This window comes from Lonchura striata, chromosome 15 (assembly GCF_046129695.1).
Source record: "Lonchura striata isolate bLonStr1 chromosome 15, bLonStr1.mat, whole genome shotgun sequence".
NCBI classification, from domain to species: Eukaryota; Metazoa; Chordata; class Aves; order Passeriformes; family Estrildidae; genus Lonchura; species Lonchura striata.
Window position 1 is genome coordinate 8485790 of NC_134617.1, and position 121896 is coordinate 8607685.

General features: G+C 40.6%; 1 protein-coding gene across 2 annotated transcripts; it reads left to right on the top strand.

The window, feature by feature from the left end:
* Positions 1-46150: 46150 nt before the first annotated feature.
* Positions 46151-110641, top strand: TRPC7 (transient receptor potential cation channel subfamily C member 7). 2 transcript variants are annotated; one of them, XM_021549466.2, is made up of 11 exons: positions 46151-47042; positions 65311-65493; positions 80852-81016; positions 86819-87035; positions 91802-92035; positions 93708-93972; positions 100104-100299; positions 103223-103444; positions 105633-105713; positions 108693-108768; positions 109504-110641. In XM_021549466.2, exons 1-11 carry the CDS (start codon positions 46179-46181, stop codon positions 109644-109646), a joined length of 2646 nt encoding a protein of 881 aa, XP_021405141.1. In that variant the 5' UTR covers positions 46151-46178; the 3' UTR covers positions 109647-110641. The 2 variants fall into 2 exon arrangements, with proteins under 2 accessions (XP_021405141.1, XP_077642811.1); XM_077786685.1 differs by having other exon boundaries at positions 108696-108768.
* The last annotated feature ends 11255 nt before the right edge of the window (positions 110642-121896 follow it).

The window sequence follows — 121896 nt, forward strand, 5'->3', positions numbered from 1 at the left end:
GCCAGCTGGCCTGGCTTCATTAGTCAGAGCTCTCTGATGTTTAATTTATATTTTCCTTGGTACAATCCTGGTTCTCCTCTTATAATTATAGGTTGTGGTTGGCTCCTGATTTATGTCTAATGTCCTGTGTCATCTGGAAAGTACATAAGCTCTTCAGACTCTTTCCCTTTTAAAGGTTTTAAAGGTTTGAGTTTCATTTTATGCCTGTGGATTGTTACACAAGAAAAAAAAAATATTGGAGGATCCTTAGAAATAATATTAATCTTACTGAGTGTCATTCACTTCAGAACTTCAATTTTCAAGACATCTTTTCCCTATTTCTCCCTCCCCGTCTTGCTCTGTTTTATAGTTATTTAAATCCAGGTGCCAACTTTTCACTGGTTCCTAAATTTCTCTTTTTCTTTAACGCTCTCATCTAAGAGTGGATAAACCAGAAGGATTATGAGTCTCTGTCACAGAAATGAAAGTTAGCTTGATGCTAACTTGCTTTCTAGAGCCTATGGGGATTCCTAAGAACAGAGGAGAAATGCATGCTTTTGGCTCAGTGCAAGCCTGCTGAAAGCCAGCTGGAGCTGGGGTGCCTTGTGCCCTGTGTGGGCCTGGGGCTCTGGGGAGCTCTGGCAGGGAATTCTCTGGGTTCAGGGGCTCTCAGCCTCTAAGCAAACCCCTCCTTCTACTTGGCAAGGGAAGGGCTTTGCCTCCAGAGACCTTCCACCATCACTGCAGCAGCTCAAAAGGGCAAAGCCAGCACAAAAAGCAGCAGAAGGCAGCAAACTCCCCCTGATCCTGGCTCTGGGAGCACTGTCCAGGCAGAAAACCAAAACTTCACTCATTCTGCCTGGGTAATCCATGGGTGGACTCTGATCTACTTCTGGAAAATCCATGCCATGGACATGGCATCTTCTAATTTAAATCTAAAATGTGTCATGAGGTGGTAAGAAAAAGATCTTTGTATTCTTTAATTTCCTTACTTCCTTTCAGAAGTTCTCCCACATACCTCATTAGGCTCAGCAGCTCTACCATGAAACATTATTTATATCTATGCTCCTACTATTTCAAAAATAATGTATGGGTAGACCAAGTTGGAAAAATATTTCACAAAGTAGGATAGCCTTAATTACACAAATTAGTGTTTGTCTAGTCAGTGTGATTAACTTTTGTCCCTGCAACACCCTGAAATGATAGCACTAACAAATATTGCAAGGCATTTTAAAATTAAATTAAATGCTCCTTTGATTACATTAAAGATAATGCATTTTAAATCTAGTCCTTCAGGAGCTGTTGCTCTCCAGTGACAGCACTGATCAATTTGCCTTGACTTTCCCTGCAGAAGTAATCTTTGAGTCTCCTTGAGTCATCATTTGATCAAAGGGCATTTGCAGCTGGGCTATTTGTGCAGTCTGAGTCGTCATCTTAATGTAAAGGTCCCAAGGGAAAGGAAAACCAGAGTGAATGTGCTTATGCATGGGGTAATAAATTGATCTGAGTATGTGGATAATTGCACACAGGTAGGAAAAAGCAAATGGTTTGGAGAAAAAAGCCTTGCTCTTTACAGCCTTGATAAAGAGCTGTTTGAGTTGTTATTTTTCCAGGAAAACCAAATCATGACTACCAATTATTGCTACCTGCAGGGAAAAAAACAATTCCTGGATTACACAAGCAGGATGGAGGAGTCTGGTGCCTCATTTTTTCCACAAGAAGAAGGTGTGCACTGAGTATGCTCTTAGCAGGGAAATGAAGGCTGCAAGGAAAGGATATCTTCTGGATGAGCTAAAAAATAGCATTAAAAACTTGACATGGATATATATGTATTTACTAATACATGTAAACCAGTTTTTACTTAGAAGTATTTTTGGTATTTCTAAAATAAATCATGGAGAGCATACTTCAAAATTATTTATAAAACTTGAAATCTTGATATTCTGTCTTGGACTTGCCTTTTTTTCTTTCCCTGAAATGCTAGGGGCACATAGTTATTTTTAAAGTGTTCAACCCAGCTTGGAAATATTTTTCTTTTAAGCAAGCAAACTGTGGTGACTTTTTCCAATGAAAAAAGTACTATGATTAAAAGCTTATAAGTCAAAGAGCAATTTCCTGGATAATGGGATATTTGAAAACTTTTGCTGCAGTGGCTTCAGATATTGTGGTCATGCAGAGCAGGATCTGGGATGCTGCAGATCTCTGTTTTCTTGCTTAGACATTGGCCTTCTTGAAAATTCAATTACACAGATGCAAAATTCTCATTCTAACAGCAAGTACAGATAACACAGGGATAAATGGATGTGTGGATGGGAGTATCAGTGAACCCCCCCCACATACAGCCTTCTTGAGAGAAAATTAATATATCCATGTTGTTTATGTAATTCCAGTGCTAGCTGCAGGGACAGCAATTTGCTGTCTCCAAACAAATCATGGTAACCCACATCTTCATTTCCCTGCCATGAAATCACAGTCCTGCAATCTGAAGCAGGTGATGCCTCCCCTGATAAATGATCCAAAGGAGGAATTAAAATCTACAAACAGCCCTTTTCAGAAGGAAAATAATCTGGTCATCCTAATTCCTGACATGAAAGAAAACTATAAATGTCAGCACCACTCTGTTGCAAAAAAAAAAAAAAAAAAAAAAAAAAAAAAAAAAAAAAAAAAAAAATTAAAAACATTTTTGGGAAAAGTAAGGCAGGTTGGTCTGGTATGAGATGCAATATTACTTCAAAGCACAAAGGACTTCCCAGAAATCAAGTATGTTGAACAGAGCACCAGAACGGAATTTAGGATGCAAAATAAAAGCATATAATCACACTTTATAGCTTCATTTTGAATTTGGACACTGTATTAGGGATGAAGTTTAGTATTAAAGCTGTAGCTTGACATATCCCAAGGATTTGAAGCCTAAAGCTTGAAGTTCTCATTTATCTTTCTATTAAGCCCTCTGACAAGTTTCAGAAAACCAGGCAGTTGAATCTGCAGTTATTTGTGCTACCTTATAGCTACAGCTATATTTGTGATACCTTATTAACTACAGCTATTAAAGCTGTCCTACTTCCTCAGAGGTATGTAAAAATGTAAATTGTTTTGAGACTTTGTTAATTTACTGATGCATATTTTACTTTTGCCTTTTTTCTAAAAATGAGTACCATGGCTTGGAGGGAGGGAAAAAGTCCTGTAAAATCCTACACTGCTATATATATCAAGATTTACTTTCTGGATGCAATTCTACCTAATTATTACTGCTTTATAAAATTGTTTAGTACAATGCCCAAGAGTCCCAAGACTAGAAAAAATTGCATATTGTGAACAAGTGAAATTTGCTCATTAAGTTTAGTTTCCTCATGCTGTGAGATATTTAAACAAATAACAACCTTTAAACATCTGAGCAATTCTATTGAAATCCTCATGCTTTGATAAATACTTAAGAAAAGCTTTTCATTGAAAGAGAAAATAATGAGTTTTTTAAAACTATGCATTCTTCTTTATGTATATATTATGGCTCATTAATTCATCTCCTGACTTGCTGACTACAGCACAGATGATATTTTGATTATCAGATGCTGCCTTATGACAAGAAATTGAATATTCTCCCCCAGACATATTGCTGTGCAGGAAGGCTGAAAGAGCTGGGACTGAAGAGGAATTGCAGAAATTATTTAGCCTCCTTGAAAATAGCAGTGTGGCATTGGAGTGCTCATGATGGAGAGGGATGTATTGAATATTCCTGTGGGTAAAATAGCTTAAAAAAGAATATTCTTTCTAAGTTACAACATCACACATATTTCTTTGGCCTCTTCCACACAGAATGTGATTTCACTATTGCTACCTGGACATAAGGAGCATATAGATTGCTCCCACAGTATTTCACTGGATTTCAATTTTAATACTGAATTTTTCCAATTACTCATGGGATTTTCCTGATGGGATTGAGTCACGCAGTTCCTGTTAAACTCTGAAGTAAGTCCCCAGAGCCAGACTTTCAAAATCACAGGCTTGATGCTGTAACGTCAGTGATGATTTCACTCAATTGGGTACATCAGCTCCCCAAAGAACACACATTTTTATTATCTGGAAAAGTCAGACCAGGTTTACTTTCCTCTGTGGGCTGGATTTTAGGAGGCAGATTTGTCTCACAAAATATGACAGGCCACACTGGAAAAGCTTGCATATGGAAAACAGTAAACCAAATAAACTGGACAGGCTGCTGGGTTTTGGTCTGGGGCTTGCATTCCCTGCTCCTAAAGCAATCCCGACACATAAATCAGGAAGCAATTGCATGCTGTGGGGTGAGAACATTTTCACCATGTCTGTTCTTAGGACTTCATTTCCCTCTGTGTTCTAGGCAGACAAATTGTCATTCCTCTGTGCACAGGGATCCTCCCCTAGCAGGCTTCATGGAGGGAAGACTTTTAACACAGCCAATACAAGCAGAAATCAAAACACTTGTTTTGTTAAAGTAGATTTTCCCTCATTGCTGCATGAGTAGCTTGATGCTGTATACAGAAACTCTAAATATTTGATTGTGTTTGTACTCTGGGGAGAGGTGGGTTTTGTTTACAGTCAGCTTTTACTATTAAAAGCTAATACATGCTTCCAACATTGCAATGTATATTTCTTAGATAAACTAGAGTGAGGGTCTTTTTCAGAATAAAATGTGCAGCTCAGCTTTCAAAGAATAAAAATTGAAAGTACTCCATTGAAGTGCATTCTTTAAAAAAAGTAATATTTTCTGGTTAAATTCAGAAAAAAGGAGAATTAATATAAATAAAGCTGTTTAGGTAGGTAAGGTATTTTTAGTGTTCATCATCTATTTTGATGAGAATTGCAAAATTCAGATTAACATTCAGGTTATATTAATATATTCATGCAGTTCAAGACAGATTTGAGTAGATGCTGTTTCCAGGTGGTTTGTGGCTTCTGTCAGAGGGTTTAACATCAGTGAATTGATGTGCTTTATTGCCTTCTCTTACCTGAATTATCCCCATTGGTCTTACTGGGTTTGCTCACAAGTGTCATGGGACAAAAAAGAGTAATATTACTGGCAAAGCACACCCAACTTTGTGCATGCAAAAAACGAGCTGATTGAGGAAAATTTACTAAAATTTAAAATATCAAGCATTTTCCTTTTTTACAGAGTTCTGCTGAATGCTGCAAAGTCACTTTCAATCTGTATTTATAGATTTAATTCAAATAGTAAAAATCTCACAGACTATGGACAATATTATTGCATTTATGCAGAACCATGAATTTTTGGGTTGGATGCCTTATGATGCAAAGCAATTCATTCTTCGTTATTCATGAGATTAATTTATACAAGCAGTGCCTAAACTTGCTCTCATAGAAACTGGAGAAATATTCTCCTTGACTTCAGAGCAGGAAAGGACAAGCAATTGCATTATACATCTGGGGAGCATAGACATTTCTGGAAAATCTTTTATTTCTCTATACAATAGGATAAATGAAAGACTATGTTCAAACATAAATGAAAACCAGTAGAGAAATATCAATTCAGTTGTCTAAGAAGTGAGTAGTATTTTTTGCGAAGGATCAGTAAGCAGAATAAATGGAATAAGAGCTGAATAAATAAGGTTTGTATAGAAAAGAACTCCATGAGGGTATCATACAGCATTGAAGATGTGTTCTGCCAAGCAGCTCTGTGGGGAAATAAATGTATGCTAAAGGGAGCCAATGAAAGGTTGACTGAATACAAAATAATGTCAGTTTTGTGTCCTTACAGACTGAAAAAAACATCCCAAAACCCCTTCCTGTCCTTACTTCAAATAAATCTAGTGTCTCCTAAGTGTATTGCCAACCCACCCGGGCTGGAATGGCACAAGCCCACTCAGGGAAAACCTCTGTCACAGGGTTTCCCACCATGAAATGCTACACCGTTCCAGAGGAAATGTTTAATGTTAGACCTCCCCACTGCTGGTCAGTCTGCCTGCCCTGTGGATATGGCTTGTTTCTTTCCAGGGCTCAGGATATATTCTTCAGACTTTCAGGGCTTGGAGACTTGAAATGGAACTTACCCAAAAAACTCCCCAAAGTCTTTCCTTGGGTCAGTTATTGATCCAATAACAGACCAAACCAGCTTCATTACATCATTTTCTGGCTGCCTGAAGTCAGATGGAGAAAAAGTTGATTTCCAGCATTGTGGAATTACAATAACTTCATATATTCCCTCACCAGAAAGTCATCTATTCTCTCATCCTGCAATTAATCTTGCAAAAAAGCAAACAATGACATAGAATTAATCAACCACTGTGACAAAAAAATTGTGATGGAAAGATGAACCCAGCTAAAATTAATTTTTTGAGCGACAGCATGAAGCTCAAACAAGTAGAAAACATGGTGCAAATTGTACCTAGCTTCAAGAAAGGGATTTTAATGAGAAATGCAATGGCACGGCAATACTAATCAGTTTTAAAAACACAGTCCACCTTGGGCTGTTGAATGAGTATCAAACCCTTTCCTGCATTTTCTCTCTCCTGTGCAGCACACTGGAGGGAACAAAGATTGCAGTGCATCCACCACCCAGCGCTGGTGCATTAGAGAGAGCAGCCGAGTGGGTTTGTGCTCATGTGCAAATGGCTGTGGCAATGTCCTTTGGCAAATGCTGCATGAAAATATTGCTATTACTGAAAACAGAAGGCGGTTGAACTTTCTACACACGCTGTGTTATTTACTGGAAATAGGATAAGTAGAAAGGGCCCTGTGAGCTGATTTCTGTCCCTCCCACACTGACAGCTGCCAGGGGAGGACAGCAGCGCTGGATCCTGGTGCAGGCATCGCTCTGCAGCTGCACAGGATGGTCTCCAGGGCAGTTCAGCTGGGGCATTAAGCCTTGTTCCTGCCTGAAATACAGCAGACACCCAGAGCCAGGGACCTCATAAATCGGGACAACTGGACAGGACAGAACGCACATCCAACCAATATGATTAATGCAACGTCCTCCCCTTATTAGTGAGAAGATGGCAGTTTTTATACACTTCCATATAGTTTACAGTTTACAAAGGTGCTCTGATTGGCAAGCTGACATTGCTTACCTTTGCCTTAAGGTGGTCAGGCTTTTCACACTGCAGCTCTACCCTAATTCACACTCAGATGTTCATTACTTTGTAGTTAACATAATTTCTGCCTGTGCCACAACTGAATTCTCACTGCATCAAAGGCTTCCAGGCCCCACCAAGGCTGCTGATCAGGGTCTGTCTGAGGGGCAGCTCAGTTCTCACTCCAGACATAAATCATGCTCTCTCTCTCTCAGAAATTCTCAACAGACACCATCCCCTTCTTATATTTAGGGATGTTCAGCTTTGTATGTTTTATTTCTTTGGGTTTTTCGGGTTTTTTGGAGCAGAGAAGTCTTCCGCCTTTCAGAGAAAATCAGGCAACGTGTCCCTCCAAAAATGCTTTTGTGCATTGATGGAAGTGGAGGAGGAGCCTGGTTAGTCTTCCCATGGATTCCTGGCTCCAGGGAAATTAATTCTCCTCTACTTCAATTGAACTTCACCTCAGTGAACAAAAGAGGTGTGTAGAACCCACCTACTTCTCATTAATTTAGTTAGTTGATCAGTTCTCATGAACTATTATTTAGCTGCCTTTACCTGTGCTAGTATTTTCTGAGTAACTGAAAAGCTGCAGATTTTATAGCAGTGAAATATTATCCTTAATTCCTTTCAAAGTGGTTTGAAAATATCACTATAGCCTTTTCTCGTCCAGATTTTAGGCGCTCAACTGGCATATGCATGGTGCAGGTTTTATTCAAGATAACTTCCTAGATTTTCCATTTTGGAGCTAAAAAGACTGGTTTATTTACAGTTTATTTGTTCCTTTGATTCTTTTTACAAGTGGAAATATAAAGCTACTAAATATTTCTGTAGTTGCAGTGGTGATAGTAATTCAGCTTCTCTTGATTTTCAAATACTATTTCAGGATTGGTTTTTATAAAACAAAACCAAGCTCACAGATTCCCAAGCAGTAAGCTGTCTTCTTATTTAAGTTTTGCTGTCAAATTTATTCTTTGAAAGAATACTTGAGAAAAAATACTATGAAATACAACAGTTTAGACACTTTGGAGGATTAGCAAAGTAAGTTACTGATAAAATGATAAAATATGATTGCTTGGCTTGAAGAAGGCTTGCTGTATGTCTGTCTCAAATGGAAGGTGTATCTTCAGTTGATGAATGATCATGTATTTCTCCATGATTCCTTTTAGAATGGCAATGTGCTAAGAATGTACCTTCATATGGAGGTGAAGATGCCTAGATGTGCATGAGATACAGATTAACAGTGAATATATTGAATTTTTGTCTCCTTTTCTGCTTCCCTCTTTCAAGTCCTTTCTAAAAATGTCAGTAATTGAATAGATAACAAAAAATAGTGACATGTTGAGTGATAGGCCTGACTCTCATGCAACACCCTACTTATGTTAGTGAGATTTTACTCACTTCTAAAGAGTTGGGTACCACTAGAACAGGGATAACAATTATCTCTGGGTTTCTGCAGGTTATTCCTTTCACTTCTCAACATTCCATTGCTTCCATTGCATCTTTGCAGCCTTTTTGAGTGATGTTTCCTAAATACAATTAAGTGACAAAATCTATTCCTTCCCCACCTAAGGTGATTATGAAATAATTTCCAAACAAATGTGTCACCATGGTGCTAGATGCAGCTTCTGATTCTTAAATCTAGGTATTTGGGAGAAAATAAGATACAGTTAATCAACTTCTTCCCCTCTTCCCTCCCAAATGGTAATTTTCTTATTTTAATAAAAGTCACTGTAATCATACAGAAAAAAAAATGTTTGTCAAAACAACACATATATTATGGCTATGGAGCATGTCATGGTGTATGATTTGCTTTCTTTATCTTAGAGCTTATTGTTCTCCTTCAAGTCTCTTATATTCAAGGCTAGATGATTTCAATTACTTGAGATCTTCTGTAGGTCATGTTTTCTGCTCCCACAGTCATCCACCCTTTTCATTTTAATTTTAAAAAACTGAGATAGATGAAACAATAATTTTTAAACAACTGCAAATTCAACTTCTGGTTAAAACTGGGTAAAATTGAATGGTTATTTCATTTTTCTGCTAAGGAAAAATTTGTTATGTTTGCTTATTTTTTCTGCAAACAGCTCTCAGAATTCTATTTCAGGTTTATTTTGGAGCTATAACTTTTCAGAACAATCTAGAATTCATCAATAATCATACAGGAGCATGTGTGTAATGTCTGGGCTCAGAGCTCAGGACAGGCACTGGAAGTGTTTCCAGTCCTTCTGAAAACTGTAAGGGCTCAGCTGGCTCAGGAGGGAGCAGCACCTTCTGACAATCCTGACAGTGTCAGCACCTTGGCAGAACATACCTGGAGGAAAGGATGACCAGAACGAGGTGACCAGCTGAGTTTGGAGAAAAAAGTCAATGAATGTTGGTTGTCCAAGCCACAAAGTACAGGACAACCTGCAGCTGTAGATTCCTGCCACTCCAGCAGTGCCAGGAGTTTGGAAGGGAGGAGAGAAAGGACAGGGAGGTCCCAAAGGAGCGTGAGAAACATCTGCTGCTCCTGTCCCCTGTGACTCTGGCATATGGACCCCCCTGAGAACTGGACTTTCTGCTCTGCTTTTCGACACTTATCTGAGACCTCTGGGGGTCTCCTTGTTCCAGTGTGCTGCAGACACCCAGCTGTTCCTGCCTTCTGCAGCAGATGTGCTCTCCAGATGTCCCTGGGACTCAGAAGTACGTGTGGAGCAGCATCCATCTTTTCTCAGCTCCAGGGGAAGAGGGTGTTGAAAAAAACAAAGATATGCTCCAGGAGTTTGACCTGGTGCTGGCTTCAATTCATTGTTCTCATTGGAACACCCTGGAAGGTCCTGCCAAAGGAAAGACTTTTTCCTGCATTGTCCTTAAGAGCCTAAACACTTCCTATACACTGATCACCACTAAGCTGTGCTAGTGCAAGCTGGAGGTCTCAGAACTGAGAGCTAGTTGTATAGCTCTTATGGGCTGATGGGACAGTGACTGAGCACCACATAATCTTCAGTCCTTGTTGATGTACCCCCAAAAGTATTTTTGAGGGAAATTTTCTAGGGGTTAATCATATCTAGAACTATAAAAGGGTAATTTTGCCTCCTAAAATGAAGATATTCCTTGTCAAGCTTTTTAAAATCTGTGGTGAATCCATCCAAGCATTCATTTATTAGTAAAAAAGCAAACATAGCTTGAATGGAGTCAGTGCAAGAGTCAGCTCCCCAGACAGCAGACTGCAGACCCTTTATCTGGTGTGTAATTCTGAGTATGCTGCTGCTACACTGCACCCAAACTCTTCCTGAAGAGACTTTTCCAGAGCCCCTTGTCCAGCCTGTTGATACTAGCTCCTCCTGGCCATGTCTGACTCCTTTGGTTTATTTTATCACCCGTTTTCCATCTCTTTTACTCAGTAGTCTTCTATCCACCACACTCTGGTAAGGTATGCATGCAGAATATAAATGCTTTGAGGATAGGAAGAGCTAAGTAGAGAAAGAATAATGATAATTAATAGGGGGCCTTAGATGACATTTATTGCCTCTTCTCCAATCAATATATTCATAGTTGGTGAACAATGCAGCAGGATAATTAAAAAAGCAACTAGCATATGTCCTTTTTCACTAGGCAAGGAACTTAATCATGCATCATTTTTCTACATCTGTCATGAGATTGTAGGTGCTGACACCCTTGAGTTGTTAGATATTTTACTCTGTAATTTGTTGAGTATGAAAGCATCCCTCAGCAAAAATAATATGGATCTAAAACATTGTCTTGGATTTTACTTACAATATCTTATGAATATACTCGTGAATAAGGCAATATTCAAGAAATAATAAATGCTAATCCCAAGCATACCTTTATTTTTATTGTTCTTTTTACATTCCTCTAACTTCTTTTCTTTTAAGAACAAATAAACTTGATTCTCTTAGCAGTAATAGACGAAAGATAAGAGAGGGGAAAACCACCACACAACCCACATAACTCACTCACCACAACTCAGAATGTCTGCACTGCAGACAGACAGAGGATGGGTGAAGCAAGGAGCTGGCTGAATTTTTTTTTTTTAATTAAAACAAAATACCAACAAAGAAAACATGGTTCTAACCCAGAAAGAGGAGTGGAGTGATTTTGATTTATAATTGCTTCTTTATTTTGCATTGTTGTAAGTCCTCATCAATCAATATGACCAATCCTTCTACTGGACCATTTTTCTTGTCAATCATCTGAAGAATTTCAGACTCCAATTTTGAACAGTGGGTCTTTTGTTGTCAGAAATCAGCTTTATCTTGAAAACAGTCATCTCTTAAATTACCATCATGGGAGGGGTGGACTGGAGAAGGTTTATTTTCCAATTTTTCCCCACGAGCTTGCCTTTTATGCACAAAGCCTATGGAAGAAAAAGCATCGTTAACACAGCAGCAAAGAATCCAAAGAAAGGATAACCTTTTCTCAAAGCAGGGGCAACTATTAAATGAACAATTCATTTAATTTTTAGTCACCTTCTCCTTTCAAATGAAAAGCAATAGAAATACATGTCAAAGAAACCAATCATGGTAAAATCTCTGTGCAATAGGCAGACTCTAATAGAAAGAGATGATGGTACAAAGGACTGAAAAAAGCAGCTCTTCTTTCTTCTTCTCTCTTTTGTTGAGAACACAAAGATAAGTGCTTGCAATCAGATGATTTTAATGAGCAATCCAGTTGTTTGGTCTGGATGGTATGTTTCCAGATGCAATCTATAGAGGAGTTTGAATATTAACTGGTTCCTTCACTCACCTGGCAGGAGCTGTCAGGGCAGCCCTGTTGCAGTGGATGTGCCTTCTCCAGAGAGTGCAGGCAAAGGTTTGGGAGAGAGCCCTTGCAGGAAAAATGGTTTTTAGTGCTTCCCCCCCTACACCCACACACTGTGCAAGGGTTCTGTTCCATTATGTTGTGCAGAACCTGTCTGGTTTGAGTGAGAAGTTCCATCTGCACTGAATAGAATACCTGCGGTGATTATAAAATCCCTAAGCTCTGGGGTTGAACATTCTGCTGTGTGCAATCAGACTAATACAAATATGAAGGCATAATGTGATCTTCTTTGTTGCACTTATTAGCTTGTTTTGGGAATGTCTGTGTGGGAGGCCTGATGCAGAAGTGGGAGACAGAAGATCACTGGTAGGAGTAATTGAGCATGGTGTTACCAAGAGATTCATCTGGTAAGTACACAGAAAATCTTCAATATCCAGTGAAAATATCAGGTAGCAAGATGCTTGGAGAAGTCATATGAGAAGTGTTTTACCAAACACATTAACAGGTTACTTAAAATTCCAGCTAAGTTTTGAGCAAGCCAGGATCTGTGAACAGCACTTACTCCTAGTTATGGTCCTCTTTCCCCACACTTATTACCACAATCTATTTGAGGATATGCTTAAAAAATCAGGCCTCAAGCTGTGCTTTTTCCCAGGAGTGCCTGCCTTTTTCTGCTTTCCATCTCTTCAAAATCCAAACAAGTATTTGCAACACCTAAATGTTACATTTATGCAATAAAGTCAATGTTTTCTCAAAAGCTAAGTGTAAAAAGTATCTCTCTTTGCAGAGAAGTTGAGATTATTCCAGTGTGTGAAGAACACCTATATTGTAAACAATAATTACAGTGTTCTTTTTGTCTCACTAATGGTTCTATTGTATTATTACTTCCTTTCTTATAGAATGAATTATGTCCCTGGAGCTTTGTGAAGGGATTCATATCTACTATCTAGGCCTGGGGAGGTGAAGAAAAATTCCTATTCACTTAAAACATCTCATAGTGAAGTATGGAAATAATAACTAGTTGGAAAATTAAAGTGATTTCCATGGTTAGTAATTTGTGTGTAGTTTTGACTGTAGCTACTAAGGGATTATTGGATCTAAATATATAGCTTTATGTCTAAATTTAAAATATTAATTATAGGTGTTAAGAGTTCTCCTGGACTATTATGCAACTGTGCTTAGTTCTCATCTATTGAAAAAGATGTATTTTCAGCACTTGGTTTCAGTAATTTAGTACTGAGTGTGCCTTTCTGCTGGACCTTCATGAAGAGCACAAAGAGCACTCTAAATTCTGTGAAGTGAGGGTTTCTCACTCTCACAGCTGGCTGTGTGGAGGGATTGTGCTTGGAAAGAAGTGGCATCTCACCGTGGCTTTGCACTGCTCAAGACTACAGTGCACAGGTTTAGTTCTGCAGCCTGTGCCTGATGGTGACCTCCTGAGTTTACAGAGATGGAAAAGGTTCCATCCTAGGATGTTTTAGGAAATTGCTGCTAAAGGGAGCTCAGCTTTATATTATTATTTCTGTTCTTTTGGGAATACATATTTATCTGCCCCTTTACAATCAGAGCCCTTGTCTGACTGTTTTTCTTCAGTGTGAGTCTTGAAGAGCAGCATAGCACAGCAAATGTGGATTCCAATTCATTGCCTTTAGAGATACACCCTCAGATTTCTAGCTGGAAGACTCTAGGGATTGATGTATGACATTTTCTTGAGATACTAAACCAAAGTAATTAAAACACACAAGTCACGAACAAAAACATAATTTGAACAAAAGCCAGAATTAATACATATTTTATCCCTTTTATCTAGCCTTCTTATCAAAATGATAGTGCTTTGTCTAGCTTGAAATGTTAATTGCATACTATAGGTAAAGGTTCAAAGGAAACAGTGCACATGAAAGTGTAGCTTTGCAGGTTATGTATTTCTTGGTTATGTATTTCTTGTATTTCTGTGTATTTTTTGCAGGATCTGTATTTCCCTGATGTGAGTGGCACTGGGATGACACTAGACAAGAGCAATCCTTGCCCCTCAGCTCTAAACTGTTCCTCCACCTTCCACAGAATCCCAGAATAGTTTGAGGTGGAATGGACTGAAAGCTCATTCACTTCCACCCCCTGCCATGGGCAGGAGCACCTTCCTTTAGACCAGGTTGGTCCAATCCCTGTTCAGCCTAGCCATCTTTTCTTTTTTCAACCTAAACAAATGCATTTTGCTTTCAGATGATAAAATAAATCAATATTTAATAAATAATTTTGCAATTTGTCTTGCATTTTTCTTATCCCTGTTTCTGTAGTCCTCAATTGAGAAAATCCTGCATTAAAGCTCCTTGGTTCCTTTCCTAATGAGAGAAATTAAATTCAACTTATGTGACCTGCTGTGAACTCACCCAGAGAAGGGGAAGAACACCTAAAATTCACAGATGTACTGGTCTCTTGAACAGAAAAAGACAATACCTGCTGAAAAATATAATATCTCAAGAATACGAGTGCTGGATATGATGGATGTTGACAGATAGATGAGAGTAAACAAGGTAATAGGAAGATATTTGTCAGTATGACAGGGGCTGATCTTCCCATGCCCAAAGGCAGACTCCTGTCAAGAGAAAAAAATCTTGAATCTCTATGAGTGGTAAAAATGGGGGGATTGAGATTAAACAATGAGGGGATCCAGCAAAGTTTTGGGGAACTCAGGAAGGAGGAAGGATGGCAAGCAAGGTGGTGATGTGTCTTTTGAAATCCGGCATGCAGACAGGGCAGGGTCGGGGGGTGGTTCAGAGCTGTGCCAAGGGCTCTGTGCTGGAGGGATGAGCTGGCCTGGGAAGGACCAGCAAAGGCTGGACACTCTGTTTATGCCAGGAGAGATTGTACTGGGGAAGGCAGTAAAACATGTGGAAATAAAGATGTCACACCAACAGGCCATGCAGGGAAAATGATCTTGCAGCAGAATTCAGAGTGAACAAAGGGAAAAAAAACTGTAGTGAGGAGATGAAAACTTTAAAAAGAGCTTTGTGCCTTGGGAAATCTAGGAAAAGATCTATTTTCTGGAAAACTTTCAGTTTTGGAATTAAGGTACATAAAAATCTGCGTGACCAAGAAGGGGAAATAAAGATATTGCCTGGGAAGTAGGAATGGATGACTGTTGTCTACAGTGAGAGAAAAGAAGATTTGGAAGGATTATGGAAATTTCTGTGTTTAGCTATACTGGCCTTGAAACAGTGGATAAAAGTCATCAAAGGAAGACTCCTTAAAGGTCACTATGATTTTTTAGAGAAATAGCAATTAGTTAAATTTTCTGGTTTTTGGGAACTGGATCAACTTTCTGTCTACAAGTTCATATTTCATATGTACAAGGTACTGCCTTGCTTGATGAACAGGAAAATACATTTGTGTTACTGCTTTAAGTACCTAAAAATTATTTCAAATTTCTGTTACTATTAAAAGCTATATTTTTTGTGTATATAAATGGCAAGCCTATGGAAAACTTCTACTTTTTTGTCCTTTCATTCTCCTGTTCCAATGCTCTCTCTTTTTCAATTCCATGGTCTTTTCTACATTTACCTATGCAGAATAATTTCCAAAACTATTCAAACTCTGTAGGTAATTTAAGACTACTGCCTACAAGCCACCCCAAGAGTATTCTCTTTCTGTGTAAAACAATATGTGTGTGTTTCTGTCCCAAAACACAATCACCAGGCTTTGCAGCATGGATGTCATGGTGTTAGAGAAGGGATGAAAAATTAATAATAATTATTCACTCTAGTTTTGTTTTTCATAGAATGAACTCCTTGTCTCCAGCTTAAGAAGAGATTCTGTGTTTACATTAAGAGGTCTACAAGGACAGGTCTCTATTTGAAGCAGCTCTTGCTGAGGACTCAGACATGCATTTCAAATTGCTCAGTAGCTGAAAGCTTTGGTGTCCTTGAGAAGGACCAGCTCAGTCAGCTACAGAAAACTCTGCTAATGTGGGGATTCTGTGTAAAGTGTAACTTTTATTTCTACCTCTGCCAAAGTTGGGTTGTGATTTGGGGAGTGTCTCTTTGTCTTGTTAGTCAAACACCAACAATACTTCAAGTAACATTTTGTACAAATAAAAGTATTAAAAATAGAGAGATGTGTTTGACATCTTAAACATTCAGAAATGCTTTATGGATGAGGACTACACAAAGCTGTGGTGTTCTCCCTTGTGTGGTATAGAGCTGTTCTTGCATCAGTGGTTTGGATGAGTCAGTCTTACATTTGTCTCTCAGGGACTGGAACCTTTTGTTTTGGATCTAGACACCGTCATTCAGCAATGTTTATATAGTGAGGCTTTCTATTTTAAGTCAGTTTCTATTTCCTTCCTGATGATATTTAAAGAATATTTATTACTACAGACTATTTCCCCAGAGTAAATGAATGAATATAGCTTTTTTAGCATTCCATAAATTAGAATTTTTTTTCTTTATTAGTGCAGCTGTTCCATTTATTACCTTTTGTTGGGGAGAAAAAATACTTTGGATCTTTCATTTGCAAGTAATTTATTTCAGGTTGGTTTGTTTTATTGTATTCAGCATTAACTTCCAATATGGCAGTGGAAAGAATTAAAAATTTAAGGAGACACATTTTGGCATTTCATAAAAATACTGGGTTTTGCTTGGCTCCTAATTGCAGTTTCAGCTCTTTCTGCTGCTGCTGTCTGAAAGCAGAGCAGAATTGTCAGAATTTATTCTGTATTAGAGGTCACAGACAAGATGAACAAATGCTGCTGTATTTCTAAATCATAAAGTTTGCCTAAAAAAGGTAATCATGCAGGCCTAATCTGATCAAAATATAAGCAGTGTCCTTCCAGCAGATCTCTGAGGTAATTTGAGACACCTTGGGAGAACTGAGAGATCCCCTGTGCCTTTTCTGCCTCTGATTTCCAGCATTAAGCAGGAGAGCAGAGATATGACATAGCCTCTTGCTTTACATAAGGTCGACTCATTTTGCAATGTCCTTCTGAAAATAACAGCAATAACTTTTAACTTATTCTAACATCTCCAAATATTTGTCTAAATGATCTTGGTTTCTGCCTTCCTGCTGGGGTCCCAGCAGTGACAGAGACAGCCAGGGGCAGCTCTTGTCTTTCATCCCTCTCCCAGGGTTTCAATCTCACCTCAGCTCTTCCAGACAACTGCTCCTTCTGTGCCCTTTGCAGGACATTCTACTGAGCCAAATATCAAGGACAGGCACTTGGAGCAGAATCTTCTGGATCGCTGTGGTCTGGAGTCCCATGTCCCAAATCATTGCTGCCACCTGCTCCTGCAACTCCCATGCAGTGATGGACTTTGAACAGGAGTCCAGAGGAAAGGCTGACGTTATTGGGTCAAGAGAGGTCTGTTGCTGGCTTGGTTAGAGCTTGAACTTCATCTTTTCTTATGGAGCCAATGAATATCTGACTGGGCCACACATACTAAGAAGTTTAAGCCTTTTTCTCTTTGGAAAAAAAAAAAAAATGGTGCAGGTATGCTGAACTTCCAGTTTGAGAACATTTGGTTGCAAAGTCAAGAAACAAGTTTAGTCAATGCCACAAGCCAAAGCCACATTCTGTGCAAACCCAGGGATATTTGAGGGATGCCAGGCTCCTTTTTACGGGCTGAATAGTAATGAAGGCAGAAGTTTTTAAAGGAGGAAGACCGAGCCTGCTCAGGGTTCAGTGGCTGGGAGCAGAACACTCCAAAGGGTGCTCCTGTGCTGGTGTGTCAGTGCAGCACTGGGGGCTGCCAGGAGTGTCTGGGCCTGGGGAGGCTGCAGTGACATTGCAGGAACAGCTTCTTGCAACTCTTTTGTGTGTCTGTCTTTAAATAAAGTATTCCTGTATGCAATTTCCTCTATTGGTTTATAAGGAACAGTTTTCATATCTGCTGCACTACAAACTCCTCCATCTATTCGTGATTCATCTGGCAGCACAGCACAAAGAAACAGCCCAGATTAAAAATGCTTTCATACGTGGAGCTGATGGAGATTTGTCAATGTCTGAAACTTTCCCTTCACAAGAGATTTTTTTCTCTTTTCTTTGGCTGCCACTGGCTTACATTATCATTCCTAATCTTTTAAGACTCAGGAAAAAAAAAAAAAAAAACAAATTAATGATAATTAAAGAGTTTTTAGTGTAAAAGGAATGAAGGAAAGTTACAATCTCAGTCTGTCCTTACATGGCTGCTTTATTTTCCTGCTGTCTTTAAACAATATGAATTGGACCCATAGTTTGATTCCTTTCCATAGACTCATTCGTGGCTTTTATCTCTTTCACAAGGAAAAGCCATCAATTCTGACATAATTTAATTTACTTTTATTAGAATACAATAGTAGAAACAGATGCTTATGTGTGGATTTGATTATACAGAAAATAAATCTTTTTTATGCTTTCAATAAATATGAATGGTTGCCCAATACTTCTCATTTTATTCCTGCATTTTTCAAGCTCCCTTTGAAATTACTTGAATTTTGGTATTTATCTCAAGGTGACAAGTGAGCCTAAAAATCCTCTGAAGTTTTTTTGTTATTTTGCTTAAGGATGGCTACAGGAGTCTCAGGGATGTAGTTAACACAGAAACCACAATATTATAGGTAATCTCTTAAAGAAGAAACAATTCTATTGTGTACATCAAATTACCATGGAAATCAGACCCCTGCTGTCAGAGCCTTACACAGTTCATTTTTCAACTTAATACACTATGAACTCTTGTTCTTCAAGTGTTATTAAATTGTCTCTTTAAAACTTCTTTTGAGTGGTCACACACAAACACAGAATGACAGAATACCCTGAGCTGGAAGGATCCTCAAGGATCACTGGATCCCAACTCCTGGTCAGGAACCTGCACAGGATGACCCCAAGAATCACACCATGTGCCTGAGAGCCCATAATAGCAGAAGATCAGTAATTTTACTAAATTAGAAAGTAACTGGTCACTCTGCAAACCTTCTAAAGCCACTTTCTACTGCAAGACAGTAATTGTAGCTCGTTTCTTTCAGAATCTCATTCTCTATGTTAAAACTCCTCTGTAGTGGACATCAGGTGTGGACATTTCTGTTTCCAGGGGACAGCTGCCACTCACCTCTATTCTAATCATAGCATGACCAGTAAACCTACATTTCAAAGTGGCTAATGCATTTTAAAAGTAGAAATATTATGCTTAGAAGCGATAGATATTGACTCTTTTTATTCTGTATTCCCTCTGCAAAGGATAGTCAAGGTTACACGATGACTTTTTAGAAACTTTTGTTTTAGCACAGGAAGCACCACTGGGTTTTACAATGTGACCTATTTCAGCTATTAGGAGAGCCTCAGGATCCTGTAGTTCCATGCGTGGTGACACCCCTCTGTCAAGCCCCAAATGGACCATTACAGGCTCTAAACCTCCAGCCTGCTTTTCTGGGTGTGTTTACCACTGTGCCTAGACTGACACTCAGCAGCCAGTGTGGTTGGGGCATTCTGCTGTCACTGCATGGCAAAATGAGCATTGCTCATGGTTTGCAGAAATCGTGTGGGAGGCAGGAGCAGCAGAAATGACACATTGAGTCCATTAAAGCAGCAGCTGATGTCGGTGGCAAACTGTAGTTAAATCCTGACAGGGAGAAGCTTTGTAAATTACAATGCCAGGTGTTGGTCTCCTGTACCATGGTAAAATATCCTATGGATGATGAATTTTGGGCTAGGATTCATTCAGCAGGAATCAGGCTGTTTGTCCTATTGCATCCTCAGTAATCAGACCAGCACCATAATGATCACAGAGCCCTGTGACAAGAAGGTGTCATCTTCTTGAGGGATCAGCTGGGAGAAAACCTCCTACAAAATCCCAAATGTCTTCCAGAGATATATCAATTTTCACAGGAATTCCCTTGGAAATTTTCTCCAAACAAGGAGTTGTGGCCAACAGTTGCCTAGAGTAATCCTCCAGAGGTTTGAGAGATTCAAACTCTTGGAGTTGGATTTGTGACCTGATGAGCTACTGACCTTCAGCCCTTTCCTCAGCACCACCCAAATCCCAGCACAGCCTGGCATGGGTCTAACAGGAGGTTCATCTCCCTTTCCTCACCCCTCAGAAGCTGGGGATGATAAGAAATCATCCCTGGTGGTTTGGGAAAAGCCAAGGAGATTACTGGTCTTCTTTCTGTTGTGTTATTCACTACAAACTTCCCTTTTGCAAGAAGAATTTTAATACTGTAAATTTTCAAGTCCATGAGAGAAATTAAGTAGCACTAGAAAATATAGAGAGTTCAAACCTTCCTAAAGCTTTAGATGTGATACCTGGTATTAATTCAGTAATTACTGAATTAATTACTGCATGCAAAAAACCCACAATAGCAGCAACAAACAAAAAGACCACAAAATATCCCCTAGTGCAGAAATTGCTCAGGTTTTTCTATTTGTTGGTTGGGGGGTTTTTAATAGTAAAAATCTGCAGTGAAGCATTCTTTTGAATATTCCCATTGCTCTGGTGGTGCTCAACATGATGGGGAAATTGTTTGATAGGAAATGAAATGCTAATTGTACCTAAAAAAGGCAGCATCTCTTCCATCTGCATAACCTGACTTGTATGGCTGTCAATAACACATCAAACCCCTAAACAGACAAGCCTAGTGTTTATGAAAACAATCTTGCCTTGAAATTGTGAATAGAGCAGAGCTTTTTTGGTTTTGAACAGAATTTTTACCTTGAAGCAGCTGATCCTTTTGCTAGGAACCAGAACAGAAGTGGGGCTGGCATTGCTTAAATGAGATTGGAAAAGGAAAAAACTCTGTTAGTCACTAAGGAGTGTGTATTGCACTGGAAACTGTGCAAACTTCATCTTACATAAAGGGCATTGTCAATTACGGATAATCCTTGGTAATTAAGTATTGATCTCGTTTGTTTTTATGTCTGGCAGCAGGAACACAGCCTGTCCCCACGTAGCTGCTGCAGCTTCGTTGGCTCTTTAATGGCACAGTCCATGGGAGCAGCAGCCCCTCTGTGTTGGTGGGTTGGATGCAGCTCCCCGTGGGTCAGCTCTACCTCTCCAGCTGTGAATGTAGGTCAGCTGCCTGCCGGGAGGCTGCTCCTTATCTCTAAAAGCACAAATCCTCACACGCAACTTCCCAGCCTGCTGCATTTGTCTGTCCTGTGAGAAAGCTCATTTTTCTGCAGCAGAGAGCTGATTTTGTGCCATTAGCAGTGCTACCAGCCTCTTTATATCTGTCCTGGCCCATCTCTGTCCCCAGCCCCCGGTGACACAGCACTGCCAGCATCCTGCCTGCTGTGGCACAGCCAGGATATCCTCAAGTCCAGTGCCCATCATTTGTGCTGCACCACTGTGATGTGGATATTTTCTTCCACCATTCAAAAGAGAACAATTAAGTCACAATAAACCCCACACAGCAACTCAAAAAAAACCCCCAAAAAAGCCAGAACATGAGAACAAAATAAAATCCCACCAACTGCTAATGCTGGAGAGGCAAATTAAGTGACTGTGGCACCAGTTTAAAGGAAGCAGTCAAGCAAAAGTTAAAAGATAATTAAAAGCAGTAGGTCTTACCACTACCCAGTTTTAAATCTGTGTGTAGGGCTTGTGGTTGAGATTTACAGGTGTAAAAACTCAGTTCTGGAAGGAAAGTGCATGTTGAGTTGATTGAAGGTAATATTTCACACCACTGGAAATAAAAACGTGCCCAGTGCCAACCATCTACAAGGGCTGGTAATGCACAAGGAAATGAATTTTTGCTGTGAAGGTGACTGAGCACTGGCACAGGTTGCACAGAGAAACTGGGGGCTCTGCACCCTTAGAGATACTGGAAAACTGTCTGGACACAGTCCTGGGAACATCTGGCCCTGGGTGGCTCTGCTTGAGCAGGGCCTTGGACCACATGAGCTCCAGATGTCCCTTCTAACCTCAATCAGCCTTTTATTCTGTGAATTCAAAATGTATGACTTAGAATGAGCACAGCAGTCCTTGTTAAAATTTCTTCCATTAATCGCATAGCTGCTGTTACCAGACTCTTTTGGGTTTGTGTCTTGCCTTGGTTTTTGTTCAGCCAAGAAATTCCTTTACTTTCCACCCAGGCTGGTGCTGAACTGTTTCTGTGAGTTTTCTGCCCTGAGCTACCTCGGGGTTTTCAAACCTGAAGCCAGCTTGGTTTTGTCCTCAGCATGACTCTGCCTGCCTCATGCACTTCTGGCCACCTCCAGGGCAGACTGTGGGGGAGCCTGTCCTAGAAGAAACCCTCCTGTCACTGTAATCACAGTTTAAGAGGATCCTGGTCTTCATATTCTTTCCAATCTCTGCATGTTTTCAAATGGATTTTTTTTTTTTTTGCTGTTGCTTTTTTTTTCTTAGTTTCAAGCACCATTAAGAAGCCCCCTGCAGTTTTACCTCATCTCTCTGTGTCTACTGCTGTTGGTTTATAGGAACAACAGCATCCTTCTATGATCCATGTATTTATCTAGTGAAACATAGCTGTTATTTTTTCTCTTAAAGCACTCAAGTTTTCCCCTTAAGAAATCCATTGACTCTCATGTATCACTCTAAATACCTCTTTAACAGGCAGATTGCTTTCTCTTTCATTAAATAACTACTTCACCATCTCCAAAATACATGTTTTGATATGAAAAAAGCCGTATTTCCTGCCCATACCAGGGGGATCTGAACTAGGTGATCTATAAAGTCCCTTTTAATGATTCTATGTAATTATTTTGGCATATTTCCTTGCTCCTATATACAAACCCTTGTGTAGCTTCTCCTGCCCATTTTTCTATGTTCCCATTATTTTGCCTCAATAGAAATCCACCAACAGTACTTAAGTTCAAAACAAAATAAACTCTAGGAGGGAACAGTTTCCTTTTTCTTAGGCAACACATAATTATCCACTCCTCAGTTCCTATGGAACCTATTTTCCTATCAGGCTTACAAGGGGCTGCAGCTGTATTTTTCCCTTCAATCTCCCCCCAAAAAAACCTTCGTGTTGGATTTGCTTTCTGGTCATTTTAAAAAATCAGTTCAAAGCAAAGCATCACCAATCTGCCATATCTGGAAACTGTATTCCAATGTTTCTGTGGATTGGCTCCAGTCTTGTGATGCCTTAAGATTTTAGCTTTTACATTTTTCAAATCCTGTAATGTATTAGTGCATAACTCTAAACTCCATATAGAGTGTTAGCAACTGTCTTCACATTTTGGTCAGACAAAACAATCCCTCTAGGCCTGAAATTCCAGGGCACTCTACTGCCTCAGACCATGAAAATTTTAAACAAAAGTAAATTGGGAGGAAGCAAACTGGGGGAATTTGGCTTTGTTACCTGAAGCTGTAATTGGAGGATTAACTTATGTAAATGGACCAAATTTCTATTTGTCTGAAAAACTTATGACCATTGTCCATCTTGGGTGTAGCCTCTCCCAGAGGCTCCTTACTGCCCAAGGTATATATTTTAAAGGTCTTTAATAAATACCCACTTTATTCTCTTAATCTTGTGTAGCCTCTGTTCTAGGTAGCCACTCCAAGGCATCCCTTGCTGTAGTGGAAGAGAGGATTCTGTACCCAACAGAGTGACACAGCAGTGCTCTTCTCTTGGCCCCAGGAATCATGAAGCTGTAGCAGTGATGTGCTGGATTCCCTGTTCTGTGTAACAAGGTGAAGTACACACACAAAGCTGCTCAGGATGTTTGCTCGGGATTTCTGCTTAAAGACAGGAACTGGCTTGGCGGTCACCTTACAAATAACAGACTCAGATTTTTATAAGAAAACATTACTCTTCTCTACTTTATTTATGCAGTCCAAACAGTAATATTTGAAAGACTTACTGTGAACAAAGCAGGGAGATTTTCCTTGTTTAATTTAGTATTTAAAGTGAGTAGAGATAAAAGATTCTAACCTCTCTCTTAGTTAAAGCAGCAGACTGCAGAGGCAGGTGGTGTGCAGAGTTTCTCAAAACTGAAATAAATCTGAACACATAAAGTGGCCACAGTGACCTCTGTCTGTATAAATTACTCAGGCTGGTTTAGCTAAAAATACTCCCATTTCCTGAAAGAAAACCCTTTACAAAAGAGTTTTGAAAAGGCATTTCCTCAATCTGAGCCTGAGCAGGACCTTCTGTGCTACCTTCTAAATCTTTCCATGGAAACCTCTCAGCAGGGGAAGCATTAGGCTCTGACCATGGTTAGACTTTTTCAAAATAGCATGAAAAGACATTAAAAAAAACTAGGCTTGTCATAAATGTGAACCAAAATACATAAATCTGCCTCCAGTTATCAACTCAGCATCTTTATTTGTGAGAAAAAAGGGCAGGAAAGCTTCAGGAGGAGCATCACTTAAAATATCTGGATTTGCTCAAGGGAAGCCCTGTGAACTCAGTGCTCTTTCTGCTTACTGGGTTTAGTTTTACTTTAGACCTTTGGTCTTTTACTGGTGCCACTGAGCCAGAGATTCTGTTAAACAGCCCCCAGGTTCCTATTTACTGTGGGCACTGTACAGATGGACAATCCCACCAGTCATCCCTTGAGTATTCTCTTAGAATTCTGAACTGGTGGAGGAAATTATGCTGGATTTCCATTAGAACTGTGAAAAAGAAAGATTTATCTCTTCTCCTGTTATCACCCTAACAAATCTCTGTAAGAAGAACCTTCTCATCCTTCCACGCTTCTCTGAAGAACAGCATAAGGCAAATGGCTTTCATGAATCATCTCTTATTGACAAGACTGTCTACCTGTGTTTTGGGGAGATAAGGGCTTTTTATCTGGCTGTTGAAGTTGGTTGTGGACAGAATGCATATGGCAAAAGTTTACAGAACATTCTTTTTCCACTGCTTTAAGATGCACAGATACTAACAAATAAAACTTATCATAGAAAGATGATTTATTTACACTCATAAAATGTATTACGAGCCTTCGCCATAAGCTTAGTACAATGAAGCACCTCCTAAAGACTGAGATGAGTTGAAAATTGCACCACGGATGAAACCAGCATTCTGTAGTGGTGTTGCTGACATGGTTGACGCTTTCTTCCAGTGGTGGTTCGGTCCAAGTCTGTGAAGATGACTCCAAGAGCATCACAGGCTCACTTTGTTTCCTCCAGAAAGCATTGGCTCTTGTCTGTACATGTTAGGCATGTTAGGCTGTGCCAGGCTGTGTTATCCCATCAGGTCATGGGTGCCACTCCAATAATGCTCACTTGGTGTGTGACTATCAGAAGACACAAAAAACTAATCTGGCTTCATTTGAAACTTTACTGAACCTCTTGGATTTTGTCACAAAACTCCTGCTGATTCCAGACAAAGCACAAAGCCTTGTAAAGATCAAGACAATCAGACCTGCCCATTTGTTTAAATGATCATTATAAAAAGGATTTTCATTTAATAATCTTTATTCCAATCACCACTGTGAAATCATGATAATAGATAAAGCATCAGCCACCATGTGTTATTCATTAAGCTGTGCAAACTCAACTGCAAGTGCAGAATCCACAGTAATTACATTTGGGTAATTTTTCAGGAAATATTTTTGCACAGCAGACATCTACTCAGACAATTTATTTGCAAAATACTGACTTGTGCTGGTTGGCATAAAAGAAGAGTTAGAACAATCAGGTTTCATGCTCACGCAGTTTGATCTCACTTTTCTAGAGCTGAGACTGCAATTTTTTGACTGAGTTTGAAAGAAGGATTTAAAAGTGATGGGTCATTGACTGCTGGTGCCAAGAAAAAGGAGTAAAATCAGTTTGAATTTTAAAGTGCAGTATCAGGACAGAGAAGGATTTAGGGTGATAATATTTCAGGGAAAGGCTTCTAAACAAATCTAATGCTTTGGAACAAAAACCGAGGCAAAAAGGAGCTGTCAGGCTTGTCAGGGTCAAGAAGACAATTGGCTAGGTAGACTGTAAATTATCTAGTCCTTTTTTTTTGAAATAAATATAGAAATTAAGCAAAACATCAAAATACTGTATTCTGAAGTTAAGGAAGATGAAAGGCATCCCCATCTGATGAATAAATTTATTTCTAAAGTTAGTCAATTGTTACATCTCCAAATTCAGGATTATTTTGTTGGAAAGATGCACACAGGACAATCATCTTGTGGCAAGTGTTCAGTCTGAGCCTCATCCAGTGCAGGTTAGGTATTTTATAAATAGTGAGTTGATTCTTTCAAAGTGGGATTTGTCCTTTTCGACTCAGATGTCTGTAACTATACCTTAAATCATGGTCTACAATTGTGTCCTGTCAGGAGAAGAGGTATGCTGGGAATAGATTTAAGGGATCTCAACGAAGCACATCTCACCCTGGGAGTGCTTAATTCTTTCCTCTGACAGCAAAGAGAGACTGCATGTCCAGTTCAGACTGCCATTGCCTCCTCTCTCTGTAAACCCCTAACCTCAGGTAAGATGAATCCCACCCCCAGGAGGTACAGAAAGGAGGCAGAGATTTCCTACAGCCACAAGCTTCTCATGTAGAAGGAACCCTATGGAAAAGCAAAGCTCAGGCTGAGGTGTGGGGGATCAGTGGGAGCTCCCTTCACTTGGTGGAAATGACAGAAGGAAGGATGACCTGCTGCAGGTGAATAATTGCTGGGTAATTCCTGGGGGATCTCAGTTAATGGAGTTGCAGCTTAATTAAACCTCATCATTCATAGCTTCCCTTGATTACTTCTCTTTAATAGTAAATAGAGGAGGGAGGCAAATAGTACAAATTCTGACAGGTAAGTGGGCTGTTCACATTTATGAGTGTGGATTGTGCAAAAAGTGCAGTCAGCAACGGCATCAGGCTGGGCAGAAAAGGGGATTCTTACCACAACAATTAAGAAAGGCCTCTTCAGGAGGGTGTTTTTTTTAAGCACAAAGTGAAGACAAAAACTATGCCTAAAATGTTATCTGAAGGGCTTTGAAAATAATACACAGCATAAGAATGCTCCCAGGCTGGCAAACTGAGTTCTGGGAAGAGCACTGTGCATATGAAGTAGGTGTGATGCTATTTATTCCACTCTTGGAGCTTTGCTCTAATTTGGGGGAAATTAAATCCTGGGGTCTAATGAGAAGGCTCATATATAATCAAAACAAAGTAGGTTAGAGGAATATAAGCCAAACTGGCTAAAAGCAATAACTGACACTTAAAAAAACCCCCATAATTTCAAAAGTTTTCACTGAAAAACTGGTTCATACTTTCTCAGACTGTCATCTCCCCCAACCTGTGTTTGAGTAAAAGGAAACTTTTATCACTTTTTTCTGCTCTTACCACGTATGGATCCATCCTCTAACCTACTTGGGTAGTTGTGGCACTGTTTGAAGAATAAATAATCTGATCCCTGAATCCAAGCTGAAGAGCATGAGGAAGGAGAAAAGAGTGAACCTATTTTTCACTGCTATTTCAATGATCAGATTTTTTCCTCCCAAATAAATTTCTAATAAAATAAAGAAAAGAATATTCTTCTACCAATGTCCTTTATCCAGTACCCCCCCTTTGTAAAGGGCAGGGAAGGCTATGTGGAGCTGAGATATTAAATAACAATGGATGTGTTCCAGAAACAAACTTGGCTCTGAGGGTTCAGTGTATACTATTTTATATTGCCTTATATGCAGAATATAATATACTTTAGTAATGATGATTGAAAAAAAAATTTAGTGTCAGAGTTGATCCTCTTTTGCTCAAATATTTGTGTATTTTTAATCTATCAACAATGGAGACCAAAACTCAAAACTCAGCCACTTCATGCAAAATTCTTAAATGCCACTGTTGATAATTACATAGATTAAAATCAGAATATAAACATGAGGTATTTATCATACCAATTAGATTCACAAAGATTAGACATAAAATTCAGAATGTAAAAGGCAGAAGAGATTTCCAAGCCTTTCAACATTGTTTGAAATGTATGTTAAGTTTTTACTGCTTTCTTGTGATAATGTATCATGTATCTATTGTTCATAAATCCTGTTTTCTTGCAACCTTCTTTACAAAATAGGAGCATGTCAAGTGTAACTTTAAATGACTTACAGATGTACTCTACAAGGTGGAATGAAAGACCTATTTCGCTGCCTTTCAAAGATGACACTATTGACATTTTGTTTTCATCATGAACAAGTATGTGGTTTCAAGAATTCTCAAATGCTGCTGCCTTTAAAAGGAAATGCATGTCAAATGCTCTGAGGGAGTAATTCAAAAAACTCATTTTCCAGTATAGTAAAGAGCAAGAATTATGTGCTCTAGGCACATGAAGAAAACAAAGTAGATCAGGGGTAGTTTTAATGCAATGGAACAGAAAGGTATTTGAAGACAATTGGCACACGCTGATTTACTGCAATAGTACCTGGGTTACATCTGTCCTCCTTTGAACTGGTGTTGAAGGAATTTGCAGTGTTGAACCCCTCAGTCACAAAGTTGCTAAATAGATGCTGAGGCGCTGTTATATCTTTGATTTTTTTGGGTACCCAGCAACAACCCCAGTGAAAACACCTGTGTAAAGCCAGACTTGACTCTTTAGAGCTGTAAAATGCCACACCTCATACTCCTGACTAGAGAAGTTCCACTAGAAAATTTCTGAACTGTTACATTATGGCTGGGTTAACTAACTCCCCTTGCTGAGTCTGACACTTCCCATCTCCTGTGCCATACTGGGATTTGTGCTCCAAGCTCATCCTGAACACTGCCCGTGCTGAATCCACCAGGGATGAGAAATGGATATGGTAACATCAGCACTGCAGGGTGCAAAGGCTGGAGGAAAGATGTTCTGATTAAGACTGCAACTTGTTAATCCAAATATCAAAACTCACTTGTCAGCTTAAAACTCCTATCTCTGAGCTCACTTCATTTGCCAGGGACTGTACTGAGAGTGATAAGAGAAATCTCATATAATTGAAGTATTGGTGTACAGTATGAAAGATGAGGTAAAGGAATAAAAGCTCTATTTTTCTCTTGAGTTTTTCTTATCCGAGAGGAAGTAAACCAGTGGCCAAACTGGTAATGGGCATTTAAGGCAAGTAATTGACTGCTAGCCTTCAAAAAGGATCTGATGTGGGTTTATTATCTGTCTCATTCTTCTTACAACATGAAATAGAATTTAATGTTGGAAGGCAGGTATTACATATTGAATACTGATAACTATTTCAATTAGTCTCCAGATGAATGTTTATGCAATACCTTCATTCTGTGGGTATTTTTTTAAGAGATATGAGATATGAACAAATAAACTTATCCTTGGAAGAAAACCAGACTTTACTGAATTACAGAATATGCCCAGAAAGATGCCTATCTATGTTGTGTGTTGCTCAGGCTTATTTTTTTATCAGAGTAAGAACTCTGTTATGCACATCTGAAGCTCACAGTTTGGCTGGCATGATGTGGATATTCTTCAATAAAGTATTTCTGAAGACTTAACAATTGTCTTTTTCTGCAAAAAATTTCTGACCATTGGTTACTTAGAAGACTCTCAGAATACTTTACTGGGATTCATCCACAGGCAGGTTCCACTTTGGCATCTGTTTTCTATATTATGGTCATTTAATGCAAGTATCAAATTGGGGCACTCTTTGAAATGCTGTTAAGATTTAGTTGTAGTTTCTTGGGTTTGTTTTTATTTTAATTCTACTATGCCAATCATATTCCATAGCAAAACAAAGATGATATTAGCACAAATTTTGCTAAAAGGCACTACGCACACACACAAAAAAAATTGTTTCAGATATTTTTTCTTCATCTTTTCTTCTGTGCTGAAAATGCAAAGGAGACTATGAGGTAACCATAAACGTAAGCTTCCTGCTGAAAACAGTACAATGTTAGGCAGAATAGACTTTCTCTTGTGGATTTTATTTAAGGAAAGAAAAACTGTTAGGGATTAAAGTGTTTGGAATGGAAGATCAAAGAAGGAACAAATTAAATAAATATAATGTGTGGAGTCTGTTGATTTCATTCAATGTCCTGTGGACAAGGAATTTACTAGTGGTTTTGTGAACTAAGCTGTCATCTCTGTTAATTTTCTCTTTTGTTCAATCAATGTGTAGACATATTATGTCAAACAAATGCATGAGATCCCTCCAGGCTAAATTTGGTGCAGTTAATAAACCTTTCACTCATCAGCTTTCAGTGGTTAATCAGGATTGCTTTACCTCCTCCTGTTGACTCTAGAGGCTGCTGAGAGGGACTTTATTCTCCTGCATGAAACGTTAAGTTATTTCGCGGCTTGTTTCCTCCAGATAGAGAGATTGATCTGTGCTTGAGCCAATCCTTCATCTCTGTCACTGTCTCAAAGCCAGAGGAAAGACCATGGTGTGGCCTTACTGTCAAATGCTGCTGATCACACTGTGCCAGTTCCAAATGCAACTGCTTGTGAATGGTTCCTTTTTTGTTTTTGAAATATCTTAAATGTCTAGTTCTGATTTTTTGGTTTTTTGAAATTTGAAGTTCTTGAATACTGCAGGAAAGTTCACCTTCAGCCAGTTTGCTTTAGCTATAATTCCAATAGCACTGGCATCACATCAGCATCCCTAAGCAGATGGGCTCTAGACAAGCTTGATCTGGTGATAGCACAGTTTACAAAAGTGCTTCAGAGAGGAAGGAAGGCCAAAACCAAGCCAGATTCAGAACAGTGTTTTGAGATACTGACTTTCAAGCCCACAACATGTAGCACGATGCTTTAGGACAGACAGACTGACTGCTAACTACAAAAATTCACAGCAGTGGTGCTGTACCAATGTTGGTGCCACCAGCACAGTCTGAGCTCTCTGTGTTTGCAAGGACTCTGTGACAGTCACATTCTCTGGCCACAGAGACATAATTCTGTCTCTCAGGATTTCTTGGAGAAGCACAGAGAGAAGAAGAGAAAACAATCTTTATCTCTGCTCCTTTGTTTTCTCCATGTGGAATGTGGTGTGGAGATTGTTTACCTGCAGTGATTGCTGGGTTGGATTCTGGTGAAGGTTGTTTGGGTTCAGTGACCAATGGATCCAGCTGTGGCTCAGACTCTCAGCAGAGAGTCATGAGTTTGTGAGTTAGTTGATAGGTAAGTAAGAAGTAAGTATGTAGAATACTATAGTATCTCTTTAAATAGTATATTAATGCAATATAGTATAGTTTTAATAAAGCTATCCTTCAGCCTTCTGATCTGGAGCCAGACATCATCATTTCTTCACTGGATCTGGGGTTGGCCACATTTCACTATAAGACTCAAGTGCGAATTTAATGGAAACTCTGATTTCAAAGGCTAAGCTTTTCATTTTGTAGCTTGTACTTCAGGCTCTTCTCAAGCAGAGTAAAATTGAATGAAGCAGATCATCATCTGCCTCATGTTTCATATGGTTTCCAGTGCACAAACATTTAGGTGGAAAACCTTTTAGACACACACAGTTAATCTGAGTTCTGCTTCTTGGCTTCTTCAAATGCTTGCAGAAATTGAAAAGTTATCCTGATGTGTTCTCTAACTTGTGCTGTTGGGAAGTGCAGCTGGGCTCCTGGGACCTTGCTGATGCCCAAGAGGCTCATCAGGACCACACCTGCCAGGAGGCCTCGGGGAAGGTCCCCAGGGGGGTCAGAGCTACCCCCGAGTTTCCCAGAGCACTGAACTGCTCTCAGTTATCCCTGATGAAAAGTGGCTGAGGGAACAGCAGCCCTGACACTCTCACTGATAATATTATTGATCTGATTGTTGTGGAAACCTATAGGACAAGCACAGCTGAGGGTTTGGACTGTCATTGGCAGAGATTGTGTTCATTCCCTAAGAGGCATTAAAAATACAGTTTTGAAAAAGCCAGGATCAGCTCATAGTTCTGGGGAGTGAAAAGTGAAAAAGTTTTTTGTGCTTAAAATTTGTACTAGAACTGAGAATTTAGTGTTAACATAAGATTTTTCATTAAGTGGCTGTTTCTCTAATATGTGGTTAAACACTTGCTTTAAAAACATATTAAAACATCAATATTTTCCATTTTTTTTAACTTTAAAATGATGCCATGTTTACAGATTATACTCTAGAATCAGATATTGAAAATAGGTATAAAATATCTTACCTTGGAAAGCAAAAATATCTCTTTGATTTATAATGAATGTAATGTAAAAATAATTTGTGATCCTGTAATTTTCCAGCTTTGTTTTGCCCCCTCTCCCCTCCAAAAAATATCCAAAAAGAGAATTTGCCATTGTATTCTGATCCTTGAATTGAATATTTTGGTTTATTTTATGTCTTTCCCACATTCTCAAGTATTTATCACATAGAGATTTTTTTAATTCCAAACAATAAAAAACATATTCATCTTTTTTGGGGTTCTTGTTTCTGGTGTTCATGTGCATTGATTCTTATGAAAATGAATTACCTTCTGTTGTTTTTTCTTTATGTGCAATATCTTTGTGAAGAGTTTTATCAATAATTTTGTGCTTGGGAATACTTTTAAAGAAATAAAAATATTGAACAATCACAATTCTGTGAATTCTCTCTAGTAATCACACAATTGTATGCAATTTTGTACCTTGTGGGTTTCTTTTCCCTTAAGCAGTTATTTCATTTCAGCATAGAGGAAGATTTGGCACTAACAGATGTAAATGTTCTGTACTATGCAATTAGAATAAAATTCTTTTTCCTTGAAGTTCTGCCAATTTACAATATTGTGAACAGAGGAACACAAAAAAAAAAAAAAAAAAAAAAAAAAAAAAGAGTTGAACATTATAAAAGATCCTGAACAGGTCTGAGAGAGAAAAAAATAATAATGAAGCATGTAATAATCTCTACTTGTACACAGAATATTTTTTTTTTAAATACTGGTGAGAGTTATCATATTGTTCTGTGATGCTTCTGGAGGGAGCAATATTTAATTGAAATATAAGTAATTCAGACCACATCAGTAGAACTGAGTAGATGGAGTAGATGGACAGCACCACAAGAGCAATACCTATGCTCTGACATCAAAATGCAATTAGAGTGGGATTCAGAAAGTGAAAGTATCACAGGAGGAAATGGGGTCTGCAATCAAATGCATTTGGAAAGCGTGCAGGAAGTGTTGCATAAAATCTGATTACAAAAGACAGCAGAGGGAAAGGATTCAGAAGGGAAATGGGAAGAGTTTAGGGCTAATTAATGTATGCTCAAGTGCAAGCGTGGCCATCTGGCAACTCGTCCCTAACCTGTACCCTCAGGAGAAAGGAAACTGTGATGAGTAGAAAAAATGAGCAAAAATAATTAAACACTTGAAAGAGAGAAATGGGACAAAGAAAATTATAAAAGCTCTAGAAAGCTTTGGCAAGGGTTGTGAAGAAGTTGTATAATTTGAGGAGAGCAGAAAAGCTACCTGAAGCTTTTTTAAAAAAATATCTGAGGTTGGCAATGGTTCATTATCTGACTGCTTGGTAGGAAACAGCAGCAAAACCTCAAACATCTGCACATGCACTTCTATAAACAGCAAAGAATACACAGCCAGTAAGGTCTCACACAGAAAATAAAGAATTGTCACTGCTGCTAAAATGTGCATCAAAAAATACATTTACAATGGCCTCTGCAGTCAAGATATGTACAGAAAACATGATTAGAAACAACACTGTCTTTGGCCCTGACAAAACCTACTCAAAACTTTTAGAAGGAAAGCAGTAGTCATATTTATTAAAAGAAAGGAGCAGAATTTCTCTTTCAAGTTTAAACTTCTCCAGCTTTTTAATTTGTAATTTTTTTTTTCTGTATTTGTAGCTTTATAATGGCAATGAGGTTCTATGGGAAATTAAATGTTTACTGGTATTCCAGAGTTTCTTCTGTTTCAAGTGTTAACTGTCCAATATATTAATAGAAGATTTTTTTTATATAAGTAAGGATTATGCCCTTATAATGAGAAAAAAATGCACCAGATCTGATTACCATATAAATTGTTCTTGAAATAAAATGGGTTAAAAGAAATAAGTTCTTGTCAGACCAATCATATCACTGTTAGGATCTTAAATGAACCCATCACATTTTTTCTCTTGCTGCTTCTTTTATCTGAGGGTTATCACTTTTTTATTATCAATTGTTTCGTTGTTGGGGGTAGATTGCTACTTGTCATAGTAAGGTTATCCTGAACCTATTAGGTCAGTAAAAGATGTTTCAAGAGAATAAAAGGCACTGAAGTGAATAGAACTGCCTTCAGTATAAAGGTTCACAACTAGACAGAGACTGAGTAACAAAAATGTCTTCTGCTTCTTATGTTTTCTAATGTGAGGCAACTTTAGCATTTATTTCATTTTTTTTATGTGGAAGGATATTAGATGAGATTGTACAGCCAACAGGGTTACTATTCATAGATACCCTTGTAAGCTGCCAGTCATCAGCCAGTAGCTCTGGAGAATGGAAAATTCATGAGATGGTGGAAGTAATATAAAGATGTAAAGCAATATTTTGCCCTTCGGCCCTGGGTCAAAGCTGGTTCAGGTGGGTGCCATTTCAGAAATAATTAGGATTGCATATCATATAGGTTGGCATTATCTCCTTGAATTTTAAAAGATTATGCAAGATAGGCCTATGTACTAACATCTAGGGGAGTATTAGTAATAGGATGTTGGTACAGCTGGTTCTGTGTGGGTTGGAAGGAAATTCAGTGTGCTTCTGCTTGCCCATGCCTTTGATGAGTTTAAAGTACTGATGAGTTTGAGCCCTTCCTCCTCCCCCTCCTTTCTTTACTGGCTTCTCCAAAGCTCAGCAGCTCCAAAGCTCTCCTGGTCCTTTGGTTGTTTTTCCAGGTCTGGGGAACTGGAGCATGGAGCAGTGCAAAAAAAAGTGGGAAAAAGAGATGGAATCCTGCAAACCTTGCTCATACTCCTAATGTTTTTTCTTTACTGTTTATATTTAAGATGAAGTGGTTTGAAATGTTGGTCCTTAATACATACACGTATTTGAAGGAAGGAGCAAATAAAGTTTTTCAGTGACTAAACAATACACAAGTGTCTGGACAAAATGGTTTATCAATGATAATGGCAGAATGTTTATCAACAGAAGCAAAAGTTCTTACAAAAAATCATTGAACTTCCATTTGTCCTTTTGTTTTGTCTGGTTGTGACAGCAATTAAGTAGTGGAAATCATTAAGAGACAGGAGAAATTACTCTGATGAGTAACTAGACAATTAACTACATCAATAAAAAGTTTCATATCACAATGCTTAAACTTTTTTTTACCCTTTGATTTAAGCTTTCCCCCAAAAATCTTTCTTCAGTCTTTTTGTGGTGGTGTGCTTATAACTGCTTGAAACACCACACATAAGCAAACAAAAATAGACTTTTCTTTAGCATGAATATATCAAGAAGTTTCTATTGCCTTCCTTCAATATGTCTAGGAATACAATAATATTTGAAGATAAAGAATATGAACCAAGTAAGAAGTGAAAAACTTTCAAAAGTACAAACCTTGAAAGAAAATTTGAAGTCTCAATATTCATTCAATGCTATGACATAACCATACAATTCTATGACCTCTCAAATTGCTTGTTTCCATGTTTTTTGATTCTGCAGAGAAATGTGCATTTGCTTGGTTTTTGTAGGATGCAACAATTACCATGTGTTTTCTTTATTTAAAGGCACAGGTGAGATGAAAAAGTAACTTGATTCTTTCATAAAAGAAATGCTTTCACTCCCATTGAGGCAAGAACATTTTTTCTACACTCTACAAGAGTGCAAATATTTGATGATTTTTAGGATAAAACCCACATGTTTTCTATGATTTTTTAGTCAATACAACTTTAGTCAAAAGAGTTTTGTATAATATTAGAAATAGATTTCTCAGCACACTCTTTTCATATGAAACTGTTGCAATAGCAAAATGCAAAGTTAATCATGATGAAAGGCAACTTGCAGAAGTTCAGAACCTTCTGCTAAATGCCTTTTAAAAGATTTCTTGGTTCTGAAGCTGTGGGTTTCCACTGATTCTGTGATTCTGAGCTGGACTTAAACCAAAACCTACAACAATAGTTTATACATGTTTATTGTGCATTGATAAAAAACAGACTACAGATATCCTCAGTCTCTTTTTTTTTTTTTTTTTTTTTTTTTTTTGCTTTGCATGTTAATCTGGCCTAATTAATTGCAATTGGGAGTGCTGTCAGTATTTTATCAGCTGCAGATTTATGGAGTGGGTAAGATGTTGATTATGAAGATTGTTAAGAAGGGTCTCCTGATAACTGGGTGCTAGACATTGCTGGGGCTTTAGGGGTTTATGGTTGGGTTTTGGGTTTTTTTAAATAAAGGTAGGAAAAAGATAAGAGCACAAAAATAGAAATGGTGAATGTTTTCCAGTGAAGTTACAACTTGAAAGGGTCAGGAGGTGTACTTGTACTTGTACAGACACATGGAGCAGAAATGCAGGGCATCAATTCCATACCTCAGTATTCTCCAGGATATAAGTGGGGGAAAGATTATGTATATTTAGTCAAATCCATTCCATACTCAATCCTAAAATTAATATTTTCAGATTACCTGGCAAAACTATGTATGAATAAGATAAATGAAAAAAAAAAGTCTGGTTTTGTCTAAGATCCATTTCCCATCTACCCATTTATAATCCCCAAAAAGTGAATAAATAGATCTTTTTCAAGTATTCCCAAGCCTTAGAAATGAAATATAAAGGAGTACTTTTAATGTAAGGTCCTATAACACGTTTGATTTTTAATTAGTTTGTTATGGTGACATACAAGTCAATGGCAGAAAAAGGAAACCTGAAGGAGAAAGAGTTTCACTTTCATAGTTTAACCCTTGGTGACAACTCATCCCCACTGCTGCTTATTCACTCCCCTCCTGTGGGATGGGGGAGAGAATCAGCAGAGTAAAAGAGAGAAAACTCATGGGTGCAGATAAAGACAGCTTAATAGGTAAAGCAAGAATCACACATGCAACCCCCAAAAAAGGGAATTTAATCATCACTTCTATGGGCAGGTAGCGGCTCAGCCATCTCCAGGAAAGCAGTGCTCCATCCTACATTACAGTGACTTGGGAAGACAAACTTCACCCCAAACATCCCCTCCTTCCTCCTTCTTCCCCCAGCTTTATATGCTGAGAATGATGTCAAATGGTGTGGAATGTCCCCTGGGTCACCTGTCTTATTGTGCCCCTTCCCAGTTTCTCATGCACCCCCAGAACCCTCACTGGGGAAGCTGCAAAGGCCTGGAATCTGTAAGCACTGCTTAGCAGTAACAAAAACTTCCCAAATTATCAACATTTTCTAGCCCTAAATAAAAACACAGCCTCATACTGCTAGGGGAAGAAAATTAACTGTACCCCAGCAGAAAACAGCACCCAGACAAGTACCAAGATACTATGAGGGCTGTAATTATTCTTTTGCTTAGGGGAAGAATTGTCCAAAACCAAAAGAGGCATAGATCTTACCACAAGCTGTGTTTAATACCTAAAGCAGATATTTGTGTCTTTGCAGCATCATATAATTTCAAAATTATCTCAACAGCATAAGTGAGTATGTACCTGTGGAGTCTTCCTTTTGTTCTGTTTCATTTTATTTTCCAATCTGCACAAGTTGTCTCTTCCCACATAATGCTGCTCTCCCTTGAGCCTGGTAACATCCACATCCTTCTCTTGTTTGCCAATATGAGCCCTCATTAATTTCCAAGTGAACTTCAAGAAGCCCTAAATGGGGCAAGACCAAAGCAATGGGCACGTTTTACAGAAAAGAAGGTGCTGACAGTGTCAAAACAGAGTGCAGTGAATCCTACAGGTCTGGCTGCTGCCCTTGATTGTTAGAAGTTAATACTCTCTCCCCCTTATTCAAGACAAAACCTCTCAGTAGGAAAAGATTTTCCCTCCACACAGCTGTAAGTACAGCTCAGGCTGGTGAAACCAGCTACACTGCCCAAAGATGTGGGATGAAAGTCCTGCATCAGCCACCTTTAAATGTCTCTAAAAGGCACCATCTGGGATGCGTTTTTAGTGCCACTGCAGAAGCCACACCAAGCTCTCTGTGGTCCTTGCCAAAACGGTCAGTGCCCTCAGGTGTTTCAGTCATATAACATCCTCAGCTGATTGCACAGATTTGAGACTAAAGATGGTGAAAAATCTCCTCCTAATCAGTGCTCTCGCTTCATGCAGTGCTGTGAGAGGGTGGCAGAAGAAGAACTTGGGGCAAATCATCACTGTGCCATCCTCCCATGTGTGCTGTTCAGAGAGTCCTGGACTGCCTCCCACCATCACCTCTCCAAGCAGAGGGGCTCCTCCAGGCTTGAACTGCCAGAGACACGGCAGGTGAGGAGGAGTGCCATTATTTCATAATTGCAAGATTAGGTGGGGAACCCTGCATCCAGGTAAGGCAAAGCAGGTAGGCAGGGAGTTGCACCAGTGGGGAAGGACATGGAAGGTCATGGGCTTGGAGTGGAGTGTGACTGGAGCTGCGTGGGAGGCACTGGGAACATCCTGGGGGAAGAACACCCGCTATTACCTCTCGGAATGGGGTGCAGAATGATGCCCCAGCGCTCCTGGATGCAACTTGAAGTTGCTCTGGCAGCTCTCCTCTGCCACGCAGGGAAGGGGAGTGATTGAACTGACTGATTATTTTGCATGTTGGTTTCGCTCTCCCTCCTCTCCTAGCGCACGCATACGCACAGCCCTTCTCCTCTAGTTCCTAAAAGACAAGGTCTCCTAGGTAAGGGAGCAGTCTCCGCCTGGGCACGGCAGGCGGGCAGAAGCGGTCCAGGCGCTGGCAGAGCCGGGGAGGCAGGAGCGGGGCGGTGCGGGCAGAGCCCCGGCGGGCAGCAGCCGCAGCCCTGCCCTCCGGCAGCGCTCCCTGCTCCGCCCCGGGGCAGCCCTTGGGAGGGCTCCGGGCCACTCGCCCACCTCCGCCCGGGAGGGGGGCGCGCCCACACCGGCACCGAGCCCGCGGCTCCGGGACGACAGCGGCGTGGGAAGAGGGGGAGGGAAGACGGGCAGGACAGCGCAACTCTCATGCCAACCTCGCGGCCGGCTCTTCCCGCAGGGAGCGGATCCCGGGCGCTGCCGGGCAGCCCGGCGGCGAGGCGATGAGGACGAGCCGCTGCAGCACCGCGGACAGCGGGCGGGCCGAGCGGCACCGCGGCCAGCGCCCCGCGGCCCCGGCCGGCCGCGCCCGCCCCGCCGCCCGGCCCTGAAGCGGAGCCCGCCCCGACGCGCACATGTAAGATGCCGAGCGGGGCACGGAGCCGAGCCGCTCTCCTCTCGGCCCCTCCGAGGAGCGCCCTGGCTCTAACGCCGCTCCCTTCGCAGGCGCTGGGAAGTTCCGCGGGGGCTGGAGGCGGCTCGGGGCGAGCCGAGGTGGGCGGTGGGAGCGAGCGGGGCGGCTGCGTGCGGAGCTGGCTCGGCTCTTTACCCTCGGAGCTGGCGCTCGCTGTCAGCGGAACGCAAAGGGCTCGCTGCTCGCTGCCAGCCACATGGTTCCGAGACACGCTGTTGTCTGCTTTGGTGGCCGGGTGAAATATTTAAGGATTTTTTTTTTTTTTTTTTCCGTTAAAGCAGTTTGGGCAAGGTAAAATTTAAAAAAAAAAAGTGAAAGAGGACACTGTTCCGTGCCTGTTGCAGATTGCAAGGTCTAATGGTTGTCAGGGTCCTTCTCTGCGCGTTGTTTCCTGCCTTGAGATAACTACGAAGTGAGCATTGAAAAGGGTGCATCAGTAGGGGAAAATGACATACTGCCAGAACAGAGATTACTAGTTCTTTTCAAAGCTTTTCTTGCTCTTTTTAATATAACTGCTTGTTGAAAACCAGCGTTACACTGCCCCCTGCTTGAGCAATTAGAGATTTTTCGTTTCTCTCATCACTAGTAAAAATTTATGAATGAACAGGTGTTTCTGTTGTGTTCTCTAGTATGATCCAAGCCTGAGTTTTGAAGCGCTTCAACAGTGAGGGTGAATTATTCCTAGTTCCTAAAGCCAGATTAAAAAAAAAAAAAAAAAAAAAAAAAAAGCAGAACTCATTCTTCTTGTGACAGTTCATTTGGTGGTCAAACATATTAATGAATGAAATATGGGAGAGAATGTAAAAATAACTTTAATTTTGGTACGTCTATCTCAAGTGTTCTGTGATAAATTTTTAATAATTAGCCAACTTCACAGGCAGAGACTAAGGGGAAACAAGGAAGGAAAGGGGGGGGGAAAAGTAAGCTAGGACTTATTTTATAACACAAGAAGAATATGAATAAAAGAGCAAAGGTGATTATTTGTCAGGTTCTCCTGCTGTAGAAGTCTTGTATTGGTGCATGACATTTCTATGGGATGGGAAAGAAAATGCTGATGATTAGTTTATAAGAAAGAGGAGGGTGAGACAGCTGAACAGCAGCGGATGTTTTTTTCTGCAAGATAGCTGGTAGAAAACCAAATTCCATTTCCTTTTTTTTTCAAACCACAAGACAGAGCTGCCTCCTTTCTAACAGAGACCAGGGAGGATTTGAAAATATAGGTGCTGTTAAAGATTTGGTGGTCCATCCTAAATGTTTCTAGGCTATTGTCCTCAGACCTTATGCTTCATATCATGAAGACGTTAAAAGTGTTCATGTGTGTCATTGAGCAGCATTTTTTAATGGCCTGGTTTGTCTTCCTGAGCATTCCCATGCTGCCATTCTCTAAAAAGACTTGCAAACATGTAGTTTTTCTGACTGCTCCTGTAATTCCAGAAGGAGAGAGAGCTCTTTCCAAATTGTTCTTTTATCTGTATGAGCAGTGGAAACTACGGGGAGGGGATATTACTTCCTGCATCTGGTTTGTCGGGCTACTCTGTACCTGTCTGCATAGGCTAAACATTTCTATTAATTACATCTAAAAATCTATTAATAAAAAAATCTAATAATACATCCTAGACATGTGCTCAACTTTACATGTAGGAGAATGACCACATTGTTGACATTATTGAATTGGGATTTTCAATGTTGGTCACAATCCAAGAATAAATGAAGTGGCACTTTTTTCAAAGCAAAGAAAACTTCAGATTAAGCTGCTGTCAATCAAGGCAGCCATCCCAAATTTTACTGACTCTGTTTACATAGTAAATCAGCAATATGTGAGAAAGATACTTAAAAGTCTTGTCTTACAGGAGAAAAACCTTGTCTTAAGGTAAGATTTAAAAGGCTAACTAAGATATTGGAGAAAAAGGGGGTATCAGAGGACTCGGCAATACAAGTGTGTGCAGCATTTGGAATGCCAGAGTAGCCTATTGTATATAGCAAAATAAATGTATGCAGTTGTGTTCAGTCTGTGTTCCTTGCCTGAAGTCTAGAGTATACTTCAAAATAAGTTGCAATTTTTAATCAAAAGCTTAAACAGCCTACTATTTTTACTCTGAAAATTTTGAATTATTTTTTTTAAATTGATTGATTTCTATATCAGTTTGTGTTTGCTTTTAGAACCAAATTTTCCTTCTTTTTTGTTCATGTTATAGCATGTCTTTGCTGGCCGGGTTTTCTGTATGGAACCAAGGGTTAACAGAGAAAAATTGTCCTTTGATATATAAGAGTTGTGTCAATTCCAAAGAGGCCTCAGGGAGTCTGCAGCCTTTATGTGCCCTGATTCTTTACAGAAGTATTGATGTAAGTAGAAAGAAAAATAATAAGTAAAGTGTCAATTTGACAGTTTGTGAGGCTCTGCAGGAACTGAGAGCAGCACTTTCAAAATGGCTTTCAGAAACTGAAATTTTCTTTTCAACAAGGCAGAGTTAACATCTCATCAAAGCCTGCTCTGATGGGTGCTTACAGAGCTTATAGAGCACAGTAATGGTTACAAATCCAAAGTCTCTTCTGTAGTTTCTGGGCAAAGGGGGCCATTGAAAGGGCACAGGGAAACTCCTGCCAGCCTCTGTAGTCAGTGTAGTCAGAGACCAAGCATCCCTAAAGCTGCCTTTGTAAATGTCCTGCTCAATTTTTAGGCTTAAAGACAAGTAAAGGTTGACATCACCTGAAAAATCCAGAATTGTTGCAGTTCCTAATATCTGTTGATTTCAATACCTTTCATAGACTTTGGATATTTTAAAAACTCAAACAGGTACTATTCAGCCTCTCCTATACACCTTTACAGCTCTGGTTCAAGGCCATGTGTAAAAACTCCAGTTCAGCCTTTTAAGGCACTTGGGTCTTTGAACATTTTCTCTAAGCCCAGCTCCAGGTGGTAGCCCTGCCCTTCCAGAGGTTTTTGTGTGGATCTAGGGAGGGAACAGAAGGTCTTGAATGGCAGAGTCTGGAGCACTGTGGAAAGGAAGGTCAAGGAGAGGCCATTTGCTGGAATAAGCTCCATGTGAAGCAGCTCAGCATCTTTGTTAATTGGCACCCAGATCAGTTAGGAGAGTGTGGCTGCAAAAAAATGAGAGTTTCAGCTTCAGTGTGTTTCTAACGCCACCACATTAAGAAGAAATCTCATGTTATGCCATGTTCCCCTCTCAGACACTGAGTGTCTCAGCACCATCAGAGCCAATTGCAAGGACCTGCTCTCAGCCACTTTAATTAGAAACTGAAGTGCTCCCAGAGGAAGATTTGTTATGAGCTAAATCACCTTTCAGAAAGAGCTATTCTTCTCCACTCCCCACAGGAGTCCAGACATCTTGTGGCTCCCTCAGCCATGGAAAGTTGGATGTGCTTTGCTGCAAGCAGTACTCAGACCCTGAAATTTTTAATTTTCTTTTCCCGGACCATTTTGTCTTCAAGAGCACTGCATGCATTGGCATCCTTTCCTAGAAAAACACAGTATTTAACTGCAGTGCCTGATGAGTTTGATCACTAGCTGTCTCAATAAAGTATGCAAATACAGAGTCATTTCAATCCAAAGCACCTTTGAAGAAAAATGGAAAGATAAATGCAATCAAGTCACAATTACTTTTATTAAGCGAGCACATTACACAGGCTCAATAAATATGCTTAGTTCTAAATCTGGCTGCACATAGCTGAAAAGCAGAATAGAACAAAGTGTTGAGTACAGTCGTGACATTGCAGTTGGACTCAGTTTCCAAGAGCTTCAGCTGATGCATGCATTGCTCTTTGCTTCTCTTGTCATGATTTAGTGCTCAGGTCAAGCATAATTATAACTTTTTTTTTTTCAGAAGGGGATTTGACAGCTGAGCATATCTAATTAAATTATTCAAAGTTAAAAGTGTAATTTTTTATTCATCTCTACTTCTCTATAAAGGTGATAAAGAGTGATAGCTGAGATATTGATCTTCTCTGCTGATGAGCAAGGGGGTGGGGGGGGTCATAATTCATCTGAGGTGAAGCCCTCTGGGTGATGTGCCCTTAGCTGCAGGAGTGGAGATCAGCTCTGTGCTGTAGGGACATCCCTGCAGAACATTTATGGCAAGATAAATATTGGATAGTCATTATCTTTGTGAGGAGCAGGTGTTCTTTCCTGTTTCCTCGTTTTCTGATGCAATTTTTATCATCAGAAACTGTGAATGAAACCACTGTTCTCTCTGAATTGAAGAAAGTGAAATGAAGGTCCTTTTTTTCTGGCATATTTCTGGCACATACAACAAGCAGGTGTGAATTAGCTCTAAGCCAGACTCCAACCTCTTTTTAGGCAAAAATCTTAACTAGGCCAACAGTAATATTTTATGGGTTCATGTTTACTTTGGGTGTGATTATAAGGCTGCCTGTCCCATCTATCTGGGTTGTCCTTTACAGGTAATAACATAACTGAAAAGTTTTTCTAACAAAAAAAACAAAAACAAAAACAAAAACAAAAACAAAGTAAAGTATCAAGAACTGTACTTCTACATCAGGAAAATATCTAATAGATTTCTTTCTGTTGGAAATTATAGATATTTCTGTTTTGCTTCCAGCACTGACACTTAAATATAACAACAAATAATAAGGTTGCCAAATGTTACCATACATGGGTTTTGAATATCAAAAAAGCCCAGTGGAATTCCTCCAGCTTGAAACAGCTAATAAAATTAACTCTCCTAAAATATTCAGGCTTGTGCAATCCTGCTGCACTCATGGCTGGTTACTGAGCACCTACCTGGGCTGGACTGCTTTCCCCTTGATCCCAGCAATGATGGCTTAAATCATCACCAGCTCATCCTTTCAAGTTTCTTAACATTTTAATAGATTTAATTCAACACTTATGAACTCCCAAGGCTGTAAATTTTTAAATTGCTTTCTGGTTCTATAACTCCCCACTTAACAAATTCACAGCTCAGAAGTGTTTCTTTGCATGTGTAGTCCTTGCTTAAACTCAGCAAGGTTTCACTGTGTGTTTAAAATGTAAATGCTGTCCTGAACAGCTAAGAACAGGAGGTCCAGTTTAGAAAAGCATTTGTGTATATGGTCAAACACTTCTTTTTAACCACATGTTACTCATCCTGGCCTCGCTGGAACTGCTTCTGAGATGCAAGCTAACTGCAGAGGAAAATACATGTGTGTGTGCATATATGTTTCCAAAATTTGAAATCCAGTGATCAATGAAACTTAGAGTGTTGACTTCAAAGGGCCCCAAATTTACCGCATGCATTTTTTGGCTTTAGAGAACTCTATATCCCTGTCAGATATGTTAATTGCATACTTTATTTATTTGGTTGTTATTTTTTTTTTTCTCTTATAGTAAATTTCATATAGTCTAGGGAGTTAATTCACTTAACCATATTTCCTTCATTATTTTTGTATCCTTCATCTCTGTGTGCTTCTTCAACTTCAAAACATAGTGGAAGGAAATAGTTTTAAGAGTCATACAGCACTTTATCTATCAGTGGAGCCTGGGATGATATGTTCAGTTCCTACTTGCTTTTATTAAGAAGTTACAGTGACACATCAGAGCCTGGGGGGAGATGTTCTCGATTATGAGCTGCTGTTTCAGCTTTGTGTGGTCACAAAATTGGTTTATTAGGATTTGTTTAAATTTTAATGTAACTCTTAAAAAATTGCTGCAAAATTTGTTTGAAACTCTTCAGTCCAGATCAGCACAAAAGTGATGAATTAAAAGGATAGATACATAAGTATATATTTGTTCCAGATGAACAGCTACCTTGAGAATTTTGGTGTCCTGGATCTTCAGGTATTTTGGGTTTCTGATACTCTGTGTTTTACCAGGTTCTTGCTGGTTCCTTTACTCCTTTGTTACCTATTCTTGAAGGCAATGTACCTTCTCCACTTTCTCTCCTGGCACAGTTCCCTCTCGTCACTCACTGCAGAACTTTCCAACTTCTGTAGTCTTTTTTCAGAGCCACACATGAACTTTTCATTGACTGAAGGTCATAACTGACTTGGAGAGCAGATGGAGTGTGAAAGGATGAACCTTTGCCACCCACCGAGCATTAACACTTGCTTATTTGTTACATCTGTCCACTGCAGCTCAGAGGCTCCTGAAATGTTTTACCCAAGTGATTTAGGACTTGCTATAGGGCTGAGTGCAAATGTTGTCTGTGAAAGCAGTGTTGTTTTTACCTTTTTACTCAGGCTGAATGTCCAGTGGGCTTTGGATGGCTATTAACTCCACTTGCTTAGACTCTAAAAGGCACTGTGAGTGTGTTGAAGTGCTGCTGCAATAATTTTTTTTAAAAGAGCAACATTGAGACAGCTCTGAATGCAAAATGTGAATGTTTTAAAGGCACAAATACATTCAGAATTTCCATTTATTTCATACAACTGTGTATTTCTCACCCATGAGACCAACTGCACATAGCATTGGACTTTGGGACTTTCAGAGAAGGTGGAATAAGAATAGTTTGTCTTCATATCACCAGCTCCAAGTGAAGGGCATTTCAGCCATGTAATCAGTGGGGAAATTTATGACCCTTTTTCTTCTGCCCTCTGTTTGTGGTGAGATACCTGTGTCTTGTATTTCTGAAGTAGCTCTCTGAAACATGCTTACTGGAGACTGATGTGACACTATATCAGGAGTTATTCCTGTGTTTTTCTAGACCCTCCCCTGGATTTAGGTATTTGTACTTGAAGTTGTGACCAATTGTATTTCAGTAAGAAATTAGACAGTTCAGTATTAAACTCTCTAGATCAGGAAACAGAAAAATGGTATTATGTACCTTGAAAAAAAAGCAGGGAATGAATAGGTGGCTTCTTGTACCAACTGAATCTTAGCAGAATATGCAATATAATTATCCTTGTTACTTTGCGCTTAAAATTAGAAACATATAAACTTCATGGAACATAGTTTATTGGCCTGATCCAAGGTCTATTGACAAGGGGGAGTCCTGCTAAGTTGCTTTAGGGCTCATGCCTTCAAGGACAAAATTCAAGAAGAGTAGTTCAGAGGAATACTGTCATGTGTATATTAATCCTAAATACGATGTAAGGAAGTTCTAAACAATACAAATGGAAATTTATATATATGTGCAATTTTTTTCCAATTTATCAAATTAAGGCTGTGCTGAGCATCCTTGCTGCAATCAGAATGGGTGAGCAAATCACAGAAGAGCTTGTCTTTTGTTCAGAAGCTAATCTTTATTCCACATGTGTCCTAAACGATTTTAAGTAACTGGCTCAGGCCATAAAAAGCTAGCCAGATCAAGTCATAATGACACATTTCCAACCTTACTTCAGATTCTGTGAAAGGATGACTCTGCTAGGATATAACCAGCATGCCTTTCTGGTTTTCTGCAGGTTGAGACACGGCAATTCTAAAGACATGCATCGGAGGCACGCCACCCTTCGGGAGAAGGGCCGGCGCCAGGCCATCCGGGGCCCTGCCTACATGTTCAACGAGAAGGGCACCAGCCTCACCGCAGAGGAGGAGCATTTCCTCGATTCTGCAGAATATGGCAACATTCCTGTTGTGCGAAAAATGCTGGAGGAATCCAAAACCTTGAACTTCAATTGCGTCGATTACATGGGACAAAACGCCCTCCAGCTGGCCGTAGGCAATGAGCACCTGGAAGTGACAGAGCTGCTCCTCAAGAAGGAGAATCTCGCCCGAGTCGGGGACGCGCTGCTGTTGGCCATCAGCAAAGGCTACGTGCGCATCGTGGAAGCAATACTGAACCACCCCGCCTTCGCACAAGGCCAGCGCCTCACGCTCAGCCCTCTCGAGCAGGAGCTGAGGGATGATGACTTTTACGCGTACGATGAAGATGGAACTCGGTTCTCCCATGACATTACCCCCATCATACTTGCTGCCCACTGCCAGGAGTATGAAATTGTTCACATCTTACTTCTAAAAGGTGCGCGGATTGAAAGGCCACATGACTATTTTTGCAAGTGCAATGAATGTATGGAAAAGCAGAGGAAAGACTCCTTTAGTCACTCTCGCTCAAGAATGAATGCCTACAAAGGATTAGCCAGTGCTGCTTATTTGTCTCTGTCCAGTGAAGACCCTGTCCTTACTGCTCTAGAGCTTAGCAATGAACTGGCCAGGCTAGCCAACATTGAAACTGAATTTAAGGTAACTCACCACTGTGCCTTTTTCCTTGGGCTGAGAGCGTTCAGGCTATTGAGTAGTTTATGTGTTTGATCAAATTTTGGGCTGCTGTTTGAGAGGTGGGGGAGTAAAACTGGCAGAGACTGCCAGATGTGTTAGCTATGCATAGATTCAGATCGCTGTCATTCTCCAGTTAATAAATGCTTGGAACTGAACATTGCCTATTACAGCAGAAGCTTAAGTTTCTGTGTTGCACACTGTGATTGCTTAGAATCTCTAGTTTGCAGCAGGAATAAAAATTAGATTATTCAAAAAATGGAGACTCATTTTTTGTAAGAAAGGTAAGTCTTTTAATTGAGCAATCTATTTTAGAGGCAGAGTTCTGGAGACTGTTTTAAGAATCCAGTACATCTAGTTCTGCTACAATGATAAAAGGTATAAATCAAGTTTTGATTGTCTGTAAAATAATTTAAACTGCATTGCATCTTTATGGTTTGGTGCTGCATCTATACATTATGAATTGCATGAAAAAGGAAAAGAGAAGCAATCAATAAATAGCTATGAAGTTTATCATCATGCCAAACATAAGAGTAGAGCTTGTGGAAGTCTCTTACAAGTTATTTGAGATTTCCATTATCATAATGAGTTTGTAAATGTCCAATGCCATTTGCAGTATTTCTGTATGTCATTTACATGATGTAAAGAGCATTGTCTCCCTTTCTAATATAAATTAGTAATTAAACCCCTCATTTTCAGTGGCTCAGCCATCAACATTAGAATTTTTTCTGACTTATGGCTATTGTGGAGCTACAATCAGGATCAGTGACTCTGGTGTAATAAAGTCCACGTTGTGAGTACACTGGGGCAGGATGCTCACCAGGAATCCTTTATTTCTAATTAAGAAAACTATTCATGTGTTAAAGCATCTGTTTCAGGGTTTGTAGCTCTATACTACAAAGGACTGGGGAGGAGATCATCCCCACCCTGCACCAGACACTGGTGGGGCTGCCTTGAATCCCAGGTTCAGTTTTGAGCCCCTCACTCCAAGAAAGACTTTGGGGTTCTAGAGCAGGTCCAGAGAAGGGCAACAGAGCTGGGGAAGTGTCTGGAGCAGACGTCTGATGAGGAGCAGATGAGGGAGGTGGGGGGGGCTGAGCCTGGAGAAAAGGAGCCTCAGGGGGCACCTTCTCAGTCTCTACAGCTCCCTGAGGAGGTTGTAGCCAGGTGGGGGTTGGTCCTTTCTCACAGATAACAAGCAACAAGAGTAACAGCCTCAAATTGTGGATGTTAGGAAAAATCTCTTCACAGAGAATGGGGTCAAACCCTGGAAGAGGTTTTCCAGAGCTGTGTCACCATCCCTGAAGGGATTTAAGAGAAGGGTAGATGTGTCACTTGGGGACATGGTTTAGTGGTGACCTTGGCAGTGCTGTGTTTAAAGCTGGATCTTAGAGGGCTTTTCCAACCTAAACAGTTATATGAATCTCTGCTCTCCAATTTAAAAGTAAGAAGAAAACATATTCTCAGGCTTTGCAATCCTTTAGTAACTCTAACAGGAAAAAAATTCCCAAACCACTGAAATCTTTCTGGCAATAAAATCAGAGTAAAATTTTGCAAACTTTTTTGCCCATGTGCATCAGAATGCAAGGATACAATAATTTGAGAAGTTTTATTTGGATTCAATCTGACTAAAGCAAACTCCTTGGGCTCAGTGAATCCAGCTGTTTGAGTGAGGGTTGCTCCAGTGTGAAAGCACTGGAGGCTCATGCCCACACTTAACAACAATAATATCTCATTAATGCTCCAGCTTCTTTTCACAGACAACTGTATGTTGAGAGGAGCATTAGCAGCCTCAAGCATGGCATGCCTGTCAGTCCTGATAAGTGTCCTGCTGCAGAAGAGTAAATCTATTTCTACCAGAATCCTTCCATTTGTTCCTGGAGCTGCCAGCGGGGTTGGTACTGGCACTGGCAGGTGCACGAATCCTCCAGGAGCAAACCAACAATCCAATATTGAAGAGCTCCACAGAGGTCATACCTCTGCACTGGCAAATGGATGGCAATAAATCAATACCAGGAAAAACACCAAAACATTAGAAACCATTGGGCAAATGACTGCATTTCCAGGTTTTCCAAGTTCATTGTCTTATTGGAAGGGTCTGTGCAGCAGACATCCATACATGTTAGTGAAGTACCTACCCATAGCATTAGTTTGCTTCAAAGATTTCACATTCCTTTAGTATATTAATTCTTCCAGAAATAAGAAATTTCTCAAGATTCTAATGTATTCTCACTGTAGCAAAAAAAAACTCAGAGGTATGTATTTATGTAAAAATATTTATTCTTATTAACATAATCAGTGTGATGTGAAATAGGGTATTAATAAAACAGTGGGGGATTTTTCACAGAACATGACAATTTAATAATTTATTTTCAGGAAAGAACACAATTGCTGAAAAAGTATTTAGAAGCCCACAAATTAAGAAAATTTATTAAATTAGCCAAGTTCTAGAGAGTTTTTTGTGACTAAAATAGAATTTTCCCAGAATCTTAATATGTTTGATTCCTGAAGTTCTATAATTAAAACTGGCACTCAACAGATTTATAAAATGATCACTTGGGATTATTCAAGAACATTACTTAAAAATTATGTGCAATTGCAGAAATGCAGTTTTCAGGAGGTACGAAGAGTCCTTGAAATGGAAAGACACAAAATTTTAATAATGTAGGTGGACAAATAGTAATTTAGTAACCTCTGAAGAAACTGCTAGCATGAGCTAATTAAAATATAAATGCAGTGCTTCTCGCCTGCTGCTTGCTGCCCCAAATCTCTTATGCAATAGCACCTTTCAGCACATCAAAATGAGAAGCCAATACATGTGCTATTTTTTTAGAGAACATGAGATTTTTAAAACAAGTTGCCTCTTTGTGCAGAGAAATGTGAAACAAAACAGCCACATGGACCACTTTAAAGAAGAAAACTTGTGTTACCTGTGGTAGGCCAGTTTATCCATTATTTTGGTTTTTTGCTGTGGCAGAAGCTGAATAGATTTTTATCACCCTAAATTGCTAAGATTCAGTAACATGCTGCAAAGCTGATGAAACAGCTTTGCAAAATGTTGCCAGAAACCAAGTTTTCTTACTAACTGTATAAAAAAAATTGCTATGAAATATGTAGTCCATTAGTCTAGAAATAAATAAGGCCCCTTCCCCAAATAAAATGAAAAATACGGAACCGGTTGTTTCTATGAAAATACTATGTAGAATTTTCTATGTAGAAATGGTTGGGTGGGAAACCCCCAAGAGATGGATTTCACAAGAGAGAGAAGCAAACATCAGAGTCCCTGTGTATGTTTGCAGGTCTTTATACAATGATATTGTCCTGTAGTGGAGGCAGCCCAAGTTAGAAAAAAAGTAACCTTAATTGAGTGCTTTGTCATTTATGTATATCCCACTTGAAAGCTCAAAATTAAGAACCAGTTCATGACTTTCTTTCTCTTTCTAGTTTTAATTTTATGTTTTAAAATACCAAACCAATATCCACTGGAGCAAAGGCAGTACAGGCTTGGGGTCTCATTTAGTCCAGTGGATGGGTCCCTTCTTCTGCATCATCCTTGGAAACACAGAGAAAGGGAGGATCCCATGTGGATTGAAGGGTTCCAAGTGACCATGCTTCTGCAGAGTGTAGGAAAAACTGAGTAGGAAACTGAGGGACACATCAATTAAAAAATCAAAAGTACAATTAAAACAAATATAGGACAAGGCTAATGTGCTTTGTAATTTTCCATGAAAGGTGGAGAACAGATGTTAGGCTAATGATTAATATGTGAAGCTGTTTTGAGGGAGAAAGCATTTATCGTCAGTCTAGCAGAGCTAGGATCCCCCCAGTCCACACAGGAAGAATTCTCCCCTCTCATTCTTCCTTTTTTGCAAAAAAACCCCATCTCTGTACATTCCAATTCTGCCATCTACCAGAGGATTCTGTTTGTTTTGCTCATATAAATAAGTCTGATGTCACTTGCAGTATGAATACCATGGCCAGGATTTGTCCATCTGAACCAGTCATCACCCCTGAGCCAGGCTGATGAGAATTGCTCTCTTCTTTGGTCCAGAGAAATCCATCTCCCTCGTGGCAGCTTGGTGTGAAAGCATATGCAGATGTCTGCACAGTCACCAGCTGTTCACAGCCAGGTGACTCGTTTCCAAGACTGGAATATTAAAAGCAGTGTCAACAGAATCATTTATATATGTCTATCAAAAGCCTTAGGAGACTGAATTTCTAGCAAACAGCCTGCAGGAAATGCCTTTGCAACTGTCTTTAATAGCAGCATCAGCTTAATATTAATGTCCACAATGTGGAAACTGAGTGAAACCCAGAATAATAGTTCTGTTTACTTTTCCTAAAGCAGTGACTGTGTACTTTTTCTAGTGAGATGCAGAGCCAGGACTGTTTTGCTGCCTTGCACGCTCTCAAGTTAGACCACATGCTTGTGTGTGTCAGGAAGTATCCTTGTGATGAAGTAAATCAGGCAAATCATTACATTTAGCAATCCAGACAAATCAAATTAGAGACTCGCAAAGGAGGCTTAGGAAAGATCTCACCAACCATAAGCAGTAAATCAGATCTCAGCTCCTCTTGACTAAATTGTTACTAAAATCAAGATCAAAATCCCCACCTGGAAGACATATGGTGTGTGGTCTTTGTTTACTGCTCCCACCAACATTGTCAGTGCAATTACTACAGCAAAACATGTTTTGTTTCTCACTTGTATGTTTCTTACTCTCTCTTTTCCTCTAAAACACTTCCTCTAAAAGCTTTTGGGATCCAAAAGGAGGTCCTGGCAGTGAGCCTGCTCTCATGGGCAGGTGAGCATCAGGCCCAGGCTCAGCTGGCTGGGGGCCTGTGAGTGGCTGTGGGATGGGAGGCTGGTGGGGCAGCCAAGTGTGTGGATAACTGCAGGGATGAGCCTGCTGGAACTGCCTCTGGTTCCATTGGGGCTGCAGGGATGCAAAGCAGCTGAGGCTCAAATCCCTCCGTTCTCATGATGCTGAAAGAGTAACAAAACAGCCCTTGAGACTCTGTGAATTGTTAGGATGATCTGGCATTCCTCTTGCCTCAATAAGTCAGCACCAACTTTTATTTTACCTTTTATTCTAACAATTTATAGTTATAAATTGTTAACTTCACAGGATATGCTTAAACTTTTTAAGATAAATTGCTTAGTCCATTTTCTCAGTATTTTTGGCTTCATGCTGCAGGGAGTTAAAAAAATCATTATTAGACTCTTGGTCTTTTGAAATGAGTGATAAAAAGATGGAAAATGCCGAACAGTGACGAGTGAAATAGTAGGAGAGGGAAATACTTTGAGAGAATGAAGTATAGCAGAGAACTTGGAAAGAGAAAAATACTTGAAAACTCTCAGACTGTAAACCAGCAAGGCTGCACTTATAAGCTCTGCTTCCTACCCAGGCTGAGCAGACTCTAGGCTTTGTTTGCTCTCAGGACTGACTGCTGGGAGCTGGTGCCTGCAGCTCATCCCCCACTGAAAACAGAAACTGGCGTGGGAACCTCCCTAATTAGCCTGATGAACATTCTTGTAAATCCATCACTTAATATTTCCGCTCTGACCCATTTTTCCTTGAGTGACCTTTTCATCTTTTCTTAATCTCTGCCCTCAACATATTCTCTGACAGACATCTTGCTTCTGTTATGTTTGGGAATACTTTTTATGACTTACATTTTTTATTTCAGCAAGCTGCTTTTAAAGGCTTTAGTGTGTTTATATGGCATTTAAGTTTTCATTTAATTTTTCACACATTCTGTTCTTTTCTTTATTTTTTCTTCCAGATATGAGTCACATAATTTAAAGAGAAGTATTTTTTACTTAAGCAGCTTTCTTCTTTTTTCCTCATGTTTCACTTTGCTGGGTTTTAAGAAGAGAAGTCAGCAGCGAACTTCAGAAATTTGGTCTGGTAGGCAGAATGTACTCATTGCCTTTTACTACTGTTTTTACTTCTCTTGCACATCTCTCAGTCTTACCTAGTGCCTGTTTTTAAAATTAAACATCACCACTACAAGTGAGTATATGAACATCACTGCTCCAAATTTTTTTTTTATATTAATTTTTCCAGGTCAATCTTTAGTAAGAGTATTATTTTTCTCTTAGGGATGGAGTCAGGGATGTGGTTTGGTGGTTTTTAACTTTTGAAAATAACTGATTCTTTCCCCCCCCCCTCACATACAAGCCAATTTTCCCCATTGCCATGAAAACATGCACATTTAGAACCTATGATTTTTTTATTTTAATTTTCACTTGTGCAAAGCAAATGGATAAACAGGTACAACCAATTAACTAACCAACTCATAGTACAGGAAAGAATCAAGTCCCAGTAAAGCAGGAAAACAAATTTCCTATTGTTACAAGTTTAACTTCTTGGAACAAATTAAGTATTAAAATAAGAGAGGAAATTAAAGGTGATAATGAAAATAGCCTGGGAGAAGGATAATATATTGAAGCCTTCTAGTGAAATCGGTTTTTGGCTCACTGAGTGGGACTCACTCTGTGCAGAAGGAACTCATTCTCTATGCTGTTCTTTTTCAGAGACAAATTCACTAATAATAGCTGCTCCACCGACTTTGTCTTGATAGCTAAATTAATTAATTGTGGTTACATTTTTCTAAGGATATGTAGAAGAGACTGTGGAAAAAGGATAGATATATATAGTCTTTCTGCCCTTAAAACCCACCAAATCTGTGACTCTTATGTTGCTCTCTACATATTTATAAACTAAGAAATATCCTTTATATTTTGAGAGTTGTTTTGGTAAGTGCTCTTTTTAGCTTTGGCGATTAAATAATTTTCTGCCTGGCATATTACCCAGGAAAAATGGTTTTAAAATGTTGCATGAGAAGAAAATCTTCAAAGCTTTTCAGAGGGGTGTAGGACCATTGCCAAAGTTGTGATGTCTGGAGCTGTCTTGAGAAATCCAGATTTGTATCTCTGTGAGTGAAGGTGTGTTAGCATCTGTCTGTGTCTGCTCACAGTCAAGCAGAGTGGTAGGTGATTCACAGTGAAGGGTACAACTCAGTCATCCACAGCCCACACCTGCACCTGGGAAAATCAAGACCATTTTTCATGGAAGTTGTAACACTGTTGGCAGCACAAGCCACTGAGCACTCACATAAAATTGGATAATGTCCACTGCCCACAAGGTTATTTCACCTACCTTAGGAGTGACATTGTTGTTAAAATCTCCCAGCTAAAAGAAAACCTTTTTAAAGTTATCAAAATACTTTACATGCAGGAAAAGGTTTTCTTTGCTTTCCTGGGGACCCAGCCCATTCTCTCTTTTGTAAGAGTAAAAGGGGAAAAAAAGAGTTTTTCTACACATCAAAGCATATACAATGCTTCAGTGTAAGAAAATGGAATATTTTAATTAATGCCTCAAGAGTTTTGCTCCCCTAAAAAAATCCCCAAAACTTGAAGGAAACTTTCAACATTTGAGGATGGTAAGACAGATGTAACCCTGGAAATATCTGACTCTCCCAGATAGTATAGCTGGGGTACTTTTGTTTCCTGTGATGCTACTGCGAGTAAGATTTTTGGCAATGCCAGTGTGCACACCATCAGTGCAATGTTTATTACCCTTTACAGCTCCCTGGGAAGTAATTTTTAGTCCTACTCAGTTAAGGATGAGCAACATTGCAACTGCAGCACTTACATCTCACTGCTTCCAGCTTGGTTGAACACGTCCCTGGAGCAGGATTTTAGTTTAGGTGAGCAACAGACATGATCATAAAGATATAAAATAACGTAGAATCCTCTTATAATCATTAATGGGAGGAAACATCTGGGAAGCAGAGAGCAATAGAAAAGTGTCATATAAGGAAGTAGCACAACAGTTGCCTCACAACTGCCAAGCAATTCAGAAGCATTTTTACATAAAAAGCTTTTAAGCCAATCACTGTGATGCTTAGGCAGGTAGAAAATTAAGTGTAAAATCTGGAGCCAGTTGGAATTCCTTTAAGGTAATTTTCCTCCAGGGATTTCAGTGTTTCCTTACAAATAAGTAACCCATCCTCCACCAAGAGCCCATTTCTGAGGAACAGGAAAATCCCTATACAAATAATTTAGAAATACTTTCAAAGTTTAAATATAAAAAGTTCAGCTTATCACAATCTTATTATTGTCACATTTTGATCTTTATAACAGCTTTAACATGGGAGAAAAACTCAGTAGCTGGCAAAATCATGACCCATTTGACCATCATCTTCAGATTTGTTGAAGCCATGATTTCACGCTCATCCTTGGAAAGAATGATGTGCAGTGAAGCAGTGGGGTGACCAGCAGGTCTGATCCAAGGCTGCCCCCTGCTCTTTATACAAATGAGGAATAACATCTCACATCTCAGACCTATCACAGCAAGGCGTGATGGGCTGGCGTTTCGTTAGGTGGGATTGATCCCTAGCACAATCTCTCCCAAAGATTGGGATTCTCCCACAGAATGAGCCTTTGTCTCTCCAGTCTCTAAGCAATAAAGGTGAGACAAGCCTCTCTGTGCCCCCTCCTGCTGTTCCCTGGCTGCCCTGTCCCAGCAGCGGGGCCTTTCCATGGTGCTGGGCTGGAGCATCCCGCCTTCCCTGCCAGCTCTGCTGCCAGCTGCTCGGGAGTCTGATCAGAGGGACTCTGATTTGGCCACCTGCCTGTGTTTAGTTAACAGTGACAGAGTGTTTTCCTTTCTTGCCCACTGAGCGTGGAAGATAAAATGAGCCCTGGTGCTCAAACTGGTGCATGCTGTCGGTGGCAGCGCAGTGAGGAGGGCTCCTGCTGCCCTGAGCTGGCTCTTGGAAAGGAAAGGGTTATTGGGCTTTTCCATCCCAGTCACTGGGTCCTCTACAGGGTGCTCAGAGCTCATCTGACCTTGAGCTTGCCCTTACACACTCACCACTCATCTAAGAGAATTTTCTCAGCGTACTTACTGATATAAAATGACACAGCAACACAATTCCCCTTCTTCCTCCCCTCAGCAATGAGTGGTACCAAGAGAGGTCCACCGTAGAGCACCAAAGATGAAGATATTTTTCAGAAGGCAAAAATCCAAATCTTGTTGAGGGAAACAGACAGAAAAGCCTGTGATCACTACTCTAATATCAGTCCAATCCAACATTGGTAAGCTTTGCATTTCATTAGTACCACCAAGGGGCCAACTATTCAGCTGGTATCAGCACTGAGTTTTGGGAATAGTTAGGAGCCAGGAGGTTTATCATGAGCAAGATGACTCCTTTCCAGACAGTGCTGCTCGTTATCCATGTTGGGAAGGGATATCTACTGGAACTACAAATGAGCATAATGAGGATGATTGCTCAGAATAGAATAATGATGTTAGATCAGCAGATGGGAGAATGGAGGCAGGTACGTTTATCCAAGGCACTGCAGGGAATCAATATCATATTAATGAATGTAAACGAAGTAACACATTCTGAGGATCTCAAGTCTGAGATCAAATAGGATGCAGATGGGAAGTGATTTAGTTTATCCCTCATTATGTTGTTAATTTTTGTTATTGTAGATAATTATAATGAACTTATCCTCACTGAGTCCAAGCAGACTATTCAGAGAATTGTGGATGAATAGTAATGGTATACAAACAATTTCATTTTGCTTTAAAATAGTGCTAGGTACTGTAGTATCTATTTTTTTTTTTTTTTTTTTTTGCATTTACATGATCACAAATGGCAATTTTCTGGAATATAATTAGTTGCAGGGAAATTGTCACCAGTGCAGAAACAGCTCATTGCCCACTGGGTGCCATTTTATTCTCATTGTCCAAACTCCAGGATCTGAACTCATTTCAAAACAAAGAGGTATAATTATCCACTTTGTATATTAATATTTCTGCTCAAGAAGGTTCTGCAGCTTGACTTCTAAATCTGCTCTTGTCAGAGACAGGACAATTTCCATATGGTCAAGAGTGCTCTGTACCAGGACTCAGCAGCTGGGATAACATTATTCCAAAGTGCTTGGTTGCTGCTTATGTGCTGTGGGAACCACAATTTCACCCACTCTGATGCTTGTGACCAGTTTTATAAGAAACTCTCCTTGCTGGACGTTAAGAAATGTGGTACTTGGCTGTTTGAGACCTGGAAAACATAAGGTTATTTCAATTGTTAATATCACTTGCATCGTGGCTTGCAGTTAAGCCAACATTCACTTGCAGGATGGATTTAGGAGGAGTCTTTTTCCTGATATACACGTGCTGCTTGTAGCCAAAATTCCTGTGAGAGAAGGTACTCATAGCACCTTTGAACTCATAAGTGTGCTCCTTAGCAAGTTGTAGGTGCCAAATTTACCTCAGCCTAAGGGATAAATGAAACTATCTTAAGCAAACAATCACTTTTAATTTAAATCCATTATTTTCTGCTGGTTTTTTCCCATCTGATTTTCAGGAAACACAGAGATTTCAAGCAGCTGAGCTGAAAAGAGCCACACATTTGAGAAAGAGCAGCTAATTCTTTTAGTGAAAGGAAGCTATTTCATCTCAAATTGTATAGTAAATAGAAATCTTCCCCAGTAAAGCTTGCAACAAAGAGATCAGGAATGTAATATACATGGGAAAATGTCAGAGAAAAAGTATGGATGATATGAGAAATGAGAAGCTTGGCCCAGAGGTAACTTTGTGTTTTGATAAATCTCTCACATCAGAGTTGCAGAATGACTAGAAAGGAGGCTGTGGTGAGGTGGGGATGGCCTTTTCTGCCAGGTAACCAGTGATTCTCAGTGTCATATCCCCACAATAGGAGAGAACAAATGTTTGAATGCCATGCAGAGGAATTTGGGGCAATGCATTGCATCATCATGAGCTTGACTTTGCAACAGATCCTAAACTCTTCTTCAACCAGGAAATCATCAGAGTGTTATTTTGAAATGCACAGTTTGCATTTAAAGGGAAGCTGTTGACAGGACACTGGAGACAGGCCCTCTCCTTGGCCACATTTGTGTATTCCCCACATTTGGCATGCACATTTCACTAATACCTCTATCCTGTTTATGAGATATGCAGGGACTTGATAGTTTATCTTCTGAAAACAGGTGTTTCATCAGAAGCATTCAAATGAGCTAGGGAAAATCTGCAAGAAAAAAAAACTTTTACTTAGTTGAGGAATCAAAAGCTGTGGCTTATTTGTGATATGTGTTTGAAAACTAGCTGAGGTGATAGGAAAGAGAAGTACCTCAAGCATCAAATGACATTTTATGTTGAAAAGTTTCTATGCCAACCTTGAGACATTAAATTTTCTCATTTTTAAAAAAAATTGTAGACCAGTATAATTTCTGTTTTAGGCTAATGAAATATTTTAAGAGACTTGGAATGGGGTGGTAGCTCTCTGCTGAATAGCACTGATGTTCCTGCACTGGGTGCTCAGTAATGGTACCTGTCAGGCTGAAGGTGACTTTGGGGGAGAGGAGTAGAGGAAATGGAGGTGTTTTTCTGGCAACTCATTAGGTATGAAAAGAAAGACTGTATTCTGTTCAGGGTGAGAACTTTGGATAAGTCAAATCATCCATTAATTTCAGTGTAGAGGGAATTCTGAAACTTAAGTTTCAGATAGTAAAGAAAATCAATAGAAGTAATAAAAAAAGCTGAGAGTGGACTGATTCTGAAATTTCTTATGTTAGGGAATCTAAAACTCTGGTTGAAGAGTCAGGAATTGTGCTCAGTCTCAGTCCTTAACTTTCTTTAAGGATTTATGTTTCTTTCCTGCCTTTGCCTCCCCAAATAATCAATCCATTAATTTTAGATTAAAAAAAAAAACCCAGACATGTTTTAAAGGAATTGTTCCAAGGGGAAGTCAAAGTAAAGTATTTTTCCTTTTCTAATATTTTTATTGATGGAAAAGTGGCTTCCAAAATTTATTCATTAGTTTTGGTCCAACAGTAGCTACATTTATCAAAAATATTAATAATTTCACAGAGGGTATTATTGGTAGATTTTGTAAGAGCTAGAGCAGAAAAGAGATAAAGTACAAAAGATAGAAATGAAACAGGGAGGTGCAAACCTGTCCTTTCTGCTGCTTTTGATTGTTCACACTTCAAAGTTCTTGGAATGTTATTGCTGAAGATTAAACACATACCTGGACCTGCAAATGATGCTGCAAAAGCATGGTAACAAATTCTAAAGGATTTTTGACTCCACAACTAGAATAACTACCATCATCTTGTCATGATTATTGAAGGATTTGATGTATCTACCAGTCAATAGGTATAAGATGAAATCCACGTGGTTTGATTGATTCCTTACTGCTCTATCCCCTTGGTGGAGGCATATGCTCTCTTAAAGATGAGCTTCTGCAATGCACATGAAGAGATGAATTACAGCTGGAAAGCTAAGAATAAAGAGACACTAAAAAAATTGTCTTATTGTAAATCAGTTAGTGCAACTGCCATTGACACCCTTGTAATGATGCAAGGGATGTTATTTCCATGGCTTGTTGGAAGTCAGAAAACCTTTGGTCCTCAATCAAATTACGTTGTTGTTTTCTGGGCTTCTTTGGAGAAGAATAATGTCAACACAGACAGCACTCTGGTTTGTCCTTGGGCTCTTATATTGGCTACATCTCTCATAGTGTCTCCTGATGGAATCTAAAATCCCCCTTTGCCTGGAGGCCCCTCTGCGCTGCCAGGCTGCAACCTGGCACTGCTCAGAGGACAAACCACGGCCTTGTTTATCTTGGCTCCATTTAGAAGGGTCCAAATTGCTTTGAAAGCAACAGAGTCACACTTGTGAAATGTCAAACTCTTGTATATGAACAGATTGCTTATTATATTATGCACGCTGGAAATTAAGAAGTCAAGGCCTGGATCATTTTGAAAATGAACCAAAGCATCTGTTCCTACCTCTAAAAACATTTAGCAACCTGCACCTGAGTGGGGAAATGTTTTAAATGAGCACTGGGCTCTAAATTCAGAGACATGGCCACGGGTATGTCACAATGTACCCAGAACTCCAATAATTCTCTGATGTGCTGCCACTTAAGAAGCAAGAGAACATAAACCAACTGGATGTGCTTTCTGGAAAATTAACTGTACAGCCTTGGCACAGACTGTGCACATAGGCATTTAGTCTGGAAACAATAAGAATGCACTCAGCTGTATTCAAAAGTGTCAGCAGCTGGCAAAGCTCTTTGGGAGGGGTGCTCAGTGCATTTCAGAGTTATGTGGCCAGGATCAGTGCAGGGTCCTTCCTCAGCATCTTCCCCCATCACCTTTCCTGCCACAGGCCTTGTGCTTCTTTTCACTCCCAAACCTATGGCCAGGCAAAGACACTGTAAATACCCCAAAGGAAATCTATCCCACAACTTTTCTATACAGGCTTGTGCATATTTCATGTGATATCTAATTGGTAAATATTTATAAGCATTTTGAATATAACCATTTGACGCAATGGTTTATTTAACAATTTAATTTCAAATCTTGCATGAAATATTTCTGCTTTTTATCCCCCTCTTTTCGCTAAGCTTTGTTTTCTTTATACAATATTTTTTTACTTGGGGGAGTTTTCTGTTCATATTTACAGAATTACTTCTCCATTTTTTTTTTCTGCTGTCTCTTCTCAAAATGCTAATCTAAGCAATGGTGTATTTCTCTCCTTGTTATATGTGTATGTATGATGTAGATTAAATACAAAGAGCCAAGATCTCAAAGAAACATAAAAAGAGACTCTGTGCAATGCGCCTACAGCTTTAATTTGCACAGCAAATTTAATGCTACCCAGAAATGCCAGATAAGTTCCTGGTCTTATTTTTTTCTCATTTCACTTAACTTTCTTACTCAAACTACATCTCTCTGACCTGAAACAGTTCTTTTCTCAAAAAATCTGGTTGGTTTTGAACAGATGTGGAGACATGACAGAGTTCATTTAGAACATAATCAACAGATAATAATAGGGTACTTGCAGAAATTGCAGTGAATGACAAGTACCATCAGCCTTTTCAAAACAGCAAAATTAGACATTTTTAACTCCACATGCACAACAGTGTTAGAAGAAGCAGGAAATTACTAATTTGGAATCCTTTTGTTACATTCTAGTTTTTAAAAAATGATATTGTAACATTCTCAGGCATTATCCTGATCCTGCTCTGCTCACTGCCTCTATTGGAAATAAAATTCTCTTCCATGTGTTATTTGAAACAGAACTGGCTCTCTTGCTTACTTGCTTGTATCCCTCATCTTCCTCCCCAAGGCTTGACAGCACTCAGCCTGTCAGGACGAGGCCCCAGTGTCTCTCATGTATGATCTGCAATTTTCACTACTGTAAAAATCCATCTGGTTTATGAGCTTTTTAATCCTCAGACTTCCATAATATGGTGCCTAACTGGAGAGCTTGGGAAGGTTTGGGTTATTGTCATTGCCTGTGTCTGCTTCTGCTGCCCTGCCAGGAGACCCGAGCTGGATTTTGTGTCTCCAGCCCTGAGTTTCTGGCTGTGGTACAAGTCTGACCCTGCTTGCTGCCCACTGCCTGCCCAGGCTGGCAGCCAGGATGGTTCTCCACAAAACTTATTTAGTCAGTAGGGCTATGAAGTGCCTGGTTCAGGGCTTGAACCTGGCTGCCAGGGCAGTGGTGAAGTGGGGACTGTCCCTTTGCACCCCAAGACACAATGGCCATCTGCCCCTCGGTGTTCTGGCAGAGTCAGAAGTCCTCAGGGCTTGTTACACCCTTGGTGTAACAAGAATCACAGAGAATCACAAAATAGTCTGAGTTTGAAGGGACCCACACAGATCATCAAAGTCCAGCCCCAAGAATCCCATCATGTTCCTGATAGTGTTGGGCTCCTTGAGCTCTGTCAGATGCGGTGCTGTGACCACTGCCCTGGAGAGCCTTTTCCAGTGCCCAGTCACCCTCTGGATGAAGAATATTTTTCTAATATCCCACCTAAACCTCTCCTGACACAGCTTCATGCCATTTCCCCAAGTTCTTTAACTGCTCACCAGTGTCTGGAAGTATATGGAAATGCATCCTTGTTCTTCTTCACCTCTTCCTCCTACCCCTTACTAATCTCTGCCCTTCCATCCACTGTCCCAGCACTCCTTCCTGCAGGGAAAGCAGCATCTTGCATGTTTCCAAATGTGTGAAATACAGACAAATGTGTGAAATACACAGTGCTGGCATGAACACCCATAGAGTTTGGATGCTGCTTGTGAATAAATCTCCTTGGCTTCCTTGGGATTTTTCCCGTGCGTCAGAACTCACAATTCAGGGTTTTAGATGCAGGTACAGAATTTTTTTCTTGCGTCACCAGAACTGTGCTTTGCCAGCCAGGATCAGGAGAAGCATGGCTGTCAGATCTCTGTTAATCTCAGTTTTTAAGTAAAGAATAATGTGTGCTTGAGAGAAATACCTTGACATGAGGAGAGTCATTGAGTGTGTTCTCGCCATCATGGTGATCAGGATTTTCTATGATGAACTGTGAGCATTAAGGAGGCCAGAACAAAGATGACAAATGATTTTGTAAAAGGGATCATCAGAAGACACAGCAAGTTCAGTGATCTTTGAGACTTGTCTTAACAGATGAGCAGTCCCCTGAGAGATGTAATCTGCCTGCCTGCCTGGCTGCAGAATTGCTGGAGGGCAGTTTATTTTTTTATTATTTTATTTTATTTTATTTTATTTTATTTTATTTTATTTTATTTTATTTATTTTCTTTGTACTGCCAATATCTTGGATAGGATGTATGACTGCTTGTGTCTACTTAAAAATCAGAGTAAAAAACTTTGAGGAAATCATCCATAGTTCCTACAAATGTACAGAACCAGTAAAAACATTAAGGTTGGAGATGTGCATAAAGTTGGATCTTGATAGAATTTTCCAGCTGGGAACCTGCCATTTGCAGGTGCTTTGGAAGTACTTTCCTAGTTGCTACTAAACATCTTTCCTTCAAGAAAGGAGAAGAGGGAAAATAAGCAAGTCTAATACAAACTAGTTGTTCAGATGATGTGGAAGTGGTGATGAGAATTACCTAAAATGCGCTGGTTGAGAGACAAGCTTGTGAATCTTGCAAACAGTACATAGAGAACGGTATTGAACCTCAGCAGAGTTCCCACCCTTGTTTTATTTTAAGCTGCTGGGCTAGTTAAGCATCTCCATTACCTGTAGGAACAAGGCATTTCATTCCCACCCTACATGTTTCCAGATCTATCTATATTTGCTGTCCTTCACTATTTCTGTAATTATTTTGAGGCCGATATTTTTGTTTGGGCATCTATTCTCTCAGTGAAGAGGTAAGCTTTCAATTTATTGAAATTAATCTTGGTGTGGGGAAGATTAAAGCATGGAATTGATTTGAGAGGAGTGCTTTGAAGCCATCAAATACAATCTGTCTTTCATTTACATTTCAGACTTTACCTCACCCTGTATTTGAAAACATTTACTTCACAAATCCTATCTATCTCCACAAAATGCTCAGGTACTAGATTTAGATGTAAGTGGACCATCATCTTCTGTCCGAGACATAAGAACATCTTAAATCTTAGTAGTGCTCTAGCTTGGCACTATTATGGGAGTCTTGGTGCCCCAGCTTCTGCAGTGGGGCATTCACCCAGATAAAGATCTGCTTCTTGTACTCTTATGTCTCCTCTTAATGAAGAGTTGAAAGTCTCACTCCTCTCTGTTAACAACACAATTAGAACACCTGGTCTGATTACAGCACTCAAGGACAGAGAATTCAGATCTAAACTTTTTAGATGCATAAGAGGATGTAAACATACAAGTTTCACCTTGCAGAAGGTGTCAGCAGTAAAATCCCTGCTATTCCCCAGCTGTCTTCAGCCCCTTCTCCCAAACACGGATCAGAAATGGCTTCTTCCCTCTCCTGTGAGAATGCCCCACTTGCAGCCCTGAGGGGCTTTCTTCTTCCCTGTGATTATTATTCTGTAATTATTCAAATATTCTGTGTTCTTCCCAGCTCTTCCATGCAAGAAAAGCAAAGTTGGGACACGCACACACATTCATGGTAGAAGTAACCTCAAACCTATGACAAAGCCATTAAACCAACTGATTTAAAAAATTCATTATCATCTCAGTTCTGAAGGGGAAAAACTGACCAAAGAAGTTAAGCCACCTCTAATTAAGTGTTTTAGACAGTGCTGTTCTAACTAATTAATGAATGTTTGTACAGTGCTTCGAGATCTTTGTGTAACAGGGAAGGCTTATATGTTGCTATGTGTAAATGATAGAATAGATAATTAAGAAAATACAGAAGCACAAAGCCAGGTCACCCTTATCACTTCATCATAGCCACGTTTAACTATCTTTTTCTTTTGGCTGATAGCTTAATTAGATAAGGTACTGAATTTAATTAACTCATCAAACCTGATTTGAAAAGACCTCTCAAATCAGTTAGAGCTTGTCTTATGCTTATTATTCCTATTTGTTGCATGGAGCCTTTAATATCACCATTTTGTTATGATATTAATGGTAGACTTAATAGTGTTCTAATTTACAACATTTACTCAGATGGTGACACTTTTCTTGTTTTTTAAGTGTCAGCATGTGAAAATCAATCACAATTTAATTTAAGGCATGGAATTTACTCTTCTAGTCCTCTGTCAAGTCAGGTACAGGCTATCTCTTTCCCCACAAGTGTAATTTGAGTTTTCAAAGTGAAATTATTTTGCAGGAAATCATGTCGCGTTTCTGAAGTTCCATTTCTTGGAGAGGTGTTGTGACAATGATCATCTGGATGCTCTTTCAGGAATGTTTAACTAAATTCTAAGGTTTGAGGCTGAAGTTGGAATTGCAACTATATAATTCATTTGAACATATCTGTATGTGATGCTCCAGCTTGTTCTACCAGTTTGAAACTTCTTGAAAGTTATGAAATAAAGAATTACTAGGAAAGAATCTAAACTGAAAATTTTGCTGTTTATTTTAACCTGTTAGCAGGACCTATTTTTTGGCCATATTTTTACATTCCTAGAGATACACCACACAGACAGCAGAGATCAACTGATTGCTAAAAATCAAAATTTCCCTAGAAATTATTTAATTGTTCTTTAAAATGAGTTCTATTATCATGCAAACTATGCTGCTGATAGAGACATTGCTAATTAAGTCTGGAGGAGTTCCTGTACTTTTGTGAGAAGCCATCAACATGCTGTGTAAATCAAATGCTTTCTTACTCTTCCAGGCAGCAATTTTGCAGAAGTAACCTTGCTCACCATTGCTCTTTCTTTTTACATTTAGTGTTTGTAGCCCAGCCTTCCAACACATAATTAAATACCTTTTTTTCTATTTTCCCTCAGAACGACTACAGGAAGTTATCTATGCAATGCAAGGACTTTGTTGTGGGAGTGTTGGACCTGTGCAGAGACACTGAAGAAGTGGAGGCTATTCTGAATGGAGATGTGAACATCCAGCTGTGCCCTGAGCACCACCGGCCAAGTTTGAGCAGGATTAAACTTGCTATTAAATACGAGGTCAAAAAGGTAAGCTCTTCCTTTGGGTCCCTGGGGAAAATGTCTTCACATTTAATTATGCTTCCTTGATGCCACCTGAAAAATAAACAAAAGGTAGATTTCAGTTGGACTACGACTGTCCCTAGAATTTTAGCACCTTGTGGCTTGATTTGCATTTTCTCACATTCTTTAATATGGAGAAGTTTATCTCCAAAGTGAAAAATAAATTCTTCTAGAAGTATTTGAAACAATTAGTCAGCCTTACAGAAGTGTGTTGTGTGAATGGAAAATGTTATTCTGGCAAATTCTAAGCCTGGGTGGTCCCCAATTAATTGCTCCTACAATATGCTTTGATGGAAACTGGGCTCCTGCTACAGGACTTGAAGTGCATTCCAAATTTTCGAGCTAACATCTGCTCTCTCGTTCCCCTCCCAAACCCACCACCTGCTTCATTTTGCCTCTTGACTGTGCTGCTGAGCTGGCTGGAGAAGGTCTTTTCCTGTTATGAAAGCCATTAATTAAAGAGAATCTTAAAACATATTTGAAATTAAATGCTTTCATGCAGAAGCACATAGTATGGAGCCAAATATTCTCTCCTTAGATGTTGTGTCTCTGCTTTGTTCCATCACCAAAACCAAGCTGAAAATCTCAGTTCACGCTCAGTCAGATGTTCAACAAGCTGGGTCAAGTTTAGTTATTCAAACTGTTGCTTTGGTAACAGGAGGCCAAACTTCCTCTGGTGCTCTTTCAGAAAATGAAATTATCTAAAAGACACAGATAGTAACTTATCAAGGAACAGTGCTCAGTGATCCATGACCTGAGAATCATCAGTCACAGACTCACAGAACACTCTGAGCTGCAAGGGACCTGTGTCAGAACCTCGGGTCTTTCCAATGTGTGAATTCTCCCATGTTACTTTGCTCATTTATCCTTCTGAAAATTGGTGTCATCCTTTTGATACCAAGGCCATGAGCTGGAGCTGCCATGCTGCTCTGAGCACTCCCACCCTGGCTTACCTGGTTCCAGAGGGACATTCCCCCAGTTCTTACCCTGTCTATATGTGCAACTTTTCATAGTGCAGGAGCATTGACCTAAAGCACCACTGGGAGGTCATGTACAGCTGATCTTTTCATGTATAAATGTCTTCCTAATCCCAGGAAAGCTGAGCATCCTTTGTGGATCACAGCAACTTGTTGCACACTGCTAACAACTGTTGAACTAATTACAGGATATGAACATGAGCATTCAGCAGTCTCGTGGTGACTCTCAGGTCAGCACTTTTCAGCACATTCTTTTCAGCAGCTGGTGTGTGTGCCTATGTGTAAGATGAGTATTTAACTGCTAACTGCAAAACAAGACCATTCAATCTCTGGGAGACACAGACACACTCAGATAAATGGCTTTGGCAGTGACATGATAATGGACTGATATTGGTCACACTTGCTGAACAAAAACATTGTGTTTGGTAGCACAGTAATTAATTCCTTAAAAGGCAATGCATTTCAGGTGCAAGCTTTTTATTCAGTTGAGAGATATTTCGGTTTATGTGTACAGATCTTGTGATTTGAAATCCATTTCCATTTTCAGGAAATGCTATTATAGAGTGGGGTCAGAGGGAGGGTGAAGTATAATACATACTTAATAAACTGATTCTTGGACAGATTCTGCAAATTTCAAGTCACTTTTTCAAAGCTAATGACTCATTATGACTAGACCTTGTCCAGTTCTGGGCTCCTCAGTACAAGAAAGATGTGCAGCTCCTGTAACAGGTCCAGCAGCAAGAAAGATAATTAAGGCACTGGAGCATCTTTCTTATGAGGAAAGGCTGAGGGAGCTGGGCCTGTTCAGAGCTGAGAGGACACCCCATCAATGTCTGTCAGTGCCTGCAGGGAGGGTGTCGAGAGGATGCTCCAGGCTCTGCTCAGTGCTCCAGCTAAGAGGACAATAGACAGCAGACAGAAATTGATGCCCACGAAGTTCCACCTGGATATGAGTAGAATTTCTTCATTGTTCATGTGACCAAGCACTGGAAGAGATTGCCCAGAGAGTGTGGAGTCTCCCTCACTGGGGATATTCAAGAACTGTCCCAACATAATCCTGTGCCATGTGCTCTGGCATGACCCTGCTTCGGCATGGGTTTTATAGAAAACAAATTCAGGGACTTCAGAATGGTCTGACAACAGGGCGGGGGGAAAAAGGTGTTAGTGATAATGAGTTATTTTTTCATTAATTTCATATCCAGACTAAATGTTTTCACATGCATGGGAAATTTTAAGAAATATTCTATGTTTAAAAAATCTATTTCTACCATTAGTTTCTTAATTCACATTTCCATATTAATACTCAGTGCCTACATTAGGCTTTCTTTGATGAAAAATTGCAGAGAAGCATGAAACACATTGAAAATTATTATTTAATATCCATTACTTTACTTTTACAGATGCTGATGCAGTCTGTATTTCATCACATTTTTATTTCTAGAGTCTGGGAAAGAAGTCAAGGACTCCCACCCTTGGACAGAAGAGCGATTGCATCTGCATAGTTTCATCAGGCCTTTGCAAAATCTTTTTAAATCTTCCTTGTTCTTCCAAATTTCTTCACTGTCCTCATACAGTGCAGTTACTGCAGCCACAGCTGTCTAAGGAAAATCTTGTGTTCATATTAGAGCTGAAGCTCAGTAAACCTGCAGCTGGTACCTACAGCAGGTTTTTGTCCATGCCCTAAATGATCTGTCTCTGAATTTTTCCTTCTGTGCTTCCAATTAAAGTCTCCTGTTATCTCGTTCATTTTCAACTTCAAAAAATAATTCTCTGGTCAAGTGAAAGGACACGGTTTTATTGATCATTATCTTTTTTCCTAATTCACAAAGTTTGAGATGAACCTTGTAAAGACATTCAAGGAAGCATCAAAAATTACAGGCTTTACTTGTTGGTCTCTTTTTTCCTTTTCTTTTCTTCTGCAAAGCATCCTACTAACACATCTGAGAAAATGGTGAGGAGCTTAAGGCTCTAATTCAAGGACTTTCTATAAGAGATATTTGAAGAATTAAGAAAATGCTTTTACATATTTTGCAGCAAGGAGAAACCCAAAATTACAGTAGTCTATAAAGTGCTAATAAAAATGGTGTATTGCTGTTATTCTTCACACTTTTTGAAAGAACTAAATAATCACTCTGTACTCCAGGATTTTTGGAAAAAAATCACTCAAATGTCCTCTGACCAAGTTTTCCAAAGGCATTTTTCCATTTAGATCAGCTGTCTTAATGATTCCTTGAAAAATTATTAAAATGGAAACAGTTTGTCAGGAGCAAAACAATTCTCAAACACTTAAGCATTTACTGAGTCCTGGATTCTTTCCAAGAACTGAATATTCAGCCCATATTATGGGATTGTTGCAAATTTGCCATTGTCTCCCCTGGTTTATTTAGTAGTGCTTTGTAGTTGCTCACTTCAGCCAACGAGAGATTTCTCTCTCTTCCAGCACTGCAGGCTCTGGGGCACAGGGAGGAGGAAGGTTGGCTGCAGGAGGAGCAGCCAAGCACTGATGATGCTGCAGCCAGATTGTCCAGGTGCTCACTTGGACGCTGGAGCAGAGGCTGGGACTGGTGGGCTCAGCAGCTGCTCATAGAAGTGGCAAAATAAAAAGCAGCATCAAGGTGGAATAGGTGGTTTTGGTGGATTATAACCAAAAGTGGCTTGAGTTGCTGAATTGAAGTTCTGGTCCCACGGACCATGAGTTTTGTGGCCATGGATACCCTCAGCTGCTCCTCATGCAGGTTTACAACATCTGAAAGCTTGCTGTGCTCTTGGCTCAAAATTTTATAGTAATTGTTTTTTTCTTTTCTTGGGACATTTAAACATATTTGTGTTCACCCAGATACTTGAAATGCAAGGGTAGTACACATTTTTTCTCTGTGTGAACTCATTTCTAATTAAGGCAGAATGGAATTTCAACTTTTGAGAGGCAGAGGTGCAGAGGTTGGAACTACCCTTGGACAGCCAGTGGTGAGAAAATTAAAGTTTTGATGTCTCACAGCAAAACCATTTTGCTGCTGTATATCAGCTGAACAGATGCACATATTTTATGTTCTCATTTTAATCTGTACCAATACAATCCTTTCTTGTCTCTCTTTAATGTTGGCAGGGGACTTGTATCAACATTTACCTTTAGGTGTAAAGCTGTGGCTTCTCTGTAGGTGTAAAGCTATTGCTTCTCTGTAGGAGGTGACATTCATTTCCCTTCTTTCCCAATGGCAAAATTACCATTACTCTATTCTTTTAATTGAAAATATTGAGTGCCCACCTCTGTCTTCTCAGCAGCTCTGTTCATAACCACCACAAAGCCAGAGCACCTTCCTTTTTCACGAGTTTTCATTTAATTAACAGTAAGCCACACAAATTGGGTTGGGGAAAAAAAAAAGAATTAAACAGAACACCAGATGGCTTTGTAAATCCTATTTAAGAGAGAGCTGGAACAGGAACTTTTTTCATAACTATATTATTAATAATTAACAAATGGAGGATGCTCTGAACAGAATACTCATGGCTGCATTAGATTATAACTTTTCACTGTGTTGGACACATGACCCAGATACTTGAGGGCATGAGAACTCCCAGCTCACATTAAATGCTGCCACAGCCTGAATGGGGGCTGGAGAAGGTTAGTCCCTGAATGGGCAGGAGAACCAGCTCTGCCTGTGCTGAAGAGACAGTTTTACCCCCAAAATGTGCCCCAAACAAGCTCCACTAGAGCATCCTTAGGAAGGTTACTTGGGACAGACGGGGTTTTGCCCAGGAAGAACAGGCAAATAAGGGGGAAAACAGAGGGCAGGAGCAACCCAGAAGTGACAAGAAGTTCTGGCACTAGGGGAGCAGGGGGTGTCTCTGTGCCACGTGCTGTGGTGGGTGAGATCTGTCCGCTCTCAGTCTGCAGTTATCCTGCAGAACCCCACGGGGAGTGCCCTGGGGTGGGGCTGCTGCAGGGGAAAGGGAGAGGGCACAGCAGGACCTGGCCACGCCTGCACACCAGCCTGAACACCCATGGAAAACTACATTTGGGTAACCCAAGTGAAGTGATTCACACCCACAGCTTCAGTTTAGGAATTTCCCATAGGGCAAACACTGATCTTTCAATGCCCCAGTGGCTGTAACACACACAGATATGGCTGGGACCAGGACAGGGTTATGATTTACCCTCTGGTGAGATGCCTCAAGGAGAACTTTTCAATCAAAAGGGCTTTCAGAAAGTTGGATTTTTGTTTCTGCAATCCCTCATTAATTTTTTTCCCATTTTTTAGTTTCAGGAATATGTAACTGAGGTCTTGTGAAGTCATTGATGGCCAGGACAGTGGTGGTGGGAAGAAAAGCATCTCTTGATTCTGTCAGGGGAGAGCCAGCAAATACTGTAAAATGTAATTTAATATCAGTGGAAACACTGTGGTCATTCTGGCCTCTAAAGCTTATCCATGTAATTTTTCTTTTTATATTTTTAATTGCATGCTGCAGATGTTTTGACAGAGATTGGAAAGAGAAGGAGTTACTTCCCTTCCCCACAAAATGCATTTCTATATCTGAGTATTTCATTAGCAAGGTTCCTTCCTCCCACTAAAATATGTGACTCTGATTATTTCCTTTTTCCCAGATGTTTTAATTTCTTTTCTTTTCCTTGACAAATCTCATTTTGTTATTTCCTGCACATACATCCATCCTCTTAAGGTTTCAATGAATCATTTCTCCATCCTGAATATTGTCTGCAATATTCCCAGTTTACTGTAAGATGAAGACTTAATTATCTTCATCTGCAAAGTGTCAGAGGGTCTTAAATGTCCATCAAGATACAGACAAGTGGGCACAAGAACACATCAAAACCATTGTATGGATGTACATCACAGATGAAAGGGCTTAAAATTACCTTTATTAATAATTAATAATAAAATTAATAAATTCCCATAGAAAAAGCAATTAATATGGTTTGCTACAAACCTGACCTTAGCTGACTGCAATTTTGACTGCCTAAATCCCCATAGGCAACAGACCTGTAAAGAGATGGAAAGTCAGATATGGATGAGTAGAACACTAAATAAATAGATAAATAATTCAGTATTTCAAGTTATTGAGGGTCTTTTCCCAAGTGGTGTTCAAATGTGGCTCTGCATGGATACTGTCCCAGGGTGAGGCTCTCCAGTGTGAGACACACCTGTAGATGTCTGCATTAGGGCACGTTTTTGGGACTCTACACCTGATGGAGAGAGGAGACTCCTCCTGTGAGCGAGGCTGTCTCAGCCCTGCTGGGGATAAATTTATCTACACTGAGCTCGAACAAGCCCAGTCTCTTCACCATGCAGACAAGGGAAAATAGTTCCTGGCTCTCCTGGGGCAGGAAGAGGCAATGGTGTTTTAAATCTCTCCTGTGCCCTCTGTGGCTGTTTCTTTAGAGACCAAAGAGACATTGTTGTTTGGTAGTTTTTTATTGTGGTTTGTTTTCAGATGAATAATTCAATGATAAGGATTTTCAAGTGGTTTTGGTTTTGCACAGATATGAAAATCCTGGAATGTTAAAGGCTGGGACTTGCAATTCAGTCTCTTGTTTTCCAATAAATAATTCAGTGATAAGATTTATTCATATATGTAAAAAGAGGAGAAATCAGACAGTAACAATAAATCTCTTCAGAAAACATGCAGCCCTCTAGAAGAACAAACTGAAGTTTTCCAAAGAGCCAACCACCTTATTCCCTAACCTAGAGGAGAATGCTGAGCCCAAAGAAGCCCTATCTTTGTCTCAGGAAAGTCAAAATATAAAGAAACTTAAAGGCAAAACAAGGTTTAAACTGAACCAATCAAAGAATTTGTGTCAACTCTACATTTTTCTGGTTACACACATCACACATATCAGACTTGCCTTTTCATTTCATATGGTATAAAATTAACAAAACAACAAAAGTCCATTCCACTATTATTATTAATTTTGCCTTTCCAAATCTGTGCTGAAGAACGTTAGTGTCAATGGGCAAATTGCATTTGCAGTGGTCTTGGAAGTTTTATTTACCCCATTATTTTTGTTTTCTGTTAGACCATTTTGTTTTTACTGGGTGTTAAGTTGTGCCTGATCAAAGCCTGTTTCCACCCCTGTCACTCACCCTAACAGGATCATGCCTTGCCTTTTCCAGAGCTGAGCCACACGGGGCCTTTGGGGCAATCACCCAGCACTGGGTGACCTCCCCTGCCCTGCTTCTGTCCCTGCCACCTTTGCAAAGTGAGATCCCAGTCCTGCTAAAGCACTCCCTAATTTAGCAGGGAGCAGATCTGCCCCAAACACTCTTGTTTTTATAAAGCAAAATGAGTCACAGGGAGGAGATGTGGCTGTAAACTGGAGCTATGTGAAGGTTTTAAGTGCTCAAAATTATAATTTTGTATTGGATAACTCAGGTCAACCAGCAAGTGGATCCAGATATTGGATTTCAATAAAACTGGGGAATGTGTGAGTATCCTGGGTTTTGGTGTATTTGCCCTCTGCCAAATGGCTCTAAAGGTACAAAGGTACAAATACAAAGGTATTTTGGTTCAGAAGGAAACAATGTGAAAGGTTTTCTGAAAGGTGCAATTTATGACTAAAACTGTACTAAAGACTTGTGGGTCTATGCCCTAAATGTAACTCAGAGGCTGAAGCTGCACAATTAGTTGGGCTTTTTTTCCTAGTAATCCTGGCTTATCTGGACCTTGCTTACGAATACAAACCTTTTCCCCTTGCTACAGGCTTAAAAACGCTGAAGTTTGACTCCAGATAGCAGGTCTGAATATTCACCAAGCCTGTCACAAAACTCATCTGCAGGATGAGCAAGAACCTCATGAATATTTGTGTGATGCCATTAGAGAGTCAAATGAACCCCAGGGACAGAGGGAAAGCTGCAGCAATCCTCAGGGCAGGGACATTTCCTTGTTCCCTGTGTGTCTGCAGCAATATCTCAGAGGATCTTTTGTCACGTAGTGTTTGCTTTAATGCTCTGGTTAGATCCCATTGAAATGAGACTTGATCAGCTGAATTTTCTCTCATCTCTTTCTATTGCATCTGGACAAAGGAATTTGGTTGTTTTACTCTCTTGTAATGTTAGTCTGGTGCAAGGTGTTTTGAAAACATAGCCCGTGGCCATGGATAGAATTTAACTATAATTAGAGCTGTTCTTTTTTTGTGAAAAGGTCCCAATATCTTTGGAATGGAACTTTACTTGTTATTTTTAATTCATTAGCAGTAGGACATGTACTTTTCTATTTCTTTCTTAAACTTTCTGCAGTTTTATTTGCCTCTCTTGCAGCCACAACAGCAAAGAGTGAACCAAGTTCCAGCCATATTTACCCCCTGACAATTTCAGCTGTCAGAATTTAATAGCTCATGCATTTGCTAAAGGCAATTTTTTTTTCACACTCCAGAGCATGAAATAAATATATAATATATAGAATATCCCACCTGCTTCTGCTAAGGCGTCAGAATAGTTTCTGCAAAACAAAGGGCTCTTTGTTCACTTGGAAGTCCACAGAGCAGAGTGCAATGTGGAGATAAGGAAAGGCTTCTGCCTGTGCTGGTCTTTCCCTGCACTCTGTGTTTTCCAGCAAACTTCAGTAATTCCTTCTGACCTCTGACATCTTCTGCTCTGCATCAAGTGAAACAAATCTCTAACGGGTCCTTTACTGGATTAAAAAAAAAAAAAAATTTGACACATTTTCCACCTTTTTTCCTGCCCCAAAAAAAGTATGTTTCAGTTTAAGAAAAGTATTTTATTCAGTGTAAGTGCAGATCCTTTATTTAGGCCTCATGTCTTAAAAATGCCTAAAATATCAAAGGAATCTTCAAAAGGGAGAAGTCTTATAAAAGCAAAGAAACTATATTTTGGTTTTATAAATTCAATGATTTTTTTTTCCCTCTTACTTGCATGTTTACATCTTAATTTATCTGACCCTTTTTGGTCAAATGGCAGTATATTTTTTACCCTTCAGGGGAAGAGCTGTAATGTCCTGCTTTGACCTTTCCCTGAGTTTGTGCCACCCCTGCCAATGTTTGCTGATACTCCCACAGTGTTCAGCGACCTGCTGAAAAAGGAGGATTTCATTTGTCCTTTGGTGAAGGCTTTGCTGAGAAACACAGCCCTGCCCGTGCAGCAAGCCCAGCTTTGCCTCCCTTCCTCCCTCTGGTTTCTCTCAAGCACAGCAAAGCTGCCCAGGAAAGCTCAGCTCCCCTTCCAGAGCAGCCCTGGCTCTGGTCCTGCTGGGAACACGAGCATGGCAAGCTCAGCTCAGGCTGTGCTTGGCTGCAAGGTGTCAGGAAATCTTCATGATTATTCTGATGTCCTTTTAACTTTCCAGAGCACAGTGTGTGTGGTCCAGATCCCATCTGGTTTTTCCAATGTGTGGATGGATCCCTGCATGAGCACTGCTCCTCTGTTCCTGACAACACAGAATCACAGAATGGTTTGGGTTGGAAAGGGACCTTAAAGATCATCCAGGTCCGAGTCTCCTGCCATGGGCAGGGCAGGCAAAAATGGGAAAAGCCATGTATGCAACTCATTTACTGCTCCCTTCTTTTTCACTTGTAATTCAGGGGCACAAGGTGCCAATTGAAACCCTTTGGATGACTCATTTGAGTCAGCATTTTCCCTTAGGTTTCTGGCATTTGAAACATTATACACCCAGCCCAGGGATCCTGTGAGCAGGTGCTGCAGCCTAAAATGTGTTAATAAATGTAGGTTTGCAAAAGCAAAGAGCTACATCAAAAGAAAAATGCTTAATAATGAACCCTGAAAGGTTGTTCCAAGGACATGAATGCAGCTACATGATGGAAAGAGAAATTGCTCATCCCTGCCCCTGCCAGTGTCTCTTGACATCCTCAATGTTCTCCTGAAAGTCTATTTATGCAGGTCCTTTTTAGCTCACACTCAGTGATTAAACACCCTGAAGTTTGCCATAAGGCTGACAGGAAAGGCACAAGCTGGAAGGACATGACAGGAGCACCTCAGGACTTTACAGTCCCAGGTTCAGGTTGTTAGTTCTGATATGCAGGGTTTTATCTGCTTTCACTGCTTCACTGATGAGTTTTGCCTTCCCTATGACAGCCCCTGGCTATTCAGTGTAGGGCACATTAGCAAAGTGAGATGATCCTGTCTGAATAGTTAATTCTTTTGCCTCAGTGGCAGATTTCTGCACTTTTAAGGGAAATAGAATTATTTCAGTAATAACAGACATACTGGTTTCTTTCTGCACAATTAATTCCAATCATCTGAGGCTGACCTCTGTCTCTCAGCTGTCTTGCCGTAAGTTTCCTTATTTCTGCTGACACCATTTTTCTGTCCAAGACCTCTCCTCTCCTCTCCTCTCCTCTCCTCTCCTCTCCTCTCCTCTCCTCTCCTCTCCTCTCCTCTCCGTTCAATATAATAGAAAATAAAAAAAGTCTTTATATCACATTGTTTTCTATCAGAAGTAACTTTCTGTATGTTTATAAAATATAAAGGTACTTTATCATCTATGGAGTGAAACTCCTGCTTTTATGAGCAACTATGATAAGGAAAAAAACCCCATTCTGTCATAAGAGCTCAAGGGTGTTTCCCCACAATGCATATAACATGTTAAGCTACCACAGAGAGCTGTCACACATCACATTAAATAGAAATGTGGAAAAGTAATCACTCAGTGTGGTATCCACAGTGGTCTTTGAAACACTCTTTTTATTCCTATATGTAAAACACTTCCTTTGGGTCCTTTCAATTCCCACTGAAGTCTTCAAGAAACTTTTTTCTATATTCCAGATAAATATTCATGTCTCTTATTTAATCCCCTGTAGTACAGGGCAGGGCCTTTTGGAGGTGACAATACTTACCTGAGTCTTCCACTGCCTCTCAAAAATGCTGCTTTGGTGGCTTCATTATTTGAGCTGATTGATGTGTGATTTTATTTTTTTTTTTTTAGCCTTTTTTAACTTAAAAAGCTGTGTGAGTGATAGGCTGGAGGGAAGGACAATTTCCTTCCTGTATCAGAGGTATGCACAGTACCAGGAAAAACCACTGCCATCTGCTGGGATCCCAGGCCATGGGACCAGCAGAGCTCCCAGCATGGTTCTGACTGCAGAAGCTGGAAAACATTTTGCTTGAGCTCACAGATCCTGATGCATTACCTTACTGACTCTGCCCAGGAGATAAAGCACTCAATGCTTTTAAGTGGCTGGTTTTGGAGCCAGGCAATCCCCTCCACTGCCAGTGCTTCCATTTCAATCAGAGATTTCCTGCCCTTCTGCACAGCCCTGGTCACACTGCTCTTTCTTGTCTGCAGCCCAGGAGCATCCACAGTTTGTCCCTAAAAGCCTCCTCGCCTCATTTTCCAGCACGGAGGAAAGGAAAAGAGCGTTTAATGGGAACATTGAAAAAGCACTGCAGCATTCAGTCCTCTAAAATTCAATATCATTCATCACCATTTGTCATTATGCTTTGAAGCATTCTGCCTTGAAGCTTTTGTCTCAAGCTCTGTTCTTCTCCATGCCTAAGTGTCTAACCAAAGCATTAGTGTAATCTTTAACTTGGTGTAAATGTCCATTCCCAGGGAAGAGAGAAAGTTAAATGGCTCTGTAACATCTCTGAGGAGATCTAAGATCAGTTTCTGAAATGTTGATAGAGAGAGGGCTGGCAGTGCCCAAGGGGTCACTGTGTGTTTCATTAATGTCTGATAGAGAAACAATGAAAGCTGTACTGCTTGCTGTGAGCAACTAACAGATCAAAACTCATCCATGCTCTGATCTTCCTGATCCTTAACTTATTTTTCCTTCATTTTTGTAATAATCAAAATAAGATGATGTCCTGGGGTGACTTTATGATGCTGAATTGTATCCCCATTCATCTGTTTAGCCCCAAAATCAGTTTTGTGCCTTTAAAATTAGATCCAAGAGCAAAGCGGGGGAGAGGAAAAGCAGTGGATTTTTTCTGTGGCTGTATTCAAAACCAAAGATAAGAGCTTCAGCTGTCTGCAGCACAGGCAGGGAACAGGAGAGAACTCTCCTTGGATTTTAGTTAGGTTTTTTTCAGTTAGCTGAGGCTGGAAGGTTTTTTGGAACTGTTCAGCTGTTGCTCATTGTGGGAACACCAGGACTGTCACCCAGGGGACCCTAGGCTGCAGCCAGGACACCAGCTGGGCCTGAGAGACACCAAGAAAAAGAGGTTCCATTATTTAATATGATTAATCCTTTCGTGTTTGTGAGTACTTTGCTTGTTAAATAAACAGTGTTTTCCACTTTTCTCCAAGGAAATCTATTCCCGAGCCGGTGGGGGGGAGGGGCTGCTTGAATTTGCTTTCTGGAGGAACCCCCTTGGAGGTTTTTTCCCAAATTTGCCCTAAACCAGTCCAAAAACTCTTTCAGCACCCAACGAGGGTCTTGAGAAAGTGGAAAGAACCTGTACTGATTGTGTTTTGGTTGTGCTCACTCAGTGTTGGGATAAAGCAGCCAGTAGCCATGCTGCTTGAATTCTTAATATCCCTCTGGGTGGAGGCCTTTATGTGTTTCTGGTCCCTAGGCTTTTGTGAGGTTTTAACACTTTTCTGGTCCCGAGGCTTATTTTCTTATCTGGAGATAGCCCCAGTATTGCCCTTAACAAATCTCTTTTACAGTAGAGGGGCACAGATTGGAATAGCTATTGTGCTGGGCTCAGTGATAATGATTTATAGGGAGTTTACAAAGGTACTGGAGTTTTTTCAAGGTATGTATGGTTTGTGATTTCTTCATCCCTGTGTCCTAGTTCCAGTAGCATGTTTTGGGGGTTTATTAGTAATTGCACCCAGTTTGTTAGAGGATGAGAAGATGAGGTTTTTCAGCCTTTCCTTTCCTTCTTCTCCTTTGAATCTGTTAAGTCACTTTTTTAGAATGTTCTGCTTCCTCTGAACGTTAAAGAGACCACTTTCCTGGTATTTAAGCTTCCTCTATATGGGCTGCAGCTTCTCTAGAGTGAGGGCTGAGATGTCCAGAGGAGCTGATGAAACCTCTGACCCAGGAATGGACTCAGTCAGGGAAAATCCTGAGTGGCATGGGGAATGGGAGGGTATGGGCCAAACAATGACAGAAAAACACCACCTAGGCTCTATGGCACTCTGCCTGTCTTTATTGCCTTGTACAAAATAAACTGTTCCACTGAACTGGGTTTTATGGCAATTCCTTCTCAATTTTCCTATATTTGTATTTTTATTGTAGCTTTTTCCAGACACACTGAAAAAATGGACAGATTAAAATGTCTGATGAAGTCTCTGAAATGACAACCAGAAGTCTTTGACTGTCTTATTGCCAAGGACAACCAAATTTCTTTGTTTGAATCAATTCTCACAATTCAGTGAACAATTGCAACAGGAGGAGGAAGTCTGGATGTTGCTTGAGCCCTGCATCCCAGAAGTCTGCACATTCTCCAGTGTCATTTCCCTTTCCACGAGTCACTACAAGTGTTGTTGAATTCATGAGATCTGAAAATAAAATTTGCAAAGGGATCGATTCTCTACTGAGCTTTCTTCCACTTCATTTTTTTTTTTTTTTTTGTCCATTTGCCAGGAAGATAACAAGCCCAAGCAGCATTAGGACAAATATAAACACCATTAGGAAATGCATCCTTGTGATACTGTTGTCATCACCTCAGCCTTAAACTTTAAATGCTCAGAAGGAGTAGGACTCACAATTTATAATTATCTTTTTTTGAAAGCTTTCTTTTTCATAAAGGCAGGTTAAAAGAAAGCATATTAAAATGTTATTATTTCCAGGAAAAAATCTAAAGACAAAGGAGGTTAAAAATACCCATCAATTTTCTTTGTTCTGATTGATTTATTCAGTGGAAGGGATAGAGTCTCATTTTCTTTTTTTTTCTTCTTTTTAAGAAATGTAGACCCCCAAAGCCTAATGCATCTCAAAAACATATTTTAAACAGCTGATAAGGTGATATTAATAAAGGAAAAAAGTAACTCCAGAGCAATCCTAATTACTGTGCAACTGTATTTCCCTCTGAACACTAACAGTTCTGTTATGCAAACATCTCAAAAAGAGTCCATTAATTCCCAAATCGATCATTGTTCACAGGTAGTGAAGATGAAAGCACAGTTACAATTTTCTCTGCTTTTCAGTTCCAAGAAAAGTACAGATGCCAGCTGAAATCCTCCAGCTGGGTGATGCTTAAAGTGCTGATCCAGGCAAGGGGTGGCAGCCAGGCATAGTCCCTGTCCCTGTCCTGTCCCTGTGGCTGCCAAGCCCTCAGCAGCCTCTGCTTTCCTCCTCCCTTTTTTTCTTGACCCCCTTGCTCCTCCCCTTCACCTCCAGAAAGTTCTACTCTTTGAAAGAGTAGAGAATTTTACATTTCCCTCCTAGGAACATTTATTCAGCCACAGAACTAATAAATGTAACCCTCAGTTCTACTTATGAAATTAGCTGCACCAGCAACATATTTGTTTTTCATTTATTCTTTCTATTCTTTTGCTTTTTACTTATCCTTCTTTGTGATTAAAATAGCCACATTCTAAATTCAATAATCTTAAGAACAATATGAACTAAAGTTTAATCTTTTAGTATAATATAGTTAGGTAGGATCTGGTAGTTCTAGGATCTGGTGGTGCTGTAATTTTTCCATTAAGAAACTGCCCTTTTCACTTTTCTGCCATTCACTTTTTTTTTTTTTTTTTTTTTTTTTTTTACTTCTTTTTTTTTCATTTCTGACCAGTAAACTGAAAAGTCCCAGTTACAGGGTACAAAACAGGTACTCTCTGTACCAGAGCACCACAGCTTTTCTTGCTGCTTTTGAATTTGTCTTTTTGTCCTACCAGTAAAGAATGAGCTGTCATATTTTGAAAGGTACTCTGAGATAAAGCATTTAGAGTAGCAAAATACCAGCCAGATCTCATAATTTGCAGGAGAGCCCTGCAGAATGGCTCCCTTTTGGTCTTTACAAAGTGAATAGAACAATTTAATATTAGTGCTGTGTTAAGCTGCCGTGTCAATGGCCTTGGCAAAGTCACCACAGTGTTTTCAGCTTGACTTCCAAGCCACTTTCTGTGTCTTTTCTGAATCTCAGGGTACTCTATCTTACCCCAAGAGGTAACTTGCTCAGAGGCATTTTGTCAGTGCTGACCACTGATGGATTTTGGGGTTTGGCTCACATATTCTGCTTTTTAATTCTATAAAAACAGCTTTTCTCCAGAGAAGACAAGGAGCAGAAGCAATGCACGTTCTGCCACCACCTGGCAGTCCTGTGTGCCTGGTTGGCAATTTTCTGTTTGTTTATTTGTTGGACAACAAAGACATGACCTGTCATGTTCCACGGGCAAGTTCAGAAGCTTATTCCCTGAAATCTCTTCAGACAATGCTACTGATGTCTCTGTTTCTGCTTTTCTTACAGTTCGTTGCTCACCCCAACTGCCAGCAGCAATTGCTCACCATGTGGTACGAAAACCTCTCAGGCTTACGGCAGCAATCCATAGCTGTGAAGTTCTTGGCTGTTTTTGGGGTCTCCATCGGGCTGCCCTTCCTTGCCATAGCCTACTGGATTGCTCCCTGCAGCAAGGTACAAACTCCTGATGGTCTGGGGGGTTCACAGGCATTTTTACCTGCAGTGAAACCCCAGATCTTTCCATAAAGATGTTGGGAAGTTATCCATGGTATCCTCTAAGATTGCCCCAGCGGAGAGCAAGCTTGGGGCGTTGCTTGACAGACACAATGGAACTGTCATGGTCTGAGATTCATCTTTGCAGGAAAAGAAGTGGGGTGGTGGGCACAGAGGGTGAGGGAATGGGTGACAAGAAAACAAAAGGAAAAAGAAATGTATAGGAGATAACAGCATAGGAGTGGATTGAAGGAAAAATAGAAGAGCCACCAAAACTGGAAATAACTAAAGGAGGAGATTCTTGTTTTAGTTAACTCTGATGTTTAAATTCTTGTTCTTTTATGCACTTTTTGTTGTGGGTTCCTCCCTTCTTCAGCACTCCTTTGTTACCTTTCCTCATTCTTTCTGACCTTGTGGTTTTAATTAGTGGAACATTGTTGTGGTTTTACTTAGTGCAGCATTATTGTGGTTTTAGTTAATAAAGCATAATTGTGGTTTTAATTAGTAGAACATTACTGTGGTTTTAGCTAATAGAGCACTATTGTGGTTCTAGTTAGTGGAACATTATGATGACACATGGGCCTGAAATTCTGGCAAGCCCAGGAAACTTCTTAGTGTTGCAGCAAAGACTAGACTTAATCATAAAATCTTTATGGTTTTGAGGGAAAGGGTGGTGAAACTTAGAATACTGCTATATATTTAAATATAGATCAAATGCAGGAGGAGGAGAGTTTGTTGAGACGTAGAGGTCAAAGGACCAGAGACAAACATTAGCTTAGATAAAATCTCAAGTTGTTTGTGGTATGAAATCTGTAGAGGTTTCATCCTGAAAGAATCTGCTCAAACAAGTGGAGATAAATAAGTGTGTGGCTGAGTGATAAATAGCTTTGTCACTGCTCTTGCCACAGAAAAAGAGGTGGCAGGGGAGAAGATCATTTCACATTCAGCGATAGCCAGCAACATCATCCCTTACAAGGTAGATGTCTTCTGCAGGAGACTTGTCACAGGTACTTAAATTTGATCAAAATTACCTGTCACTGGTACTGTATTCAGTCTTGAGAGTATATTCTTCCACTTCCTCTAAAAACCAGTGAGGAATCCTTTCTAAATGTATCAAACTCTAGTAGTTGTAGATCCATCAATTACTATTGAGGAAAGACTGTAATTTGAAACACATTAATACAATCAGAAAAAGTCCTTCAGTACATCTTAGATATTAAAGCCCATTTAAGCCTTGGTCTCCTCCAATATAGCTCCAAGAGGAGTACTTAGAGTATATGAGGATGTAACTTCATCTCCTCATGCTCTGTACCAACACAAAGCCCCTCATTTTTCATGGGTAATAGACAGGACTCCAGAGGTGCTCACAGAGAAGTCCATGCCAAAGCCAGGCTGTGCTGTGGGTGCTTCTGGCTGGGTTGTAGAGGGAATTATTGTGTGGAATTGCCACTTTTATTCCTTCATGTCAGACCCCATAAATCCCAGTCTATCAGAGATTTATGAAGCTGTGTAATTTCCTTCGCCTCTGTTGAATGTGTTGGGAGCTGGCACACCGGCCAACAGCAACATTTGTGGTGCAGTCTCAGAATTGCAGAGGCCACATTTGGATATGGCAATAGGTGGGAAGAACAATTAGACTAGAAATAAGTAGAGAATTTAAAAGAAAAACATAAAAACTAAGAGGAAATAAACTGAGGCAACCCCCCACTAAAACTAAAACAGTTTTACAGCAGAAGTAAGAAATTATTGAGAAAGTTACTTGGTTTTAATTTCTTGAGGTAGGTGTATTAAAATTTAAAAATGGGGGGAGGGATGTACTTAACTTTTCATCAGCTTTGATTTCATTATCCTAAAACTTTCATGCATTCTCATTTTTCAATGTTCCTTTTTACCCCACTAGACTGTGAAAAGCCACATGTAACCTTTTAGCACAAAGGCCAATTGAAATTTCTTTCAGGCAGGTATTGTCTTTTAATGCATGGATTTGCCTTGATCAGAACAATGTAGTCTTGATTTTTGATTGGGGTCTGTGATAGAAATAACTGAATCACAAACACAATTTTTTTCCCCTAACAATTGGTACTTCACCCAAAATCATCACTGCTAATTTCAAGGGCTGCAGGTTGATCCAAGGGCCTGCTATCCTCTCACAGTTTTATTGCAGAAAATTCTACACAGGCAGCATCTCTACTCTGAGCAGCCCAGTTTTGTCCTGGACAGCTTTACAAGTGTTTTATTTGGTTTTTACTGATAGAAACAATCTTGATGATACACAACTGGGCAAAGAAATAATTTTTCCACAGTAATAATCAATTAAGATATTTAACTTAAATCAGGCCTGCCTTCAGAGACTCACAGGTGCCCAGGCATGAGTCAGGGGCTCATTTCTCGACCAAAGCAGTGAGAAAAATGGAGGAAATCTCTAATGTGGAATACTGCAACAGGAGCTGTCCTGAGCAACATTACTGTGTCTCACATTCTTATAATGATCAAATTCTGCAGGTTCACATAGGGCAATAGAGGAATTCATATTCAAAATTGCTTCACTGATGTATCTTAGCTAGGAACATACTTTAAAGCCTGTCCTGCCCAACAGAAAATTTTCTTTAACAAAGCTCTATGGGATTAGAATGTACCATATCAAATACTACCCAGAAAAATTGGTACATAGTATTGACTGGAGTTTGTACTTCAACCTTACATGTTTGTTTTTCATTCAGTTGCACAAAACTGACTTTATTAAAACCAGTTTTAGTGTCAATCAGTCATTCATTCACTTCACCACCCATGAATTTAAGCCTATCCTATCCTGAAATATCCTTGCTGACTCATCCATATCCTGGAGGCTGTGACTCTGAAATTACCTGTTGCTTTATATGTTAGCCTCCAAAACCTTTTTTATTGGTGATCAAAAGAGAAAAGAGAATAGATAGAAAAATTCCACAGTCTGTTACCTGAAAATGTAATGACAAGAGCAAGAGGGGCTGCTTGGATTGTCTGCAGAGATTCAAGATGTGTTTTTTCTTCTCTGGTTGGTTGAAGTGCACTCAAACATCACAGCACTGAGAGGTCACTCACACACAGCCCTCGCTGTCCAAGCTGCTCTCCCATTTTCCTGAAGCCGTGCTGGGGATTTGTGGAATGCAGCTCCCACTGCAGCAGACTCTGCACTGTTGAAGTACTGGAACTTTAATGGTTGCCTCTGCCTAGGCCATACCTGTACCTTTTTACCCCTAAAATTCATGAGATCACTACAATAGTGTCCTTCATGCTTCTGCTATGGGCACAGTACTGAGCATAGTAATGGATTTTTCCTTATGCTTCTGAAAAAAATCCATTTTTGTTCCCATCTCTTCAAGCATTTTGGAAATTTTGTAATAATATCACACTGTATATTTTTGTTTTCACATGAATGTATGCTTCATTATTTTTCTATCATAGAGATAGGGTACTAAGTCATTAAATTCTCTTAAGAATGAACCTTTGTATTCACACACTGTCAGTGTTTCTATCTTTGCAATAACAGCCAGACACTACTCTGTAATGCTGGTTTGATGAAAGGTGGTATTTTGATTTTCTAAAAAATCAAGAAATTGATACACTCATGCAGTTACACACCTTGAGTTTAGCTGCATCATGTTGTTTGAAAAATCTTATTGCCATAAAGCATTAGACTGGCTGGAGGAATTGACACTTCATAATTTCTTTACAGAATATTTTAGTCAATATCTGTAGCTCTTAGCTAAAAATTAGATTTCTGAGAAGATATAAAAAGCATCAGCTCAAAAAAATAATGGTATGCTTTCTGCAATAATAAATGGGACAAATGGCTGATGTAATGTTAACTAAATGCAAATTTCTGTTAAATCATGAGAGAAGTAAGGGAAATTACCCACAGAAGTCATTTGGTTCTGTAATACATGGGATTATTTCTCTGGTAACTGAGACTATGCTACTTTAATCTAAGGTCTTTTTTTTTTTACATTTCTATAAACAGCAGGAAAAGTCTATGTAGAGAAGATTCATGATTCAATAGGTATTGCTTTTACTCTTTTAGTGAATTCAGGGTAGAAATGAGTCTCATACAGATTGCAAATGCACTTTCTTAAAAATTTCTTATGCATCATGAGGATCCATGGCTGTTGTTCCACTTTACTCTTGCAATCTGGACTCTCTCAGGTCATAGGAGGAAATAATCTGAGATTATTACTGTGTGATTTCAGGCCTATCCCATCACCCCATCAGCTCAGTACTGAATTTAGAAATTCTACTACAAAGCATAAATCTGCTCAACATCAACCATAAAAAACCGTTGACAACTACACCAATGGTGACAGCACAGGAGGTGAACCAGAGCTGTCAGGGTTGACACTGGTTTTAGCACACTTCATCCACTCCTATATCTGCCATATTATTCCTAGACAAGGTTAAATAAACTTGGGTTTCAAGTCAGTGCAATATCTACCCAATTAAACATGTCCTAACTGACCTCAGAGAATGCTAATAAGGACCTTGGGAAAGAGCAGATTTTTTAATTTTCTTTAATTTCTTTCTCTTCAGTATTTAGAAGCATGCACATTTTCCAATAGGATTTCCTGTTCTGTCAACTTTATAAAATATTTTATTGACATTTAAAAAACTCTGATAGGAAAAAGAAATAAACCCCTGCATTCCAGGACTTCCTTTGAATTTCTGTTAGACCTAGAGACCTCTGGTTTTGAAATATTTCCTGTTCTGCCATAAGCAGAGATCAGGGCTCCTTGGAATTAATCTGTTATTGAAGATAAATATGAAAACAAATAATTTCCTTTTTATGTCCTTTTTGCTATGAAGTTTTATTATCAAATCAGTGGATATTTATAAAAAATGGATGATACCTTGTCATCAAGGGGAATGAATCAATGAGTAATAAACTTAAAAAACAAATTCCAATTGGCTTTGAGGGAAATTTGGAAAGGCCCCATCCAGGCCAGCTCTTCCATTGTTGTGTCCAACAGTACAGGCTTTGGTCCTAGTGCTCCTGAAAATGCTTCTGCTCTTCTATCTTTCTGGAATAATTTTTTCTTGGGTCACAGAAAATATAACATTTAAAGAGTGATATTTAAATTAATTAACCAAGAAAGCCTGTCAAGAAGAGCATAACAATGATCTGTAGTGAAGAGACCTGCTGCTCTTGTTCTTGGCTTAGTGTCTTGAAATAAATCCTTGTGTTCTGGATGTAATTCTCCAGCTTTTGTTCTAATTATGAGAGAAGACTATGATAGAAAAGCATATGAAAAGCATTACTAAAGCATATTTAAACAGAAGGCAATTTCTTACACATTAATAATGAACCAAGAGTTCACCATCAATAAAATATTCTAACATATAATAATGATTTAAGGATGAGAATTGTGTCCATCATTAGGATTTATACTGACACATGGGTGCATTCATATAACACATACACAAACAAACATGTCTCTCATATAAATGTCCTGGCTCTTCATTTCCCACTCACCATATGGCCAGGGCAATTAGATATTACATGTGGCTTTAAAGGGGCACTGTAAGACATTGTCAGGCATAGAAAATTACCCAATGCACAAAGTCTAGTAATAGCAACTAACAACTTGAACAAATCTAAACCCTATTTAGCTAATGATCCAGAATCAATTATTGAATCCTTTTCACCGTGGGCAAAAAGTTTCAAACTTTTACAGTGAAAAAACTTCTAGGAGGTGGGTAAATAAAAACCTTATGACTGTGCATGTTCCATTGCAGCTGGGACGTACCCTTCGAAGTCCTTTCATGAAGTTTGTGGCTCATGCAGTTTCCTTCACAATTTTCCTTGGACTGTTAGTAGTGAACGCCTCAGATCGGTTTGAAGGAGTCAAAAATCTCCCCAATGAGACCATCACGGATCATCCAAAACAAATATTCAGAGTCAAAACAACCCAGTTCTCATGGACAGAATTGCTGATCATGAAGTGGGTATTGGGTAAGTAAAACCAAAATTTCTACAAGTCCTCTGTGGAAATTCAACCTAATTAGGAATAGCATGATATACAGTGACAAGAAAAAGAAAAAGAAAAATGGGAAAAAAAAAAAAAAACCTCTGAAAAAACAAAAAAAGAAAACACCCAGAAAACACAACCCCAGCTAAACAAATTAAAAGGTCAAACCAAGAAAACTCCCACAAAATTGAAACAACCCACTATGAGTCTAGGGCTTTATATCAAGAATTTTGATTAAAAGAGGAGCGAAGAAGACTTAGATCTTGACCACCACTTCTGAAAACATTGAATGATGATTAGTAAATTCTTGTTTACCTGATTTTTCCACTTTCCATCGTAAATGCTATAGATGTTGCCTATTTATCTCTGTTGGTTTAATCATTGCATCTTAGAGAAGGTAATATAATAGAAACTTATGGCTTCACTCTGGGACAAAGTGAGCAGAAAGAAGTGTGGTGAGTCTGTCTGATTTATTACCCTGCCATGGGATCCTGTTGTAATTCACTGAACCTCAGTGTCTTTGTCTGCAAAATGAGTATTATGTCATTTGCTTTTCTTGTAGTGGACTCCAAGGTCTAGTGATGAAACCTTCTAGGCAAGTAAGAGCTAAATTTTATAAAATTCATAGTATGGAATTTTTACTGGTGAGAGCACAGTGTGGTGCTCAAATCTTATAATAGAAATTAGGTTATTCAACAATTACAAAGTAAGGATTCATGTGGGTAAACCCTTTGAGTGCAAAATTGTGCCACATGCACAAATCAAATTTCTAAGGAGTTTCAGACAAATTCAGATGTCTCACTTTTCCTACAGGCATCATTTACTCCTGGCAGGTCACTGAGTTTGAACCACTAATCTAAACAAGCTCAGGAGAATTTATTGAGAAATTGAGCTTATCAACTCTGTAGAATCTTTGTCTACCTCTTCTGTAGCTATTTTTGTTCACCACCATGATTTTGATTCTCTTCTTGCAGCAAATAATTCCACTGTTCCATAAGTACTGATGCCATTAAATTCCCCTGAAAAATAGGATATGGCTGCTCTATCTGATGACTTCCTGGCCAATGTTTCTTTGTTCCCTGTCCCCATGATAATCAGAATCCCACACAGGATATTAGGCTAGAAAATACTGAATAGATGCCAGACTGGATAGAGTAAGACTGTAAGATATATTTTTAAAATTATATTAAAGCAGTTGGACAAGATGATTAGATTTTAAACTAGGTATTCTTTTCATATAGGCAGTAGGTATCTGTCTCTTGTTGAGTTCCTGAGAGATGAAGAAGAAAACATTTCTTTTAAAGAGAAGGTTTTCACTTTTCTGGGAGAAGAAAGGTGATTCATTGTACAGACTCCTGAATATAATGAGATTTTCTAATGACTACCTACATCTGCACTGACAATCTTCTCTGGCCATTTTACCTGCCCGCCTCCATAAAGTTTCAGCAATATGTTTCAGCAGTAATGTTTCAGCAAAACTGAGGTGCAAGTTTGGTGCACATGGCCTGCAGACACCTGCACTTGAGCCCCATGTGTGACCCTGAATTTCAAGGATTGTAAAAGCACTAAGGGTAGCAATTTTGGTGCTAAAATCTTACAGAGATTATAAATACCTGTGTGCAAGTAGAAATATAATTAAAGTGGCCAACATAGACCTACCTAGTGGACTTCTCTGATGGAGTGACTGTGTAAGTACACAAGGACAAGCTGCAGATGTCATTTAACTGGACTTCTGTAAAGCCTTTGTCATGGATCCCCACAGCATCCTTATCTCTAAATCAGGATAGATGGATTTGATGGGTGGACTGATAGATGCATAAGAAAGCTGTTGGAGAGTTGTGTGGTCAGTGGCTCAGAGTACACTGATGGACATCAGTGACAAGTGGTGTCCCTCAGGGGTCTATATGGGGACAAGTGTTCAATTCCAGCATTAATGACATAGACAGAGGGCTCGAGTGCACCATACTGAGCTGGCAGATGGTAAATGCTGAGGCCGACACACCTGAAGGATGGGATGAATTGTCCAGACAAGTTTGAGGAATCATGGGGATCTCATGAGGTTAAACAAGACCAACATTCCCTTTGTACACGGTGCACGGCAATTTTGGCTCATGCACCCAGGGCTCATGACCTTCCTTGGCTGCCTCTTCCCGTGGCCAGTCCCCCATCTCTTGCCTTCAAATGAGGAAGGTTGGCATTTTCCTTGTGAACAGTATGGGCTGAAGTGTGCACTGAAGGCAGGAGGGTTTATTTCTAAACCCCACTGCCAAAGCAGCCAGGGTAGAAGTTGAACTCTGGGTAGATGCAATTTGAGCACTATTAATCTCTTAATCCAGCAGCCTTTGGTGGACCCAGGAAGGCTCAAAGGCAGCTCTGCAACATCAGCTGCTCCTGATTTATGTACCAGGCCACAGGATATAAAAATCTGACAAACTGGTTTTGTGCACAGGTGGTGAACAGCAGTTCTTGCACACTCCCATTTTTCTTCCAGATGGGCTGTGCCTATATCTTGACTTTCCTTCCCCTGCTGAAACCAGAATTGCCCATCAAGGTGACATTTCTGATTATCCCTGCTGTGGGAAGGAGAGACATGCAGAAGCTGGAGCCTAGGAGCTGCTCATATCCCACATCTCTGAGCATCAAACTCAGGGAAATACCCCCTGCCAGAGCCACTGGGGGCCTCAGGAACACCACACTGCAATGTAATCACATCCCAGCAGAGCTGCTTTGTCTAAATACTTCTTATTTCTTACACCTCATCTTATGTCTCATCCCCTGAATTTTAGCTGATTTTTCTCTTCTCAATACTTTTACTAAGGAAGCTTTGAATTACTTTCTCACAATGTGTATACAATTACCCAGCAGTACTGTAGCTTTTCTACTTGTCCTGAATAGACATTTTTAAAAAATTATTGCCACAAAGTTGGAGAAAAGAATGGTGGAAATTATAGGCCAATGGCATGTTACTTTCACAGATAGATTCTTATTTTAGTCAGACTCCTCAATTTTGGACACTTCTCACTTCATTAATCTGTGATTTAGGTATATTAAGACAGCAAGATTAGAAATAAATTTGGATGGGAATGATTTCTGGTCATCAGTGAACAAGTGCTTTGTTGGGCAATGCTACCACATGTGATATTTCCTTAAGTGCTTTAGTACCTTTATAAAGCACACGTGTGTAATGCACAGGGCTAATTGCTCCCATCCATCATTTCTGGAATGCTTTTTTTCCCAAAGTAGAAATGTTTCTTTAATATTTCATCCTTGCTCCAGGAAAATTCCTGACAAACCAATTCTTTTGCCTTCTCCCTTAGGCTATTTATTATTAAATCTCACTCAGGGTGAGTGACAGTGTGGGATGAAGTTCCTGCTTTCACACAGCCAAGCACTGTGGAGGAGGAGAACGGGAGGCTCCTCTCCCGCCCTCTGCTCAGCATTCTGCAGATCCTCTCTCCAGGGCAGACCTACACTGGGCATAACCTAAATCAGGGTACATCTCCAGGCAGATTCCAGGGCTGTGCAGGTCACAGGCTCACTGTGACCTTGGCTGATGGTGCTATGGATAGCTCAGTTTTCCCTTTTCTCTTTAAATCCTTCCCCATGCACAAGCGCTGAGAGCAGCAGTTCTCCACTCCTCCATCCTCGGGCTAAATTCCCCCTGACCTGTTTCCCTCTCTGTAACCCGACTTCCATCACCTCTGGGGATACCCTGTGCTTCAGGAGGCTCAGAAGTAGCCAAGCAAAAGCATTTACGTGCCACACCACGAGAGCTTCCAGCAGAGAGGATGAAAGGAGTTCACAGAAAGGAGAAAATTGTAGGAGGTCACATGGAAATTGGCAGGCTCTGCTCCTTCTTGATTAAACGTGAATTTTGCTGCTGCTATGGAAACAGGACTGGTTAGAGTGCAGGAAATATTTATCAGTGGGTTAAATATTCCAGCACTTCAGCTATTCGGAGCAAGATTTCGGCCCTGGAGCCCTGCTGGGATTGAAAGTTGGGCAAATTGGAGAATCTGACCTAAGATCTTTGACTAAATTCACTTGTCCACTCCAGCTCTTCCTAGTAGGACATGGATGTCAAATATTCAAATTCACTAGGTTTGGCATTTAGGTTTATATGTAAGTCTGTTGTAAGAAATCATAAATTTGGGCTAAACTCAGTGTTTTCGTAGTGGTAGTTCAGACTATAATATATGAAAATTCATTATTTAATACAGAAAGCTTTATGAAATTGGAAGGACAGAACTTCTGTCTTACCCTTTTATAATCATACTAATCTTACTCTTGAACAGTTCTGTTTGCATTCTCAAAATGGACACACCCACTATCTTGGGGAAGGAGGAAAAGAGCAGCAGAGCAAGCAGAGCCATCTTCAGTGCCACGGTGTAGGAAGGTCATTTTGGGGACAAGAGAGGATATTACAGTTTTCTGACTATATCAGCAGTAGAATTTTCTAGTGTCATCAGAATTTCTGAACAGGGCTTTTTCTGTCATCATCAAAAATCAGCCTTTCCATTGATTTATATTTTGAGATTTCTGCTTCATAAGCACAAAAAGACATACAAATTAAAAGGCTGTATTAATTTTTAATAAAAGATTACACGATCCATTCTCAATAAATTTGTTTAATTAAAGGGTCTTTTCCTTCAGTCTTAGAAGCCACTGCAAGCAGGAAACAAACAGATCTGTCTGAATACAGAAACACCTTCTGTGTTTGCCAGTTAAAGGTGCTCTGGTCCCTCCACAGGTATGATATGGTCAGAGTGCAAGGAGATCTGGGAAGAGGGCCCACGTGAATATGTGGTGCATCTCTGGAACCTGCTGGACTTTGGGATGCTGTCCATCTTCGTGGCATCATTCACTGCCAGGTTCATGGCTTTTCTTAAAGCATCTGAGGCACAGCAGTACGTAGATCAGTACGTTCAAGATGATGACCTCAATAATGTCACCCTTCCCCCTGAAGTTGCTTACTTCACCTATGGTAAGATGCTTTTTGCTGTCTAATACTTCCTGTTCTTTTAGGTTAATGTGTGGGAGTACTGAAAGCAACTTTCTTTTTGTAATATTTATATAGTTTTCTTCTAAATAAACCAAATTATTTTCCCTACATCTACCCATTTCAGCCGTCTTCCTAACCAGTCAGAAAGGACCCGAACCTCATTCAGCCTCTGCTCTTGTGCTATGGCTACATTCAGGCCAATCACATCCTGAAAATCTAGCTTGAGCAACAGATAATCAGGAGCTCTGAGTGACCAGAATAGAATTTAAATTACAGATGAATTAATCTGCTTGGCTTTCCAAATGAGAGAGGAGGGAAATGTGTGAACAAACACAGAATCTGAGGCTGCTGTATCTCTGCATTTCTGTTACATCCAACACCTCTACAAAAATAAATAAGAATAGCAATAAAAATAGCTGCTGCTCATCAAAACCTACATTTTTGTAGAGCCTGTATCAGCTATAAGTGCTGACATTGGGAAATGCAAGCCACAGCAGTGCCTTGAAAATGTTCTTTTGGATGGCTGAAATGGTTTTCCTGTGCTGTACAGAAATGAACAGAGCTTCACATGAGTGTGGGGGCTGGAGACACTGCACACCTCTGCACGCTCTGGATGCAGCCTGGGCAGAACCCACGGGGATTTTGGCTCCAGGGGGCTGCAGGAGCTCCAGGGCTGGGCACTAAGGAATCCCAGTGGCCCCAGCAGCTCTCGCAGCATCTCACATCCCTCTCTGCCCACACCAGCCAAGAGCCACAGAGACTAGGCTGTGGCTTTTCCCTCTGTGCCTGGCTGCTCACCCTTTTAAAGTGAGTTCATGGTACAAAGGTGCAAAGGGTCCGGAACAGAATATCCCAATGAGATCCTGGGAATTCGACCATCTGCTGCTTTTCCTTTGGTTCAGATTATTGCAAATAATGCCTAAGTTTCCTGCTGTGGCCCTGAAGATGTCACATGTTTTAACTGTGAGTCACAATCTTTCCATCAAGAACCTGAGTTGATGCAAAGACACTTATAAGCCATATTAATATAAATGTTTACATTTCAGCAGATTAGGTAAATTATGCATATTTGGGGCTTTCTAATGTAAAAATATTAGAGTAATTAGACTTCAGAAAATGGTTTTAATTTAGAGGTAACATGAAAATGGTACACAGTGTTTATACTTGCTTTATCTGCAAAAATCCTAACTTTCTTATCTAATGGTGGGGATATAGCTCTTGATCTCCCTAATGCTTCCTTTCCAAATACTGACACAGTGCCCTGTATCCAAATCCACTACTGTACTCCACATGTTGTGGTCTGGTTCTCAGACTCAAAAGCTTCAAAGAGAGAAGGCACAGCACAGTTGATATTCAACTAGGAAACAGAAAATATCAACTTTGTTTAAAGCCATGCTGTTTGTTATTTTCACTGTGTGGCTTCAGTAAATCCCTGTGACTTGATCATTTCCTGCCTTTACCATGTGAAAAATACAACTAATTCGCTGTAGTTGTACTGCATATTGTGGTCCAGTGAACAATTGCCCCAAAGTTGTTTATTTCTCTTTAACTCCCACCCAAATGCAAGACTGAGTCTGGCAAAGGGGCATTTATCATAGCAGCTTCCATCTAACCCTTTTTGTGACTAACACCTAGTGTACATGTATTGTTTTAGCCAGGAACAAGTGGCTCCCCTCGGATCCCCAGATCATTTCAGAAGGCCTGTATGCCATAGCTGTGGTACTCAGCTTCTCCCGCATTGCTTACATTCTTCCAGCCAACGAAAGCTTCGGCCCCCTGCAGATCTCTCTGGGGAGGACCGTGAAGGACATCTTCAAGTTCATGGTCATCTTCATCATGGTGTTCCTAGCCTTCATGATTGGGATGTTCAACCTTTACTCTTACTACCTTGGTGCAAAGTACAACCCCGCGTTTACAACGTGAGTACCCGCGGGAGGGAGGATGCTCCCAGCCCCTCCAGCCTGCTGCTGACACAAGCTCTGCTCAGCCGCCTCCTGCTGCAGCTCTGTAGGGAAATCACACCCAGGCTTTGACAGGGAAACTTGTTCCACAGCCTGCAGCCCTGCCAGCCAGCTCCGGGCCTGAGTGTAGGGAAAGGAGCAGTTCAGAACCGGTTATTTCTGAAAATCAAAACAGCAGATCAGGGAAATGTTCTGTGAGATGTTCAGTTCAATGTTTCAAGAGAAGCAGTGGAGAAGTTAAACCTAAGAATCCTGTTCTTAAACCTGTAAGATGAAATGTATGTAAAATGAGGAAGCCTTTTGCATCTCTGAGACCAGTGTTGTGCGTTCAATTCCCATAGGGTCCATTCATTTAAGAGTTGGACTCAATGGTCCTTGTGGGTCCCTTCCCACTCTGCAATTTTGTGGTCTGTTTTAGGACATCATTTCAGTGCAGCTGTGATTATTGGGTGCCCTTCTGCAGAGCCAGCTGCTGCCCATGGTGCTCAAAACAGAGTAAAGCCACCCAGGGTGCCTGGGATGTGGGGTTCAAGACCTGACTGGGAACTTTTCAGCCATGTGAAGGTTGCACAGAGCATCCTGCCAGGCTCCTCCCCACAGCTCTGCCTGGACCATGCTCACTCCCAGCCCTGCAGAGCTGTCTGTGCTGGAGGTCCCTTCCCTCACCTTCTCAGGGATGTTGGGAAGAGAAAGAAGTTGGCAAATGCCAATGGAGTGAGGTTCAGCGTGAGGCTGCTTTTGATCTTACAGCCCTTTGGTGGCAGGACAAAATGCAGTCTCGATTCTCCAGGACCCCAGGGGACAGCTGAGGTCCTGAGGGAGTTTTCAGAGCAGGGGACAGTCCTGCTGAGTATGAGGGATGTGTCCCATGCATGCAGGGGAAAGCCTCCTCCCTTGCACTGCAATGTGGCACCAGCACAGCACTGGGACAGTCTGTTTTGTGTCTCACAAACCCACCTTGACTTGCCTTAGGGACACAGAAGGGGCTTTCCTTCCCACACACCTGTCTGTGGGGAGATTGGCATGATGTGTTCCCCTTGCTGTGAGCTGACTTCCAGGAAAGCACTCCAAAACCACGGTGCCTGAGCCCACAGTGGTTACTGTGTGCACAGCAGACATCTGATGCTGCATGTGATGTGTCAGCTCTGGAACGTGTTACACAGTGAGCCTGGGGCTAAGCTCATCACTCCTCTCAGAGAAATGACCTTTCCAGCATTGTTTCTGTCCTGCAAGTGGCTGTTGCCTTCCAGTTTCACCACACCACCCTGTTGTGCCACACGTAACCTGTAGCAGAATGCTTACTTTCCCTTGTTGAGCCAAATTTGCTTTCTAGACCTCTCCTGGGGCCTCAGGGTGCATTTTAATGGAAGATTTGTAGACCAGAAGCATTTACATCTATCTGTGCTCAGTAGTTAGCGAGAAGAGAACTGAGTGTGTGGGATGTGACTTGCTACAGGTTTGAAAAGAAGAAGATGCCCTTGAAGCACAAGACTTAATGAGAATCAAGTCAGTACCATCCCTGACTGCCTGGTGGCACAGCAGCCCTCACTTGTGGCATCCCCCAGGCACATCCCTGGAGAACAGCACTGACAAATCCCAGTCACTGATGCAATTCAGCGCAGTAGCTCTCTTATTAGCACTCATTATCTAAGTACATCTTCCAGTAGTCACTTTTTATTGAAATAATGATCAAACATTCACTAAGATGCTGACTGCTCACTGGAGTAAAGATTGCTTTAAAAGCCCAAGGGTATTTGGACTGGGGAGAGATCCTCCTTAACTTCAGCCTGCTGACTACTTCTCCTGGGGGAACTTCACATTCTTATAAAGCAAATTTTCAATGAGAATAAATTTTCCTTTCAAGAATTTGGAAGAGACTTTAAAAATACTTACTTTCTTCTGATTATTTAAACACACAGGAGTGGCAAATGATGATCAGTGAAAATGAGCCTTTTCATCATGTGAAACGAGGAGAATAGATTTACATTCTTTCTGAAAATCCTTCTTAGACATTCCGTGCAACAAACGAGAAGCCCTGTGGTAGACAGTCTCAAACAATTTTAATAAGCTAATTACAAGGTTGTTTTGGCTGATAGGCAGACACCAGTTGTAGCAATGCTTCCTGCTCTATTTTTGGTGGCTGCTTGTTGGCCTTGCTGAAGGTGGAGATCTCCTGCTGCCATCAATTTACTCATGGAAAGGGGGAAGATTTCAGTATTAGAGCTTGGGTATTACAGCTGTTCATTCACTGAAAAATCACTGGGGCAAAAAGGGGAAATGATTACTGTGGTGTCCTCATAACCCTTCAGTGACTGCTGCAACAGCACAGAAGGCGTTTTTTGGGAGCATGTTTGTGGATTTTAATGAGGATGGGTGAGTTTTACATTGAGTTTTACAGTCAGAAATGTGACTATTTAACTGTGGGACCCAGTTCTCAGAGTCACCTGGACAGCTGTGACAGAAAAAGGCCCATTGAATTTGTGCCCTTAATTAACTGTGGGCAGTTCCAAAGAGTATTGACAGGTCCCTGCATTGCCTCAGTGGGGAACCTTAAGCAAACAGCTGCTCACTAAAATATTTCAAATTACAATTTTAAGAAAGGCACACCTTCCCAGGGCAGTATGTAAACAGGAAAAAAATGTATACTGAGAGAATTGCTTGCTTAGTTCTAAAGATAATAGCTTGTGAATATTTGGTTTAACTTTTGCCCTCCATTTCTACTGTACTTTGAATTTGTGTACTCAATTTCTTCTCTTTTGTCATCTACAGAGCAAGTACATAGCACTCCAGTGGCCTCTGATTTATTATACAAAGTTTCATTTCTTTCATTTTTTATGTTCTGGAAGCAGAGGAAATAAGGATGCAGTTGTCTTTACTCGACACAGTTAATATAGAGATAATTTAACTTACCATACTTCCAAAATTTTTTGGAAGTTCTTCAGTGCTGAAGAGCAGATCATTTCCACAGCAGTTGCCACCATGCCAGCTATGTTTATCTGTTTATCAGATGCTGTGTACAGCACACAGCTCTTGAAACAGCCTGTAATTAAGAACATGCTATGCAAACAAAATCAAAATGGAGGCAAGTCTGATTGTGTTCATCTTGCTTTCTGCATCAGAAATCAGGCTGAAGACTACAAGGCAAGGTTTTCTGTCTCACCCTCCCCAAAGGGGAATGTGACTCACTGTTCAGTGCCAAAGCTACTTCGAGGCTTGAAGGCTTTTTTCTACTTGTTTTGTTTTGTCAAAATGTGATAGTTTTGTAGATTACATTGCTTTTTTGGCAGAGTTAGTTCTCAAAATCATTTAAGGAAATAAATCTGAAAGGATGCCTTAAGGTTTCTTAAAGAGGAGGGCACAAGACTGATAGCAAGTGAGAGCCTTGCCATGATCCTTTGCTGTATAGTGAGGAAAATCTGCAAATAGATAATTGGCTCTGGTCTGTTAGGAAGCATCACCTTCCTCAGTGCAAAATCTTTAAATTTTACTGAAATAAGTGTAATGAAACAAACAAACAATCTCCGTGGTCTCCCCAGTGCAGTCAGTTCTACCACAGTAAAGAGGGTGATTGCTGCATAGCCACCTCCACAAGGAGCATCTGCCAATCTGTCACTGCCAGACCCTCCTGCTGCCAGGAGATGTCAGTTTGGGCAGAACACCTGATTTCCTAAATCCTTCATTTGTTTGCCTTTGAGAAGGATAAAACACCTGCTGACCTTGCAGGAAGGGGGTAAATTGCTCAGCTGGCAACAAGGAGACACATTGGCATCTTGAAATCTTTGAGAATTTGGCTCCCAACATCCTCCTCTCATGTTTTAGTGAGATGTTCTTGGAAAAAAAAAAAAAGGCACAAAAAAACCCAACTGATGTTCTCTGCAACCTGTGTCAAATCTCGTGCAACCTGGCAATAATCTAAAAGGGAGAAGGAAAGAGTCATCCAGCCATTCTGAAGGGTAGGGATGGACTAGAACAAGGTCTTCTTAAATCATTTCCTCTGACACAGAGATGCCTGCATCTGCCTGGGGGCTCTGATAAACATCATTTTGGTGCTACAGGTGAGGTCAGCCTTTCCAGCAGCCTCTCAGTCCCACCACAAGCACTGGCCCCTTACCTGACACTGGAAATAAGGTTTATGGACATTACAGAGGAGCCTGGCACCCCTGCCCTTACCTCTGGTGGTCAAGGCTGCTTGCAACTCTCAATTTACTTTTCAAAGAGAATCTGGCACTGCTCGAGTATAGAGGTCAATGTTTAAGCTGCAGAAAAGGAGCAGAGCTGACACATTGTATTAAAATCTGCCAGTGGGATGGAAAACTGAGGGAACCTTTCTAAATTAAAAAGGAAAGTTAATAGCAGAGCGCAGCTGGGCTCAAGGCTGGGGGTTATGATTTTTATTAGTTTGGGAAATCACCTCAGTGATGGGTTTCAATGCCAAATTTCATTGGTGTATATGTGTTCCTTAGCTGGGAAGTGCAATATCTGTGGGAGAAGCAGTGGCCAGATTGCCACTGTGCAGTGGAGTCTGACACGTTAATGCCAGGTCAGCTCAGCTGCAGATGAGGGCAGGAGAAAAGAGCCTGTAAATGTGTTACAGGAGAGGAAAATAAGGTGGAAAAGTGATGGCACCTGAGTGTAGCACAGTCAGAGATCCCCCAGGGGCATCTCTACAGCCATGCAGAGCCACAGGGACCAGGGAGTGGGGTACCAGTGACTCTGGTCATCCAGGAAATTGTGCAACATTTATTTGAAACATCACTGGATGTTACTCCCCACAAAACAATATACAGAGTAAATATTATACTCTTAACAGCAGTTTTACTACTAGTAGTAAATGAGATATGGAATACTACAAATTTTGATGGGAATTAAAAACCAGTTTGCTGCAGCAGAAAGGAGCTGTCCAGGAATCTGCACCAGCTTTTCAAAGGGTTGAAATTAATTTCTCTTGCTTTTATGAATGTTGTAATTGATGCTGGGATTGATGTAAGGTTTATTTTTCCCATTGAATATGCCATGGTTTGTATCTATAAGTTGTTTTAATAAGCAGATTTAGCAGGATTAGTCTGCCACCCTAGTAAGAAACATTTCATCAAAATAATTTTTATATGGCATTGTTTCATTTGAAGGTGTTACCTCCTGGCAGGCAGGAGGAGAAAGGAGGCAATTAACTGTTAACAGGCTAAGGATTACTCAGCAAAGGCAAAATGCCTTCTAAGTTAAATATTAGGCAAAATGCTTTCAAAATGTGCCAGCATCCCTCCTCCTCCTCCTTCTGTCTTTTTCAGCTGGGGCTGCTCCCCTCCCCTGTTACAGCCCCAGATCCTTGGATCAGGCCCTCCTTTTGACCTGTTAGTCTGGCCACATTCTTTCCAGCCCCATTTCTCTTTGTCATTGGCTTATTTCCCTTTGTCCTATCTTTCAACCTTTTAATTTTCCTCTTGCTCCTTTCTACCTTCAAGCAAGGATAATAATGAAATCAAAATATCTCTCTGCAACATCTTCTACCACTCCTTAAATCCATTTTTTTTCCCTAAAAAAAAAATGTGTCTGACATGTTTGGAGTCCCAAAGCAGGATGGGAAGAAAATCAGACTATGGTCTGACTATATATGTGTTCTTTATATTAATCCCACAGTGCAGAACTTTTCATTCCCTTCTCCTGGGTAAAAGACAAGCTTCTCTTCTGCCCTGGAAACTGCATAGAAGGAGGTCAGACTTGCTTCTATCTTCTTGGGATGAAAAAAGATGAGTGAGTGAGCAGAAGCAAAAGCCCTACATAAAAAGTTTCAAAATGCAAGTTGTCCATGGATTTGTCATCCCTATTAGGGACACAAAATCCAAGTGTAATGCACCTGATAAGAACAGATGGAGCAAATCAGGGCACACTGTAACTTTGTAGTATTAATGAGAAATCATATTTCTTTATCAAATCAGGAAATATGACTTGGCACATCCCTGGGTCATGGATAATGGGTTGCAAGAACTGTGCCAAGACATATTTATATTTGTGGATTACTGCTTTTATTATTAGCATGTGGCCTGGCTAACCTGATGTCAACTCTATAAAGAGATTGTTTGTTTTATTTTTAGGGTAGAAGAAAGTTTTAAAACCTTATTCTGGTCAATATTTGGCTTATCTGAAGTGATCTCTGTGGTGCTGAAGTACGACCATAAATTCATTGAGAATATTGGATATGTACTCTATGGAGTATATAACGTCACTATGGTGGTTGTGCTGCTTAATATGCTAATAGCCATGATTAACAACTCCTATCAGGAAATTGAGGTAAGATTAATCAGATTATATACTCAATGTACTTAATTATTACTGATAATAAAAATGCTAAAATCCCAAGGAGGCTGTAGCTTACTCTACGTCCAAGGTTAGAATCCTGAAATCACACATGGTATAACAGTTAAGGCTGAGTCTACCCCCAGATTATGATTGAAATAATAATCAACAATGAATAATTTCTATAACTATTTCAGCTTCTTTGCTTTTAATGACCCTCTGTGAGTAAACCAAATTTCCTTTACATGTATTTAATGCAAGTAGCTTGTGATATTTTTTTATTCCCTTTGTTGGTTATGATAATCTATCCATGTGTATTGCCTTAGCTGCACATGACAGAGTATGCTTATGACAGAGTAATATTTTTTCTGACTTTTTGGCCTGTTTTCTACTTCTTAAACACTCCACCCCATGTAGATCTGAAGCTCATGTGTATTCATGAAAATGTTTAAAAATTCCATATTTTTCAATTACCAAGCATAAACTTGATACAATAGTTTTGAAGATGGTCTGCAAAACATGGCTTTGTGGACATTTAGAAAATCCATCTTTTAAAGTATATAAACAGAGCCCTCAAGGAATATTAATAGGTTTCTGCAGAAAGGCATTTGCAGGGTTTACCCAGCCCTGCTCAGTAGTGTGGCTATTAGCAGAGTAGATTTGCTAAATGCTTTGAACATAAACAACTCTCTACTAATCTAAATAAAGGCAGGGAAAAAATACATTATTTGGATAATGTTAATGTTGAGTCACCCTTTTACTTCTGATTTGTTAAATGTCAAACTTCTGCAGTTGGGTTTGTAGTAATTACTTGTCCTAATCTCCCCTCAAAACCTGACATTGAAAAAGGCCAGGGCTGAAAATATTTTCTCACTGTAATGTCTGATTCATCCATGAACTGTAGTACAAATATAACTCTATCCTGTGCATGCTGTAACTGAGTCTAAATGTCAGAGAGACCTTACATATGCTCTCTGCCCTAGAGACTTTCAGGATTGCAGGAAGCAGAGTCATTTCTCCAAAGGTTTCTAATCACATAGGATCAAGCAATTCCCTGAATCCTACTCACTTGAAACAAGCTTTACTTCAGAAGGGGTCTCAGCCTCTTACTGCATGTTCTAGTTTATTGTAGTAGACAGAGATGCTCTTGAAGAAAAAAAAAAAAATCACTAAAAATATCTGAATAGGTGGCTTATATTAACTTTCCAGTTTAAACTTTGTGATGGCCATTTTCTTGGCAAAATGGTTTGTCATTCTTCTTGATTGCATGGAAATTTTCAAAATTTTGGTAAAGATTACTTGTAAGTATCAGCAAGCGAAACAAGTGTGAGTGTTTGGCCCAGATCCTCCTAATTGAGGAAAAACTAGTTCTTCTCATAGTAATTCATTGCAGTACTCACTAGTGTGAGATTTAAAGAACTCTCTGTGAATCTCTGTGAAAATTAGAGTTGTAGAATCTGAGTCATATAGGTTGGAAAAAACCTATAATGATTCATCCAGCACTGCCAAGGCCACCGCCAAACCATGTCCCCACGTGCCACATCTACGCATCTTTCAATATCGCCGGGTGGTGACTGACTGCAGAGAAAGTCTTCATTGCCAAAGTGTTTGTGTGACCAGAGCAATGTCAATAATGTGCTGGGATGGACATTACTTAGGAATTAAATTCCATTATGGTAGTGGGTAGATGGTTTACTATTACCTGGAGAGATAAGACCATATTTTCCTGCCTACCATTTAACATCTCTCTTAGCTGCTTCTTGTTTTCTTCTGTTTATGCCTCAAGTATTGGCACTTCCTGACAAATTTGGATTAATGGAAATAAATCCTTTTGCTAGCCATAAAACAGAACTGCTCCCATCAATAGTACTTTTAACTGCTTAACAGAAAGGCATTAGAATTGTTCACCAGTGGTTTGTTCTGTAATTCAACTAAAGGATTCTGTGAGGTGCAACCCCAAACCACGAGAACAGCAAATGGCAGAAGGGAATGCTGCTGCTCTAGTGAAGACACATTGCTGTAGCAGAACTAATCTCCATGGTGTCAGTTCCTGAGCAGGTTCCAGAGGCACAGGGTAATCAGAGGTTATGAACTCCAGCAGAACACAGATGTACACCAGTACAGGGAGCTGGCAGATCCACACCTCTGCTGCTGCTTCTGCCCTCCATGTAAAGCACAATGAACACAGCAGCACAACAGCTGTATCTCACCCTTTCTTCTGCCTGATAAATGCTCCTGATACATGGCCCTGATCATCCTCCTGTATAAATGCCAAGTGAACGATTTCCTCCATAAAACATTTGCTAACCTTGCCCTTGTTACTTGGAAGTGATCCTGGCCCACTTTGACAATTCATAAAGGAGATTCAGACACTGAATGATGGAGTTATTCTCCACCTTCATCAGTGGCAGGAGGTGAATAGTAGGAGAATTAGGTGTCACACAAGAGGAAATCAGCTGATGATAGAAGAAAGCAGTGTCTGAGCCTCCCTAAGGGGACTCCAAGCCAATGCAGTGGTAGCAGATGGCACAGAGCATTGCAGCTCATCACAGACAGGCTTTGCTGTTGTTGTGCTCATAAAAGTTTCTTCTGCTTTCCATGTCTCTATGTTCTGATAGATTTATCAGCATAGCAAAAAACCCAGATTGTTACTGAGGAACCCCACTGATGTACAAGGAAATAGTCTAATATTTGGAAGACACACACACTGTGTTTATGCATCACTTTGTTTAAATTTTCCTTGTTTTGAAAACAACAGAGAAGCCTACAAATACATGTTTTGTGCAGGGACCTTGTTCTGGTGGGCAGAATTTGGTTGTAGCTAACTCCTATCTGTATGTTTGTCCTGGTCATAGCTGAATTCCTTCCTATTTACTAATTTGGGTGTTGACTTGTTTTTCCTTCTTCCCTTCCCAAGGAGGATGCAGATGTGGAGTGGAAGTTTGCACGTGCCAAGCTCTGGCTATCCTACTTTGATGAAGGAAGGACTTTACCTGCTCCTTTTAATCTAGTGCCAAGCCCTAAATCATTTTATTATCTCATACTGAGAATAAAAATGTGCCTCATAAAACTCTGCAAATCTAAGGCCAAAAACTGTGAAAATGACCTTGAGATGGGGATGCTGAATTCCAAAAAACGGGTATGTTTTATCTCCACTTTTCAGCTTCTTTGTGGAAAGGATTCATGCCAGGGAGCTTCTGCAGGGGGTTGCATGGTACCCAGGGACTGTGGGGAGATCACAGCCTCTCACAGGACTTCACCACTGCACGTTGTTCTACCACATTGCAAGCAGAGGGTCCTCCCAAAGGTGCAGCCTCATTGCACCGGGCGCCAGGGAAAAGGCAATTTTTATAAAAAAATGTACTCCAAAGCCAAATAAGCAAGGTCAGAGAGAGGGGCAGAAGCAGAGGCACAAACAGGCTCACAACTTCTTTGGCTCAGGGCCATTGTTCCAGGCTCTCCCAGCAGAGCTGTGTGACACTGCCCAGGGAGGGGACAATAGCCCACCTTGTGTGCAGCCCACCCTCAGCTGTAGCCTAGAAAGGGAGACTGAGGAGAAGGGAAGTTGGAGGAGGCTTTGCAGAATTTGCCTTTGGGGACAATGTAGGCTGCTTTAAGGTCTGCCTGGATCTATTGGAGGAGCAAACAACTGAACCTCCAGCTTGTGGTGAACCATCCAGGTCCTGGTGAGCCCTCCAGCTGTGGTGAGCCCTCCAGCTGTGGTGAGCCCTCCAGCTGTGGTGAACCATCCAGGTCCTGGTGAGCCATCCAGCTGTGGTGAACCCTCCAGCTGTGGTGAACCATCCAGGTCCTGGTGAGCCCTCCAGCTGTGGTGAACCCTCCAGCTGTGGTGAGCCATTCAGGTCCTGGTGAGCCCCTCAGTTCATGGTGAGCCCTCCAGCTCCAGGCAAAGCCCACAGCCTCCAAAGAGGATCATCCTCCCAGCAGTTTGGGAGAACTGCTCAAATCAGGTGTTCACCCAGTTTCTGCCAGCACCTAAATTGAAGGGAGAAGTTTGTCCATGGGGTTTACTCTGTATTATCAAATAATTCAACTATCAGCATGAGAAGCATTGCAAAGACAGAAAAGCATGTCTACAAATTCATTTAACACTGCTATTGATTATTGGAAGAACCACTAGAACAGTGGAGTCTCAAAATGAAAGAAGTGTTTTCTCCTTCAGCTACCTCAAATAATGATTTTTAAATGTTTTAAAAATGTTATTTGAATCAGACTGCACTAAGCTCACTTTGTTTGAAATTTAATTTCTGCTTCAAAGACTAAAACAAAGTAATAAAATTTTCTCTAAGCCTCTCCTTCCCCAAGCCAGATGAGTGAAAGTGTCTGGCTTGCCCTTTTTCATGGAACTCATGCAAAATTCATATTTTCCATGGCTTTAGCATAAACAATTGAGAATATCAGTCATTTCTTGCTTGCCTATTGATTTTGTTCATGTATCATCTTCAAGAGACTCTTTAAGCTCATGATACACCTGATGAGTAAGAAAGAATTTTTTTTTAAATTACACTATTACTTCAGACTTTTAATCTAATCATTATAAACATCCTGATTTGAAAGAAAAAAAATAATCAGGATTTCTGGTTCAACCAGGGAAGAAAAGCCCTTATCCAGGGCCTCACCTCTACATATGATTGGATATAGGTACAGAAATCTGTGATATTTATTCCTCTGAATAAGTGATTTTTTTTTGTTGTTGTTAGTATTGGACCAAAAACCTCAGAGGTGGATTACAGTCAAAGAAACTTCTAACAAATAATTGTGGGTAGTGTCCAGAAAAGTCTCCTTGGAAGCTTCTAGACCCTCTAGAAGCCTCTGATTAAAAAAAAAAAAAAACTGTCTGTTTAAAAAATGCATATTTTTCTTTACCTGAAAGAAATAGCAAAGCTGTTTTAAAAGGATCTGTGAAAGTCAACAGGGTTTCAGAATTTGGTTTTGTACCACAATCTTGTTCTTTCCAAATACAAGTAGTTATCTTTCTTGTGCTCTGAATTGATAGGCATCAGACTCATTAACATAAAAGTATTTTGTGCCTCTTAACACCTTATTGTCTAGAACTTGTGTGTGAATACCATTTCTGTCTAGATCATCTAGAATCCAGATTTTTCCATGAATTTTTGTATTTTTTGGGGTTTTTTTGGTTTTTTTCTGTCTTCCAAAAATTTCCTTTTTTGCCCTGAATGTTCTGGCCTTTACTGCACATTTCCTACTAAAGCTAAAGTTTTTCTAAAGCTCTTCTTAGTTTGGGGCTGTCTGGGTATGAGAAGCTATCACTGATTTAACCATGCCATGATGTTTTATAATTTCAGAAAGTTCGCTTTCACTCCAGCATTCAAAACACAGAGAGTTTTTCTGGGAAGAACGCTTACACCAAGCCCACAAGATACCAGGTAATCACAGCATGACAGCAAAAGCCAGGAGAGAGGTCTGCCAGTGCCCAGCTCTTACCTGCAAGAGCCACGTTTGCCCTCTGCCAGCCGATGCTGTCCTGGCATGTGCCAGGCTGGGCACTGGCACAGGGCTGGGCTGGTCTGGAAAAAAGGAAGTCTGTACCCATGGAAATACGCATGGTGTTAGCATTTGTCATGCTAATTAATGCCACTCGAGGGGGTTTCACTTAGTACTCATCACCCAACCTTTCCTCCTCCCATCTCGCATTGCCAGATTTCATTCCCCACGCTCAACCATCTCTCCAGCTGCTGCATTCACATTTGCATGTGCTTCCTCTGGCAGTGCCTCGTCCTGCCAAGCTAAACCTGCAATGTGCTACGGTTCAGAGGTGGCACAGGGTACCACAGCTCTCTGTCCAGCACCAGCAGATGTGTTATTTCTTGTGCAAACGTGTCCTAGGGCAATACAATGAACGGAATGCGCCCCGCAGGATTTTTGCCTTCTTTTTTAACATAAATGGGAAAGGAATCTGATGGCAAGTGATGCGTCTGAAGGGATGGACATTAAAGACAGATGAGGAAAATAATAGTTAAACTGGCTAAAATGTGGAAGGGCAGTTTCAGAAGTGCTTTGTCTTGTGTTGGTAGAGCTTCCAGCACAACGGGCTCCCAAGCTGTTCAGCACACCAGTAAGAATTTCTACCAGTTTTAGAATTTTTTCATGCTTTTCTACCAAAATAGAATATCTAAAAATCTAAGTTAGAAATAGGATGCATTCACTCTGGCATCTGGAGTTAGTTGGCTTGATTCTATCAAAGGAAAAGGGATGAGAGATTGTGTCCTGCTCAAAGTGGCATTTCAGCACTTCTGGCATGTTCCCATTCATTCAAACCCACAAGCGATGTGTCAGCCTCTGCTGAAATTGTCTCTTCCTGTAGCTGTTATTTCTCAATGAGACCACCTAGTGTTTGTGGTAAATTAGACCTTTATTTCCAATATTTAAAAAGGTGACTGTGAAAAATAGAAAGAAAAAGATAAGTACCTGTTATTTTGTTTTAATAATGCTAGATTTGTCTTCAAACTACCTTAGAACATTTCAGTTGCTGCAGAAAGAAAATGCCCAAATAACAGAAGGAGAATGTAATAGTCATGATTATCTAAACCTAAAGAAGAAAAAGAAGCAACAGTGTTGTAATCTGACTAGAAAGTTTTTCTTCTACTACTGGGAAAACCTTTGAAGCAGTTGCTTCTTGCTTAGCAGTGTTTATTGAGGGATGTATCTGCAGTCTCTGCAGTCTGTGTATTTAAGACTGACTACATATGAATAGTGCTTTAGAGGGATAACAAAAATACACAAAATTTAAACATGCAATATTTTGAAAAGCATGATGAACAAGTCAATATAGCTGCCATGATTTGGGAATAAAGTAGTCTAGGAAAAATAATACTTTTATCAAAGAGAATGTGGGAATTTGTATAAGGAGAGGTGATGTATCATTTTTTCCAGGTAATAAGAACCTGTGCTCTGATTCCTTGTTTTAGTCTAAATATCCCCTGACTTCTGCTGTGGAAAAAAATTACTTATTTTTGGATCCAGGATTTCCCTACTTTCCCCAAACATTACTTCATTTATGTTTTCTCAGGTGACAGCCCTACCTCCCTCTGGATTCTCCTACCTTGGCCATCTCCAGCACACCGTAGGTGCACTGTACCTCATCTCTGTACCTTAGTGACTCACCTGCTTAGCCAGATGCCTCTGACATACCAGGGCAGTCTTAGTCATCCCATATTCCATGGTTGCATGGCATATACAAATAACTGGATCCTTCTTTGATCTTCACAAGCCTTTTGCACTGCTATAATCATTATTTGGCTAGTCAGAAAAAAAAAAAAAAGAGCAGGTGTGCTGTTTTCTTAATCTGTATTTCACACCCTTTGTAGCATTTTTCAGATGCTCCAAGCAGAGATGTGAATGCTCTGTGAAGAAGTCAGTCCATGCTGGGAGAGGCTTCTCCTTTAACACTGGACATCTGGTCAATCAAAGGCACTGAGCTCTCTTGTGTTTGCAGAGGATTTATCTCTGCAAACTTCTGTCTCTGAGAGACCAGTTATTTTTATGACTATATATTTTTATTCATTTTTTCCTTTATAGGTTTTTTTTTTTTTCCCACCGGGGTGTTCTTTTCTACACTGAAGATGAGGCCATGATCTGTACCCCAGTGCAACCCATGACTACCAAAGTTATTTTCCTTCTAGATAAATTAAACTTAGACATCCTTGGAACAATAGCACATTGCAAGCTCATATCCACAACTATCATCTATTTCTATACTTACACTTCCTTACTAACAGTCATCTTCCATTTTGTAATTTTACATGGCTTTATATTTTTCATCACATATGTCTCTTAAAATCCACCATTTCTATAAGAAACTTTTCTCCCTTAAGCCAGGTTCCCCACCTTTGTTCAGACTCTCTTTTCTCTGTCCTACTCTAAATTTATTTTCTCTTAAAAACCCAATGACAAGGTTAACAGATCCTTTCTGTGAACCTCAGGTCAGCTGCATTGTGAGTTTCCTAACATCTTTAATTAACCACTTATTTCTTCCTGTAAAGTACTACTAGCAACATACTAAAAGAAAGCTCTGGATCCCATTTCCTTAGCTTTCTATTGGATCATCTATGTTTTCTCTTTATCTGTGGGGTATGCTCTACATTCACATGCAGCCCACAAAAAACCCCAAAGTGCTTCATATGCGGGGTCATGATTGAGTGTCTGTCAACTGACTACTGTAGTACAATGTTCACAATATAAAATGGAAAACAAATGGGAAATAATAATAATAATAATAATAATAATAATAATAATAATAATAATAATAATATCATCCCTAGTGAAACCAGATGTTTGAGTTGCCCATAGTAAGGCTGGAATGTGGACAGTGTCCCACTAAAGGGGTGTTTCTGTTCTCCTTTCAGAAGATAATGAAGCGCCTGATTAAGCGCTATGTGCTGAAGGCTCAGGTTGACCGGGAAAATGATGAGGTCAATGAAGGCAAGTGGAATTTTGTAATTAACCCACCTAATGAGCATGTGCTGTTACTGCTGCTGATCTGGCCAGTAGCAGGGTTGAGCTTATTTAAGATCCTCTGTAGAGAGAGCTTGCTCATGCTCACACTCAGGTGAGCAGTGCTGCCTCTGAGCCACCCTTGTGCCCTTGAAATTCCATGTCCTTATTTTTCCTTAGCAGAACACATATCTCACAGGATCTTACCCAGCCCTGCTCACCCCTGTAGCTCTCGCTCACCTTCCTTTACAATCACCAGGGTATTGCCAACACCCAACCTTACCTTGGTGTCTACACGAAGCCTTTTCTGACTGCCCTGCCCAGGCCTGCCCCAAGGACCCTGTTTTGAAGGGATCCAGGTTCCTATTGCTGTGGTGGCATGTGGGATTTGTGTGCAGATGGAAAAGAGCCTCTAACACCTCTTATCTGCTACTCTCCTGCAAATCCCCTATATAGGTGGAGATCAGTTTGTGGAGAGAGAACAAATTTGAGAAACAAACATGAACTCTCCACATATTTACTGTTGCTGTTGGTACCACTATTGCAAGTACAGGTTATTCCTTGTAAATACAGATATTAAGTGCATAATGCAGGGAGATCAAATGCAGCTCCACACACGTTCCTGACCAAACACACTGCAATTATTGCTCTCTCATATCTTGGAACCATAGGGATTACTGACTTGGTTCACTACAGGCTAACAAGAACATTTTCCTCTTTCAGGAGAACTTAAAGAAATCAAACAAGATATTTCCAGTCTCCGCTATGAACTCTTAGAGGAAAAGTCACAAGCTACTGGTGAGCTGGCAAAACTAATACAGCAGCTGAGTGACAAGTTTGGGAAGACCTTAAATAAGGACATTTGATGGTGAATACAGAGAAAGACAACTTGTTTTCTAAACATTGTTCATTCTCAACCAGCATCTTAGAGGGCAAAAAACATGTGAAAGATGGGCACTGTACACTCAGCTTCTGCTGACAAGCAAGTGTTAGTAGGAGCACTTTCTGTTTCTCCTGCACTTGGTGAGTGACCAGTCAAATCTTTTCTGATACAAAAGTGACTTAATGGTAAAAATTGATGCCCCTTGACATCAGAAACAGATGCACCATAGAGAAGGCACCTCCAATTAAGGGCAAAAAAAGGCCAGATCTTCATTCACCTGACTCCAGAGAAGACAATGGAACTGTGCTCATTAACACCAACAGAGGCTGTACTGATAAGAAATGGGTGAAGCCTGAAGAAAAAATGTGCCAAGCATATTCCCTGCAAAATTTTTTAAATTCCTATTCTTGGGTGTGTACTCTCCTTTTTCGTTTACATTGGCAGCCCTGGATATAACTTTGATCAGCATTATGGCTAATAAAAACATAATGAGAAATCATCTGTTGAAGTGACCAAGGCAGTGAACAAGAAGTAGACACTGACAGCATTGGAAAAATGAAATCAAGCTTGTGGGGTAAATTATCCTTTAACCTGATGAAAGGATTGCCAGCCAAACACTCCTGTCCACCTTTTCCAGCTGTATTAGCTAGTCTGCTGATGGATATGGTCTCTTTGTATGCACTTAGCCTCTCTTTTATCTTTAGTCGATCCCATCTCTGACAACAGTGTACTGAAATACTCGTAATGATGTGAAACTCACTTCCCAGGAATACCCAGAGATAAAATACCTTGTGCTAATGTATTCAGTTCAAAGAAAAACATTAATCCAGAGACAGCGATGCAACTGAGCTCAGCTTTCAGATTCCAGAGGTCAAACTGCAAGCCATAGAGAGAGATCAATAACAAAGAACATTGCCCAGTAGTTTCCAGCCTTGAAATTTGTACAGAAAGGTTTCAATAGAACATTCTGACCAAAAAAAAAAAAAAAAAAAGGAAATAAAATAAAAATCATTGTAGAAATTGTTGTCATGTTCTTGGCTTTTACAGAGGATGAGAAAGGGATTCAAACTGTTCTCAGGCTGTGGCAGTGGAAGGATCACACTTTTTCAACAGGAAAGTTGTCTGTGCAACACAACTGCAAACATGGATGGCTTGGGTTTTCATGGTTGACTACACGATTTCAACTACTTAAAGCACACCTTACTACTTGGGAACCATGGAACTGGAGTGTTTGTTTACATAAGACACCTATAAAATGTACATGACATCTAGGTTTCAGCAGAGACAAACAAGCAGAGCCAGAAGGTGACCTGTGATCAGTTCTTAAGTGCCAGATGAGAATACATATAGCCTATTAGAATAATAGTTATATTTGTACAAAAATAAAAGAAAACAAAATAAAAAAGTGTACTGTACGTAGATCTGTTTAGAGAAAAAAATACTGTATTTTTACCTTTAATAAAATTATCTTGTATACTGTAATATTTTTACCTAAAAATGGAAACAAAATAAAATTACCTCATAATATTTTGTTGTACACTGAGTGAAATATTTGCTTGATCTTTTGACTACATGGCCTTTTTTCTTTTCGCTTTCTCCAACAATGAAACAATGAAATCATTATATATATATTATATATATGAACACTGAAATCATTATACAAAGTCATTTTACCATAGGCATTCTGAAGCCTGAAAGAAACAAAATGAAACACTTAAACTAAAATACATAAATACATTTTAAATTAATAAAACTAGGGAATGGTATTTACTCAGCACTTTGGGCTGTCTCCCGCAGCAAATATTGCAAATATATACCCAGTTTTCTCTGTAAGAAGAAAGAATATATTTCATGGCAATACTACTTGTGCCCTCCCCACCTTTCCAGCCACTGTGTAAAACATTTTTTCCATTTGAAAAACCAGCCCTGTTGTCATAGCATATTCTTAAAATTTTATCTGATTACATCTCTACACTGGGCTCCTGATCAAAGTATTCCTTCACCCTTCCTATTTAGTGTTTCAAGGATTTAATTAATATTGTTCTAGGTAGAACTTACAAGACCACCACAATTTAAATTTTTCATGATATTGAATACAAGTCCTGCAGAAAGGTTTAGCTGAAATGCCATGATGCATTTATGTTTTGTATATTTAAATGCAGCTCAGCAAAATGCCTGATCTACAGTACAGCAACACCTACAGGAGTATTCTTCTATGCTGAATATTGCAATCAATGCACGCTCTGGTCAGCACAAAGAGCACCACTTTGTGGATAACTTTGGTGTATTTTTGGGTCCCAGGTGGAGGTGCAGCTGTGCCCTCCCAGCCTCTGCACAGGTGAAGCAGGGCAGCCCTGCCACAGGGAGTGAGCATGCTGCTCTCACCCAGGAATCTCCCAGGAAAGAGCACAATATTCTCTAGGACTTCAAAAGCAGGCTAAAAGATGTATTAAAAATATTGTTAAAAAAACTATTTCCTCCCCTTTTGCATTTACATTCTTGAAAGTATCAAAGTACAGAGACTTTATATAAATATTCATGACAAGTAAAATCCCACTACATCAGAGCACTTTTCTCATCTGGTCCCAGTAACACACCCAAGAAAGTTGCTCGCTGTGCATTAATGGACTGTTGGCAGAAGCAGAGTTTATTCTCCAAGGTCAGTTTATAAGAAATTAAAATTAAGAAGCTTCACTGAAAGAGAAGCCTGAAAGAACGTAAAGAGTTTGAAGAGGAAAAATCAAGGAGGGTGAGTGCCAGACTGGATGACACCTGAGACACATGGGTCCCCTGTCCCATTTCCCATCACCAGGGGACTGCTGGCAGGGCAGTGTCACATCAGGCACGCCCTGAGTTGGATTTGGTGCACTCTGTAACACCCCTGACCTTTGCCTTCCTAGTGCAGGTCTTGGTATTCCTTGGGCAAATTAATACTGTGAAGGCATGGAGCTTTACCCAAATTATTTGTAGATAAACAATTAAAACTTTTTATGGGAAATAAGAGAGGACACATAAAAAACTAATCTGCAGTCCTCCACACAAAGGTGAATATTCTCCAAGAGATGGTCACAATTCTGCAAATACCACAGGCCAATCAAACTGGAATTTGAATAGACACCTGAGGAGGATCAGAACAAAGTCATTCACTAGCCAGTATTGATTTATTGACTGCCCAAGCCTCTAGACGATTGTTTCACACCTTGCAAAGGCCAAACCAGTCAGCTGCTGCCTACAGAGAGGAAAAAACAGCAGGAAGCATTAACAGGACTTGATGTTTCATGGGGCTGAACTGCCTGGTGTTAAGCCAGGGACCTCTGCTGCCCAGAGCTGTCCCTAAACAAAGGAGCTGCCCAAGGGCACCATGGCCCTGCTTCCAGCAGCAGGGCATGGGCTGTGCAGCCACAGGGCAGATGTGATGCTTCATGCACATCTTTGCTCTCCAGCTGGATTAATTCTGCCTGCAACTTTGTGGAGAATGACTAACAAATACTGTCCTCAGTTCCCGAAAAACATGGTTTAAAAGTAAATATTATGAAGAATATGAATGGTATAATTAATAATGGCTTACAAGGCTGCCTGCATACTGACCAGAGCTCATATTAAATTGTCAGAGCTAGGCTTTATTTTTAATTAATCTACATGAGGAAAGCATTTCCAGCAGGCCAAAAGAAATTGCCCTAATTAAAAGCCACGAGAAATGAATGATCACTCAGTAAGGACAAGCCAGGACACAGTCCATCACCACAAAGGCAGGAGAGCTGAGCAGCGAGGACAGGGTTCCAAACACATCTCCAGCTGGGAGCAGATCTCTGCTGCACCACAGCTGGCTCTGGCTGCAGCCCTGGGAGGAGACAGGAGCAGCCCTGCACCCTGCCACACAAACCTGTGCAGCCAGCAGGGCACTGCATCCCCCAGGCTGGCAGGCTGTGCTCACACGGGCAGGGCAGGTGTTTGTTTCCTCTATCCAGACACTATAAACACTTTCTTGTGACCTGAAAAACAGTCCTGCCCTTGCTTTGGCCACAAATCTCTCACCACTGCAGTGTTAGATGCTGCAGGCAGTAGGTCCCGTTACTCCCATTTCACCTGGGCTGTGAACCCTGCAGGTACCACACCTGGTGCTGGACAGCAGCCTGCACAAATAAGGAACTTACCTTTCATTGATAAAGGAGGAGTTTTATACATCTTTATTGTACAAGGGAAATAAAATAGCCTTAGCTTCCAGTGAAGGAAGGCAGATGCAGAGAAATTCAGTGATTTGCCTAAATGGCCTGAAAGGAAGGGGCCAAAAATGGGGCTGTGGTTCTGAATCTTATTAGAATGAAATCAGCTCATTAGCTTTTCCCTCTCTTAGTCCCTGTTCTGCATCTTTGGAGGGCAGTATATATTCCTTAGTGAGGGATAGGATCTGCCAATGCCTGATGCCAGCAGCACAAGAGCAACAGAAAAAAAAAAGAGTGCTTGCCTCAGTGATCATATATAATTTTGGGAAGTCATTCCCTTCAATCCCTGGGATATTTTAGTGGGTCTATATCAATGCTATATCTTCACTTTTTTTGAATTTAAATAAAGTCAAACAGAAAGGGAGATTTTAACCAAAGGAAAAAAATAACTAAACTGGTTCTGGAATTTGTGATGCCTTTTACAGCAAGTAAAAGGACACTTGCTTCAGGTCTTTTGAAGCAGACATTTAACACAAACCTGCAGTGTGACAAAGGGGATTTTGAAGAGCTTAAACAGTTAATGAGCAGCTAATTATCCTATTAATATGCAACTAATGTTTACTGTAATACAGACTATTTAATTCCCTTCCTAATGATTAATTATTGTGCTGCAATTAGGCTCACCTAGCAGAAGCACGGGGGATCTGGTGAGGAGATGGATTTCTGTGTGAAGTCACTGCCGAGCCCAGGCTCTTCTCCAGCAGCTGCCCGGGTGGGCACAGCTCTGGCAGCACAGCACGCCCGTGCAGGAGCTGGAGGCTGTTCCCTTGTGCTGCTGTTGAGTTCCTGAAGGCTGGTTTGCACAGCAGCATCTTTACCATGAAAATTATCTCTTTTTATAGACTGTTCTGATATAGACTAGATTGGTGAATTAATCAATACATTTCACCTGATTGGCTAATCGACAAAAACACCTTTTTTATAAACAATCTTTGAGAAAAACAGGAAAACAGAGAGCAGGAAAACACCACCTGCAGGTTGTTTATAATAACAAGCTCTCATCGTTTCTCTACAGCTCTCTAAAATCTCACAAGCCGAGCATGAGAAAATTTACCTGTTTTCTCTCTGACCAGGCTGTCACAGTCACACCCTTGTCCATCCAAGCGAGTGGCACAGACTCACAGCAAGTTGTTTCTGAAAACAAGCTGAGAGGAGCCCGTGCCTGTGCCCCAGCAGCTGGGAGCATCCTGCACTGTGTGTGCTCTCCCCTGGAGCAGGGCTCCCAGCCTCTGCCCTGGTACCAGCATCCCTTCTGATATCAGGGGCTGCAGCAGGGATTGCAGCAACTCACTCCAAGGTTTTCATTTGAAGATGAAAGCTTCCATGAAATTAAAAAGCTGGTTTGATGCAAAAGTGCTTTTTGTACAATAATATGCTTTGGGCCAAATCTGCACCATGATTTCCAAACACAATTTAAAAAATTGAGCTCATCCTAAAAAGAAGCTTGTTGAGCTCATGTGTATAGAAGCAGCCCTGGCTGGTTTTGTCAGTCATTCCTGCAGCCAGCCAGGACAGACAGAGCTTCAGAAGCTGGGAATAGGAGTATTCCCAACTCTGCATTTGCAGCCAGCCCAGGGAGCCCATAGTTTAGGGACTTTTATTTTTGGCACAGATCTCAGGCAAGCCTTAGGGTGAGGAGAGGCCAGCAGGCTCGTTGGAGGGGCAGCTCCTAAGCACACCCAGGAGCAGAACTCCAGCAGCAGAACTCCAGCTCCCCTTTCAGGCAGAGCCTCAGGGAGATCAAAGCGCAGAATTTCACAGGGAGTGAATGACAGACACCTCACCAGAAGCAAGGCTCACTGCAGAGTGAAAAGACACGACTAGAGGGAGACTTCCATGCCTATTAAACACTCTGAAGTGTGTGTGTACCTGGTCGGTCCCTGCTGCCATCGAGGCATCACGGCAGAGCCACATCTGTGGTGGTGGCACCGCTCCTGCTGTGACAGGAACACCCTGTCCACCCCTGTGGAGAGAGGCAGAGGCTGCCAGGAGCTGCAGAGAGCAGCAGGGCCCTGGGGTAAAACCACTGCCACTCTCCTCCAGGGCAGGATGGAAGGGATGAGATCACAGCCTTGAACCACAAGCTCAGAGCAGGTTTTGCTTTCAGAGCAGAACAAGGTGGGAGCAGGTGTCTGCAGGCAGGAGAGGAATGGAATGAGAGAGGAACTTTGCAGCTGAGCTGTAGCACAGAGACTGAGGTGTGCATCATCTGCCTGTGCCTCATTGCCCTTTGGGGTGAATTAAAGTCCATGCACTCTGAGTTTTCCTGCTGGGTTTCTTTAAATATTTGGAAAAAAATTTGAGGCTCATGTTCTGTATCCATCCTAAAGTTAAAATGATGAAGAGGGAAAGGTCCAACAAAAAATATAATTACATGTGAGGAAAAAGTGGGTGTCAGCAGGCATAAGAGAAAATAATAGCCCTTTCTCAATTGGAGTTACAGCCACCAGCATGAACTGCTGCCTGTGAACACCTTTACCCAAGCTCAAAGCTACCCCTGGGGACAAACAAAGCATGGATCCAGCTGCTGAGTCTGCCAAAATCCACCCCTGCCCCCAGACCCTGGCTTTGGCTCAGAGACAGCATCGTAAGGTGGTGGAGCAATTGTGCCTGGTCATGTCAGTTGATGCCCAGCCTGCAGGAAGCCCTCAGCCCCACAGGTACCTGCTGTGCTGAGGGGAAGAAACTATTTCTTTATTTGGTATTGTAAATGCAGGTGAACCCAGTGGAAAGAAATGCTGATGTCTGACTCCAGTCAGAAGGCTGAATGATTTCTTTATTATAACTATACTAAAATACATTAATATACTATTTAAAGGAGATACTAAAACTACAAACCTACTTTTTCTAACTACCATATCTAATCAACTAACAACTCATCACCCTCTCACCAGAGTCCAGCTCCAGGCGGGTTGGATTTGCCATCAGGCTCAAACAATCCTCACCAGAATCTAATCAGGTAATCACTACAGGTAAAAAAATCTCCAAACATTCCACATGGGAAAACAAGGGGCAGAAACAGAAATTGTTTTCTCTTTCTTTCCTTTTGCTCCTCTATGAAAAAATCCTGAGAGAGAGAAGAATGTGCCTGCCACAGTTTGATTGCTTTTTTCAGGAGCTTTTTCCTGGCTTTTAACTGTAAATGTTCAAAGCTCCTGTACCTGCAGAGAGCTGTGAGGAGTTTCTCTATAGTTAATTTATTATATTTATATATAAGCTGTGGATGTCTCATAGGGATTTCAGTGGGCATGAGGGGAAAACACAACCCAGAGCACTCCCAAGCACACACTGCTGTGGATGGGAGAGAAGGGAGATGGATGGACCCGTGTCTCTTGCTGCTGGTTGCAGTGGGAGCCAGCAGGTTGTGCTCACGAACAAGAAATCCACAGCTCTGCCTCCGGGATGCTCAGCAGCAAAAGCAAAGCTACAGGGAAAACAAAAAACAACAACCAAAAAAAGAAAATAAACAAACAAACAAAAAAAAACACCTCCTCTTTCTGCAGGTTTTTTTCTCCAGCTCATTATATCTTTATAGCCTATGTGTTTTAACAGCCCATAAAGCCAAAAGGATCTGGAGCTTATTAAACTCTGTTATTAAAAAAAAAAATGTTGATCCAATGTTTGCTGAAGTTTTCTGCTTTTTACTGTCTTCCTCTTTTTTTTTTTTTTTTTTTTTTTTTCTGCTGGCTCCCAGAGGAAAACACCTTTCAGTGTCTCTCATTTGTACCTGCACAAAATATAGATATAAAGCTTCGGAAAAAAATTCCCTCTTCAGCTGAATTTTTTGTGTAGGACCTATTGTGGCCAGAACTGCTGCTTCCCTAATAGAGGGATTGAGGGATTCTGCTATTTGAACTGATTTGAAAATATAAAGATTAGGTTCTTTTCCAATCTGTACCTACATAAGCCAACACCAAACTGATTTAAATTAGAAAATAAAAATGCATGTTTCTGCTATCACCTCACTTATAGTATTTTCTTAAGCCATTCTTACAATTTTAGCAGTATTGCTAACAAAATATGGACAATTCTTGCATCTGAGGTACCAAGATGTTTGTGATAGCAGAATGACAGTTTTCCCCAAACTCTGAAGGGGAATCCCTTCAGCATTCATCCTTCTTGGAGCTGGAATTGAGCCTTAAGCCTCCTTCATTGCCCTTTCTAGGCACAAAGCCTGTCCTTAATTACAGCCAGCACTTCAGGCCCAAGCTGAATTCCATAGGTGCAGCAGCTGAACTCCATAGGTGCAGCAGCTGAATTCCACAGGTGCAGCAGGTGAATTCCATAGGTGCAGCAGCTGAATTCCATAGGTGCAGCAGGTGAATTCCATAGGTGCAGCAGTGCCTCAGGCCTCTCCGAGTCAGAGCAGCTCAAACCCAGGACCTGGCTGCTCCCAGAAGCACAGAGGCAGCTGAAGGCTCAGGAGCCAAGGGCAGCTCTCCAATGCCAGCACCAATTTATTCCTGGTGTCCTGCTCTCCAGCAGCCCCTGAGATGCTCTGTCAGCAGCAGGGGACTCCTCTGGGGCTGGGGTGCAAGTCAGGAGTGACAGAACTGTGGGGGTGACACATCCACCACACACCAACTTAAATGGGGTATTCACAGTAAAAACAGCTGAGCTGGCCCAGATAAAGAAGTTCAACTGTTTCTTGAAAAAAAAGAATAAAGCAGACTTAAAAGCATGCTGTAATTGAATTAGTGAAGAACAGAAAAATCAAAATGAGTGCATCAAGAGCTCTGTGTGTCAGTCCCACAGCTCCCAGTGCTTCCCCCAGCCACCCCCGTGCCATGGGCACCCCTGAACCAGCGCCTGCAGCTTGTTCAGGCACAGGGCTGTGGCTCAGAAACATTTTGTTATCTAAGTCAATCCTCCCAGCCAACCAATTCCAGCAACTCACTTTGGAAACACCACCCACGTTCTGTAAAAATTCAGGTTTGAGATGCAGCCCACAGAGATTAATGAGGGTTTGAATTTATGCCTCAAGAGCTTCCAATGGTTTGGTTTTTCTGCTACACCATTATAACCTTTCTATACATGAAGGCTGCTCACATACTTCCAGAAAGGGCTTGATTTCACAGCTAATAAAAATTGCATTCAGGAAAATGAAATAAATAAAGCAGCTGCTTTTACTCGGGCTGTAATTTGGCACAAAGTCTGGTGATGCAAATCAGCGTGCAGTGGCCAAACTGAGTTTCAGGTGGCATTTTTCTCAGCTGAAGCTCTGCCACGTTCAGGTGGGCCTGTGGGAAGGACCCAGTGGGGTGGGGGCTCTGCACGGCCCCTCCACCTGCCCTGGCACTGGGGGGGACTTTCCTGCAGCCCCCAGAACACCCCGGGGTGCTCCCTCTGGAGAGCTTTCCACTCCAGGTTTGAGGAATGGCAGAAGCCAACAAGGCCCTTCCAGAATTGCTCGGCCTGGTGACCATTCCTGCAGGCCTGGGGAGGATTCCTCAGCACGTAGGCAGAAATGCTGCTGGGAGCCATCCCGCTGAGTGCACCCACAAAAACCCTCACACACAGCTCTGCACGTCCCAGGCACTGCAGGGCAAGCACTAAGCAAGGTGTTAGCTGGGAAACACCTCTGTGAACTCATGGTTATAGTCAGTTTATGCTCTGCTGTGCTATAGCAGAGCACCAGGGTTTTGCCTTTCTGTGTGAATGTTGATTTTCAGATTTAATTTTTATCAAAGTTGAGTTGGACACTCTGGGGGAAAGGAGGGGAAGAATCCCAGCACTGGCTGAAAAGCCAAATAGCCTTGTTCACACAGGCTATCAGAGGATGCCTCTATCCTGTCCACTCTCCCAGAAAGGACAGAGAGAGCATTCACCTTTTCTTAGCCCCAAGTATCTCCTCATACATATTTCTGAGTGATCCAGGAACCTATAAAGCTGTAGGAAAGAAAAGACATCCTTCCTCTCTCCACATTCCATGTGAGACACTGAAACAGCTCTCAGGATTGTCCCACAGACCAAGCCCAAAATGACAGTGTGGACCACCACTGTCTGTCACTTGTGATATTCCTGTTTCTGCATCCCTTTGAGCCTCGTTGTGCACAATCCAGCACAACTGTACACATTTCATGGGTAATGTACTCAAAATAAGCATTACTCAGACTGATGACTAGGTCTTCCCTTACAGCCATCTGGATGGTTTATTTTAGAAAGCGATTTGGAAAACAGTGCTTTATTCATAATTATTCTGAGGGCTCCATCAGAACACAGGGGCTGTAGGGATCCAGCTCCTGCCTGTCTTGCCTTTCTCTCACTGGCCTCCAGCTTCACATTCCCCTCAGTAGTTCCCACAGTTTTTGAAGGAGGAAGATCAGATTTATCATTAACCACAACACCCTCCTATCATCAGACTTTGAACTGCAGCACCAGGCAGGTCCCAGGGGTGACCCGCCAGAAACTCTCTGACCTAGAGCCACCACACACACCTCCAGCAATGTCACCTTGCACTGGGCTCAGCCATGTGACACAGGTGCAATTTACATAAATGCAAATTAACGTCCAGGTTGCTCACTCAGGCCTTTGCTGGCACTGCTGCCTTGCAGTGGGTGTCCCTTGCTGCACTGGAGCCATGGTGGGCAGAGGCAGGTTCAGGATGCCACCAACACAGGTCCCAGAGGTTGATGCTATCCTGCCATGCAAAAAGGGAGAGACACTTTAAATGTAGGAGGGGTTCCTGTGTATCTCACGCAAGCCTCATGGTGCCTAAATTATTTATTGTGCATTTGCTGCATTATTTATTGAGTCCCTTTTGCCCACACATGCAAGGAGCACAAGCCAGTGGCTCTGCCACAGATTTCATACCCCATCCAAGCTCCAGCAGTTCCTTCCCATTCTCCTCCAAAGGACAGATTACCTTGCTGTTTTCAAGGTAAATATGTTTTCCCAGAGCAGGGAAGTCCCAAACAACCTCTGGAGAGGCAGCATCGCTCAGCAGCTGTGGCAAAATGAACTGAAATTATTTCAAAAGATCACAGAAGGAGTTTTTCTTTAAATGTGCTCCTGGTCACTGTGAATAAGGAGCCATCTCTGTACCCCCAGGTGTTCACATGCCCTGGAGGGCACTGCTGACTCTGCTGCTGTGGCTCCCTCTCCCAGGAGGCCATCACAGCATCTCCCGTGTTTGGACCACTGAAGCTGTGTCAGGGGAGGTTTAGGTTGGGTGTGCTCACCCAGAGGGTGGCTGGCTGCTGGAACAGGCTGTGGTCACAGCACCAAGCCTGACAGAGCTCAGTGAGTGCCTGGACAACCCTCCCAGGGACAGGGGAGATCTCTGGGGCTGTCCTGTGCAGGGCCAGGAGCTGCACTCAGTGATGCTCGTGGGTCCCTCCCAGCTCAGGATATTCTGTGATTCCATGGCTGGCTTTGCTTTCCCACATCAGGGCAAAGCTTCTGCTGTTTCACCAGAGCCAGTGCTGCCTTTTCAGAGAATATTTCCATCTGTAATTACTGCACAATGGGACAAAGTGAGGGTGCTTTGATCATGTATTCATGAGATCTCCCCTGCTTTGAAGATAACTCTGCAGAGTGACAGCAGCTGTTTTAATCTCCCAGGTGGTGCCAATAAATACAGGAACTGGTAGTTTAACACAAGTGATCCATGTTCTCATATTCCTCCAGTATCTAATAATAGAACAGAACTGTGAAATATAGCAATGATCCCACAGCTGCAATACCTATTAAACCAAGACAAGACATGTAAAGGATGGCTCTTAGCACCATCCAAACCAGTGAATTGTCAAATGCCCTCCCATCTGTAGAAAGCATTGCAGATTTCATTTATTTCTCCAATATCCATCAGAGCAGAGAAAAAGGAAGGATATTTTAAAAGGGTATCAAAAATCATCACTGTCTGGACCAGGATGGAACCTCTTAAATTGTCAGATTTCACAGCAGAGTCTGCATGGCACTTCTGCCCTGTCAGAAGGTTATAGGGCTGCTTGTGATTTGATCTCTGAAGTAATTGCTAGTTGGGAGAAATAAGCAAGACCATTCATTATA

Coding starts and splice junctions, on each gene's coding strand:
- TRPC7 (XM_021549466.2), top strand. CDS start 46,179: ATGACACATTTCCAACCTTACTTCAGATTCTGTGAAAGGATGACTCTG. Junction 47,043..65,310: donor ACATTGAAACTGAATTTAAG/GTAACTCACCAC, acceptor ATTTTCCCTCAG/AACGACTACAGGAAGTTATC. Junction 105,714..108,692: donor CCAAGCCCACAAGATACCAG/GTAATCACAGCA, acceptor TTCTCCTTTCAG/AAGATAATGAAGCGCCTGAT.